The following is a 125029-nucleotide window of genomic DNA, read 5'->3' on the forward strand; positions in this document are numbered from 1 at the left end:
CAGAGGGAGAAGCAGACTCCCTGCCGAGCAGGGAGCCCGATGCGGGGCTCGATCCTGTGACTCCAGGATCGTGACCTGAGCCGAAGGCAGTTGCTTAACCAACTGAGCCACCCAGGCGCCCTAAAGCAGTAGACTTTTATTTTTTTTAATTTTTTTATTTTTTTAAAGATTTTATTTATTTATTTGAGAGAGAGAGAGAAAGCACATGAGAGGGGGGAGGGTCAGAGGGAGAAGCAGACTCCCTGACAAGCAGGGAGCCTGATGCGGGACTCGATCCAGGGACTCCAAGATCATGACCTGAGCTGAAGGCAGTCGCTTAACCAACTGAGCCACCCAGGCGCCCCAGCAGTAGACTTTTATTAAAGCAGATTACCTTCCATGATGTGGGTGGGCCTCAGCCGATCAATTGAAGGCCTTTTAGGAAAGCAAAGACTTTCTCCAAGAAGCAGGAATTCCGCCCCAAGACTACAACATAGAGGGGCACCCACGTGGCAGCTATCTCTGTTGGTAGAGCATGCAACTCTTGATCTTGGGTCGTGAGTTCGAGCCCCACGTCGGGGGTAGACTTTATTTAAAAAATATATATATATACTGCAACATAGAAATCTTGCCTAGTTTCCCGCCTGCCTGGCCTGCCCTGTGGATTTTGGACTTAAGACTGCCATGTCACCTCTGACCTGAATTTCCAGCTTTCCGTCTTGTCTTACAGATTTAGAATTTGTCAGCCCCCACAACTGCATGAGCCAATTCTTTAAAAGAAACCTCTTTCTCTCTATATAGCTATCCTGTTGGTTCTGTTTTCTCTGGGGAAGCCTCATACAGTTGCCATTTGTCTTCCTGGATCATCTTGTCTAGGAAATGGGGCGAAGGAGGTGACTTAGATCTGGACACAGTCAAGACACAATCCGACCCCAGAAGTTCCGCCAGTGTAGCCATCAGGGCCGGTGGGGACCAGGTATCTGGTTCTCTGAGGGCTCTGGCCAACAGTGTCACCCTCTAGACGGGACATCGCAAACTCAGAGATCTGCAGAGACCTGGCCGGGAACAGTCCTGGTATGAGGACCAAATATGACATCTGCCTAATTACACCAAGCGCGGGCTAACCCAGAGCCCTCCCTGGGACGTGGCCAGCCATGAGGTGGCCGTATTGCAACCTTGGATCTAGGAGCTCAGAGCTCAAAGCGTGGTCCCAGATGGGCAGCCTCAGCATCCTGGGGGCTGATTAGAAACGCAGACATTGAAGTCCCTCCCCAGACCTGCTGAATCAGAATCTGCATTTTAGCATGATGCCCCACTTAGCCACCCCACTGGCCCTTGAATATACGTTAGCCCACCACAGAATCACCAGGAGGGTTTGTTAAAACACAGGTTGCTAAGTGCCACTCTAGGGGTTCTGGCTGAGCAGGTCTAGTGGGGCCCAGGATGCTGCATTCCTGACAAGCTCCGGGAGATGGTGAGGTGGCCCACCTGGGAAACACCTGTGGAGCTGTGAGAGCCTGGGGCCACCACCGCTGGAGTCTCTGCTGTCAGTGACGAGACCCCATGGAGCGGGATCCTCTGCGTGGGTGAGGACCCAAAGGCCCTGAGGCGTGCACCTGGTGGGGCCTGAATCCGTTAGCCCCTCCCTGGCCCCCCAGCCACCACCTTGCCTGCCACTGGCATCCCAGCACCATGTCTTCCGGTTGAAAAGGGGAGCCTAGAGCCATATTTCTCAACCAGTTTCAACTCTCGGCCCCCTTTTGTAATCTGTACACTTCACGCATCTCCCAAGATTTCGATCGGCTCCGCCTGCCCCCAGCCATCAAGAATTGCTGATAAAAACACCAGCTACAAGCTGTCATTTCAAGTGCTTTCCTTCGCTTAATCCTCACCGTACCCTGTGAGAGCTCTCTCACTGTCATCGTTTTGTAGAGGGGGGAAACTGAGACCAGAGAGATTAAGTAACTCGCCCAAAGACGCACAGCGGGTAAATAGCAGAACTGGGGGTTCAAAGTCGGGCGTTCTGAGTCCAGAGCCCATGGTCTTCACTGTCACCGGCACCGATCAGAGGACTGAGCCCCCGTCCTTGTTACTGCCACCGACCAGACTTTGTGGAGTGTTATTTTCCATAGTGGGCACTGAAAACGGCATTCCTTTTTTGCATCTTCTAAATATCAAGTTGAACACGCTTTTTCAAGGGGCACATTGCTGACCTCCACCAGAAGTCCTGATAGGCTGTCCCGTTGTTACACTTGCCCCATACTCTCCAGCAGCTGAGACTCTCCGGAGTAGGGACTTGCTGCCTCCCTGGGCACCTCAGCCCCGCCCTTCACCTTCCATCCCCTCTTTTCCCCGGCTGGCTCCCCCACTCTCCAGCTCAGCCGTCTGCCTCCTTCGCCCCACTGCCCATCTCCCTGTGCCTGCCTTTCTTGGTGCCTCCCTGCCACTGCCCATCTCTGAGTTGGGAGCCCTCCAGGCCTCGGCATCTCCTCCCCGTAGTGAGTGGAGTGCACAGCCCAGCTCCTGGGTCCTGAGCCACTGGGGCTAATCGTGGGCGGAAGGATGGAGTTAAGCAACCAGGCCTTTGGCCTCAGCATCATCCTTCCCTGTTTTAGAGAAACCACTGCCCCTTCTGGGGCCTCAGTTTCCACCCTTGTGAAGGGGGATGTGAAACCCTCCCCTGCTGGTCTCTTGGAGCAATCATGAGGGTCCAGGGTTTGAGTAACGGCTTTGTGATCTTTGTGATGTGTGTCAGGAAGAGGTGGTTGTCATTTCTCTGAGATTAAAGAGCCTGCACAGTGGGTTCTCTCCCTCCCTCTACACCCGTGGTTCAGCACCCGAGTCTCCAGATCCTGTCCTGTCCGCCTGAAGGGCAAGATGCATTAGGAGCGAGGGCCAGTGGACCCTGTGGGGGGCTGAAGCCTCTGTGTCTTGGTCATTGCTCTTCATTGCAGGGCACTCGGGGAGTGTTTGTGGAAGGAATGAATGGGAATTCCCAAGCCCTGCCCTCTCTTTGCCTCATCTGTAAGAGAGACTACTAGTTTTGTATCTCCCCCTTCCAGCTCCTTCCCTGAGGATCTGGTCACCCTAGCAGACCTGTGCCCACCTGGGCCAAGAGTCAGGACCATCTGCGAGCAGGCCCTGGCTCCCCATGCCCCCTCTGCTGCCCATAACCTCAAATTACCTGTGGGGTGGGTGCTGCATTAAGGAGGTTTCCATTTGGCCCAGATGCGCATGGCAGGCCCAACCCTCCCTTAATGACACCTTGTCCGCCTGCCCTCCTGCTGGAGTAGGAGGGGAGGGGGCCCGGCCCGGCATAAGCTGTGATTTCTTTTTCCGTTGCGTCAGGCCTCAGGGTCCGGCCCGCCTGCCCGCTGCCGGGCTGGCACAGAGGGGCCCACTCTGACCCTTGCCTGCCCCAACTCCGGACATCATGTGCTCCCCATTTCGGGGATCCAGAAGCTTCCTGCCAGAGGGTGAGTTGGGGATGGGGAACCTGCCCACCCCGAGCTGGGGGAGAAGTGCCCCTCCCCTGCCCACCTCTTGCTCACTCTAGCTGGAGCCTGCCGGCTAAGCAGGTGGAGTTGCCGTGGGCTCCAAGGAGCTTGGCCCGGCCTGACCCTCCCCTGGGACCTGGCCCTTCCTGCCATGCCCTCAGCCAGGCCCGAGCCAGTGTGGGGTGGGAGGACAGCAGAGCGATGGCGGTGGCTTGGACGTGGGGGGCCGGGGGCAGGGGCAGGGGAGAAGCCGCCCTAGGTGTTCATATGCAGGCGTGCCTTTGCCGCTGGTCATCTGGAGCACGCATACACGTGTGTGTATGTGACCATACACTGTGTGTGCATGCACAGGGAAGTCCCTGACACCCCTCAGGGTGAAAGCAGATGCCTCTGACTTGACAGCAGGGGGAACGGTGTGGCATCTAGCGTGTCATGAAGGGGGCCCGTCAGGTGGAGAGGAGGCGGGTAGCCTGGATGGAACCCAACCCATCAGGGATGACCCCAGAGATGGGAACAGTGAGACTCCCGAGGAAATGGGGTTCCCTTTGGCCACGCTGACTCCCCTTCGTCCCTAGTTCCTCACCATCCTCAGCAGTGCCCCAGCCCTGGCCAGAAGGCCGCAGATGGGCCTGGGGGGCCTGGAGACCCGGCTCATACCCTGCCTCTGTGGCTTCCTGGCCCTGAGACCTTGGGCAGGTGACTTGTACTCTCTGGACCTGTTTCCTCATCTGTAAAATGGGGGTCACTGTTGGGGGCCACCCCACTTCGGGTGGTTGTGAGCATAAACAGGCGATCCCTCAGCCACATGGCTAGGTGTCCCTTTTGGACATCCCTATCCACCCCCCCCCCGCCCCGCCTGCCCTCCAGACTGGGTTGAGGACTTGCTCACCCCTCCCTGACGTGGAGGGCCACCCAGCTGTACACAGGGAGAGTGAATGCAGTCTCCCCAGCCCTTTCAGTGGAAACTAATTTTTACACAACAGGAATGAATCCTGCAGGCAAATTGCAGTGCTGTCCTGATGCTCTGGATTCGCGTGATGATGATGAGGTTGTAGAGACAGACGGTGGGAGGGAGGGGGCTGAGGACTGGCTTTGTCACTGTCCCGGATCCTCCCCTGTCAGGCATGCCCTGGGGTGCGCTGTGTCTGGAGAGGGAGAGGGCCCTCTGGCGCCAGCCCCACCCTCGCCCAGGCTTTGTGCAGACCGGGGCCTCCGTCTGCCCAGCCAGAGGCGGGCTGGCGCTCAGGATGCGGGCCATGACCCGGGTCCGAGGGAGAAGGCTGGGCCCAGCATGGCCACTGCGGCTTGCTCCCTCCTGCCTGGCTGATAGCCGCCTCCTCGCCAGCCTCCCTGCTGCCTCTCCATACTAACATCCCCTTCTCCCAATGGGGGCTAGAGTCAGCTGCTCAAAACACAAATCAGATCTTGTCACCTCTCTGCTTAAAACCCCCCGAGACTTCAATCACTTTCAGCATAAAGCCCCAGTGCCCCCCAGGGCGGCTCTCCCCATGCTGTCAGCTATCCTGTGAGAGTTGAGACTGGGCTGGGTGACCTTCTTGCCATAGGATCCCAGGCCCCGGCTCCCAATCCCAGCCGGGGGCCTGGGACCTAGTAGATGCTCAGTAAACACTCTAGAGTGAATGAATGAGGATTAGCAGATCACGTGCTCAGCTCATAGTCAGTGCTCAGAAGCACAGTAAGTTGGATTCACATCCCGCCTCTGGGGCAGCGCAGGGCCGGTCACCCACTCAGCAGTGAGGGGGTGACATATTAGTCAAGGCCTATGTGGTTAAGTGGGAGCTGGACTCATGTACACGGTGACGGGGCCTATGTGAACTACACATGAGCTGCTGGAAATAAGACCTGACCACCGGAGTCTGGGAGGGCTGTGTCATGAAGTCTCGTGGGCAGATGAGGAAACTGAGGCACAGAGAGCCAGAGGGCTTGTCCATGGGGCCTTGTTATGGGTGGAGCCCAGAGCTCCCCTCCATGCCCTGAGATGGGTCTCTCCACACTTGCTCCAGATGAACTTGGAGGAAAACAGAACTGCCTTAGAGGAAGCAAATGCCAGTAATTAGCCATGACAGTGGAAGGGGTACATAAGGCCCTGTACATAGAATTTGGGGGAAGTCATATGCGAATGAAAGAGTAAATTCTATGTTGAGGCTAAGGACCAACTCAGGCAGAATCTGAGCAATGTGGAGGGTCTGTCCATTCACTGATTTCCACGCTCATCTTTTTGATTCAGCAAGCATACACCTTGTGCATCAGTCACTGTGCTTAGGCCCAGGATACACAAGATGAATGAGATTGCAATGAACAAAGTCAAATTTCAGATAAGTTATCAAGAGTGAGCTTCCTAGTGGCCAAAGCAAAGAGGGAAACCTGCGCTATCATAAGCTCCACTCTAGCCACAAGATGCCAAAATACTAATCGCCCAGGAGAAGCCCAGGTTTTCCTGGCAAAATGAATGTCTTAGATGCGCATGGCCACTGTGATCTGTCACTAATCTGACAGGGGCGACTTGGCCTTGTGCATGTCTCATAGGTAAAGATTGACCGACACAGATAATAACTTCGAACTAAATACGCCCACCGGAGACTCATTTTTCTTCATTCTCCTTTTGTCAAGCTTGTGCCTTTGTCGTCCCGCCATCAACACACCTGTCCTTCCATCTCTCTACCCCCATCTCAATGGTCAGGGGGTGACACCTCCTCAGGGTGGGGTGGTACAGCCCATGTCTGTACCCTCTCTGACCCCCACTTCTATCCCCCTAGACTGCCAGGAACTGCTGCCACCACTGCCAAGCCCCATGGCCTACATCCCTAGTGGGGGCGCCCCGGCCGCGGGGGCGGCGCCCATGGGCTCCCAGTATTGCGTGTGCAAGGTGGAGCTGTCAGTGAGTGGCCAGAACCTGCTGGACCGGGATGTGACCTCCAAGTCTGACCCCTTCTGTGTCCTCTTTACAGAGAACGATGGCAGGTGGATTGAGGTGAGATCCCTCCTTGTGCGTCTGGGGTAGGCAGGGGGTGGCTAGGTTGCTGGGGAGGGACTCCCACTGGATCCTGGGACCTCCAGGTTATGCCCTTGGAGGGAGTTGGAGGGTGGAACAGGGATTACTTAGAAGATTGTTGCTTTTAAAATTAAATTTTAGAGGCCATCTGGCTGGCTCAGTCGGTGGAGCACGTGACTCTTGATCTCAGGGTCGTGAGTTCAAGCACCACACTGGACATGGAGCCTGCTTAAAAAAGAAAATTAAATTTTATTTAAATGTATTTAGGGGCACCTGGGTGGCTTAGTCAGAGGAGCATGTGGCTCTTCATCTTGGAAAGGTCATGAATTCGAGCCTCCCATGGGGTGTAGAAATTATTTAAATAAATAAAATTTTATTTTATTATTATTTTTTAAAGATTTTACTTATTTATTTGTCAGAGAGAGAGAGCAACCACAAGCAGAGGGAGCGGCAGGCAGAAGGAGAAGCAGGCTCCCCGCCAAGCAGGGAGCCCAATGCGGGGCTCGATCCCAGGACCCCAGGATCATGACCTGAGCCAAAGGCAGACACCCAACCCACTGAGCCACCCAGGCATCCCTAAATAAATAAATTTTTTTTTAAGATTTTTTTTTATTTATTCATTTGAGACACAGATACAGAGAGAGGGAGAGAGAGAGCATGAGCAGGGGGAGAAGCAGAGGGAGGGGAAGAAGCAGACTCCCGGCAGAGCAGGGAGCCCGACGCAGGGCTCGATCCCAGGACCCTGGGATCATGACCCAAGCCGAAGGCAGACATCCAACCGTCTGAGCCACCCAGGTGCCCCAATAAGTAAAATTTTAAAAAATAAATAAAATGTATGTATATTACTACTTAAAATAATATTTGTGTTTAAGCTATTATAATTTAGAGATTTATATTTATAATTATATTGTTTTATATTGCAATATATTTTCTTTTGTTTTTATTTATTTGACAGGGAGAGACACAGTGAGAGAAGGAACACAAGCAGGGGGGTGGGAGAGGGAGAAGCAGGCTTCCCGCAGAGCAGGGAGCCCGATGCGGGGCTCGATCCCAGGACCCTGGGACCATGACCTGAGCCGAAGGCAGACGCTTAACCACTGAGCCACCCAGGCGCCCCATATATTGCAATATTTTTAATTACTATAATATATAGTTAAAACCTTAGAGTTTTACAAAATGCCTGCTTCCATTTTTAAAATAACTTTCCACATTTATTCCTAAATGAACGCACAGTCAGTGAGGAGCAGACAGAGAAATGGGGAACTCAGGCTTTGGTCCCAGAGCTGGAGCGAGACCCAGGTCTGTCACTCCCTGCTGTGTGGCCTTGGGCAAGTGGCTGTCCTTTTCTGAACCTGTCTCCTTATCTGTGAAATGAGGATTTTTTTCCCCCTGTCTCCCTTGCAGAGTCCCAGAACTAGGGATGTGGATGGTGTCAAGGACTTCTGAGCCTGAGGGCTAGGGAGAGATGCAGCTTGAGGAAGGATTTTGAGAAATCCAAACCATTAACACTTTCAAGTTCTAAAAGTTGCTTTGTTTTTACTTTAAAAGGGGTCTATGTTCATTGTAGATTTAGAAAAGACAAACCTAAAGAAGACAGTATGGTGGGAAACCTGTGTGTCAGGGAGAACCACTGTTAACGGTTTGGTATCCGGCCTTTGAGGTGGTTTTATATGCAAGCAAAATTTCCAAAATATGTATCTATTTTTAATAGTTCTTCAACTGAGCCACAGTGGACAGCCCACTGAACATACTGTGGTTTACAAAGAGTTTCCACAGGTGTTGGCTCCTTCTTACGATGCCAAGGAAATGGTGCTGAGGTTGTTGACCCATTTTACGGAGGGAAAGCTAGGGCCCGGAATGGGTAGAGACTCCTCTGTGTCACTCGGTGCGATGGTAGCGCAGCCAGAAGTGGGAGGTGGGACGTGGGGTCACCCGAGGACTGAAGCCAGTGTGCCTGGAGCATCCTGGTCCCCTCTGCCAGGTCTCTGGAGCCCCCACCTACCACTCAGGGAACGGTGTCCTCCCCACTACACCCCACCCCCACTCACGGCACACACACACCCCACCCCCACCCCCCGGACAATCTCTCTCTCACCCAGGCTGGCCACCCTTGCTAAAAATAGCCCAGGGCCAGGACCTCTTCCATCCCTGCTCCTCCAGCCCTTGGAAAGGGACTGGGTGGGAGGAAAAATCAACATAGCCCGGGCCCCAAAATAGACCATCACCCGGACTCTGCGGTTTGGGGCCTCCATGCAGAGAGGCCAGGAGGCGGGGTTCCTCTCCCTGCCCAGCCCTGACCCACAATACAAGGCCCAGCCTTTACCCCCGGCCTTGGTTTCCATAGTAGGTGGGGGGTGTTGGGCTGCACAAGGCCCAGGTACAAACATCTGCCCCCACCTGCCCCTATGGACCCCTCCTTTTTTCTGTTCTGTCTCTCAGCTTCCATGTGAAATGTGGTTTGGAAAAAGGGTTCTTCCAAGGGAAGAAGGATGGAAACCACTGATAGTCAAATCCCGTCATTTTACAGAACTGGAAACTGAGGCCCTGAGGGGAAAAGGGACTTGCTGTCAGTCACTTACCTAGGCAGGGACACACCTCGAGCTCTTGCCCTGGCTCCTAGTATGGCGCCGGGGCCAAAGACTTCAGAGTTTCAGTGCTAGAGTCAGACCTAGGTTCAGGTCTTGACACTGCCCCTCGAGCTATTCAACCTTGGGTAAGTCCCTTAACCTCTCTGTGCATCAGTGTCCTCATCTGTGAGCTGGGAGTGGTAACTGGCCATGAGTAGGTGTTCAGCCAGTTCGCAGAATGATTCCAGGAAGCCCGAGAAGGCGTGAGCCAGCTGCCTGACCCCGGGTCCTGTCTCCCTGACCCTCTGCTAGTATGACAGGACGGAAACCGCGGTCAACAACCTCAACCCCGCGTTCTCCAAGAAGTTTGTCCTTGACTACCACTTCGAGGAAGTGCAGAAGCTCAAGTTCGCCCTATTCGACCAGGACAAGTCCAGCACACAGCTGGAAGAGCATGATTTCCTGGGCCAGTTCTCCTGCAGCCTGGGCACGGTGAGCTGGGCCCCTCCAGGGGGCCAAGGGCAAGGCAGTCCCCACGCCTGTCATCACGCTGCTCCCAAGGACGGGGCAGTGCCTTGGACCAAGTCTCTTCCGCCACTTGCTTTCCCTAGTCCCGTCTTCCTGGCTGGCTTCCAAGGTAGCTCTGAAAATGCAGATAGCCTTGGGGGCCAGCAGGTACAAAAGGGGGTGAGTAGCCTGGTGGTTTGGGGCCAGGCTGAAGAGTTCCCACAGCACAGTGTCAGCAAGCTGTTGCCACACAGGAATGGGGACCCTGCGTGGCCAGAACTTCTGACTGTTAGAAGTAAATCAGATGTGGTCTTGACTTCTGGCGCAGGAGCATCTGACCAGCTGGCTTACTGTGTAAACTTGGGCAACTTCCTTTCCCTCTGCGGGCCACACTCCCCCCATCCAGCTCCGTCCTTGGTGAGCGTAGGGAGGGCTGGGAGCCCCTTGCACCAGTTCCAACCATCCTTATGGCTGTGTGCCCTTGGGCGAGCCCCGCCCCCTCCCGGGCCTCCGCCTCCCCTCCCCCCATTTCACTCGGGGCTAATGATGACCGCCCGACCACAGTGATGGTGGAGGAAGTGCGCCCGCTGAAATGGCCTGGACCTTCCAGGAGAAGGGATGGACCAAGCCTGGGCCGCCGCTGTGAGAGAAGTAGGGCATGTCCTGGGATTCCGGCCTGGGGTCCACGCCCCCCAGGGGTAACGGGAGGGAGCTGCAGGGTGAGCGGCCGCCCCTGGCCCAGAGAGAGGGCCTGGGGAGAGCTGCGGCCACGGGGTGGGGGTGGGGCTGCGGGGTGGGGAGGCCTCTGGACCAGAGCGAAGGCCCCCCGAGGAGCGTCACATGTGCCAAACAGCCTTTCCCTGCTCCTGGTCTTCCGGCGCCCTTGGACGCCCCCAGTGGCTGCACCCGCAGGACAGGGGTGCCGGCGGTGAAGGCCACCAGGGCACAGAGCAGGTGGTGAAGGGCGAAAGTGGGCTGGGGAGGAAATCCAGCACGGGAGGATAGGAACGTGCACAGATGAGCCCAAACACTGGCATTTCCCCCAAGAAGCTGAGAACCAAGGTGGCCCCCAAAGAGCGTGGGGATGGGGTGTACAGAGATGGTGGAGGGCAGCTTTACAGTGTGTTCTGCTTTCCCTGTCTATATGGTCTTGATGGCTGAGCGCTGTGTGAATGTCTTCCCTATTCGGAGCATGAAAATAGGAGTCAGGATTTGATCTTCTCCATCAGGGATCACACCCTGTGGGTGAGGGGCGGTATCTGTAGATGGCTTTAGGGGAGGCCGTGAGGGGGCTCGACTCCCTGCAGGTGCCGACTCCCTGCAGGTGCCTCGGAAGGTGACCCTTGCAAGAGCCTTTGCCTGGGGGCAACCAGGTCAGTGGGGGTGGGACTGGGGGATTCCACACCAGCTGTGGGCCCTCGGGCAAGTGTCAACACCTCTGGGCCTCTGTCTCCTTCGCTGCCCAGTGGAGTTAGCAACGGTTGCTGGCTGCCTCCTGGGAGGACAGTCATGCAGGGGTGGGCTGTAGCCAGCGTGGAGCCGCGTGCTGTGAGTGGTGGCTGTTGAGCGTTTTTCCTCCCCACCAACCCTCAGGAGCGCCACTCTCCTCTCTCCCGCCCCCCCCCCATCGTCTCCAGCAAGAAGATCACTCGGCCTCTGCTGCTGATGAATGACAAGCCTGCAGGGAAGGGCTTGATTACGGTACCAGCCCCCTTCCTGCTCTCTGCACCCCTCCGCCTCTGCCCGAGGCCCTCCCCCATCAATGGGCTGCTTCCCTGGCAGATAATCACCAGTTTTGTTTGGAGTAAAAAGGCCCAACTTACAACTTAGCAACAGGTCTCTTAGCAACGGGCTCCTGGCACCGCATATGATGTGTTGGGGGCCGCCAAGCTGGGAGTAGGGGGCTTGCCAGAGGCCCCAGTGGCCTCCTCCTTCCAGGGCTGGGGCGCTCCTACTCTTGGTCCCTGAAGGTCACCGTAGCCCTTCCAGCATGCCCTCCCCGCCTGGCCCCTGCCTGCCCTCGCTAGGGGGTCTTTGAGAAGCGCCTTGCCCGTAGAGCTCTGTTTATGGTTACAGGGTTACAGTGCGCAGTGATCCCGGGCTGCCGCAGGCCCTTTGTGCGCACCAGTCCTGGATCCTCGCAGACTCCTCCAAGGCAGGGAAACCCGTTTTACAGACGAGGGACCTGGAGCCCAGAGAGGCAATGCCCTGGGGCAGTTACAGGCTAGTGAGGCTCCCTCTCAGATTGTCCCCCTTCAGAGCCCGTGCGCTGCCGGAGGAACTGGCCGGCTGGACGGAGGAGGCCGAAGCTGTATGTGCTCATATGTAGTCACCCCCCTGCTCTGGAGCCTCCCTGGCTCCCCACTGCCCCTGGAGCTTTGTTTTCAAGGCTGTGAGGAACCCCACCTCGCTTTCCTTTGTGTACATACTCTGGGTTCCAGGCAAACTGAATTCTTAGCATACCACACATATCCCAGATCTGCATCTACTGTTCCTGCCACCTGGAATGTTCCTTCCCCGCCTTCCCCCCCCACCTCTTGGGGTTCAGAACCTCCCCATCTATGTACCATCTATATAGCTTCACTAGCCAGCTCCCCTCCACCTGGAAGTCAACCCAGCGGCTCCCGCTTCCCCCCCGAACTGGGAGACCGCCCCCCCCCTGCCAGCATTGCCACGGTGCCACTCCAAACCTCAGGTCCTTCCTCTGTGGAATGGGGGCAGTTAATAGGATCTACCTTGCAAGGTTGTTGAGCAAGTCTCTGCTGGAGGAAAGGCAAGGCAAGGAAGCCTAGCATCCCGTCTAGCTCTGTGTGGGGTTCTGGAGGGTCCAGTAGCTTGTAGGTGAGGCTGTCCTACAGGTGTGAGGGAAGAGGTAGCCCTAGCAGAGAGAGGCCCCCGCCCACTTGTGTTGCTGTTGGCCCGAGGGCTTTCCCTGCCACTCTGTGGGGAGGGGGAGACAGAGGTCCAGAGAGGGCAAAGGTGGCCCCAAGGTCACTCAGCTGGTCCATTGCTGGCTGGGTTGGAGCCAGAGGGCCATGGCTGAGGGCGAAGGCATGGCAGACAGATGACAGTATGAGCTGACAACAGCAGAGGGAGCTCAGGTCACTCCTTTCCCTGCCCTGGGCCTCAGTTTCCCTAGCTGCACAGTGAGGTTCCTGGAATACCCCATGCCTTGGCATTTTGAGGTGGCTATGCTCCCGGGGTCTGCAGTGGGGGCCCGAGGGGGCCTATCAAGCTGCTCCCTCGCCAGAAGCTCTCCCCAGGGCTCGAGACCACCCCTCATATCTGGTAACTGCTTCACAGGGCCTCCCCTCTTGAGCCACGTGGGGTCACTTCTGATCCCTCAGATTCACATGGGTTACCCCATTTTCCAGAAGCTAGACATGGAGGTTTTGAGAAGACGAGAGGCACGTCCAGGGTCGCCCGGTATTGTCCCTCCTCTCCTTTCCCCCTCCCAGCCTGGAGAGCTGACCCCTGGGTACCTGTGCTCACTGCCTGGCAGGACGCCAGGGGGAGTCACAGGGGCAGGTCCCAACGCTCACATTCCCCCGACCTCACAGATCGCCGCCCAGGAGCTGTCGGACAACCAGGTCATCACACTGAGTCTGGCGGGCAGGAAGCTGGACAAGAAGGTGAGGCAGGCGAGAAGGGGGGTTCTCCATCAGGGAGCGGTATCCCCCCGCCAGCCCAGGGTTGTGGGGCCTAGTCCTGCTGCTTCTGGCCATCACCTTCATTGCCCCCCACCCAGGAACAAGCCCATAGCTCAGCCCACCCCAAATTTGGACCTCTTTACCACTGAGGTAATGAGTTTGCCATTATTTAGAGGTGTTCAAGACATAACTGAAAACCCACTCCTGGGGATTCCCTGTGTCACTTAGTGTAAATGCTGGGATCATTACAGTAACCTACAGGGCCCCACTGGGTGTGTCCACAGCACCCCCTGATCTCACCCCCTCTGTTTTTCCCACCTTCATTCTGCCTCAGCCAAATTAGCCTCCTCATTGTCTCAGGATTGCACCAGGCACCCTCCTGCCTCAGGACCTTTGCACTTGCTATTCCCTCTGCCTGGGATGCTCTTTTCCCTGAATATTCCCTGACACTATTTTGTTTTTAAGATTTTATTTTTATTTATTTGAGAACAAGCACAAGCAGGGGGAGGGGCACAGGGAGAAGGAGAAGCAGGCTCCCCACTGAGCAAGGAGCTTGATGCAGGACTCGATCCCAGGACCCTGGGATCATGACCTGAGCCGAAGGCAGATGCCTAACTGACTGAGCCACCCGGGAGCCCCTCCTGACACTTTTTTTTTTTAACTTAAATAAATGGATTTTTAAAGGACATGCGGGGGGCGCCTGGGTGGCTCAGTTGGTTAAGCGACTGCCTTCGGCTCAGGTCATGATCCCAGGGTCCTGGGATCGAGCCCCGTATCGGGCTCCCTGCTCAGCAGGGAGCCTGCTTCTCCCTCTCTCTGCCTGCCGCTCCCCCTGCTTGTGCATGCTCTCTGTCAGAGGAATAAATAAAATCTTTAAAAATAATAATAAAATAAAGGACATCCTATCCCTTCTGTGACATGCTGGGATCATTTCGGTTTTTCAGATCCCCACTAAAATAAAATCATATCCTGCTGCAGGCATCGATCACCCTTTTGAAGCCCTGCCCCATCTTAAGTTGGAGCGCCTGCAGGCTCCAGGTCTCAGGGTCTCTGAGCACAGGCTTTGGTAACCCTGGGATGGGGCGGTTTCCCCTGCGGGAGCTGGTTGGCCCCAGGGGGCCCACAGCTCCCACCCCTGACGCGGGGTTGGGGAAGGCAGCTCCCCCCACAACCACCGCCTCATCTGAATCTGGTAGAGCCATGCCTCCCTCACCTGCATCCTCCTGCTTCCTCCAGGACCTCTTCGGAAAGTCAGACCCATTTCTTGAGTTTTATAAACCAGGAGATGATGGCAAGTGGATGCTGGTTCACAGGACTGAGGTGGGTGCACGGGGCTCTGGGGTCTCTAAGCCAGTGGTCCAGCTGCCCATCTCCCCCCCCCCCCCCTCCCCAGTGTCTCAGGACAGGGCTGTGAGGTCACCGCTGTGCAGGGAACGGGAAAAGCCACGGTGGCGCCTCAAGGACTTGCTCCCTTCCTGCCACAGGGATGCACAGCCATCCCCAGGAGCATGGCTGTGGGCCTCTCTGCCTTGCCACCCCCATCGGACTGGCCCAAGCCCAGAGCACTGCTGCCCTGGGCCTGCACTCAGCCTTGGCCCTCCCTGTGCTGCAGGTGATCAAGTACACGCTGGACCCTGTGTGGAAACCATTTACTGTACCGTTGGTATCCCTGTGTGATGGGGACATGGAGAAGGCCATCCAGGTGAGGGGGCTCAGGGAGCCCTGCGCCCCACCCTGCCAGGTCCAGCCTCCCAGGCTCTCCCAGGCTTGCTGGGGATGCCCTGGCCAAGCTCTTTCTTATTAAGATGGAAAAGCAAACCTAGGTAGGGGGAGAGGCAGGGGACCTGGGCTATGGTCTCACATCTGTCTGACCCTCTGAGCCATCTGGGCAAGGCCCCCGTCTCCGTGAGCCCTTCCTGAAACAGGAACAGAACGACTGCCCGGTTCTTGCCAGAGGCCTGCGGCGCTGCCACCTGGGACAGCGGGTGTGCAAGTGACCAAGGGTTGTCACTGTGATGAGGACAGTGATTACTGGTCGCTACAGAACCTCAGTCCCCATGCACAGTGACTGAGAGCAGATGGGGGAGATGGAATCAGCGAGGCCAGGGCAGGGATCCCTGAACAGGGTACTAGGAAACCTGATTCTAGTTCTGGGTCTTCTGCTGTGGCTGTGAGACTTTGGACAAGTGCTTCCCTCTCGAAGCCTCAGTTTATCCATCAGTGGAATGGGTATGATAATTCCTGCCTTCTTCCTAGGACTGGCAGCTAGATTAGTGAGCATGGAAAGCTAGGATTTTTTGTGCCTATCTCAAGGAAAGGAATAGTCTAGGGAGACAAGAGGCATGTCCAGTGTCACCCTAGGGAGGGCCCCAGGCCATGGCCCGCCAAGGCAGGTGGGCCACGGCCCCAGACAGATGAGGAGCTGAGTGACGGGTATGTGGGGAGTCAAGCTTCCTGCTCCAGAGGGTACAGCCTCCATTGCTGGGGTGCTCCTTTTCCCAGTAATCATGGAAGGCTTCCTGCGGGAGGCAGTTCAGGAGCTCACGGCATCATCCCAGGCCAGCAAGGCAGATGCTAGAGAACAGGGGGAGGCACCAGCAAAAGGAAGACATGGGGTTTGCTCAGGTGGCTGAGAGGGGCCAGAGAGCACCTCCCTGGGGTCTGCTCTGGGGTGACCTCCGTGGACCCACCCCAGGTCATGTGCTACGACTATGACAACGACGGGGGCCATGACTTCATCGGCGAGTTCCAGACCTCGGTGTCGCGGATGTGTGAGGCTCGTGATGGCGTCCCGGTGAGATGGGCCTGTGTGTGTGACCCTGAAACCTCAGCAGGGGACGGGTGAGGGACACAGGCTTAGAACGGGGCAGACTGGGGCTCAGATCCCACCTCTCTGGCTGTATGACCTTAAGTAAGACATCCAGTTTCTCTGAGCCTCAGCTTCCCCATCTGCCAAATAGGGCAGAGGGGGAGACTGGGAAATAAATGAGATGATCCTGGTAAAGTGCCTAGCATGTGGTGAGCACTCAAGAGCTGTTAAATGAACTCACCGCAAGAGGCTGGGCCCTGGGTGATGGTTCTGGGTATATGAGTGGACATGATGTAGATGAGTTAGCCTCTGGGGTGGGAAACAGATGCAGGTCCTCCTGCCTTGGGCAAGCACCGCTTGGTGTGAGCCTGAGGTAGCCAGAAACTGTCTGGGTGTGGACATCTGGGAAGGCTTCCTGGAGGAGGCATGCCACCCCCTGATCAGGACTGTGGAAGGGATCCTGGGGCTCAGGAGAGGGTCAGTCCCCCAGGGAAGCCCCAGGCTGAGCTTCTCTTTCCCTTACGTTGTCCAGGTGGAGTTTGAGTGCATCAACCCCAAGAAGCAAAGGAAGAAGAAGAACTATAAAAACTCGGGCATCATTATCCTGCGTTCCTGCAAGGTGAGCCAGCGGGGGTGGGCCCAGAGCAGGGGCCCAGTTGGGGGGATCATATCCCATCACTGCAGAAGGGATAGACAGAGCACTGAGTATGGAGCCAGCAAGGCCTGGATTCAAATCCTGGTTCTGCCACGTCCTGACTGTGGGATCTGCTGAGCTTAACCTCTCTGGGCCTCAATCTCCTCATCTGTAGAATGGGGATGTTAACAAGGTAAAAAACAAAGGTGAAGGGTTAGTCTCATATCACATTCCTGGGATATAAGGAGGTCCAGGAGGGCATGAGATGACCTTCCAGGGCCTCTCCTGGTTAGAAGGTAACTGCTTCCCGTGCTGGCGGCTTGCCCGTTGCATGTCTGGCACCCCAGGGGCAGAGGGACATCCGGCGGGGGCCCAGCAACATCATCGAGGGCTCAGGTCACTGTGACTCCCGTGGTGCAGCTGGGGCCGCTGGGGCCTCTGAGGCTCGGAAAGAGAATGAAGTTCACAGCAGCGGTGGTCAGGGCCGCCCCCGGATGCCCAAGAGCCGGCATCTGCTGGAATCAGGCAGGGTGCTCAGGAAGGCAGCCTAGGCCCGGCATCCTCCCTGTGCGGCCTGGCAGCCCCCGGCCCCCGAGCCTCTGCAGCCTGGTCTGGAGACTGCGCAGTCTGGCGGGGGCTTCCACGACTGCTCGCTCCATGAGGTCACGATGCCAAAGTGCCCTGGGAAAGCTAAGCTGGCAGCTGGTGGCATGGGGTCCTTGTTCCTGAAACTTCTGTCACTCGTACTCCCCTTCGTGATTTTTGCCACCTGCCTTACTTACTACTTTTTGTAATCAGCCCTTTCCCCCCACCATTCTTGGTTTTTTTCTTTTTTTTTTTTCTTCAATACATTTATTTTGAAAGGAACCCCCTTATAACTCCACCCAAATAGGAAGGCCAGTATCTACCTTCGCCAAAGGAGCAAAAGGCCATCAAAACAAACACGAGGTGTTAGCAGCTTGATTATAGCAGAAGGCCTCGGGCTGGAGGCCTGGTCGTTCTCTGCTCAGGGTGGAGGTCCGTCAGGGCTAAAGAGGGCTTAAGGACCGGACAGCAACAAACTGAGACTTTCTCTGCTGTGTAATTGGTAGGTACAACTGACAGTAGGGCCAGGGACCCTGCCTGGAAGGAGCGTGCGTGCTCGCGCGCGCGTGTGTGCGTGTGTGTGTGTGACCCACTGGAACTGTTGCTCTGAGAGCTTTGTTATAGAGAGATCTAGGGTTCGTTGTAATCAGCCCGGGTCTTGCCTTGGCCTCCTTGACTCTACTCAGGCTTCGGGGCACAGAGCAGTCAGCCCCCCAGCTCCCCCTGGGAACTATGGCCAGGTGGAGGGCTGGCCCTCAGGTGCAGGCCAGAGACCCACTGACTCCCCTGATTCCTTCCAGATAAACCGGGACTACTCCTTCCTGGACTACATCCTGGGAGGCTGCCAGCTCATGTTCACTGTAAGGCTCCCCCCCCGCAACCCCCCACCTCCCGACCCCAGTGAGGACCCTCCCTGAGGGCTTGGGCGACTACTGCAGCAAGACAGACTGGGGATAAACTTCAGGAAGGACTTCCCCAGGGCAAGGGGAGTATCTGGCCCAGAGGAGAGGGCATAGGTGGCTGAGCCTGAGTCCGGGCTTAGCTGTAGGTCAGGGCCTGGCTGCCCAGCCCTCAGAGTGTTGCTGGCTACACCCCTGCAGAGGGAAAAGAAGCTGAATTCCTCCCTGCCCGTCAGAAGGCCTTCCTGTGTCCTCTGCTACCCCTCCTGTTTGCTCACTCAGTTCCATCCACACGGGTCCTCACTGTTCCCCCAAGATGCCAAGCGCCTTTCTGTCCGAGCGCTTTGCATCTGCTGTTTCCTTTATCTGGAACGCTCCTTCCGGAACCTTCTCACGGCTGGTGCCCTGACGTCCCTTCGGGCCGTGGCGTAGAGGTCACCTCCTCAGGGAGACCTCCCCTGACGCCCTCCTGTCACTCCTTGTCAGTTCCCCTATTTTGTGATCTTCAGAACACTTAGCCACTCTGAAGTTAAGTATCTTTCTCTTGTCCCTGTTTGTCCCACCCCAAAGACTGTGAGTGCCCCAAGTGTGGGGACTTTGTTTTGTTTGTGTGCCAACCTCAGCAAACCACTCAGTGCCTGGCACATAGTAAGTGTTGGGTAAATGAGTTGTCCCTCTGTCCGTGGCCTGGGGTGTATGTCCCCCAGACTCGTCCCACTCATCTGGTCTTACGCTCCTCACTTGAAGGGGACCTCTGGCCCAGGGGGAGGAGGTACTGGGTCCCATGCTCTGCCCACCTCCCCGCCTTGCCACCACTTCTAGATCCCACGGGACTGGAGGTCACCTGCACGACTCTGTGGAATCAGGGGATTGGCTTTGTTGACCTCTAACCCCACTGGTCACCACACCCCCCTCATTCCGAGAGGCTGGGCTCTCCTGTTCCTTCTGCATGTGTGTGTGTGTGTTCATTTAACAAATGGATACCGAGCACCTCCTCTGTGCCAGACCCAACCCACATGACCAAGTTCCAAGGTAGCCATCTGTCTCCCTAGATCCCTCTCCTAACCCTCCCCTGCTGGGCAGGCTTGCCCCCCTACCCGTCTGTGCTACCCCTCCAGGGGCTGAGCTGGAGTTCCCTGGGGTCTGAGAGAGCAGATCTTAGCTTCAGCCCCTGCGGAGCACCTTCTCTGGTGCTCTCTGCCTCGCCCTGGACCTGGCCCTGGGAGCGTGTGTCTTGCCTACAGTGAGCACCCACTCTGGGCAGATGGGCACTGGCCTACCAGGCAGCCCCAGGTCCCAGAGCCCCCTGGGGGCCTGAGGGACAATGTGGAGGTGGCTTGGGGTGAGGATAAGGTGTCTGGGAAGGCTTCAGTGGGGCAGGGACATCTGAATTGGGCCTGAATGATAGAGGAGAATGAGAGAGGGAGAAGAGATGGCCTGGCTCTTGAGGTAGAGGGAACCTCATGAATAAAGGCCTGGAAATGGAAACAGAGGAGTGTGTGGGTCATGACAGTGAGGGGGACAAAGGAATTTGGGAGTGTGAGTTGACTTTGTGTCACATCTGGCCAGTAGAGTTTATGCTTGGGCAGTAGGGACCCACTGATGGCATTAGAGCCAAAGGAGTGACTCAGTCCGTTTCTAGGTTTCAGACCATCTTATGGAAGGGTGGGTTGGCACTGGGAGATGAGTGACTTCCCATGTCCCATTAGCCCCTTTGTTTCCTGGGATGAGCTAGGGAGCTGGAGTCTCTCTGGCCACCCTGGGTGGCCTTTTTCTCCCCACTCTACAGGTTGGGATAGACTTCACAGCCTCCAACGGGAATCCCCTTGACCCTTCCTCTTTGCACTATATCAACCCCATGGGCACCAACGAGTATCTGTCGGCCATCTGGGCTGTCGGGCAGATCATTCAGGACTACGACAGGTAAGCTTGAGGAGGGACTCTGGAATCAGCTCCGGCTCCATCCAACCCGGAAGCTCAGCTTGTCAAACCTGGGAATGGCCAACACATGGTATATGTGCCTTATTGCCCCTTCCTACACCTGTGGCAGACATTGCTAGTCGATTGCTGACCTCTTCCCTACCGAGCCGGATCCACGCTGCAATCCTCCTCCACATGATACACCAAGTAGCCAGTAAGAAAACGAATCAAGAGGGAAAATGAAACTTGTTTGCTTTCATTGCAACTTTCCCTTTTAGAGCTGGGGAAGTGTAGGCCTGGGATGCAGGTAGAGAATTGATCCAAAGTCAAACAGATCAGGGGGACTAGTCCGCAGGCATTCTGATTCCTGGGCCCGACACCCAGTGTCCTAATATTCTCACTTCCGCTGGGAACTTGGAAAGAGCAGCCAGCTGGTGTGGGCCTGCTTCCCATGACCCTGCTTCCTGGAGATCTTTGGATTGGGGGTGGGGGGGCAGCGGAAAGTCAGTGAAGGAAAGCTGTGTAGGGGGTGTGGCCTTGGAGGATCAAAAGTCACCTGAAGGTTATGGGATCATTGCCACAGGTGGTGCTCATTGGGACTCCCAGGCCAGAGGGTGGAAGGAGTAGGACACCGGGGAGGGAGGTACAGGTGCCAGAAATTTGGCAGGAGCAACAGCAGGCTCAGGAATCCTGTGTGCACTTGGCCTCCTTAAGAGAGGCAGCCTGAGGAGCAGGGTCTGACTCCCAGGGCCTAACGGGTGTGGCTGGGATCCCTGGCCACATTAAGAGAGGTATAGCACACAGGGGAAGGGAGGTGAAAGTCCCCATCTGCATGGTTGGGTGGAGGAGCCTCCTGCGGCCGCTCAGGAGTCCCTTGTATGCAGCTGCCCACTCGGTCCCTTCACTGAGCCTTCTCACGGGCATTCAGACTTACAAGAAGGTGCCTCAGTGAGAGGCACCACCACTCACCCAAAACCCTTCCCTTTTTCCTTCCCTCATCTCCCCCGTTGTTCTTTCCGCAAATCCTTTCAAAACACTGGAGTCGAACCCCTTCTCCCACCGCCACTGCTACCAGCCTGTTCAAACCACCATCCCCTCCTCTCCAGATCACTTCCGTAGCTCCTCACTGGTCTCCATGCGTGTGTCCTAGCCCCTGGCACTTTGTCCTCCACACAACAGCCAGGGGGTTCCTCAGTATACACGTTGAGTGAATGAACCGGTGAGACATGAGCCCTCAGGAGTTCCCAGTCGAGGAGGAAGATGGGAGAATCACTGGAGTTCTGAGAGACCAGCTTACCTTGCAGCAGGAGCTACAGGAGCACCAGAGGGAGAGGGATTCTCAGATCTCAGGGAAACCTACAAAGAGAAGGGGCCGTTTGAATTGGGCCGTAGAGGACGAGTAGGAGTTTACCACAGGGAACAGACTGGGGACAAGTAGTTTGAGAGAGGGCACAACATGATTGAAATTGGAACGTGAGGGTGCCCTGTGTGTTTGGGCCACAGCTAGTGGTCTGTGGCCAGGGCTGGGGCAGTGGGGTGTGAGGGAGGGCAGGTGGAAGCAGACGAGAGTAGGCTCTAGGGCTGGATGATGAAGCATCTTGAAGCTAAGCCGGGGTTCTCAGAATTTTTCCCAGCCACAAAAGGGAGGTTGAGAGACAGGCAGTACATTTCCATAACGACTGTGGTTTAGTGGATGCCCGAGGTCCCAGCGTGAGAAGGATCTAGATGCTGCTGCCCACTGGTTAGAAGTGCTGTGATTGATTAGCCATGTCTGCCACAGGTGTAGATGGGCTGAAGCCTCACATTCACCAGGTACTCAGAGGTGGGTGTGAGCTCAGTAGATCATTCAAAGAGAGCTCTTTCTAGAGGTGGTGGGCTTTTTCCTTCTGTCCTTGGAGGTGTGCGAGGCCAAGTGGGCCCAGCCCTGGTTGGGGGCTGGGAGGGGTGAGTGTGGGCGGGTGAGGCCTCTGTCCTGCTGTCTCATAGTGGGTTTCTTCTCCTCTCTCTGTATTAGTGATAAGATGTTTCCGGCTCTGGGCTTTGGGGCCCAGTTACCCCCAGACTGGAAGGTGAGTGGAGCTGGACTCTTTCCTTTTGGTTGAGATGGGATTTGTGTGTATGGCCTCTCTTGATTCTGCTTTGGAAGAGGCTGGGGGCCCAGCCTCCCTGCCTTCTCTGCATTTACCCCAAACCCACACTCATGGCTCAGCCTGAACCTCACGCCGGCCCTGGGGCTATAAGAACGAGCGGGACAGTTATGGCTGTGTCCCCTGGTATTCAAGTCAGGTGGGGAAGACAAGTAGGGTGCCAGATTTGGCCAACAAAAGTCCAGGACACCCAGTGAAGTTTGAATTTCAGATAAACAAATTTCTTAAGTATAAGTATGTCCTAAATACTGCCTGGGATATACTTACATTAAAAAGTTACCCATTGTTTATCTGGAATTCACATGGAACGGGGCATCCTATATTCTGTCCGGCAACCCCAAAGACGGGCAGGGTCATCAGTGCAGAGATGGGGCAGCGTGGGCCTGGGAGGAGCCCAGAGGAGGGCCCCAACCCGGCCTGGGGGTAGCAGAGAAGGCTTCCTGGAGGAGGCAAGGTCTAAGTCAAGAAGGGAAGGGAAAGGAGGAGTTTGCAGAGTGACTAGAGGTGGTGATGGGGCAGGGAGGGTGTTCAAAGCAGAGAGAACCCGGGCAAAGCCTGCGAGGAAGAGGGACAGGGCCAGGTGGAGGAACTGAGAGTGGGCGTGCTGGCTCTCTAGGGAAGATGGAGAGAGCCACGACTAGTGGGCTGGGAGGCCAGCCATGCAGGGCCTCAAATGCATGTTAAACAGCAAAGGGCGGCCACTGCGGGGTCCGTGTGGGGTGTTCTCAGCCAGCTGCCATTTTGAAGGCCCGCTCTTGACTGCTGAGTGGGGGACTGGCTGGGGTGAGGATGGGCAGGACGGAGAGATGAAGAGAAGGAGTGATGTCCATTCTACAGGCAGAAAAACAGAGGCTCAGAGGACTTGCCCAAGGCCATGTTTAATTCCAGCTGGGCAAGCGGAATTAAGTTTGTTCTCAGAATCTGCTCCCCCTCCAGTGAGAAGCCTGGGGATGGGCACAGAGGGCTCCTAAGCCTGCATGCGTGTCTCAGCTCGTGCCCCCTCTCGTCTGCCCTGCTGTGCCCCATGCTGTTTTCCAGAGTGAGCTGGGGAGGGACGATCTTCACCTCGAATTTCAGGGAGTGGCTCTGTGGCCTGCTGGCTATCGGATGGTGGGCCGGGGGGGGGGGGGCAGGATCCTGCAGGACCAAAGCTGGGCCTCTGGGCAGACCGCGATGCCACTGGGGGCGGGGCAGGCTGGGGCGGCCAGGCCAGGCAGGAGCCCGTTGCTAGGACACCGCCAGCTTTGAAAGAACTCTGGCTAAATGAGATGTTTTCTCGCTCAAAAGCCTCCTTGGAAATGTCACAGGGCAACACAGGGCTTGGCCAGGCTGGAGTGCCCGGTGGTGCCAGGAGGGCTGCCAGAGCCAGGCCGGGCGAGGGCGGATGGTGCATCCCACCTCCCCTGCCAGGCCCGGCCTCTCGCGGCCCCTTACCTCCCTCCCCTTCTAACTTGCCTGGCTCCTGCCACTTGAACCTTCTCTCATTCATTCCCGCCTCAGGGCCTTTGCACGTGGCCTTCCCCTGGCCTGTTACTCCTTTTCACTTTTTTCCCCCCACTCTAGAGGCCACGAGGGCATTCCCTGTGGGAGGCCTTCCCTGAGGGAGCTCATGGGGGGCCCCTCCTCCCGTCCCGGGCTCTGTCCTCACAGAACTTTATGGTCACCTCAGTATGTGTGGGTTTGCTCATTTGTCGCCTCCCTCCAGAGCTCAGCAGTCCGGGAGGGCCCCTGGTTTCCTCCTGTCTGTGTTCTGGCTCCTGGCACACACTGGGTGTCTACTTGTTTGTTGACAGAGTGAATTTGGGGCCCAGCAGCCTGAGGAGACAGGTGTTGGTTCTCTGAGGGTGGGAAGCTAGAAGGAACATGCGACTCAGCTGCTTGCCCTTAGGACCGTCGTTCCTCCCTGGGGCTGGGCCAGGTGCACCCAAAAACGACCCCTGCCCTGGCCAGTGGCTGAGGGACTCAGAAAGCAGTTCCTTGAGGAGATGGCATGAAGCCTTGGACGTTCAGAATGAGCCAGAGTTGGTCCGATGAAAAGAGGGGTCAGGCGGGAAGAAAGGTCTAGGCCCACAGCACAGGCTGTGACTCTCCCCACTGTAAGGCTGGGGTAACTGAGACTCGGAGAGGACAGTCCCTCTGGGGTCCCTTCAGCTCCCTCTCTTGTGCCCTCCCCCGCCAGGGCCACAGGGAGCAGCATCTTAAGTAACCCAGAGGCCGGGCGCCTGGCTCAGTCGTTAAGCGTCTGCCTTCGGCTCAGGTCATGATCCCGGGGTCCCGGGATTGAGTCCCACATCGGGCTCCCTGCTCTGCGGGAAGCCTGCTTCTCCCTCTCCCACTCCCCCTGCTTGTGTTCCTGCTCTCGCTGTTTCTCTCTGTCAAATAAATTTTAAAAAAATCAAAAAAAAAAAAAAGTAACCCAGAGGCCAGGGGCCAGGCTAGGTGACCAGAAGCACTGACTGTCAGAAGGCAGCAGGGAGTCCCAGAACAAAGACCTGTGGCCAGCAGGTCCCCAGGGGCCCCTAATCTGGCTTATGGCCTCCAGGAAACTTGTCCTGTTTACTGGCATTTCTCAGGCAAACCAGGGCAGCAGGCGTGGGAGCGGCTGGGCTGCTGTAAGCCGCATGCCCGTGTCTCCCAGATCTGGGCCTGGCTCTGCTGTGGCTCAGTGTGTCACCTGGGCATTCCCTGACCCCTTCTGAGTCTCAGTCTTTCCACCTGTGAAGTGGAGCTGCTGGAGCAGGTGACCCGAGGGGCCTCCAGGCTGGATGCGTGACCTTCACAGCCCCATCCGCTTGGACCATCAGGCCTTCCCGCAAAGAAAGCGGGGCGGGGGGGGAGGAGTGAGGAATGAAGAGGTTGGGTGGCCCAGAAAGCAGAATATTGCTCCATCCTTACCAGGAGGGGGCTTTCCCCCTTGGTCTCTAAAATCTCCGAAAATCTGATTTTGCGGGAAGTCATTGGCCCAGGGAGGCCGGTTTCCTTGGCAACCATTTTCCTCTCTCAACCCCTCAGTACAAGCCCCCCTCTTAGTCTCTATAGAGGCTCATCAAGTTGCCATGGCAATGAGGACCTCCAGCCCCCACAGCTGGAGCCCTAGACTAGGGACAGGATGAAGAGGGCCCCAGGGCAGGGAGAGCACCCAAGAGGGACATCAGGGGACCAGCTCCATGCCAGCCCTTAGGGCTGAGGGAGCAAAGAACAGAAAAGCTATTTCCTCCACCCCTCCGCCCCCCCCAACAGGGAAGAGTCTTCTCCTCAGGCCATCCCCCCCACCCCAGGGCCCTGCTGGGGTGAACTCCCCGTGCTGGAGGGTTCACCTCTCTTGGCCCAGGAGGGTTCAGCAAGGCCAGGACCCCAACACCCTCTCAAGGCGTGGGGGGCTCAGGTCTTAGGCCTGTTCTGCTGTGTGGCCTTGGCACCTGGCTTTCCCTCTCTGGGCCTCAGTTTACTTGTGAAATGGGCACGTTGGATTTGGTGGGGCCTTCCAGCACACACATTGTAATGTCTGGGAGCTAAAGAGTCTGGGAGTGTTTGCGCCCAGAATAAAGCTCTCACCTGGCAGATATTCCCCTAGACCTCTTCATCTTCCTAATTTAAAACCCATGGGAGAGTGTGAGAAGATGGAGGAGGGTCAGTAAATATCCTCCAGACTAAGAAGGCACTTTCAGGCCAAAAAATGAAGCCAGCCACTCCATTGACACAATTTAATTCAGGATAACTTACTGCGGGCCGGACCTCCAGGCAGCATGCAGCCCTCCCCCACCCAGGCGGGAGCAAGGGGTATGGTGGTGAGGCCACGGGTTAGGGCTCTAAGTGGCGCCCCCTGTGTGCCCGCCATCTCTGCTGGTTAGATTAAGTAGGGCCCTGTGTGCGCCACTTTAGAGAAGATCAGAACACGTGGGCACAGTTAACCTCCCCGGGGCCTAGAACACGTAGCCCCCGAGGGAGGTCATTGTGCAGACACAAACAAGATGGCGTCAGCCCTCCTACGGAGAGGAACACCTTCTGAGGTTAGTGGGTTCGGGGAACATGGGCTCAGGAGGCAGCCTGACCTCGGTTCTGGTCCCAACGTTGTCTTTCAGTAAATGTGAGACCCTGGGAACATTCTAGATCATTGTGTGTCTCCGTCTCATCATCTGGAAACGGGGTAGTAAGAGGCCTTTCCCCACTGAATCATGGCCGGGAGCGAGGGGATGCCTGCAAAGCTCTGAACATGGGGTTTGGCGTGCAGTAGGGAGGGGGGCTGAGTGGGGATTTTGGCTGTGAGACCGCAGCAGGAGGGAGAGTGGGGAGGCCCCCATCTGAGCTCCGGCCCCCCGAGGCCCTGGGTTCTGTAGCCACCGCAGCCCTACTACAGCCCCGAATGGTGTCTAGTTAGTGTTCCTCTGTGTTCCCCAATCTGGGAGTGCGCAGGATGATCCACAGGGCTGGGGCTGGAAGCAGCCCCCTCTGGCCCCATGATGCTTCCTGATCCCCAGTCCAGCTGAGCAGGCTGTCCGCTGATCCCCGGTTTGGCTCGCTGGCATACCGTGGGCTCCTTTGCTAGCAGTCGTGCCAACCGTGAAGGTGGGGAAAGCCCTTGGGGCCCAAAGAAGTGGAACCTCAGAGTGTGTGACAAAGGAGCAGTCCAGGTGCTCCTGGAACCCACCTGGATGTCCCCAGAGGCCCCTCTGTCCCACTCCGGGACTCTCTTAGGGGGTTGAGGAGGCACAGGAAGCGCTGACCCCCCAGAAGAGATTAGGGTGATGTGCACCCATTATGAAGTGAGAGTAGTCAGACCTCTCTGTGTGGCTCAGTCCTAGCTGTGGAGGTGAAAGCAGATGGGGAGGGGGATCAATAGCCTTGACCTGGGGGTGGGGATGGGGCATGAAAAGCCAGGTGCCCCAGAGGGAGCTTTGGCCGGGCAGTGGGTGGGGCCTGGGCCCAGAAGGCTGCCGGCCCAGCATTTTCTCTACATTTCAGGTCTCCCATGAGTTTGCCATCAACTTCAACCCCACCAACCCCTTCTGCTCAGGTGAGTGCCAAGCCCGCCTGCACCTGCCCTGGGCGGAGGGAGGGGCAGCATATAGGTTTTGTCTTGTGCTCCCATACCCTCCCCCTCATGCTTGCTCCTAATGACAGATGGGGCAGAGCTGGAGGTTGGAGTCAGGTGGTCCTGGATGCAAGGCCAGCCGCTACCCTTTCCTGGCTGTGTGACCTTGGGAGAGATCACTGCTTCTCTCAGGGCCTTTGCCTCCTCACCTGCCCCAGGGAGTGTGATACCTGCTTAGCTCACCTCAGGCGGTGCGTCAGGTGAGAATTAAGGGAAGCGTTGACAGGAAGCCCTGTGTAGGACAGGAGGAGGTAAGGGCAGCAGATTATATACCTGTCTCTCACCTCCCACCCACCCTTGCTGAAGGGCCCATCTCTGCCCCACCCTGCTCCCTCTTGCCTTCCACAAAGAGCCTTGGCAACCAAGGACTGAGGGTTGCCGGTGTGGGAGTCGGGGGAGAAAGGGGCAGGCAGTGAGTGGTGCCTGTGCTCACCTCTGCCCCCTCGGCCTCAGAGGATTTCTGAGCCTCCAGAATCAGTTAAGAGACTACTGGAAGAGGAAGGGGGCTCCAGGTGGATATGGAAGAGGGTGGGCCCCACCCTCATGAGACCTTCCAGCCTAGGATTTGGCTTGGATAGAGCATCTGCCTTCCCTGGGGATTCCCACAGCTGGGCCCAGTTTGTACTTGGAAGGGAAATGCATCAAGTCACCAACTTGGGAACGATGCCGTGACTCAGAAGCCATGGGCATCTGTTGGCCAGAAATGTAGCTGGTACTACTCCTGGGCTCTGTCTAGTTTGGAGCAGGTCTCCAGAGACTTTGTCCAAAATCAGGTCGATCAACCTCCTCCCCAGCTAGAGGCCGCCTGGATAGGACCACAGGGCTGTGGGATAGTCGTCGTCTTATAATGGTGGCCGTTTACAGAGCACCTACTGTGTGCTGGGGCTACATAAGCATCTCCGTGTCCTCCCCACCCCTCCCACCCCCGCCCCCGAGCAACCCTCGGCAAAAACTGTAGCATAGCCAGAATGGACGTCAAGATGGCCGGCTGCCAAGTCCCTTCCCTGGGAAGAGCCTGCTGAGCCCTCCTCTGGCCAGCTGCCCGAGTGAAGATTATCAGTCCCATTGCCAGACAAGGAAACAGGCTCCGAAAGATTAAACAACTTGCCTCAGGTCCCACAGCTAGGAAGTGGCAAAGGCAGGATTTGAACTCGGGTCTGCCTGACTCCATATTCAGGGCTCTTTGCTTTATACCATCTTGGCCCTGCCCTTTGGGAGCTTCTGGTCTCACGGGACCCATGCTGGCCACCGTAGGGGCATTTGGGGCGAGCATGAAGTAGAGGCAGGATCTGCAAATGGGATGAGGATGGGTGAAGGGTCAGGGGGGACCGAGGCTGATGCAGTCTTCCCCCCCCCCCCCGCCCCCCGCGAGGCAGGTGTGGATGGCATCGCCCAGGCATACTCGGCTTGCCTGCCCCATATCCGTTTCTATGGTCCCACCAACTTCTCTCCCATCGTCAACCACGTGGCGCGGTTTGCGGCCCAGGCCACAGAGCAGCAGACGGCCACGGTGAGTAGGCAGCCGCCGCCGTGGGTGTGCGGGAGAGGGCTGGCCCTGGCTGGGCCCTCCTTGCCTGACAGGAGGGCCAGACTGAGGTCCGCCCCTACTCCGCCCACCCCCATGGGGCTGGTGAGCTGGATATTTGGCTTTCTCTGCCTCGGTTACCTGCAAGTATGGTAAGGGGGTTGGACCAAGCTCAACTCGATTGATCCTGGCTTTCCGGAGCACAGACTTGAAAAAGACACAGTGATTCCGTTCATGCTTAGTAGGACATCAGACTGTAATCAGTGGGAGGTGCCTCCCCAGGGCAGGCGGTGTTCGTTATTCCTGGGACACATGGAAACCAAGAGACGGTGGTCCCTGCAGCCTTAAAGCTGACCTTCTGGGCCACTGTCTGGCCCTGGCCCAGTGCTCAGTGATGAGGCTAGAGGCAGCCTGGTGGGAGGTTGCCAGGGCGACTGTGTGGCATCTGGAATACATGGCAGACAGCCATCGATGGCATCTGCATCCCTGGTCCTGTCTCTGCCCTCTAGTTTCAGGCCTAATGCCAGTGTTGGGGTCACCAAGGGTCACCTTGTCCACTTCGCCCTGCACCTACCAGGATTTGCCCTGACTTGACTATGCGGCATGAAGCCGTCTCCCCCAGCCCCAGGGGCGGTGCCACACATAGCCTTCCCCAGGCCAGCTTGTCAGGTTCCAGCCAAGGCTGGAAACCCAGCTCCTAGCTCTGGGTGGTGGAGCCTGGGCTGTCACCAAGGAGACTTAGGTCTGCCTCCTGCCTGGCCGCTCCCCACTGGGAGACCTTCCCAAGCCTGTGGCCTGCTCTGGGCTTCCCCCTTGGAAAGGAAGAGTCTCTGCGCCCAGGCTGACGTCCCTTCTAGACTGTCCTTTTCATTCACCTCCAAGATGGTATCTCAGATTGTCTTCCCAGCGCCAAGGCCACCAGCTTCTGTCTCTGGCCCCTACAATCCATTCTCCTGCAGGGGTCCTGTCGGAGCCTGCCACTCCCTAGCCACTCCCTTCCAGAGACCTCCTCTCCTACCCCCCATGCCTGCCTTCCCTTCTGATCTTACCCTCTTCCTGTCCCTCAAACACACAAGCTTGTACCCCTCGCAGACCCTCTGCCCTGCTGACTCTCTGCCTGGCTGGTTCTACCCATTCCTTGGTGTCCCCTCAGATGCCACCCCCCCCCCCATGGCCTTCTTTGACCATCCCTCTGAGGCTGATCTCCCGCCTTCTCTGTTGATTCTCATCTGGACTCTGAGGATGGCAGCGGCATCTAGTTTACCTTCTCCATGTCTCCTCACCCGTGGTGTGTCCCCCGCCCCCCCGACTGCCAGCCCCACTGGCCAGGCTGTTGCGTGTTTGCCACCATCCGGCCCATGGCAGGCACTCACCCCGCCTGGGGGTGGATGAATCTGTGGGCCCCGCCATGGGAGTGCTGTGCGAGGCTCGGGAGGCAGGGGGCGGGGACGCCCGCCAGCGCCCCTCCAGAGGGAAAAGGACCTGGTCCCATTGGGCCCACCAGAGGAGCGAGACCCCTCCCTGATTCCTAGGGAGGCAGAGGTTGGCTTCTGGGCGTGGCAGCAAAGATGGAGGCTGTAGAGGTTAAGCGAGAGAAGAGGACACCAGGGTCGCCCTGGGGAGGGCAGGACAGCAGGACCCAGTCTGGTTGTTTGGGAGGTGGAAGGGGGCTCTCCGGTCAGGCTGCCAGAGTCTGAATCCGGGCTCCACCCCTTCCTCCCTGTGGCTTGGGCAAAGCACGGAACCTCCCTGAGCCTCCGAGTCGCTGTCTGTACGATGGGAAACTAATAAGACCTACTAGGTGGTGTTCAGATTAAGCAAGATCACACAGCACCTGCCCCCAGAGAGACCTGGGGGATGAGGAAGGACAGGCAGAGCAGACTGCAGAGGCCAGGGCCGGCAGGAAGGAGGTCATGGCGCAAGGGCTGGGGGAGAAGGAAGGCGGTCCGGGTGTCTTCTGCCTCCGGGAGCAGGATCTGCTGTAGTGCCAGCTGCGCCTGCCGCTGAGGGCCTGAGACAGGCCCCCTCCTGCTCTGAGCCCATTTCCTGTATGAAAGGGGCGAAGGAAGGCCCCCCCCCCCCCCCGGGGTGCTGGGAGAATCTGGGGCCACCTGAATGGGACAGCGACCAAGGCAAGGCCTGGGAGGGGCTGGTTTTTAATTCCTGGGGGCACAGGGCTGGAATTGGTTGGCGAGGCAGCCCCTGGGCTTGCACCACTTGGATGCCTGTGGTCAGCCAGGCCGTTGTCCCGCCCCGTCTGTTAGCGGCCTGAGCCAGTTATGAAACGGATGGCAGAAAACAGCACGCATCCTTGTTGAACAGGAAGAACGGGTGTGGTAGCAGGAACAAGGCCCGTGTTCTTGCCAGGCGGAGCCAGGGTGGGACAGCGCAGGAGGTGTGCTCCGGGCAGAAAGGGGCCTGGGGCCCTGGGGCAGGCCAGGAAGGGGATCTTGGTGTTCTGGGGAACAAATGCTGAGGGCTCCCTGGAGCGGGAAACTTGGCCCTTTCTCTGCCCAGTCCTGATCCTCTCAACACCCCAGCCACTTTTAGGCAGCACCCTGGTGGTCTCAAGGCAAGGATCCGGCACTCTCGGTGCCCCAGCCACTTTGGGCATAACCCGGTCCTTCCAACCTGGGGAGGCAGCCTTCTCTGGGCATCCTCACCTTCCAGGATGCAGTGCCCCCATCCCTGTGACTTGGGCCATCCCCCAGCAGGAGTGGGACCGGAGAGTCTCTATCAGCCCCTCTCCCCCTGATGTCCAAACAGATCCACTTCTCCACCTCCGGCCTGGCTCTAGCCTGCAGCTCACCGTGCACCAGAGGTGGTGCTGCCTGATGGCTCAGCCTCGAGCTCCCGAGGCCCATCGACCCCATTCAGACCCCAGCTTCTCCATTGCCTGGCTGTGTGACCCAGGGCAGCTTGCTTGAAGCTCTCTGAACCTGTTTCCTCTCCTGTACCGTGGAGGTGCTGAACAGTGGCTGCCTGCTAGAAACACTGAGGATTCAACCAGATTGGCACGTGAATTGCTCAGCACGGTGCCTGGCACACAGTAAGCACTTCTGGGGATGCCTCTGAGCACAGTTAGACCCAAGGCAAAGGGAAATAAATTGTGGATTAAGCGCTACTTTTATACAGCCGCTTTGCAGGGGGAGGCAATACTCAGTGTGGTTTCACCTTCCCTGGCCCTAGACATATGCACACGCGTGCACACCCACGTACAGGAACTCGAGAGCAGATGGTAGGAGGCATTGCTCTAGGCAGGCCTGCGCTCTCCCGTTCACACACACAACCCATCTTTCCGGAGCATATTTCTGTGCGGCACTAGGGAGACCATGATGCGCGGCCTCTGCCCTCCCGGAGCCTGCAGTCTAGTGGGGAACCTGGCTGGGGAAACAGCAGCTGTGATGCACTGATTAAACCTGTGCTGACAAAGGCCCAGCCTCCTAAAGGTGGCACCTAACCCAGAGGGCTCAGGGAAGCCTTCTTGGAAAAGTGATGTCCAGGCTGAGACGTGGAGGATGCTTAAGAGTTAGCCACGTAAAAGTCATGTGTGTGCATGGGTGTGGAGTGCCCCAGGCAGAGGGAACAGCATATGCAAAGCCCAGGAGGCAGGGTGTTTGGACCTAACTGAAGGAAGAAGTCTTGATGTGAGAGGAGTGAGTTGGGAGTAGGAGAGAGCCAGCTACCACAGGGCCTTGGAAGGCAATGAGGACCCTGGATTTTCTCGAGGGCCATGGGGGAGCCACTGAGGGTATTAAGAGGTTCAGAAAGGGCTAGACGATCCCCATTATGGGGCCCCCATCCTTCTCTCTGCCCATAAGCCCTGGGTCTTGCTGTCCATGGCCCATTCCTGCTTGGCTACCTAGGTATCTGGTGTCCTAGTGGAGGGGGAGCTGGGACACAGGGCCCTGGAATTTCCCCCCACCCCAAGGGTCTTTGGCAGCCAACTTCCAGAAATAAGCCAGGGAGCAGCTCCCCCAGACTCTGACTGGAATTGTTGTGGTCGGTTTCTTATAAATCTGATACGTTAAACGCTTTAGGGGAAGTGGCTATTTACAGTCCCAGAAGCCTGAAGAACCTCTGGGTAAAGGCAAAAGCTACTCCATCCTTGAATGGTGTTGGGTGCTTTGATTTTTGGTTGGACCTGACGGTGATTGACTGTGGTTCTGGGGCAGGGACGGGGTGCCAGAGCTGGGAGATGCTGAAGAGGGTTGCAAAGGGCTGCCTGGAGGAGCACTCGGGGTGTCGAGTGGGGGAGAGGAATCTCCAGAGGAGACACCCCCCGCCCCCCACAAGGGGTAATGCCGGCAGGGGAAGTGGAGCTCCGGGCTGCGGAGGGCCTTCCACCAGCTTGGGATGGAGGCGCAGACGCTCCAATGGGTCTTGGAACTGTGGCTGGAAGGGTATGCCAGGCAGGAGGAAGGGTACCAGGAAGGGTGTGCAGGTGGGAAAGTTTGGGGGTAGGGGAGACCAGGGTTGTCTGTGGGGACAGCAGCACCCTTTCCCACCACCTCCTGCCCGGTTCTGCCCTTCATTCTCCTCGTCTACAGCCCCTCCCATTTCTGTCTTGGGGGTGGGGCTGTAGAGCCTTGGGGTTGTAGTGGAATGTAGAGGCTCCGCCTGGGGTGGGTGAGAAGCACAGGACATGTTAGCTGCAGGTCCCTTGCCAAGGCTGGCCCGGCTGGGCAGAAGCTGAGATCAGGCCCATGGCTGTGGATATTATGGCTGGCTGGCTGGCACGCACAGGAGTGAGGGTTCATGTCCAGTGCCATGGCTCTGGCTCTTCCCTGGGCTGCTGGCCTAGACACTGAGACCGTCTGACAGTCTAGACAGTGGGGTGAGAGGGTGGGAAAGCTCCTCCTGCCGGGGCGCATTACTGGAGAGGCCGGGCCACCAAAACGGGAGGGACAGGGGTGGCAGAGGGGGACGCTGTGGAAAGAGCCCCAGCTCTGGAGTCAGCCAGGCTTGTGTATGGATCTAGACTGTGCCAGTTCCCAGCAGTCGCTGAACCCCCTTCTAAGCCCTTTCCTCATCTCTAAAACAGAATCCCAGCGTGAGGATGGCAGGGTCTGTGCACTGTGGTGCATCAGCAGGGACTTTCTCACCCTGTCAGGTGGTGCCCATGGTCTTGCAGGAACCCAGCCCCAGGCTGCGCCCGCCTCCCTGGGAAGGAGGATCCAAGGCCTGGGGGAGGCCCAGGCCTGAGGATAGACATGCGGCTGAGTGAGAGGAGAAAGCTGAGGACCGCATGGGGGGAGGGTGGGAGGCCAGTCCCGCCTTGAGTGGTGAACCTGTCGATTGAGGTCAGGCATTCTCCCTCCTCCTCACCAGGACCTTCCGTGCCTTCTGCCAGCTTAGGTGCCCCGGAAATCTTGCCCTGGACTATTTCTGGCGGGAGGGGAGTGGGGTTAGAGGGCCATTTACAGAAGGGGTGCTGGAATGACGGTGGGCTGTGGGGGGACAAGGGTGTAGATGGGCTTATAAGGCCCTCCAACCACAGGCATGGGGGGCTGGCAGCTGCTGCCCTCCACTGCAGGGATCCAGGCTGCCATCTCCATAGCAACAGGTATCCCCAGCACCAAGGGCTCAGTCTCTTAAAGGCACAGTGCAGGAGGTGGGTTAGGATGGTGGGTCTACACCTCCGAGCGGCTCACCCGCTCCTTCCAGGGCTGTGCGTGGGCGACAAGCAGGAGAGTAGGGGGCTGAACTTGTAGCCTCTGTATGGTTCCCAGTGAGCAAATGGTTTTGCTGGGTGAGAAGGTGGCCAGGTGCTGACCTGGGGTCTGGCTCGGTTCTGCCCTCTATGACCTGGACTAGTCTGGCCCCCCTTTTCCTCTCCTGAGAACCAGAAGGATCAGACTAGAAGGCAAAAGCCTCAAAGAATATTAGGGCCATATAGGGCTTTTCTGTTTATTTTACAGATGGGGCAAACCAGGTTCCTTAAAAAGGGGCCAGAGGGTGCTAAGGACAGAGCTGACACTAAGGTGTCAGCTGGCTTGGTATTCTGGGGCCTCTGCCCAGGCCATCTAGGGAGCCTTCCTGAACCTCATGTGCCCACCATGTCCCGTTCACAGTCCATGCTATGGCCATACATGCCCATGCTAATCAGTATTTTTAAGTAATTTTATAAGGAAACTGTATAGCCCACCGTAAGTGAAAAGTTACCGCTTGCCATATATAGCGAGTAACAGGAAAAATAAATTGTACCTGGTATTGAAGTCTAGCTAGAAACTGTCGTCCCCTGAAGCTCTGCGCTTCCCGCCTCTGTTAATAAGGAAGGTGAGCACATGAGAGGCATTAAAGGCCCACTAGAACCGACCCGAGACTCCCTCCTGGGTACCGTCCGCGGAAGTGAAAGACCGCTGCAGACGTAACCCTGTGCCTTGAGGCTGTGTGTGTCCAGAAGCACTGGCCTGTGTGCCAGGCAGCCTGTCTCAGAGGCCAGCCCTGCAGCCGGGGAAGGAGCAGCTTGCAGAGATCTGTGCGGGGCGGAGAAGGTGAGGCTGGGCCGGGTCGGCCAGGATACGCCTCCCTCCCCGGCCGGCCTGTCTGCCAGGGATGCAGTTCTCGGGCACAGAGCTCCGCTGTGGTACAGCAACTGCCACCGTGCAGATGACGAAGCGGAGGCACGGCAACGTCAGCCAGCTGCCCCGAGCCCCACAGCAGAGCAGCCAGAGGGCCAGGCCTGGAGTTCGGGACCCTAGCACTGAGCTGCGGTGTCTAAGGTCACAGCCAGGGCAGGGGGAAGAGGGCAGTTTGTGCCTCGGGTTGGGACCAGGTCAGGGTTTGGATGGCCAGAGGCCTGCAGGGGTGGGGTGCTGCGGGCTGGGATTTGGCGGCAGCTGGGCATGAAGAGCTGTCCTCCCAGGGGTCAGAGGGTTTTGGGAGGCCAGGGAAGGGGGGCCAAAGACTTCAGAGCACCTGGCTGCCTCTTCCCTGCAGCAGTACTTCATCCTCCTCATCATCACGGACGGCGTCATCAGTGACATGGAGGAGACGCGCCACGCCGTGGTGCAGGCTTCCAAGCTGCCCATGTCCATCATCATCGTGGGCGTGGGCAACGCTGACTTTGCCGCCATGGAGTTCCTGGACGGGGACAGCCGCACGCTGCGCTCGCACACCGGGGAGGAGGCGGCCCGTGACATCGTGCAGTTCGTGCCCTTCCGAGAGTTCCGCAACGTGAGTGTGGGCCCAGGCTGGGGAGGGGGTGCTTAGGGGACCCCAGCAACCAGAGTTAATAAGGATGACTGTCTTGGGCTCCTCTGCCCTCCGCTCTATTGTGTGCTGCCCGAGGGCCCACCCCCACACGAGCCCCTACGACCATGTGAGCGCCGGCTTTAGCAAGCTCATGGAACCTAGGGAGCGGTGCCCAACCCACACTGGGGCTCCAGCGCAGGGTTTCAGGGAGGCCCTGACCAAGGTCCTGAACCAGAAGTTGGAGTTATCCAGGTGGGGCAAAGCATTCCAGGCAGATAGGGGGCTGAGAGCAAAGGCCCAGGGGTGAGAGAGGCTTTTGGGGGTAGTCACACCTCAACCAGCCTACTTCACAGATAGAAAACGAGGCACATCTTAGGATGGCCTGCTCTGCACGGGGACTGGTGGCCCCACCTTGTTCCTGGAGGTGGCTCTGGGCCTATCTGCAGGTGACCCCAGGTCTGCCCACAAGGTCCCTGCACTAGCAGCTGGACCCACCAGGATCCCAGGGGGAGCAGTCTCAGATGCCACCCCTGTCCCATCACCTGGGAGCCCAACTCTTATTTAACTAGATGCTTACTGTGTGGCCTTGGGCAAGTCCCTGACCTCTCCAGACCTTGGTGCCCTCAGCCATAGGGACTCTTGGGGTTCTGTGGTGCAGATCCTACAAGCCAGTCCTAGCAAGAACTTACCACTTTTATACCCAGTGGTGCTCACACCTCTACCCAATGCCCTCTGGGTTTGCCTGAGGTGGTCCAACTCCTTCCTCTGGAGCCTTAGTTTCCTGAGGACATATGCTGGGCCTCGGCCCCCCATTCATGCACAGGACACTGACTGAGCACCTCCCCATGGCTGGCCTGTGGCTGAGCATTCAGCAGTGAGCCAGACAGTCCTGGCCCATTTATATGGGCCAAGAAGGTGCTCAGGAAATGTCTGTCAGGTGAGTAGGCTGTGCAGCTCGCCTCCACTGTCTCTTTCCCTGAAAAGCCTCCCACAGACACATTCATCTTAAAATGCGATCGTCGGGCATCTCAAGTGCTCAAGGAAAGAGTCAGACTTCAGGTAAAGGAAAAGCAGTGCTAGCAGTGGGGTTTCAGACCCTGGCTGGGACAAGGGACTCGAGTTCTAGACAGTCCTGGCCCTGATTCTGTCCTCCAGGGACACCGTCTCTTAAAGCAGTCTGGGCATGGAGCCCCCTCACCATGGTCTTCCACTGACCCTTCCTATCTCTCCTCTCCACCTCCCCCTTGGCCCCACAGGCAGCGAAAGAGACCTTGGCCAAAGCTGTGTTGGCAGAACTGCCCCAACAAGTCGTGCAGTATTTCAAGCATAAAAACCTGCCCCCCACCCACTCGGAGCCTGCCTGAGCACCAGCCCAGGCCCAGCAGCAGCATGCCGGCTGGGCCTCCCACCCTCCCAGGAACGTGCACGCTCACCCTGCTTCCTGGTGGGGCGGGGGGGCACCTTGTTTTTAACCCATCCACGTTTTTATTTTCTACAACCAGACCTCCACCCCCCCACCTTCCCCCAGCTCAGCTGGGCTTCCTTTGTTGGAGTCAACAGATGATACTTCCGGGCCAAGCTGGCTTCCTCCCTCCCCTTAAGTATTGAATGTACTTTGTATAATTTTAGTGAAATTGTTATTAAAGAGAAAATTTTTACAATCCTAACTGGCTTCTTCCAAATAACTAGCTGCAGACCCTGAAAGGAGCGTGTCCCCAGTGCATACTTTGTGTCATTGCCTGCACTTACTTCCTGCTGTTTTTTTATACTGTGACTGTGTTCTAGTTGTTATACTCAGGGTAATAAAGGAGTTTCCAATGTCCCTGTGTCATGCGCCTCCCTCAGCTGGGACCTGATGGGCTCAGTGATCTGGGGAAGGAAACATAAAAAGCTCTTTCCCCCAGCAAGGTGGGGCACGCGTTCCATGCACACAGTACTCACTCTGTTAAACTGGCACAGGACTTGGCACAGAGCACAGGCTCAATACGTATCTGCGGACAGATAAAATGCCCCGGGCCCCACCAGCAACCGTAGCCCCTGCGGAGCCTACACCAGTCCCGGGGTCCCCAGGCCCAGCCACTACCACGTGGTACCCACCCTCCTCCTCTTAATCTACACACTGCCCTGCACGCGCGCACGCGCACCCAGACATACACACAAGGTGGCCGTCGCAGCCACCTACCTGCTCCTCTTTCGGGCCTCCCGGGCCTCGGGGTACGCCCTGTGGTCTACAGTGCGGGAGAGCCTCTTTGCCCGCATGATGCTAAGCTGACAGCTGCTGGTTGTTTCTAGGCCGCACTTCATGAAGCCAGCCAGGGGCCCACTCTCGGGGTCCTCCCAGTTCTCCCCTTTCTTCCACCTAACACATCCTTTTGTCTTATCTACCTCCCCGTTGGAGTTTCTGTCACCCCTGTGCCCCAGGCTTCTGTGCAACCAATAACAGTTCTACTAAGCGCTGGTTCTGGCTCCGCATTAAGAGCTTTGCAGGCATAATCTTGATGAACCTTCCAATAGCCTAGAGCCTATGCCTATGACCATTTCAGAGATGAGAAGCAGAGAAGCTAATCAAATGTCGCAGAGGCAGAGCCAGAACTTACATCCGGATCTGCCCGATTCCAGAGCCCGTGCTTACTACACAGCATCTTCCTCTGACTCTGCAAAGGAGTCTGCTCAAGTTGCTAATGAATTTATCCTTTCTCTGCACTCAATCTGGGAGGTCTATTATCCTGAACCACTCTCCCAGGTCAGTCATTGTCACTGGGGCCCTCTAGAGCTGGGCACTACCAGGGAGGTTCCCAACTCCAGGTGCCTGGTAGCCTCAAGGACCCCCGTCTACCTGCTGACAGTGTGAGGATCTGAGATCTTTATCCTCAGCTTCCAATGCCCTGATGGTTCTGCAGCCACCAAAAGTGAGCTGAAATATCCTTTCGGGACTCCTTCACTTCTGAGAGGGCTGCAGGACTGCATGGTGCCCCATTTCCCCAAGGACCTCTGGGCAATCACAGCACAGTGGCCCATGGGGCCAGCTGGCAACATGGATGGACCCAGGGCCAGTGTGTCTTGGCTCCTTCGGTTCGTGCCTAACCCTTGCTTGGGCCAGCTGTAAGACTGGGAGTTAGAACAACAGCACAAGTCTGCTTGTTTGCCCACCTGTTCAGCAGCTGAAGTGAATCCAGCTGGATGTCACATCCAGGGAAGTTTGTACCCATCCAAGCCTGGAATAATCTGTCAAGTTCTGCAGTCAAATGCTTTAGTCCTGAGCCATACCCCCTAATCTGTCAAGCTATGATTGACCAGAAGTCTCTAAAGGGGAGCAGCCTTCTCCTCCCAGCCCCACATCCCCTTCTTAGCCCTCAGGGGACAGGTGTATCGGGGGGACCACTTCTCATGCAGACTTCTCCCTTATACCCTGCCCCCAGGAGGAATTTACCAGACTGGTAAAACCAGGAAGATAGACATCTATTGGGCCATGTTACGGTCGAGCCCCTGCCTTATGCTGATGTCCATCCCAAATGCTCAAACTCTTACGGACCACCTACCTCAGGTGTGGTGGCCACGGCCCTCACCTCCAAGGTTCATGGGAGCAGACCCCGACATCTCTGCTTTCTTCCCCCTTCTCTGCCCAGGTTGAGTGGATCAGTCAAGCAAGCCCTCTCCCAGCTGGCTCAAGTTCACAGGGGAAAGGAATGCACCCAAACTCCTGAACAGGCCAAATCACCACTTAAAAAAAAAAAACAAAGCCAAAATAAGTCCTGGGGATGTAATATACAGCCTGGTGACTATAGTTAATACTGTATTATTGTGTATCAGAAACCTGCCAAGAGCGTAGATCTTAAAAGCTCTCATCACAAGAAAAATGGATGGACCATTCTGCAATACTTACAATATTGAATTGTTACCTGAAACTAGTATCAATAATATATCAATAAAAACAAACTGAGCCTTGGTGATGCTGATACTTGGTTCTTGGTACATGGAAAGCAAGCTAAAAGTGAACTTGGAAATCGGAAAGATCCCTTCACCCTTCCATCACTGCTGCAGACGCCTGGGCACTAGCATTTGTTTAAAAATTTCACTGAAAGCACAGAAAACCAGACTTAAAGAGTTAAAGGCTCAAATTAAAATCCTGGTTCTGTCAACTAACTGTGCAACCTCACGCAAGTCACTGAACCACTATGAATTTCAATTTTCTCTATCAAATGTAGAGAAGGGCTGCTTCACAGGACTTTTTTTTAGGATGAAAGACACTACGGGCCACAAAAATGGTCCACAAATGTCCCAAACCGGGGCACGTGGGTGGCTCAGTTAATCGGCTGCCTTCGGCTCAGGTCATGATCTCAGGGTTCTGGGATCAAGCCCCGAGTCAGGCTCCCTACTCAGCGGGGAATCTGCTTGTCCCTCTGCCCCTCTACCCCTCCCCTGCTTGTGTGCTCTCTCAAATAAATAAAATCTTAAAAAACAAACAAATGTCCCAAACAGTGCCTGGCACACACATAGCAGGCCTCAGTATCGAATGAGTGAAACAAATCCACATAAGGCATAATGATGTACCTGTTACTGAAATAGCAAGGGTGAAGCCCCGCCAACAGCTCAGAGTGGTGGCTGTCTCTGGGGTTTGCTGCCCTTCTCCTCTACAGAGCTGTGAGGCTGGACCACATTCTGCCTGTCACTGCTGTGACACTCCCATTCTCCTTAAACCATAGCACCAGCAGGTAAGGGAGCAAAATGTCAGCCCTTGCCAGCGTCACTAAGGCACGAATGTGCAACTGGCTTGTGTTCACCCTGTGACTACAAGGATGTTGCCCAGATTCTAGCCTCCCACCAAGCAGAACCTACATTCCATACTGTTATGCGTAAGTAGGCTGGGAAAATCAAGACAACACTCAAGTCCAAGTGATGGTGCACTGCCATTAGGCTCTCCTTTTTGTTTTTCTGGAAGGGGCTTAAGACAACAGCTGAGCCATATACCCACGAGTAGGACACCCGCGCCAAGGAACCGGGTGTGCCTAAGCAATTAACATTTAGCTGAGAGGGAAGCATACAGCAGAAGCTGGTGGTTGGAGCTCTGACGACCAGATCAGACCCTTCATCATGTCGATGTTCTAGCTGCAACTGAGGAATGCCAGTAGGATGGGAAGACCTGCCATACATCACCACTAACAGAAGCTCTGGACACCCTACCCAGAAACAGGGGAGGCCAGCAGTATCAGGGCTATTGAGGATGGCTACCATTCACTGAACACTCTGTGCCAGATCCCACACCAAGTACCTAATCCAGACTAGCTTTCACCCTCACTAGAAAGTTGGTATCATTATTTCTATTTACCAAGGATGAAACTGAAGCCCCGAGAGGTTAAGGACCTTGCCCCACTGACCCAGCTAGTAAATGTCTGGCTCTAAGCTCATAATCACTGCAGCATATCCAGGGAAGGGGGAACTAGTTCCCAGGGAGAAGCAGAAGCAATGGGCGGAAGTCTGAGGCAAAAGCGGCTTGTCCTGGGTAGAAAGGAGGTAGCCAGAAGGGAAGAACTCCAGGTGGAGAGTGGAAGGAACAAGGATGCAAAGAGCTGGCCCAGGTCACCCCTAGTTAGGGGCCCAACTTCCAGTCTAAGATGCACCTAAAGCCAGCTCTTCTCTCCTTCTGGGTCCTGAGACCAGGGAAGGCATATGTAGGATCGCCAGATCGTCTCTGGGTCCAGTCACATCAGCTCCCCTGCTTTTTATAGATGGAAAAATGGATGCTTTGAATTTCACACTTTCTCCCCACCCAAGCGGGTAACAGGGTCCAAAGTTAGAAGTGGTTGAGAGGGCGTGGTATGACACAGGCTAGATAATCCAGAGAGAACTGGCAAACAGGCTTTCTGCCTTGTCTGGTTCAAGAGTTGTAAGAATACTACCACTCAAGACAATATAAGCAGGTTTAAAGAAACCCCACCACACACTTTGTCTTTAGCCCTTATTACCTAGTTATAAGCCCCAATTATTTATTCAGGCCTGATGGCTGCACTTTATGGATTAAAGCAGTCCCTGTTTTTTCTATCCTTCTTTGGGTTGGAACCACACTGTCTACACTGGATGATTTTCAAGCCTGCTTCCTCTACCGGGGAGACCAGGTCCTGCTCTGCTAGTCATGGTTCTACGGGACATGTGTCTCCATTCCAGGACTCTACACCAACAGGTACAATGAACACGATGAGATGATCACCACTGACTCTCAGCCTCCCCTGTGATACCACAGACCAGAAATCTCCATGTGAGGAGCCTCAACTTTCTCAACGCAATCTAGCTTATAGTAGATGGAGAGGGAGTTGGGAGTGCAAGATCCGGTACAGAAAAAGCAAGATCTTGTTCTCGGTCAGGTGCATTAGCTTTCAAGTTAATGTACAGTTTTAATCCCTACAACCTTTTGTCCCCTTCTCCCAACAACAGAGGCCATGAGGTATAGTAATGGCTTCTTAAAAGTCAAACCATAGGGGCGCCTGGGTGGCTCAGATGGTTAAGCGTCTGCCTTCGGCTCAGGTCATGATCCCAGAGTCCTGGGATTGAGCCCCTTGTTGGGCTCCTGGCTCAGTGGGGAACCTGCTTCTCCCTCTCCCTCTGCCCCTCCCCCCCGCTCGTGCGCTTTTTCACAAATAAGTAAAATCTTTAAAAAAAAAAAAAAGTCAAACCACAAAGAGATGGTGCCCCTGACTCCTTGGTCTGCCTCCCGAAACGGTGTGCGCGCTGCAAGGACGACAGCTCAATCGCAGGAACAATGGAGCAGAGAAGCAGAAGGTGCCTACACAGTTTTACCTAAATGTCTTGTCTGTCAGGATGGAGCCGAGCGCCTGTGCTGACAGTCAGGAACAATTAGCACGGAGCGGTCCTGAAAAGGAGGAAGGATTCACAAGGCATCACTTATGGGTGAAGGGAAGTCACCATCTGCTAACAGGCACGAGTGTCACTGTATTGGAAGGGGAAAAGCAGTGGGTTGGAGGAGAGCCAGGGGCCTCTCTGCCCACATTAAAAATGAGTAGCTGCTCTGCCTGCCAGCATCACAGTGTCAACACATTCTGTGTGTGTCTCTACGTCTCACACCCAAAGAAGTAGAAACAATTGACGTAGGAACCTAGGGGAAGAGAGAACTGTACAGACTCATTCTCCTGGAGCAGGGGAGCCTACAGATTTTTTTGTTTTTGTTTTTCAAGCCCATGCCTCCCTCTAACCTCATCTCTCTCCGTCCTAGAGGGAGAGCCTCCCTTTAGGAGACAGAGGTCTTGGCTGCTCACAGTCTTGAAGCTGCCCTGTGCAGGAAGGGAGAGGAGCAGAGGGGAGGCAAGGACAGGGCAGCACCTTTAGGCCAGAAAGAGCTTCCACATTTAGAAGCCTCAACTATAAGCATACCAAACAGAGAGGGGCCTCAACAGAGCACAGAGTCGAGTCAGAATATGCAGGTGTGTCCCACTGGTTGGCACTCAGAATTCCAGAAGCTGCTAGAAATAAGTCATCTCGTCTACATACCTACCTGCACTTCTGCTTTCTGGCCATGATGAAATAAGGCCCATGTTCGTTTCTCTAAGATTTAGGGTCTTAAATGGCGTTGGACGGAGTGAGAAGGAGAAGAAGGAAGGAGGAATACGGAAAAACTCCACAATGAGTGATGAGCGCTAAGTGACACCCCCAGCAGATGTAGTTTATAATCTTTACTTAGTCACACATCAAGAATCGGTTAGTTCCAAGGGAGTGCAGCAGTCCATCACCTGGGGCCCTCCTCCCCCCAGCCCCCCAATATGAGCCACCACGCAGTACAACCACATGGTGTGTTCTGCTGGAAGAGAGGTTTAAATGATACCTGTCCCATAACTGCCCTTGCTTCCTGTGCTGTCAGGAAAGGAAACAAAGAAGAAAACAAGAAAGCAACGGCATCCAAACACTGCACCCCAGCGGGTGCCTATCTTCCCAGAGCATTTTCAGGGGAATCTCCGTGGAGCCGCAGCCCCCTCCCCACCACGGCAGCGAGGAAAGAGGCAGCAGGACAGGGTTGGACATCTGCACTGGAGTGGAAAGAGAAACCAAACACAAGTTGGGCCACAAGTGAATTCTGGCACATTTTTAGATGAGGTTAAGAATGTCACGGTGTGCACAGGAAGCGGGCAAAGGAGTTCTGGGGGAGGTGGTGCCCGGAGTTGGAACAAACTGTCCGGCCTACTCTTGGGCAGGAGCTCTGGCGGGGTCGGGGCGGAGAGGAGGGGGGGACACAGGAGCTACGGAGCCTCAAGGAAGGTGTTGGTTCGGAAGATGGAGGAGACGATCTTGCCGGTGGCGTTGATCGTGCCTTCGCTGTCGGAGCTGGACTCGGAGTCGCTGCTCCCGGAGTAGGCGCCCAAGCCCGGGAGGATGCCGATGCAGACTGCAGCGGAGGGGCAGTGGATGGAAGGGGCGCTCAGGGACGTGCTGCCGAGAGACATGCAGGACGGGGCTTCTGCAAGACAGGAGGAAGGGCCGTGACTTCACCTCCTTTCCCAGAGCTGACGGGTCCTCGCCACGCACTGGGCACTGGGCCCCAGGCTATCCCACGAAGCCCCAACCACCCTATGCAGTCAGCACCACCGGCACCCACATCCAACAGCTGTGTTCCTTTTTTTTACCGTTGACAAAACTGACGCCATGCTCAGAGAACATTTTAAGATGGTGCAGAATGTGACCAAGTAGGCAGGGCTCTTTTCGCCCTGGGAAACCCAGAGCCACGGCAGCACCTCAGGGATGGAAAGCCTCAATCTAGGAAATGCGGGGACTTGAGGGTGAGAGGAAAAGTTAAGGACTCGACTCTACCCCTCTCATTGCCTCTAAATATTTCCAGCCTCAATGAATCTCTACAACAACCTGATATGTAGGTATCCCCCATTTTACTGATGAGGGGGGTCAAACGACTAGGCCAAGGTTAAAGGCCACTGAGAGTAAAAAATGTTAAACCAAATCTGAATCAAAAAACTAGGACGATTGGGTGGCTCAGTCGGTTAAGCATCCAACTCTTTGTTTTGGCTCAGGTCATGAGATCAAGCCCCGCGGAGCCTGCTTAGGATCCTCCCTCTCCCTCTACTCCTCAACCCCCCTCCCACTCATGCATGTGTGCTCTCTCTCTCTCTCAATAATAATAATAATGTACTAAAACAATACCAGAGCTCACTGTAGAGTAAGGGTTGGAGTTCAAACCTTTCTCAGGCTGACAAGCATGTATCTTTCTAGGCTTTTGCCTTAACAAGCCCCATGTATCTTTCTAGGCTTTTGCCTTAACAAGCCCCTAACGAACACTTCACATAAATGTGAAAAGGATACATGGTTCCAAGTATATGAAGTCAGGAGTAAGTAAAAAATACCACTGAGAAACAAAAAGAGATCTCCAGCGGCCAATACAAAGAGTTCAGGAGCTCAGTGAATTCACTTGTCTTACAGGAAGTTCTAATAAGGGAAGAGAAGCTGCTGAAGAAAGGCAGCAGTGAAACACAGAGACAGAAAAGTGAAACAAGAGGTGACACTGCTCGTAGAGATGGTGGTGACAAGACTACAGGAAAGCAGAGGCAGATAGTTGCAACAAATATCACAAAAGCAGATTTCTTTGGGATATAAAGAGTTTTTCCAAAACCAACCAACCAACCACTGAATAGAAAAGGGGACAGAAGGGCACCTGGGTGGCTCAGTCGGTTAAGCGACTGCCTTCAGCTCAGGTCATGATCCCATGGTCCTGGGATCAAGTCCCACATCAGGCTCCTTGCTCCACGGGGAGCGTGCTTCTCCCTCTCCCACTCCCCCTGCTTGTGTTCCCTCTCTCGCTGTGTCTCTCTCTGTCAAATAAATAAAATCTTAAAAAAAAAAAAAAAGAAAGAAAAGGGGACAGAAGTGCCTGGGTGGCTCAGTCGGTTGAGTGTCCAACTCGTGATGGTGGCTCAGGTCATGATCTTGGGGTCATGAGATTGAGTCCTACGTTGGGGTCCGTGCTCAGCAAGGAGTCTGCTTGAGGACTCTCCCTCTCCCTCTCCCTCTGGGCCTCCCCCCCATGCTCACTTGTGCTCTCTCTAAAATAAATAACTTTAAAAAGAAGCGGACAGAAGGCATGAACAGTTCACAGAAAAAGAACAAATGGCATTTAAACTTGGGAGAACAGGGGCGCCTGGGTGGCTCAGCTGGTTAGGCATATGCCTTCGGCTCAGGTCATGATCCCTAGATCAAGCCCCACGTCCGGCTCCCAGCTCAGCAGGGAGCCTGCTTCTCCCTCTCCTCTCCGCTTGTGCACTCTCTCTCTCTCTCTCTCAAATAAATAAATAAATAAACAAAATCTTAAAAAAAAAAAAAGAAAGTACTATTTGGTTTAAACAAAACAAAACAAAACCTGCCATCTTATAAGGGTATAAACTATTTACTTAGAAAAATAATTTATGTGAAGCTGTTCAGTGAGATGTCATTTTATTAAGTATTTCAAGGGTGAACTGAATTTTAGGCTCTGTCTTAGATACAAAAGGAAGATTAAGTTCAGGGTACCTGTGCAAACTAGAGCTGGCCTAAGGGAAAGATGGAAGCCAGCCACAGAAATAAAACCAAGGAGGAGTGCCTGGGTGACTCAGTCAGTTAAGCATCTGACTCTTGATTTCAACTCAGATCATGATCTCATGAGATTGAGTCCTGCGCTCAGTGGTGAGTCGGCTTGAGAGTCTCTCTCCACCCCCCCCAAATGAATAAATATAAAGAAAGAAAGAGGAAGGAGGGGAGGGGAGGAAAGGAAAGAAAGGAAGAAAGAAATGAAACCAAGGCATGTGCACCAAGGTGGCATCAGCAGAGTTTAAGCCAAAAGACCAAATCTCTCGATTATCTGGGTTTCAAGAAAGAAAAGAGACTGCAATTCTGACAAATTTCATTCCAAAAATAGTTACACTGTCCAAAGAGAACAAAATGGTGCCCTCTGATCTCACCCATTTAGTGAAGTTCCTGCCAACTTCTGCATTTGCAGGACCACGCTGTCATACCAAATTAACACCGAAAATTACTAACAGAGAATGTTCTTGGGATTCAAACAGATGCGTGACTTGAGAGTCAATGGGGCCAACTGTGCATTCATTCACTGGCTCTGCTTGGAGCTTAAGTTCAGAGCCTCCAGTGGGAGAAGCCTAAATCTCCATTAGGGTTACAGAGCTATCTTCTGGGAGGACTAAAGGGGCAAAGCCTTCTACTGCCAAGGACAAGACTCCCAAGCAAGCTTGCAGGGGATATTCTTCCTGTGGGGCCTTAGCTTCTAGCAAAAGAGGGTATTTCATGCCCAGCTGTAAGAATGCTACTGGGAGAATGGAGTGGGGGAGGACAAAGGGATTAAGAAAGGTGGCTCTGAAACATGGTGTCTGCCTGAGATAGTTTAAAAAAGCCACACAAGTTTTCCTTTCTACTGAATGATACAAATAGTTCCTACAAGGGAATAAGCACCAGATACAGGGCTACTAGTTAACTAGTTGAGGTACGTTTAAGATTTCTGTAAAGTTTTATATACCTATGTGTATACACACACAATATACACTTAATCCTCTTTAAGCAGCCAATTTAGCAAGTTTCCTATATATTAAAAAGATATCGGGCGCCTGGGTGGCTCAGTCGTTGAGCGTCTGCCTTCGGCTCAGGTCATGATCCCAGGGTCCTGGGATCGAGCCCCGCATCGGGCTCCCTGCTCCGCGGGAAGCCTGCTTCTCCCTCTCCCACTCTCCCTGCTTGTGTTCCTGCTCTCGCTGTGTCTCTCTCTGTCAGATAAATAAATAAAATCTTTAAAAAAAAAAAAAAGATATCAGTGAAATGGAGCTCCTACATTGCTGATGAGAATGTAAACTGGGATAACTTCTTTGCAGGCAATTTTGCAACATTTATCTGAATTACAAATTTATATCCTCTCTGGCCCAATAATTCCTTTAAGCATCTACCCTAATACAGCATGAATGTGACAAATGATACATATACAAAGTTATTTAATGAAACCTCATACCAGAGAAAAAATGGAAACAATCTAAATGTTCATCGTAAAAAACAAGATAGGGGTACCTGGGTGGCTCAGTCGGTTAAGTATCTGACTCTTGACTTCGGCTCAGGTCATGATCTCAGGGTTGTGAGATAGATCCCTGCATCGGGCTCCATGCTCAGTGGGGAATCTGCTTGAGATTCTCTCTCTCCCTCTCCCTCTGTCCCTACCCCAACTTGCATTTGTGAGCTCTCTCTCTCTTTCTCTAAAATAAATAAATCTTTATTTAAAAAATTGGATAAATATACTATGGTGCAACCATATAATGGAATACTATACAGTCTTAAAAAAGAATGAAGCTCTTTGTGTACAGATATGTAATGATCCTCAAGGTACATGTGAATTAAGCAATGAACAGAAGAGTATGTAAATTAAAATAACGATGATGATGATAGGAAGCACAAACCAACATATGAAGTATTCTTGCCAAAAAAATCAACTTGAATTGACTGAGCTCAAGATCTAATTACCATTTTACAGGAAACAGAGGAATAAAGGAATACCATGGAGACACAATCAGCAAAATCTAGAGTATGGGAAACCCCACAAGACAAAGACCCAGTTTCTTCACAAAAACAAAGGAAACAAAAAAATAAATATAAAAAGGAAGAACTTATAGGTCAAATGAGACTTAAAAGACATAATAGCCTATTGTAAAGATGCCGTATGATGGCAATATTCTCAGACTGATCTACAGATTCAAGCAATCCCTATCAAAATCCCAACTGCCTTTCTTATTGAAATTGATAAGTTGATCCCAAAATTCATATGGATTTGCAAAAGACCTCGAATAACCAAAATGATCTTGAAAGAGAACAAAATCTGGAGAACTCACACTTCCCAATTTCAGAACTTGCTACAAGGCTACAGTGATCAAGACTGTGTGGTAATGGCGTAAGGATAGACATACAGATCAATGGAAGAGGAGAGTCCAGAAATAAACCCATACATGTTGGATAACTGATTTTCAGCAAAAATGCCATGACAATTCAGTCTGGTAAAAACAGTCTTTTCAACAAATGGTGCAGACCAACCGAATATACACACAGAATGAAAATGCATCCCTACTTGAAACCATAAACAAAAAATAACTCAAAATGGATCAAAGACCAAAATGTAAGAGCTAAAACCATAAAACTTTTAGAAGAAAACACAGGTCTCAGTTTTCACGACCATGGATTAGGCAATGGTTTCTTAGATATGACACCTAAAGCATAAGCAAGCCAAAAAAAAAAATAAAATAAATTAGATGTTCTCAAAATTTAAAAATTTTGTGCTCCAAATGACTCTATCAAGAAAATGAAACCCACAGTAAGGAAGATAATATTTGTAAATCATATATCTGACAAATGTCTAGTATCCAGAATATATAAAGAATTCTTACAACTCAACATTAAAAAGATAAGTAACCCAATTTAAAAATAGGCTCAGGATTTGAGTAAATATTTCTCCAAAGAAGATATACAAATGACCAATAAGTACATAATGCCATCATCATTAGTCATTAGGGAAATGAAATATCATTTCACACCCACAAAAATGAACATAATAAAAAAGACAATAGCAAGTGTTGATAAGTATGTAAAGGGACACCTGGGTGGCTCAGTGGGCTGGGGGTCTGCCTTTGGCTCGGGTCCTGATCTCAGGGTCCTGGGATCGAGCCCTGCATCGGGCTCCCTGCTGAGCAGAAAGTCTGCTTCTCCCTCTCCCTCTGCCCCTCCCCCCTGCTCTCCCTCTCTCTCTTTCTCTCTTGTGCTCTCTCTCAAATATTTTTTAAAAAAGGATATAAAGAAACTGGAACCTTTATATATTGCTGATAGAACGTAAAAATGGTACAGCTGCTTGAGAAAACAATTTGGCAATTCCTCAAAAAGTCAACCATATAAACACAGAGTTACCATATGACCTAGAAATGCCATTCCTAGGTATATACCCAAGAGAACTGAAAATAGTTGTTCACACAAAAATCTGTATATGAATGTTCATAGCAGCATCATTCAGAAGAGCCAAAAAGTGTGAACAACCCAAATGCCAATCAACTGATGACTGGACAAAATGCCGCATACCATTCAATGGAAGATTATTCAGCTGTAAAAAGTATCGATACATGTTACAACATGGATGACCTTTGTAAAGTGAAAGGTTAAATAAAAAGCTAGACACAAAAAAACCACATACTGCATGATTTCATTTATATGAAATATCCAGAAAAGGCAAATCCATAGAGAAAAGTAGAAGAGTGGTTGCCAGTGGCTGGGGAGAGGGAAGAATGGGGTGTAACTGTTAAGGGGCATGGGGCCCCTTTTTGGGGTGATGAAAATGTTTTGGAATTAAATAGTGGGGATGAATACACATTCTGGTAAACATACTAAAAACCACTCAATTGTGTCCTTTAAAAGAATGAATTTTATGGTATATCTCAATATTTTTTTTATTTTTATTTATTTAATAAATTTATTTATTTGAGAGAGCGAGAATGAGAGAGAGAGAGAGAGTACATGAGAGGGGGGAGGGTCAGAGGGAGAAGCAGGCTCCCCGCTGAGCAGGGAGCCCGATGCGGGACTCGATCCCGGGACTCCAGGATCATGACCTGAGCCGAAGGCAGTCGCCTAACCAACTGAGCCACCCAGGTGCCCTCTCAATATTTTTTTTTTAAGCCATACAGGGCAAATACAATGTATGTCTGATCCTTGCTTGAATCCTGATTTTTAAAAAATCAATTGTCAAGAAAAAAATATTATGAGAAAACTGGGGAAAATGAATACTAATTTGCTATCTGATAATATTTAGAAATTACTATAATTATTTTAGGGGTGATAATGGTATTGTAATCTTGTTAAAAAAAACAAAGAACCCTTATTTTTTAGGGATAAAGAAGAACTATTGACAAAACAATATAATGTCTGGTATTTGCCTCAAAACACTACAGTTGAGAAGGTATAAATAAGATTGGACAAGTGTTAAAAAATTGTTGAAGCTACATGATTGGGTTCATTATTCTATTATCTCAATGTTTGAATATGTTTTAAGTTGCCTATAATAAAATATTTTTTAATTTTAAAAGTATATTTATAATTGCTTGTATATATATACAATGCTCTGGATATATACAAAAGAAATGTATGATACTGTTTCCCTCTCGGAAGAACTAGATGGAAGAGGATATATAATGTTGAAGGGGGACTTTTTTTTTTTTTTTTAAAGATTTTATTTATTTATTTGACAGAGAGAGAGATAGTGAGAGCAGGAACACAAGCAGGGGGAGTGGGAGAGGGAGAAGCAGGCTTCCCGCTGAGCGAGGAGCCCGATGCGGGGCTCGATCCCAGGACCCTGGGGATCATGACCTGAGCCGAAGGCAGACGCTTAACGACTGAGCCACCCAGGCGCCCGAAGGGGGACTCTTTACTCAATGTCCTTTCTGAAAGTAAATTCTAGGGCGCCTGGGTGGCTCAGTTGGTTAAGCGACTGCCTTCGGCTCAGGTCATGACCCTGGAGTCCCGGGATCGAGTCCCACATCAGGCTCCCTGCTCAGCTGAGGGGTCTGCTTCTCCCTCTGACCCTCTTCCCTCTCGTGCTGTCTCTCATTCTCTCAAATAAATAAAATCTTAAAAAATAAAAGTAAATTCTAGGGGCGCCTGGGTGGCTCAGTCAGTTAAGCCTCTGACTCTTGATTTCAGCTCAGGTCATGATCTCAGGGTTTGAGATTGAGCCCCAAGTTGGGCTCCACACCCAGACTGTCTCTCTCCTTCTCCCTCTGCCCCTCCTACTCCCCCACTTAAAAAAAAGTAAATTCTAAGAGCAAAAAGTTATCACATCAGCCCACCATTACTGATGCTCAGCATATTTTTTTTTAAGATTTTATTTATTTGACAGAGAAAGAGAGAGAGAGATCACAAGGGGGGGGGGGGGACAGAGGGAGAGGGAGAAGCAGGCTCCTACCCAAGCAGGGAGCCCGACGCGGGGCTCGATCCCAGGACCCTAGGATCATGACCTGAGCCGAAGGCAGACGCTTAACCAACTGAGCCACCCAGGTGCCCCTCAGCAGATATACTTTTTCATTTTTTTTTTTAAGATTTTATTTATTTATTTGACAGAGAGAGAGAGCACAAACACAGGGAGCAGCAGGCAGAGGGAGAGGGAGAAGCAGGCTCCCCGCTGAGCAGGGAGCCCGATGCGGGACTTGATCCCAGTACCCCAGGATCATGACCTGAGCTGAAGACAGCTGCTTAACCAACTGAGCCACCCGGGGTGCCCCTATTTTTTTCACTTTTTAAAGTTTTTATTTAAATTCCAGTTACTTAGCAGATATATTATTTTTAAATATCCATTAGTTTTTGAGAGAGAAATAAATGTGAGCCCTGTTTTATAGATGACCCATTGAGTTTAGCACAGCATCTCAATCCCACAGGGAGTCACAGGTAGAACTAAAAACACTCCTGAATTTCTCATCCCTGATCCAGCCGTCAGGACACTCACCTTCACTTACAACTCTGTGCCACTTAATACGTTGCCAGATTTGATTGCATACAAGTAACCACCATAGAAAGTATACTTCTGGAGACTGTAATTAGGCTTCTAGCCTCAAGCCAATCAAACATCAGCAAGAGCCAGGCATTCTACCTCTCACTGGTAGCCAGCCAGGTGAAATCAAGAAACTTGACATTTGGGGGAGACTGAGAAAAACCCTTTGTGAGCAGAAGTGATATGACCAGGGCTTTGTCTGTGTAAGCACTTCTAGGGGATCTTAATTGTCATTTATCAATTCCACTGGTTTCTAACATATTGGTTGGCAGGGCAGCTGATATACTCGGGTATAAATCCTGCTTGGTAGAAAAAGGCTTGCTTAGAGATCCATGCATTCCTTCATAGATAGAATGCAGTCCACCCCTGTACTATGGCTCATGTGTATTATGAATAGTGAAATGGAAGCTGCCACCTACCTTGACTCTTGTCATCTGGGTCATGGTCCGATTTCAGTCTTTTCACACTGTTGCCACTCTCTGAGCTGTAACAAAAAATATGGTAATTTGAGCTATGTCCAATCTTGGGGATTAAAACTTTGGGAATCAGGAGCTCCAATAACCATTTATATTTTAGGTAGCCTCAAAGACCTGGGGTGGTCTGGAATGAAAAGTCTTCATTTCAGGTTCTTAATCTCCTTCCAGTTACATTATTGTTATAAAGACAACTTAAACCCCTGGCCAGTTCAAGGAGTAGAGCACTTTATCTTCAAGCATCACCTAAACTTCAGATTCTTTGTTGTCCTTATCATTCATCTTGGTTAGAACCACAGATGGACTGAAGGACTATCTGGACACATTCATACATGACAAAAATTTAGTTAAGTTCTTAAAGATTAAAGGAAATCTCTTCTTTAGTGACATGCTAGAGATTCTGAAAGTCACCCAAAATACCTTCACTGAAAGAATGTCAAAAGAATGTACTTTTCCTGCTATGTAGCTTAGAGAAGACATAATCATACCTCCAGCTCTACCATTACTGCTAATATTTAGGGCAGTCAAAAAAAGAAAAAAAGAATGCACTTCAACAAGGAAAGAAATGATCTCAGAAAGAAGGCTGTAACCACAGAAAGGAAGGGTTAGTGAACAAAGAAACCGGCAAATACAATCTAATTTGTGTGTTAAACATGACCATACTAAAGTCCTGGGCAGTAGCAGCATGTAAGGAAGACATGATTATAGCTCAAAGTTCTAAGGTCCACGTATAATTTTGTAGGAAAGTAAGACAGCTATTTAACTTTAGGTTTTGCTAAGTATTTCTGGTAAGTTGCAAGTTTAGCCACCAAAAACAGAATACACAAATCCAAACTAGAAGAAAAATGAACAAAAGATTTTAAAATCATAATTTTTAAAGAACAGGAGGAAAAAATATTTTTAAAGTAAAATTAAGATAGCAAAACTATATCAAAAATCCTAAAAAATCTAAGCCTACCTATAAAACGAGATTAACAGCCTAAATTTAAAATCAGCCATTTATGAGAATCACCAAAAAATTTAACAAAAACAAACAAGACCCAGAAAGACTGAAAGCAAAAGAACAGCAAAAGAGTTACTAAGGCAAATACTAACCCAAAGAAGGCTGAGCTACCTATTATAATATTAGGGAAACAGAATTTAAGACCAAAAACATTACAAGAGATAAAGTAGGTTAGTTTATACTGAAACAAAGTTTAATTCACTATGAAGAAATAACAATTCTTAACATGCATGTTTCTAATTAGAGAGCTTAAAATAAATATTCAACAGAATTTTGAAGAAAAATCAAGAAAACATCACTATAATGGGAGATTTCAAAATACTCAAGTACTGACAGAGCAAGCAGACAAAGATATAAAAACACAGAAGATTTAAACAATAAAATTAACAAACTTCTTTGGTTGTACCTATATAGAACCCATAACAATTACAAACATGATTCTCCTCAAGCTCACTTTGAACATCCACAAAAATTAACCTCAGGAATAGGTCACAAAGCGAGTTTAAAGCAATTTCAAAATCAGTACATATAAACCACAATGCAATTAAGGTAGAAATCAACAACAAAAGACAAATATATCAGACTCTAAGACACCACCGATTATAAGGTGTTAAAATGTGTGTTGGGGGGGGGAAGGTTCATCTTAGAACCTATGAAATATAGTTAAGCTACCTCAGTATGTTTGGAAACTTTAAAAAATGTTTCTAATTTAGGAGTCAAAGAAGAAATCATAACGGATATTTAAAAATATTTAGTTGGGGGGCGCCTGGGTGGCTCAGTTGGTTAAGCGACTGCCTTCGGCTCAGGTCATGATCCTGGAGTCTCGGGATCGAGTCCCACACCAGGTTCCCTGCTCAGCGGGGGGTCTGCTTCTCCCTCTGACCCTCTTCCCTCTTGTGCTGTCTCTCATTCTCTCTCTCTCAAATAAATAAATAAAATCTTAAAAAAAAATAAAATAAAATAAAAAATAAAAAATAAAAATATTTAATTGGAAATACAAAATTGTGTACAGTAAAACCTGAGGAAGAATTACAGTTTTAGGTGTCTCTAATTGAAAAGAGGAAAATTAATTAGCTAGGTATATGACACTCATTTGTAACAGAAATTATAAAAGAATAAACTTGAGGGAAGTAAAGAATATCCCAAAGAAAGAAGGTAGGAGAAATGAAGAAACTAGCCAAAATAAGAATAAAATAATCATCCATCAATATTTGGGATGAAAAGGGGACAATTATAGATACAGCAGCAGTCAGAAAAATAAAAAATACTAACAACTTTAGCGAATGCATTTGAAACAAGACAAAATGGACAAATTCCCAGAAAATATAACTAAATAAAACAGACTAAAAAAAAAACATGAAGAAACTTAAATAGCCCTATAATCACAAATTTTAAAAAAGCAGGACCAAAATGATTATATAGAGGAGTTCTACTAAATTTTCACGAAACAGAACATTACCATCTTACACAAACTCCTCCAGAGAACAGAAGAAGACAGAACACTCCCTAAATCCTTCTATGAAGCTACTTTGAAACTTCACATCAAAATCAGAAAAAGTGGGGGCGGGGAGAAACAGACCAAGTCTTATTTATGAACACAGATCCAACAACCTATACAAAATATTAGCAAACCAAATCCAGTGGAGTTAAAAATAATTATAATACAGCACAGCATAGGGGATATAGTTAATAAGATTGTAATAATGTTTGGTAACTACACTTATAGTGAGCACTGAATAATGTACAGAATTGTTGAATCATGTTGTACATCTGAAACTAATAACACTGTATGTTAATTATACTTCAATTAAAAAAAATTTTAAATACATCACAGCCAAGCTAGTTTTATCACAGGAATACATTAGAAAAATCCTTAAACTTAATTTTTCACCATAACAGAGTAAAAAAAAAAAATTTCATCAATTCAAAAACAGAAAAAAATGGACAAAATTTAAAAATTTATGGCTACAAAAAAACCTTATCAAACTAAGAACGTAACTTCCTTAAACTGCTAAAAGTTATCTGAAAAAAACAAATACAATAGATACTATTCTTAATGATGAAAAGTTATAAATGTTCTGTTTAAAACAAGGATGTGCATAGTAATTGTTTCTAACATTTTATTGGTGGTCACTGCTTGGTGCAGTAAGAACGAAAAAAAAAAATCAGGGGCACCTGGGTGGCTCAGTCAGTTAAGCATCTGCCTTCAGCTCATGATCCCAGGATCCTGGGATCAAGCCCCGCATCGGGCTCCCTGCTCAGTGGGGAGTCTGATTCTCTCTCTTCCGTTCCCTCTGTGCTCTCTATCAAATAAATAAAAAAATCTTAAAAAAAAGAAATTAAAAGGTATAAGAGAATAAAGCTGTCATTATTCACAGATAGTGACTCTCTACACAGAAATTTCAAAGGAATCCACTAATAAAAGTTAGGAAGAGTTATTAAAGAGTATTGTTAAGGTTAGTAAGAGCTGAGTGGCTAGATGTAAATACTCCAAAATCAATTGCACTTTTACAAACCAGCAACAACAACAAAAAAGTCTAAAACACCTAGGAATAAATCTAACAAAAGATATGCACAACCTTTTGGAAAAAATCTGTAAGACTTTACTGAATGACATTAAAGAAACAAATAAATGTAGATATATGCCATGTGTAGAAAGACTCACATCCACAAAGATCTGTTCTCTCCATAAATTTATCAAGCCATTTAGTAAGATTCCAATAAACTTAAAGAACTTAATCTAAAATCTACATCTAAAATTTAAATGTATCTAAATCTAAAATGTATATGGAAGAACAAAGTGGCCAACAGTAGACAAGACACCCCTAAGAAAAATTTAAGTGGACTTGTCCTACCAGATACCAAGATTTTTTATACAGCTACAATAATTACACAGAGTGGTACTGGTCCAACAGATCCAAGGAACAGAAAACAAAGAACCCCCAAACAAACCCATGGATCTTGGGAACTTGTTTTAAGACAGAGGTGACACTGAAGGTCACTGGGGAAAGGTAGAAATATTTAGTAAATGTTGCTAGAAAATTAGCTTTTGGGGCCCTGGATGGCTCAGCTGGTTAAACATCCGACTCCTGATCTCAGCTCAGGTCTTGATCTCAGGGTTGTGAGTTTGAGACCCACGTTGGGCTCCATGCTGGGAGTGGAGCCTACTTAAAAAACAAAACAAAAACAAAAAACTGACCACCTTAAAATCAAATATATTTGACCACCTTAAAATTAATTAATGAAGGTAAAAAGAAAAGCTATAAACTGTGGGAAAAAAGTCAGAACCATATTTAAAAAAACAAACAAACCTACGAATCATTAAGAAAAATACAAATAAAAAAAAAAGGAAGAAAAATACAAATAACCCAGTAGAAAAATGGCAAAATATATGAACAGACCTTCCACATAATAGGACGCATGAATGGCAAATCAACATATAAAATATGTCAGTTAACAGGAAATGCAAATTAAGACCACAAGGAGACAGTATTTTACAAAATCACTCTATATCGCTGTATCTGTGCTATCCAGTAGGGCAGCAATTAGCCACATTAACACTTGAAATGTGACTAGTGTGGCTAAGGACCTGGATTTTAAATTTAAGTTCTAATTAATTTAAATTTAGATAGCCACAGGTGGCCAAGGGCTACATACTGGACAGCAGAGCTCTGGAGAAACATTGGCACATACATAACAAAGCATGCCCTAAACCTCTTGACACCATTTGTCATAGTTCAAACATGCATCCACAAGAGAACAGACACATTTTGGTATCTCATATAAAGCACCATTACACGACAAGGAAAATGAATGAATTACAGCTATATATACATGAATACACACACAAAATTGTTTCAATCACAGAAACAATTTGAGTGAAAAACCAAATTCATAGATCATATACAGAATGAAATCATTTTTATAAAATTCAAAACCAAGCAAGCTATTCTACTGTTTAGGGATACCTATATAGGTAGCCAAAACCAAACCAAACACAAACAACCCCCCCCACACACACACCCCCCGAAACTGCTAAAAGTAAAGACATGCAGAAGAATGATCAAGCAGATTTGGAAGCATGGGGTGAGGATGGCAGGGCAGGGAGATGGCAGGGAGAGAGAGCACAGAGGTAGGCTCAGTCATGTTGATCGTGTCCTAAACACAAACCAGGCATCAGACTTTCTTTCACAAGCACCAGAATCATCCATGCAACTTGAAAGATTAGACTCCAAGACCTCACTTCAAGCTTAATGAACCAGAATTAGTGAGAGGCCTAGAATCCACATTAACAAAGTCCCGGGTGATTCTAATAAACCCAGGCCTGGCTAGATGAGGAACGCCTGCCCCAGGAGACTCATTTAGCATCTTGCCACACAAAACAACAATAAATGATGATCTAATAAAAGGTGAGCTAAGGACTAAGTAAGGGAGGCAGTTATAACGTCCATTCTGCTAGAAGCAAGACACTACCAAGAAGTATCTAAGTGCCCACCTAAAGAGCCCTTTCTTGGTGAAGTCCAATAGAACTGACCCAGGACCAAATCCTAAAAGACACTGGGCCAGGCATGAAAGCTTCTGTGAACTTAAAAGGAATAGGGGCACCTGGGTGGCTCAGTCAGTTAAGCATCTGACTTGATTTCAGCTCAGGTCATGGTCTCAGGGTTGAGAGATGGAGCCCCGCATCGGGCTCCCCGCTGGGTGTGGAGCCTGCTTAACATTCTCTCTCCCCCTGCCTCTCCCTCTGCCCACTGCCCCCCCCCCCAAAAAACTTGAAAAGAATAATCCATGGCTCACGTTAACTGGCCCTTTTCAGGTTACTGCTACTCCTCCCCTCCACTGCTAAACCATGACAACATTTTTATATGTAAGCAGTGTTCCTAGGAACATCTACAGCAGATGGATGGTGCACAAACCAGAGGAGTGCATCAATGCTCTCCCTTGAAAACACGTGGCTGGTTGCCAATATGCCATATTGATTTTCCTAATAGACTGCACTCACACTTAACATTATTTCGTCCATGGTATGGTCAAGTTGAAATGACCAGATTTCATCACTTTGGCACCATTTCAGGATTTAGCAGGGGAGGAACCTAAGACAGAACTTATCAAAACCTCTAGGCAGTGCTGCCACCCCACATCAATCAGCAAGGAACCCAGTCAGGTCTGTGCCACGGTCACAGCTTCCATGGTCTCAAAGGCCACAGTGCCTTTGCAGCAACTGCTCCCGTTGCCCGGGATGTTGTCCCCCTTGTCTGCCTATCAAAGCCCTAGTCATCTACCTGATCAACATCTCCCTCTACTGCCTTCCCTACCTTCCCCAACCTGAGCTCACAGGCCCTCTCCAGGGAGCTATGGGTTTCCTCCTCCCTGCTCCCGTAAGACCCTACCCAAATCCCTTCACACAACTCGCTACCCTCCTCTGCCTAGAAACAGATGCTCAAATATTGAAATCCACCTTTCCTTATTTGTGACCTTGGACAAAGGTTCTCAACCAATCAAACTTGTACTATGTAGACTTGTGGAAAGAGTAAGATCATTAACACAATGGAAAGCACTTAACACAATGCCTGCCGCATGACAGGTGCCCAATGAAGAGTAGCTATTATTCTGTTGAACGAATAATCAGACAAGGCTCAAAGACTACGGAAGACACCTAATCTGGAGGGGGAGAGAGAGGTAGGGCTACCAAAGAAACGTCACCAAGACTGCCGCTTAGGTAACCGTTTGCTCAGGCCACCATTACAAGTGGCATTTCAGAGTACACAGTCAGAGGGAGACTGGAGTCGTGTGAGTGCTGGCTGACCTCTTATGTTTCACAGCTCCTGCCAACAGCTTTGCCTGGGAGAACTTGTTCTTGGTTTCTATGGGTTTCACAGCCACTTTCTTCTCCACCTCCTTCTTGTTTTCTGGAGAAATTCCAACTTTGTTGAGATTACTGTGTTAGAGGTTAAGGGTCAAACTAAGCAAAAAGCTACAGCAGGACAATGGTAAATCAAGAGAAGACATATAATCCGCTAGTTCTTCAGCTCTGCCATGTAATGTTTAGCCTATTTATATTAAAAACAATGCCCTCTATTCTTTATTCTGCCAGTCATATCCAGCTGATTTGAAGAGAAATGAAGGTAACCACGGAGGAAAAAGGCAAATCAAGCCAAATATATTACAGAAAAGCAAACTTTTTCCCTCTGAATCTCAGTGAAAATCTGAGTTATGGTCAGAAAACCTCCACAAAGACAGGGCCACATCTTGCTGGGGTAGGCAAAGAGCTTAAGAAATATAAATGCCACAGAAAAAAATGTGGCTTCCCTGAAAATTTTTAAGTATTTGCTTTTTTTGCCCAAGGGTAAAATCAAATCTTGCAGAATGTCCTATGACCAACAGTGGCATTCAATCTTGGACATCACAAAGACTAACTCCTCTGCTGGTACAAGACAACATCAGAAGCACCTTAAGGCTCATTAAAAAACAGAGTCCCTCCCCTGTCCCAAACCCAAACTGAATGACGACTTCCAGAGGCCCAGGAAATGGTTTTAAACCCCTCTTCAATGTGATTTTAATGAGAAACCCCAGTGCATATGCAACACATGAACCAAAACGTTATTTTTTTTTATTTTTTAAAAAGATTTCATTTATGGGCGCCTGGGTGGCTCAGTTGGTTAAGCGACTGCCTTCGGCTCAGGTCATGATCCCAGGGTCCTGGGATCAAGTCCCACATCAGGCTCCCGGCTCAGCAGGGAGCTCAGAGCCTCCTCTGACCCTCTCCTCTCTCATGTTGTTTCTCTCTCGCTCTCTCTCTAATAAATAAATAAAATCTTTAAAAAAAAAAAAAAGATTTCATTTATTTGAGAGAGAGAGAAAGAGTGAGAGAGCATGGGACGGGGGAGGATCAGAGGTAGAAGCAGACTCCCTGCTGAGCAGAGAGCCCGAAGTGGGACTCGATCCCGGGGCTCCAGGATCATGACCTGAGCCGAAGGCAGTCGCTTAACCAACTGAGCCACCCGGGTGCCCCCCAATACGTTTTTAAAAGCACAACCAGGGGCTCCCGGGTGGCTCAGTCGGTTAAGCATCTGCCTTCGGTTTCGGTCATGATCCCAGGGTCCTTGGATTGAGCCCTGCATCAAGTTCCCTGCTCTGCGGGGAGCCTGCTTCTCCCTCTGCCCCTCCCCCTGCTCGTGCTTTCTTGCTCTCTAAAATAAAATCTTAAAAAAAAAAGTTTTGGGGCACCTGGGTGGCTCAGTCATTAAGCGTCTGCCTTCGGCTCAGGTCACGATCCCAGGGTCCTGGGATCGAGCCCCATGTCGGGCTCCCTGCTCTGCAGGAAGCCTGCTTCTCCCTCTCCTGCTCCCCATGCTTGTGTTCCCTCTCTGGCTGTCTCTCTTTCTGTCAAATAAATAAAATCTTTAAAAAAAAAAAAAAAGTTTAAAAAAAAATAAAAGCACAACCAGGGGCGCCTTGTGGCATAGTCAGTTAAGCGTCCAACTCCTGGTTTCAGTTCAGGTTGTCATCTCGGGGTTGTGAGGTCAAGCCCCGCACTGGGCTCCACACCCACTCAGCACGGAGTCTGCTTGAGATCCTCTCTCGCTCTCCCTCTGCCCCTCCTGCTCATGCTTGCACTCTCTCTCTCCTTCTCTAAAATAAATAAATCTTTAAAAAAAATAAATAAAAGCACAAGTTCACTTGTAACATCACTTCTTACAGGCCTGATGTCAATCTCTGGCTGTCAAGGTTTGTCACTTTCTTTTGTTCTCTCCACCAGCCCCTCCTCTCCTTCCGTTTCATACTCTCACAACCCATTAGGCATGAGCTTTAAGTGTTGGATGTGGTGCAATTCTTTATTTAAGAGGCAGCAGTGCCTTACTGGAACAACAGTGACATCTAGTGACCAAGAAATCTAAGAAGCAGATATCATCAGCCCAAAGGGGTGGGCAGAGGGGTATATGGTCTTTGAACACTGAAGAAAATCGGGTACCAGAAATAAGGACATTCTAATTCTGATCACTCTTCAGGCACTAACTCTGTTCTTGCAAGCACCAGTTACCTTAAATATTTGCAGTATTCAATGGGGATTATGCAAAATGCTCAGTACTATTCTGAGTTTCATCAATTTAATGGTTTCAAAGTCAACATGAAAGCTGATAATATGTTAACATTACATGTTTGGTTTTCTAGAATAAAAATGAAAGAATCAGATTTCATCCTTCTAATACCAAATGCCAAAAACCACCAGCATGCTGATTTTTACCTGCAACTCCATTGTTAAGGGATAAACTCTTACAGAATTCTTAATATTGAAAAATAACACAAAAATGGAAAAAATTAACAAAAAAACAGGCACGTTTTTATAATAGTAGGATACAAACAAAAACCAACACTTCACTTTTTATTCTTTAAAAAAAAAAGCCTCCAACCTTTTCTTTTTTTGGGGGGGGTAAAATTATTACTTTTGATCCACAGCCAAAGTATAAGCCATTTTTCCCCTTAAGTTCCTCTCCCCCTAAAATGCTTTAAAAACACAAACACACCTCAAAAATCTCAAAGAATTAATTAGATGAGGAATTTTTTTAAAATACATAGTTCGGGGTGCCTGGGTGGCTCAGTCGTTAAGCGTCTGACTTTGGCTCAGGTCATGATCCCGGGGTCCTGGGATTGAGCCCCACACCAGGCTCCCTGCTCAGCGGGAAGCCTGCTTCTCCCTCTCCCTCACTTGTGTTCGCTCTCTTGCTGTGTCTCTCTCTGTCAAATAAATAAAATCTTAAAAAATAAAAAAATAGAATAAAATAAAATTACATAGTTCTTGGAGCGCCTGGGTGGCTCAGTCATTAAGCATCTGCCTTAGGCTCAGGTCATCGGGCTCCCTGCTCTGCGGGAAGCCTGCTTCTCCCTCTCCCACTCCCCCTGCTTGTGTTCCCTTTCTCGCTGTGTCCTCTCTCTGTCAAACAAATAAATAAAATCTTTAAAAATAAATAAAATAAAATTACATAGTTCTTAACACATAATATTGCTTTCATATACTCACATACTCTGAAGAAAACAAGAGTTCTATTGTTTATATGGCACAAACCACAGCTTATCTGCCTTCACAAGTATCACATTATAAAAGGTATAACAATCAAGCAAAGCCAAGAACCAGCTCCTGATTTAGAGCTTCAATAAACAAATGGCTAATCCTTCAGTTCCTATCTCAACATGTCTCTGGCTACCTGCATGCTAGGATTAGTGCATTATGTATCAGTGGGTTGGAAGGCTTTTCTTCAGTTTTTCTAGACAGTCAGAACTTACCAAGTTTCCAACAAAAGCCAATACCCCTGGGGCCTCTCCAATGTTGTACTGTAATGTTAGCAGGGCAGAAAAGTTTCTTCCACCTTACTGCTGCCCTATTTATACTTCCCTTTGAACTGAAAACTGAAGGGCCCTGCACACTCATACCAAACCAACTCTACTCTCCAGAATGCTGATTTGGGAGATGCATCTTATTTGCTAGCCTGCCAAATTAAGCACATAAAACAAGACATTATTCTAGTGATTGGTATAATTAACATATTTCCTGAGGGAAAAAAGTCTGGTGCCTGACACAATTCAATACATCTATCTGCCCATCTCTGCAAACATCAATGCACACTATTATTCTGGAGTCACCAGAGAAGGCAGTGGGGGAGGAGAGCTCCAGAAGAGTCAGCCTCAATCCTACAGTTGGGATTGAGGTGTGACTTTCCAATCTTAAATGTTATACCAGAATTCCACTAGGAAAACTGGAACTGGAAGCCAAGTCTTTTGCTACCAGTTCAGAGAAGGCTTTCTGGCATCATGCTGCCCCCTTATCTCAACCATTGTCAGTCATCTTGATTTAAACCAAATCCCTGAGAATCAGTCCACATCTTCTCCTACATAGCTCTTTAATGGAACCTCCTGCATGCTCCCAAAAAAATACCAACTAGCGCATACACACAGTCGTATCGTCAATTTTAGAGGTAAAGCCTGTTCAATCACACTAGTGAGGTTATTCAACATATAAGCTTGAGATATTCCAATAAGCCTTCTCATAGGAAAAAAGCTATGGTGGCTTCATTAACCTCTCCTAAGAGTCATTCATTACTCTGTTCACATATACACTGAGAACCTACATGCCAGGCACTAGGGAAATCAGTTGTGACCAGGTCCCTATTTTTATGCATCTTACCTTACATTCCCCAGTAAAGAGGCAAACAAACCAGTAAAGAGGTAAGCAAATTAAGATTTTTCAGGAGTGAAAATTACTATTAAAAAGTGACATCAGGGCACCCGGGTGGCTCAGTCGGTTAAGTGTCTGCCTTCAGCTCAGGTCATGATCCCGGGGTCCTGGGATCGAGTCCCATATCAGGCTCCCTGTTCCGCAGGGAGCCTGCTTCTCCCTCTGCCTCTGTCTGTCTCTGTATCAGTGGGTCTCGGTCTCTCATGAATAAATAAAATCTTAAAAAAAAAAAAAAGGTGACATCATACACAGTGACATGGTTCAGTGAAATGTTAGAAGGGGTGCCTAGGGGAGGTCTCTATGAGGGAGGGAGATGGGAGCTGACACCCAAGTGCTATAAAATGCCAGCCTTGTCAAATCTGAAGGCAGAGCATTCCAGGCCAAAAAAAAAAAAACAAAAACAACAACAAATATAAAGGCCTTGAAATGAAATCACAAAGCTCTGAGAGGAACATAAAGAAGGCCAACAGGCTGGAGTACAGTGAACACGAAGGAGTGAGTTCAAGACGTAAAAGGAAGATGGGTTGGCCTAAATCACGCAGGGCCTGGTAAAAATGTAGACTTAAGTGTAAATGCCACAGGAAGCCACGAGTGTCTCAAATAGGAAAGTAACATGATTCCACATATGTCTTCAAACGTTCCTTTTGACTGCTGTCTGGAGAATGGATTGTTGAGGACGAGAGCAGAAGCAGAGACTAATTTGGTGGTCACAGTGGTCCCAAGAAGCAGAGAGAGAGCTGAACTGCACAGATCTGGAGTATATTTTGGAGGTAGTTTTTGGCCCAGGCACCTTGGGGCATAGGAGTGCCATTACTGAGATTGGAAAGAGCAGAAAAAGAAGAGACTTGGGGTGCAAGGGCAGTGTGATGAGTCGAGGGTAGGGGTGTGGCACACAGAATTGAGAATTCAGACTCAGCCAAGCTCTAGGTGGGATGCCTATTCAGACATGCAAGTGGAGGAGGAAAAGGCAACACTGAGCCAAAGTGAAGTCATCTTTGTTGTTTTCTCTACCCTTCTGTGGGGACAGACCAAGCTACACCTCTAAGGGAGGTCTTAATAAGGACACAGGAGAGTTGCTGAACATTTCCTTTTAAAACTCAGAAGCCGGGGCGCCTGGGTGGCTCAGTCATTGAGCGTCTGCCTTCGGCCCAGATCATGATCCCAGGATCCTGGGATCGAGCCTCTCATCGGGCTCCCTGCTTGGCGGGAAGCCTGCTTCTCTCTCCCCCACTCCCCCTGCTTGTGTTCCCTCTCTCGCTGTGTCTCTCTCTGTCAAATAAATAAATACTTAAAAAAAACAAAACTCAGAAGCCAATTTCTCCCCTGGATGAGTTTACTGCATTGCCCATTTGTTTCAGAGTCTAATCCCATAAGGCAAAAACACCCTGGTACTATTAGGATTTAGGCCTTTAGTTAATCCTAAAGGATCTGGACTTTTGATTGCAACAGACTCTCGCATGCAACCTAACTGCATAAATCGCTACCGGTGATTCAGTCATAGGGACACCAGTGTTGAAAGGGAACTCAGGGATCACTAGGTAGAAAAACCTTATTTTCGGGCGCCTGGGTGGCTCAGTCGGTTAAGCATCTGCCTTCGGCTCAGGTCATGATCCTGGAGTCCCGGGATCGAGTCCCGCGTCGGGCTCCCTGCTCGGCGGGGAGTCTGCTTCTCCCTCTGACCCTCCCCCTTCTCATGTGCTCGCTCTCATTCTCTCAAATAAATAAATAAAATCTTAAAAAAAAAAAAAAAAAAGAAAAACCTTATTTTCATTCGATTTGTGAAGAAACTCAAATCCACAGATGTTGATGAGAAAACGGACACCGTACAGATTTCTCTCAAAGTACAAAGGATATTCTGTATTCTTTCAGTTCTTTCAGTTCTTCTTCTCTTCGTTGCTTTTCCAGGAGTTCCTGCTGTCGAGAAACCTCATCAAGGAAGTTAGTCTCATCTTCGTCTAAGCCTCTTACCATGTTTTCTGAGGAAATAATTGAACAAGGAACACTTAGCAAGCTAAAGGGAAAACAGTTAAATAAGATTTTTCCTTCTCCTTTTTTTTTTCCCCCCAATAAGCAGCAGATCCTTTAGAGGATTAGAAGAATGTGTAAAGAACTCGGCTTTCAGAGAGGTAACACGGCATAAAACCAAGGCATTTCTCCCATTACCAGACCTCAGCACAGAGAATTAAAATGGGTATCTTGAGCTCTAAAGAAAAATGTTCAATGTGGTCTAGAAGGCAAAAGGTTGACTCTTTTCCACCAAATGAACGTCTAGAGACTAGATAATCAGTTCCATGGCTAGTTGGAAAAAGTGTCGCATGACACAAAAGTGCATCGAAAAGGCCCTGCAGAGTGTGCCGGACTGTTTTCAGAAGCTTACTGAATTTGAACTGCTCCTCATACTCCTGCTGCTTCCTGTCCTTCTGTTCCTGTAGCCTTTCATATAGAGACCGAGGGTCATAAACCTCCTCTGGACATTCTGAAAGGAAGAGGGAGGGGGAAGAAGAGAGGGGAAAGAAAAGGTACATACTTTAGAATTTTTCACATTATTTTGGAATCACAAAGGATTTTAAAGATAAAGTCAAGTCTCTGCATGATCTGAGGGCAAGGATAACACAAAAATAGTACAAAGTCCACGGCTTCCCTTTGGATCTCAAAGAGGGGCCAGCAGTTCTCAAAGGCAACTACCAATGTCAATAGGGCCCACAGCCTGAGACAGTTTAACTGGATGGGGGGCCAGCCCAACCCTATACGCAGTCACATGCTCAGTCTCTCAGATCCTGCATCCACCTGTACAGATGGAACAGAATCTTCTGGAAGGCAGAAGGTGGAGTGGCCAGTGAGCACCCTGGTTCTGCTCCCAGCCACAGAGGCCTTACATAGGTTCCTGAACCCCTCTGAGCCTCAGTCCCCCTACGTGAGGACAATAGCACCTACTCCGCAGGGCTATTGGGAAGATTAGAGATCATTATGTTGAATGCCAGACTACAAGCCCATATACCTTCTGGATCTTCAGGTTTTCGAACTTTCTCCCATTCTTCTTGCCTCCTTTTGCGCCGTTCATCTAGTTCTGCCTCGGACACAAACCTCTTTTTGATAACAAGATTACCATCATCCCCTCCATCCATAATGGAACAATTGGTCTACAAAAAACAAATGAAACACTTCAAGTGAGAACTGCAATTAAAATTCTAAAGAGAAACAAGGAGCTTTAGCTGTCTCACCTAGCAACAGACTACCTCAAAATTCCCTTCAACCTTGAATTCAAGAAATCTTTGAGTCATTTATGGATCACTGGTGAAAGCACATGATTGCATTTTTCTTACTGTATCAGGCAGTTTTATTAACATTTATGTTATTTGCAAAGTCAGCGAGAGGACCTGGAATGATTCTCCTTACATGCTGTTCCATTGTAAGTCTGACACTGCAAATACTTCTTGGTCCCTCTCTAGACAAATTGGCCTCCTGGGCATCCTATCTTTTTCTCAGATCTCATCTTCCTTTATTTCTGTGACATCTGACATTGTTCCTTCTTGAAATTCCTGTCTCAGGAACATTCCACTACCTCCATTTTCATGTTATTGTTTCCAAGTGGATGCCGAATGGAGAAACTCAAGTATTCAAGGAGCCTTGACTGGAGATGAAGTCTAGTCTGTACAGCATGGAAGGGATATGCCTAGAGGCACACAAACCCCAAATGGAGAAAGTGAGACTAGAGCCCAGACCTCCCAACTTCAGGTTCAATGTCCTATGCACTAGCCTACACTGAGTCCTCCATCTCTTTCCTGACCTTCCTTCCTGTGAGCTACAGATCTATGCCATTACAGAGTCTATCTTAAATCCTCCTCTTTTCTCACTCCCACAATGACCTCAACCACTTTATGCATATCTTGATGCACAAGATTCCCAAATCTAGATACTTCTACCTGAACCTCTCTTCAGAAGGAAGGGAGAAGGAAATAATGAGTGTGCATTACTCCTTTTAAGCCTTTCTGCTTTTCCTTGCTAATTTCTTTCCTTTTGAAGAAATGTGGAATTAACCCTCTACTCAGACATGTTATATTATTCATAGAATTACACTCTAACAAGGAAGCAGATATTCTGCACTACTAGTACATCAACTCAATGTCCATTCCAAGATGATCTCTAGTAACAAAAATAAGTCTCTATTGGGGCACCTTGGTGTCTCAGTCAGTTAAGTGTCTGACTCTTGATTTTGGCTCAGGTCATGATCTCAGGGTTGTGAGATCAAGCCCTGTGTCGGGCTCTGCACTCAGCATGGAGTCTGCTTAAGATTCTCTCCCTTTCCCTCTGCCCCTGCCCTTCCCCCCACCACCACTCATGCTCTTGCTGTCTCACAAAAAAAAAAAGTCTACTGACAGCACAAAAATAAAGTAGCTGCCATCTACTGAGTCTCTTACCATGCACTAAATACATTTTTATATAAGTATCTCATTTATGCTCCCATTGATCTATGAGAAATATTAGCTCTTTACAGATGAAGAAATGGGAGCCCAGAGAAGTTAAATCACTCTTCTAAGGTAATAAAAGGTGGTGAATGGTAGAGCTGAGAATAAAATCCAGGTCTGACAATAAAAAATTCATACTCTTACCCACTTCACCATCCCCCTCCCCAGAAACCTGGGATCCTGGTTCCAGAAGAAGGACATGTCAGTTTCAGCTTTCTTCCTATACCAAATTCCAGGCTGAAAATGTTCGTGTAAACATCTTAATAGAGATGAAAATGGAAGCTGAGAAAACAGATCCAAACGTTCTGAACAACAGAATAGTTTCAGCCTAAATCCCCCTGCAGCTACAACTTAGTTCAATGTAACAACCCTGAGAGAGAATTTTGAAATTTTCTAGAAAGAAAACCAAATCCACTGGCAGAAGCTATTGTTCCCACCTGAAGCCCGCAACCTGGACACTTATGATTTAGCCTCATTCAATGTCTCCAGCCAGAGGCCTGGTACAGAAACAGAATTATTCTGTCTCTGCTAACCATGCCAAAAATTCCTCAACTTCTGCAGAATAATGCCTTACGAAATAAGAGCCAACATATTCTTAAACTGGGACTCTTATGAGTGGGAGAGACACACCGGACCCTCGATGTCCTCCTTTCTTATCCTCCTGTTAGCCTGCTGCAGCTCTCCTCCCTCACCCTAAATTGGCTATCTGGTTTCTTCCCCTCACCCTTACTTCCTGGTAAATAATTCAGCGTGGGGCAGGTCCTTATACCCCACCTAATATGATTCTCCATCCAACATACGAATCTACCACACATACCTAGATTTTCATCCAACCCATATTCTAAAACTTCAACAGGGACCAATGCACTCACTCCCAGGCAGCTGACTCCCTAAGTAGATCTGACCCGTAGGACAGTTCTTCCTTAAACCAAACTGAAATCTGTCTCCCTCTAAATTCCACACATAGGTTCAATCCACTGGGACTACAGAAAAGGAGCCAAATCCTTTTTTCAATGCAACAGTGCTTCAACTGAAGACAACTCCCACATTCCTCCTAATCTGTCACTTTTCTGGGCCAAACATCCTTAGCTCTTTTAATCTTATGAAATGGAGAAAAATAATAGTGTCTCAAAGCAGTGAACTTATCAGTGCATATAGGATTTAAACCTGGGAAACAAATATTAGGATATGACAATGCCCTGGCATTCCTACTAAATGCATCTCTTCATTCTCATTGTACATTTTAAAAAATGAAAGAAAAAAAATACGTTAGTTAATATTGAAAGCAGTATTCCAATAGGCCAAAATGAAAAAACCTAGAATCTCACATGCTTCCATCTACATAAGAATGCAGACTGTATGATTTATTCTTATAACTCAAAATTAAGAAAGTAAAATCATTAATTTTCACGGCCTGCTGAATTTTTGGAAAAGGAAGAACCTATCTTCACTTAACTTTAACAAAAATCCCTGAAACGCAAGGGACAAAGCCTTCAAGACACATGTGCAAAAGGGGTTGAATTTGAAATATAAACTCTAGAGAAATAACAATCTTCCCAACACTTATCAATCAATTTTGGGAAAAGGTAAACTTATAGGATTCCAAGAAATTCTTATTTTCTTTCTCATCAATCCTTTCCTCTTAAGTGTTAGAATTCAACTTCTACCCAAAGGGTTGAGTCTGTGCTATTAACCATCTTTCACGCCACAGGGAGAAAACCAGGAATCAGAGATGGTTAACGAAAATGAAAATAAAGCAGCACACTGAAAAAAGGAAATTGAAAGACAATGAATGGCTTTAGAATTTGACAGAAACTACTGTTCTCAAAGGGATGGTTTCCTGAAAACAGAGTCAAAACTAACGAACACTTAGGAAAGACTGCTCTTTAAAGCTAATAATCCTGATATTCCCTGGATCTCAAAATAAATAAAACAAGCTAGATGGCCAACCTAATTACAATGAATTTCTGTGAGTTTAAAAGGTACAAGACTAGAATACAGACTGTTCTATCCTCTCTTCCTACACTTTGCACATCTTCCATAGGCCTCATTCCCCAGCGCTTCAACCGTCATTCCCTCCTTGCCTTCCATGCCCCCAGCGGCACTCCTGGATATCTGGTCATCTTTCTATATTAGGAGAGGTCAGAGACAGGGACAGAAATGTTCATGAACAAGTGGCCATACTCCTGAGTATTCTGGATAATGTTCAGGATATTCCTTCTCCAGAAATATCCAGGTTTTTTCAGGATTCAAAATGTCACTGTCAAATACACACTGCCAAGAAGGAAGCTTCACCTCACACACCTTTCACTACGACCTAATCCAATCCCCCCAGTATATAACAAGTACCTTCTGTGCTGGTCTCCTTACACAAGGCAGCACAGGTAATGATAAATACTACACTCTGTCTGAAATCCAGAGACCTTGGTTCTGCCAGTTACAAGCTGTAGGCCCTGGGCAAGTCACTTAAGTCCTCGGAGTCGTGGTTCCCTCGTCCACAGGATGCACTCACCAGTGGGGATTAAAACAGTCCGGCACAACAGAGAGCTTTTGTGAGGATAAACAAGGTAATTCATGCAAAGCACTTAGCACAGTGTTTGACACGCACTTAAAAAATGCTTTGAAAAGTTAGCCATTACTACAAAGCACTCAAGCGAAGCCCTGGACCAGTTACAGGAGTGAGAGAAATTCCGTCTGCACTCAAGGAGTGGGGGGGGAAATAGATCAGTGATAGAAACATAGGGATTAGCTAGATAATACGTAAACAAAGGGATCACATCAAACAGAGGGAAATTAGGAAAAACTTACATGTATATATAATTAGGTAATTTTGTATTTTCCCTTTAGCGTGGTTCTCTATTTTACTGTTTTATTAATAGTTCATTTTAAATAAACTGGACATTGTGCTGAATGCTGAACTCTATGTCCACCACTGTGCCAGATTCTATGGGGTGCAGAGAGGAAATCAACTTTAAAAGAGTTAGTACTCTGGGACGCCTGGGTGGCTCAGTTGGTTAAGCATCTGCCTTAAGGGTCCTGGGATGGAGTCCCATATGGTATGTGGCTCCTTGCTCAGCAGGGAGCCTGCTTCTCCCTCTGCCTGCTGCTCCCCCTGCCTCTCTCTGACAAATAAATAAAATCTTTAAAAAATAAATAAATAGAAGAGTTAGTACTCTTACACTAGTTAATACCAGATAATAGTGTATATAATGAATTGCCAAAGTGAATAGTACAGGTAAGAGATAACAATGAAGGGCATAAATACGGATCAATCCCGTTTCCCAGGCTGAAAACCCAGCCATGAACCTAAGACTCCTTCTCCCTCAATTCATTGCATCTCACCAGTCACCAAGTTCTGCTGTTTCTACCTCATAATGACCTCTTTTTAATCCATGCTCTCTTTTAAGAGAAGAATCCTTTCTAATCTCTTCTTTTCAGGGCCTCATCCAGCAAGGGCTACTGCAATAGGCTTCCATTAGCCTCCCTGTTTCTACTCTCGCCCCTACTCAAGCCATTTGTAACTCGCTGCAGCACGTAGCCATTGTGTTTTGTCTTTTGTGACTATTCCAGCAGCGCTTTGTATCCACAGTATCCAGCACAGTGTCTGGCATACATTAGGCAGATAATAAATACTTATTGAATAAACCAACCATGAAGAGGATTCAAAGAATTTAAGCAGGAAAGAATGATCTCACATGAATACTCTGAGGTATTGTCCAATGTAAGTTAAAGAAAATGGAAGACATTACGTATTTGCTCAAGCTTCTATGTCCCATAGGGAGTGCTATTCAAACATGACAAAACTGGGCAGGGACGCCTGGGTGGCTCAGTCGTTAAGCGTCTGCCTTCGGCTCAGGTCATGATCCCAGGGTCCTGGGATCGAGTCCCACATCGGGCTCCTTGTTCAGTGAGGAGCCTGCTTCTCCCTCTCCCTCTGCTGCTCCCCCTGCTTGTGCTCTCTCTCTCTGACAAATAAATAAAAATCTTTAAAAACAAACATGACAAAACTGGGCAGTTGGAAACACACAACCAAAAATTAAATCACTTTCCTATATTATGTAATTGATGTCTTCTTCCTCCCTACTTTCCTTTAATTTCAACTGACTAAAAAATGCTTTGTTATACTGATGAATAAGTATTTCCCACACAAAGCATCTTCTCTGAAGAGTTCAATTTTCATTGGTTGTTTATTTTGCAAGAGGGAGGTGATGAGTACTTGCAGCTCATTTACCTTCTCTGGAAGGAGGCAAAAACTGGAAATTAAACTGTTTATTTCTAATTCCTACTGCCTAGCTAAATTTTCACAAGTCTCTTTATTTTTCCCCTTCGTTCGCTAGAATAATTAAAAACAAAACACAAAACCAGGAGTCTGGGATCGAACTATAAAGATTCATGTAGGAATGAAGAGGATTTACACTGGGAATATTCATTTTGTTCAGTGTGCTTAATTGTAAAAAAAAAAAAAAATACATGCTGTCAATTTTCCTTTACTCACATAGCTTTTTTATTTGAGGTGATTCAAGTCTAATTATCAAACTAAACATTACATTATTTTAAAAAGGATTATTTAAGTTCTTCAAATAGGGAATTCATGGAAAACCAAAACCATACCAAAATCACTTTGTCCAAACTTAAAAGTTTCAAACCGACACAAATAAAGAACATAGTTTTCAAATTTGCTTGACAGCCAAAAAAAACCAGTTATTATTTCAAGCCAAAGTAACTGTTAAACACTGCACTCCGGTGTCTGTACTGGAGACTGTGGTATTTAATTTCCAGGTTGGTGGGACAAAATGGGCTCAGTGTCTTACACCACATGCTATACAAGACAGAAAACTTACGTTGCTACCCCCAAAGTAATTGCTATTGCTGACTTGAAAAATTATTCCATTTACCTAGTGCCATGATACAAGTTAATGAGATCTGGTTTCCTACAGAATTGAATTCTGTGATGGCAGACTACTTAAGTGTTTACATCACTGGCCACTACCCCCTCCTAATTCTAACATTAGATAGACTGTAGTATAAAAACACCAGGGGGAATCGGATTTCTGTGTTATGGTGCTATAAGGCTTCTCTTTGGTTAGCAAAAACAATAGGCCAATCTACTTTCCTTTCGTCAGTAAATATACTTAAGTACTGCCCTTCCAACATTTTGATCCTGATGTTTAAGTCACATGGGACTTCAAAATGCAGGACAGAAATTAAGAGGAATTTGCCATCGGGCAAACTCAACTATATCCCAAATAGATAGCTTTCAGGCCAGAAGTCACTTCTACCAAGCCACGGTAATTCAGATCAAGAGGGCTTTCCCTCTATATTTTAAAACTTCAGAGCATGACAACTACTAACAGAGAACACTACTAGCATTTATTACTAGACAAAGTAATTCTCAGTCTAACACTAAGGCTTATTTAACATACTCCAGTAGCAAAGGAGACTAAAATAATCTAAACATCAGCATATAGCATAAGCAATTTCATTCATATATAAAATGTTTATTATAAAGCGCAATTTGTAGTAATCTTCTAAAAAAAACATCTAAATGCATCTAAAAAAACACAGGCAGGGCACCTGGGTGGCTCAGTCGTTAAGCGTCTGCCTTTGGCTCAGGTCATGTTCCCAGACTCCTGGGATCGAGCCCCGTATCGGGCTCCCTGCTCGGCGGGAGGCCTGCTTCTCCCTCTCCCAACTCCCCCTGCTTATGTTCCTGCTCTCGCTCTCTCTGTCAAATAAATTAATAAAATTAAAAAAAAAAAAAACACATGCAATAAAAAAAAATTTTTTTAAACAAACCTATATATATACATTTAGCTTTCCATAGCACAAGAACAGTCTCATCATATGTGCTTTTACCCTGAATTCATCTATATGCACTGGAAGAAAAAGAGAACTTAAAATACAGATCCCCTTGGCGGATCCTCAGTTCCCCAGTCTGTGTATGCCTCTCAGAGTATAAGCACTTTCTATATATGATTCTAATTTCAGTTGTTTTTTTTTTCACACATTGTGACTCCTAAATGCAGACCAGCCACTTCACCTGAGGCTCAAAGGAAGAAAAACAACATCCGTTTCAAAGCTGGAGGAAAACCTGGCCATGCTGGAATTTTGTTGTGCCTGTATACCTACATCCAATATGGTGCCTCCCTAAAAGATTTTCGAAAGTAGCTTTGATTATACACTATTTTACCATCTGGGCTGGCTTTGGAACCTCCCCCCACACCTCCACCCCACTAGGCTTTGTGTAACTCCTCCCTAAGCCCGAATTTAAGGGGAAAAAAGGCTTTGCAATACACAACCTATACGAGGCCAACTAACTCATTCAGTTGTATTGCTGAAGTAAACCTTGACAGGGGATCTATTATGTGCAAGGCACAGAGTGCTAGGTGCTCAACCGGCACTCTACTTTTTAGCAAATGAGGAACTTGCAGTCAGAAAAAGAGATAAGGTTGGCACATATGCAATTTTAGGAAATGAAAAATGAGGTTAAATGCTATAAGAGAATAAATAGAAGCACTGAGGAGTTCACAAAGAAAGACTAGAAAAAAGCATCAGGGAAGCTGAATGTTGACAGCAGCTGGGACACTGCATAGGGAACAGTGGTGGAAATTTCAGGTATACAGAGAAAAATGATCTTTAACTCAAGATTCCCTGAAGTCACAAATTTCACATTCCAAAATCAAAATGAAAGGGGGCACCTGAGTAGCTCAGTCGCTTAAGTGTAGGACTCTTGATTTAGGCTCAGGTGGTGATTGAGCCCTGCAGGCTCTGCGCTGGGCATAGAGCCTGCTTAAGATTCTCTCTCTCTGTCTCTCTCTCTCTCCACCCCCACTGCCCCTCCCCACCTCCCTCTGTACAAAAAAAAAAAAAAAAAAAATTTAAAAGGGGGGGACTTTCATTTCCAGAAATAGTAGGCTAAGTAGTTGAAACCAATCCTCTACCTCCATGATAACAAACAAACGAAACCTGGAAGAAATTTTTTAAATAATTCTTAAACAGAGAAGCTAACAAGATAGTAAAAAATTTGGCCAAAACCCAAGAAAAGGTGATACCAGAAATTAAGCCCAATATTCAAACTGGTTTTCACACTGAGGATTCCTCTGACCTTGACCTTGAAAACTGCTGTTTTGATGCCCTTAGGAAGCAACAGAAACAAAAGTCAAAGCCAGGAGTCCACAAAGGGTATAGAGTCTGATAGCCACCTCCTTCTCCATCTCAACCTAGTACCCCAAAGAACTAAACCTCAAGGTAAAGGTGAAGTGGGAAGAAAAACAGCAGGAATACTGAGCAAAAGAAATAAACCCAAAGGGAATTCACACAGTGGAATTAACACACACAGCTATAAAACAATGCTTACTGTGTTTAAAGAAATAAAAACCGAGCCTCAAAATTAACAGCAGAGAATAAGAAACTGTAAAACAATAGCACGGCACATTTGAAAAAGGACCAAATAGAGCCTCAGGAACCAAAAAACGCAGTAACTGAATTTAAGATTTCAGTGTAATAACAGATTAGAAATAACTTGATAATGAAGAAGAAATTATCCAGGATGTAGTATGGAAAAATAAAAAGGGAGTAAGAGCCAGAGACATTAGAGTGAAGGGCTCTGCATTAAATCAGCAAAGGCGATAAACAAAGGGGTATAAGCAATATATGAATATAAACTCGCCGAGAATTTCACAGAAGTAATGAGACACTAATCCACAAATTCAAGGTCTGATAAAACACCAAATCCAACAAAAACACATCCGCAGTTGTATATATCATGAAAATGCAGAAAACCAAAAACAAAGCACAATCTTTAATACATATCCTACAATAAAGAGTGAAACTGACCATATTTAAGAATTGAAGACAAAGCATTTTCAAAAGGTGATCAATAGTGAGCACACTGAAGTTATTTAATTCAGCTGCCCCAAGGACATAATTACAGTATGATGGAGCCATGGCAGAACTACACACTACAATTACCTCACTTACCAGCTATGTGGTTTTCAGTATCTGAGGCAGCGGCTTAACTCTAACCAAACATCAAGATTCTTAGAAGGAGAAAGGGAAGACTGCTAACCAGGTAAATGGTCATGACATAGTTCCTCCTGGTTGTAAGGGATTAAGGCACCAACGCTTCAGCTGAGAAAAATAATTGGCCAGCCTCTGCTTTCAGACCCCTATAAACTGTTAACAGCTCTTCTCATGCTCTATTTGAAAGACTGTAAAAGTTGCCTTTATCTCAGCTCAATCCCTTGTATCAAAAAGGAGTATAAACACTGATTACTTTCAAGAATTTCAGAAGCAGTGCCCTCCAAACCATTTTATGGGGTCCCTGTAACGTATCAATAAGCCAAACAGCTGACGAATGAACAAATCTTACCTCACAGCTGGTACACAAGAGGTCATTAGGAATTCTGACCACCAGGCCCGCACTTGGCTTCCCTGGGTCCCAACTCCAGACCTACTTAGTCAGACAATCTGGGGGTAGGGTCGGAGAATCCGCATTTAAACGGGCCGCAGACGATCTTGTTTTTTACTAGATTAAGAACCACTGCTCTGAACGAGTAGGTCTCCACATTTACACCTGTGTGCACAGACATTCACGTGGGCAAACAACTCTCAAACAAGATCCTTCAACCCTCGGTCTTAGTTTCCAAAGTTTTCTTTTGCAAAACGAGCACGCTGGCTTGTTATCTATTAGAAGAAAATGCACTGAGCACAGCAAACGGTCCACGGTCCACAGTAAGTGTGTTTCCCATCCTACACTTGTGTTCTGTGATTCAACGATTTCCAGCCAGGCACTCCCACATCTCCTGAGTAGAGCCGTTCCAAGACCCCTGCGAGAAAGCCCGCTCCTCCCTTGGAGCCTGGGTGGTCCCACTTAGCAGAAACGACAAGAGGCCCGAAGTCCCAAGACCGCTAGAAAGGGTCGGGATGCTTCCCCACACGACTTGGGAGGCCCTCCCGCGGGCTCCCTCGGCTCCCCTCAGGTTGGGCCCCAGCAAGCCCCTGGCCCCAGTGACTCAGAACACTGCGCGAATGCGCAGACTGAGAACGGGCCTGGCCTTAAACTTCACACTAAACGTAGGCCCCCATCTCCTCAGCGAAGAAGCTGGAGCCCAGGTCTCTCTGCCAGGCCAGGGCCCAGGCCGCACTCACCTACCAGCGTGCGGGAGGCGAGACCCCCTCACCTCGGCGGCGCCCACCCCAACCCCCCACCGCTAGCACCCCCCGTTTTTAAAAAAAAAAAAAAAAAAAAAAAAGGAAAGAAAAAAAGAAAAGAAAGAAAATAGCCTTTGCTTTTGTATTCCTTTTGACCCTTCAGGGCTTCCTCTTCCTCACCGCCACAACAAAGTTCCGCCCCGCTTCCGGCGGCGTAACCCAATCCGCACCCCTCTTCCTCCCCAGGAGACAGATGGAAATCCGGTGTCCGGAAAGCTAGCCGGAGAAACTTGATTGGACCATTCGCACCTCAGCAAGGGGATTGGCCAGCTCGCTCCTGAGGGGCGGGGCGGGCCGTGTGATCACGTGGTACCTTCCCTGAAAGATGACTGGCTGTCAGGGAGAGGGCTTGCCACCGAGGAAGGGGCGTTTCCTAGGGGACTGAGGGAGGGCAGGGGCGGTGCGAAGCGGGGGTGGGCCCAGCGCGTAATGGCAGCGCCGTGGCCTCGCGTCCATCTTTACCGCTCTCTCGGACCTGTCACAAAGGAGTCGCGCCGCCGCCGCCGCCCCCTCCCTCGGGTGGGCCCGGGAGCTGGAGAAGTCAGTGCCGCAGCCCGGCCGCGCTGCTCTGGGAAACCACTGGGGACGCGGAGCGGGGGGGAATCCGAGGGCTGGGGACGTCCGTGAGGGAGGGGAACAGCCGCCCGGGTCTGCGGCGGGGAGACCGGACTGGGGCCGGGGGAGACTCCGGGAAGGGGCCCGGGAGGCGTTGGGCAGAGCCCAGGAAACAGCCCGGAGGTTCTCCACTGAGGCCCGCGCTGAAGGCGCCTGAAGAGGTACCTGGAAGAGGGTGTTCCCCCTTTAGGGGGTTCGTGACCGGCGAAGGTTGTTGGGGGTCGCTCTTCCGAGGAGGCCGCGGCTAAAGGGGCCCAGGTGAGAGGCAGGTGGCTCTTGGGAGGTTCCTGATATTTAGGGGTGCTCCTCAGGAGTGTCCTGGACGGAAGGGGTAACTGGAGGAGGCGTTGGAAGGGTTTTCTTTTGTGGAGTTTAAGGTTTAGGTGGCACGGGTGCGAGTCGGACCTTCCCCTGGGAGACATAGAAATGCCTTGGGGTCGAGAGACCCCTCAGAGACAGGGACTAGGAGTTGGGAGCCAGAGCTAGCGGATTCTTTTACTCCGGAGGCCCGATGTGAAAAATGGGTAAGGGCCCTAGGGAGAGGTTGTTGCTGATCTGTTCTGGAAAGCAGAGACCACCATCTGTAGGAAAGCCCGGGTGGGGAATAGTGAGAGGGAAGCGGTAACGGCAAGGGTTTTCCTCTCTGGAGACCGACCTGTGTCTTAAACACAGGATTCAGCTGTTTCTGGGTGTAGTGCAGGTTGGTTGGGGGGGGGGGGAAGTCTGTCCCAACAGCGCTCCTTGCGTGACTCTAGATGAGGCTTTTGTTCCTACCTGGTGCCTCAGTTTCCCTGTCTTTGGGGAGGGAGAGCGAGGCAGAGATGGTTCACTGAGACTGTCCAGTTCTATTCTGTAGAGCCGTCTGAATGAGGCTGCTCTCCCTGGAGTGTTGTACTTTGAACTTTAAAAGGTTGGAAGTGTCTTATTAGTGACTACAGTCCCGCAGTTGTCCAGGCACCTCACCTACCATGTACGGGTTCTTAGATGCGTAACGTAATAATCTTGGGTCTCTTCTGTAAAATAGCGCAGTGTGTGAAGATACTTTCCAAACTACAGGCTGTGGAAAGTAAAGTACTGTGATTCTACCACCAAAAAGGTTGAGGAATGAAAGTGAAGGCACAGTCTAAACTGTAAAGCAGTATGTAGATGTAAAAGGGATTAGCATTAATACAATTGTTGATCACCTATGGTGCTGGGAGCCATATTGTACTGAAAACCTCAAGGTTCCGGGCTTTCTAGGTCATAGTATGATCCAAACCCGTGGCCCCTACTTAGATGGGAGTGGAGGGATTTCCGGTTTTTGCTCCCAGAGTTTTAATTTACTTTGAACTTCTGATGGTGCTGGCAGGAGGTAGCATTATAATACAGTCTTTTCCTCCAGAAAGTTTTTCTCTGACAGCTGAAATTTGATCTCAATATTATAAACCACCTCCCCCTTTTCCATGTATATGTGTGTGTGTGTCTGTGTGTATGGCCTTTGAGTGTCTACATGTAGTGAATATCATGACTTTTGGGTGTCTACATGTAGTGAATATCATGCTTCCTCTCTCAGTTGTGATTTTGGAGATGAGACCTTTTTTCCCCCATGAATACTATGCCTTTCTGTGTTCTGTGGTGGCTTCAGACTATGGGTTATGAGGCACATTAGCAATTGCTTTTAAAATTCTCTTCCACGGTGGTTCTCTATTTCTCACCATATATAGAATTTGCATTTCCTGCAATGACATCTTGCTTTGTAGCTCCCCCTATGAGGTTATAAGATAATTGTGTCCATGTATGATATTTTCCTAATGTTTGGTTACTGGTATTTGTTAGAGCTGGTTTTCCAAATGTTGGGTAATTGGTGATTTTTGAAGTTTGGTCTTTTTTTTTTTTTTTTTAACAAAAAGCTGGCTTGCATTTCCTGTTTTCCTAATTTTATATTTCATGGGTCTTAAAAAAAAAAAGTGTACTGTGGTGATTTTATGAGCTTTCTGATTTCCCAGGATACATGCTGTCCTGACCTACTGCTTAATGCCTGTGTCCTGCTTTTGCTGTTTTTACAAACCCTTCATTATTTTTGTACTCCATGATTATTTTTAAGTTATTGATTAGGAAGTGTTCCAGCATACTCTGTGTGGACTTTTTTTTCTGATTTGTCAAAAAAAATGACTTTTCCCTAAGTAAATTAGCCAAAAATCAAGGGGAAATAAAAACTTAGCATTATGTGTAAAACTTTGTTATTCTGTAGTGAATAGGGAAAAACAACAGCTCTGAAGTATGTTTTGGCAAGAGAATAGCAAATTGTTGTGTGTTCCTGAAGTGCATTTACAGCAGTCTATTTCTACTCATGAGCTTAAGTCAGTCTATCAAGAATTACAAAAATAATGGGAAGTAATTTTTTTTAATGAAGTGAGAAGTCACTTTGCATCCTTTAAAATACAACTCACCTGGATACTCTAATATCTATATAGTTGGAGAAATTATTAGGAATTCCTAAGGATGGTAATGACCATTACAACTTTAAATTGGAAGTTTTCTGCTTTGTGGTCAGATCCTTGTAAAGTAGATGTGATAGTCACAGGGCTGAAAAAGTAAATGGAAAATCATTAGGCACCACAGATGGGAACCACAATGGAACCAGCAATCTATTTCAAAGAGTTCTTTGAGGGTAGTAAACTATCAGTTGAGCTTCTCTTCAAATATTTGGCATTTTTGCATTTACCATTGAGTTTGGATAGTTTTTTCCTTGTGTACAATTTAGAAAATTGAAAAATAGAAAAGTCAGGAAGTAGTGAAAGCTAAAACTTGGGCCACAATCGTTAGAAGGAGACTTGTACAATTTTAGGAGTGCGAAAGAATGTTTTCCCTTTGGTTTCTCCATTCAATAAGTCTGCTTTTGAAATATGATTAGGAAAAAAGGTACATATTGCTAAATTTTACTCTCTGTGTCCATTTCAAAAGGTAATGCTTGCTGGTTAAATATGTAAAAGCATATTTAACTATAGATAACTATATGTATGATATATACAAGGCTAAATGAGGCAAACATTTTATAAACAGTGGTTGGCTGTTAGAGAATATTCTCCCTTTCTGAGCTTTTGAAAATGAAGAATGCATTTGAAAAAGCAAAGACTTGATGCACTTCTTAAGTTTGTTAATGAATGAACCCTTCATGTAACTTTCTTGTTGCTTGATATTATAGTTTCCAGGCATAATTTCATGGGTCTTATACACATCAAATAGAAGGTTTGAAACACCTTACTTGGCAAGTTTATTAGTACCTCAGTTTAATGTTTCAGTGTTAGTTTTTTCTTACTCCTTCTACCTCCTGAAGAGTTAAGTTTCCTCTCCTGGGCCCCCTAATGCCGTGACTCTCCAAGTATGGCTTCCACTCTACCCTTCTTTGTGAGAAGTACAGCTCCTTTTTTCAGTTCTTATTGCTTCATAGTTATTCATAGTTACATATGCCTAAGGGCTACTTATTAATAACCTACCAAGTGACTTGTTAAGAATTACTGAAACAGGGAATTCATAAACCAAAACTACTATAACCTTAGAGTTTACTGTTGTCTCCCAGAGTCTGTCCTGGGAACCTTGGCACTACTGCAGAGCTTCTTCCATGTGCTATACAGAATGGGGGTTCCTGCCATATTCAGGAAGGGTGCTTATTTGGGATCATCCTCAGTATTGTCTCAGATGAATCTTGGCTTTCCATTGTGCTTCCTTCCTCCCCCCCGCCAATTGAAATTAATATTAGCTTCATCAATTTAATTTATGGGCTTTTGGTTAACCTTTTACTGTGTGGTTGGGAATATTCCCACCAACAATGTTTTGGCTTATAATTTAATGTGTACATGAACGTGTAGCAGCGCAAATATGTCTTCCATTCCCCTTTTGCTAATGCTGGTATGTATAGTCACCTAAAAACATGCTTGTAAGAGATACTTGAAAGTCACTAAGTTCCTTTTCCACTGGAAAAATGGTAGAGGGGGAAGCCTCCACCTCATGGACCTGACACTTTATCCATAGGCTTCTATGGCATGTACTATATTATAGGTCAGGCGCTCAGTGTTGCTGTATTGCTGTCCTTCATCCCTTTGCCAAGAGCATGAGGGACCTCTTTTCATCTTTGCTTAGTGCCTGGCATATAAGCATTGGATTTATATTTATTAAATGACGTCTGAGTTTTTCAAAGTGATAACTCCTTTGGAAACACTCAATTTTTACAGATTTTAGAATAAATTCACCTAAAATACTTCCTGACTACCTGTTAGCTTCTAATAGGTATCCAGTTGAGTGTGCAATTGAGTGTTTTCAGATACTGCTTTGAGCAGGTCTCTTTAAGGAAAGTGTTGCTATTCATGCTGTCAACACATTTTGTTTCAATAGCAAAGAGTTCTCTGTAATAGTAAAGTTCGTTTCCCTCCGAGTTGTGTATCATGAATGTGTTTGAATAACCGATTTCTTGTTATCTGGCCTCCTAGGGGGGTAAAATCTCAAATAGTATGGAGTACTACATTTGTTTTTCTCCTCTGTACCGCAGCCATCATTGGTGCTCACCTCAGTTCTTCCACAGTATTTCCTTTCTGGGCTCAAGGCAAATTTCTCAATCTTTGAGACCAGGCAAGTATTATTTACTTTTCCTTTTTTGCTATTATTTGCTTCTGGAAATTCCTTACTTTATCCCAGCCCTATATTTTATTTCTTACTGCATTTTTTGAATGCTAAAAGGACTTGTCTTTTTTCTTTTGTACTGTTTCAGGCCAGGGCTGTATTCTATAATTTGTTCTGCTAAAAAATCTCACCTGACCACTGACACTACTGCTACTGAGTTAAAAACCTCTTAACATTTTAGGAGAAGCTTTTTCAAGATACTCCTTCTGTACCAGATCAACCATAAAAATTAACTACTTCCCCCCAAAACATGTTTTTGTCTTTCTTTTTCTTTTTCTTTCTTTCTTTTTCTTTCCTTTTTTCTTTTTCTTTCTTTCTTTCTTTTCTTCCTTCCTTCATTTCTTTATTTTTTATTTATTTATTTTTTAAGATTTACTTAGCAAGAGCCAGCACGAGTTGTCGGGGGGGAGGTAGGCAGAGGGAGAATCAGACTCCCCGCTGAGCAGGGAGCCCGATCCCAGGTCCTGGGATCATGACTTGAGCTGAAGGCAGACGTTTAACTGACTGAGACACCCAGGTGCCCCAAAGACATACTTTCTTAAACTAACCTCTGTACATAGCAGAAGGATCAGAATCACCCAGTACTCTTCTCAGACAACATGAAGGTTAGTTACAATCCCAGGGATAATAGTGCCCTGTCCGGCTTAATCCTCAGGTGGCAGTGCTTCTGCAGACAGTTTTGCACACCTGGGTGACATGTAAAAATACCTTATTACCAGAACTGCTTTTCCTTTTGGAGGAAAAGTGAAGTTACAACCAAATATTTCACAATCTTCCCCTCGCAACCCCCCCCCCAACCAGAGAATATCAGATGCCTTAGCGTCTAGAGACAAAAACACCCTTGTTAAAATGTCTTCAGGTGGTTTCTGTTTCAACTCGCGAGTATACTCTTGACATATAATACACTTTTCTTATCCACTTATTGTACTACCAATAATCCCTTGTTGACCTCCCAAGTTTTCCCAATTTAAACACAATCTTGAGCCAAAAAAACATTATGGTCTTTGGGGTGTCCTGTAGAATATTTTAAAAGCAAATATATTTATGGGTAGATTTACCTTGATAGGGTTTGAATTACATAGGGGTATGCATTGGACAAAACTTGGCACGGGGCGCCTGGGTGGCTCAGTCGTTAAGCGTCTGCCTTCGGCCCAGGTCATGATCCCAGGGTCCTGGGATCGAGCCCCGCATCGGGCTCCCTGCTCCGCGGGAAGCCTGCTTCTCCCTCTCCCGCTCCCCCCCGCCTGTGTTCCCTCTCTCGCTGTGTCTCTGTCAAATAAATGAAAAAATCTTAAAAAAAAAAACAAAAACTTGGCACATAGATGCTTAAGACTTGTATATTTCATTATATGTAAATTTAACCTCTAAAAACATATTGAAGTCCAGTTAGTGATATGCATGCTGAATGATTTAGGGGGTAGTATACTGATGCCTGTAATTTACTTTGAAATGCATCAAAACCAGTTAGATGAACTGATGATGGATAGAAATGGGTAGATGTGTGATAAAGCAACTATAGTAAGATATTATTGTTAGAATGTAGATGGTGGGTATATAGGTGTTCACTGTAAAATTCAACTTTTCTCTGTGTTTGAACTTGTTCATAATAAAATATTGAGGGGGGCACTAAATATGACACTGGAAGTTATCACTTGTAATACATTCACTGCCTTAGGATAAAGTCCAAAACATTTTCTAATGAAAAAACCATTAAAATTTCCAGTGTATTACATGTTGTTACTGTTCATGCTGTAGGATTTAGTCTTCAGGAATTGGTGAGTAGATTGGAAAAAATCACGGCATCCTGTAACACTGTTTTGGAATGATGAGGCAAAGAGGACAGCAATAGTAATGTCATTCCCAAAGTTTGGTTTTTCTTCCTATGGCCATTCATTTAACCAGCTTCTCCTTTCTTGGCAGCATAATCCTGAAGTCTTATTTTCAGAGAAAAGAAAGTATTCTTAATGCCACTGAGCTGTATTATGATTGAATGCAAGCAAATATTTGAAGAGTTGAATCACTGGTTCCTGGACCATTGTCAGACAGGGTTAGACCAGTTGGCCAGATGTCTCTGTGGTGAGCTGTTTATGATGGTAGAGGTCTATGTGTTGAGTACCAGACCTCACCACTTTAACACTAAACTTACTGAGAGGCCCAGTTTGATTTTTTTTTTTCCTTTCAAAGCAGCTTTAAAGTAGATAAAATGTAAAAATCGAATAAATCACAAGTGACATAGAAGTGGAAAAAATAGTCTTCACTTTCTTTTGTAAAAGGAAATGATTATAATTATGCTCTTGCAGCAAAATGGCTATGAACAGTATAATGATTTACAAAGCATTACCATTTAGATGGTAAAAAGTGTCTCTACTAAGCAGTGGCATCCAGTGGTATCATTATAATCAGTTGATGATTGCTACAGCCACAGATCTAATCGTTGTGTCTATTTAAATTATGTGACTAGCTTTTTTTTTTTTTTTGGTTCTCAAAATTGAGACTCGACCAATCTAATGCTAAGTAGTCTTCAAAGTTGGGGGAAGTATATAGGTATTTGAGATGTTTTGCCTTTACATAATCTCTGTTCTTACTCATTTTCCATTCCACTCAGCCTGTCAACGGTTGAATGACATTACCCATTAGCAGGGTACCCATAAGCAGGTTATGATGCTTCGTAGAGTGGATCTGGTGGGAAACACACGGAGCTATTTTATTCACTGTGTTGATATGTACTATATGTAATCATTAATGAATGTAACTGTATTCTTATGGTTTTTTTGGCTGCCCTCTCCAAAAGGCTATGTTCAAAGATAGTCTTAGTTCATTTTTCTGGAAAGGGAGATTAACTTTTTTTGACCCCAGATGAATCACTCTGTAGTGTTTCAGTTTGTCCCTTCATTCCGTCCGTAGGTCCTGCCTATTGTGACAGGTTCTGTGTTAGATACTATAACACAATGATTTCCAGAGCTGGCCATCATCAGAATCAACTGGAGAATTTTAAGAAAACACTTGCTTGGGCCACATCCTAGAAATTTTGATTCTGGCGATTTGGAGTGGAACCAGGAATTTGCATTTTTAGAAGCACCTAAGCAATTCTAATACCCATCGCCTTCAGGATGATTAAGCACAATCCCTTCGAAGGTTCTTTGTCTAAAAGTATAGATAAGTAAAAATTATTTTAGTACAGAGTAGATGAGAACTATAAAAGATAACTTATTTAATTATCTTAGTGTTCTTAAATCAGGTCTTATTCCAGAGTCCCCACATCCCAGATTATTTACTTATTTTATAATAACATCTTGCATTTTTGGATCCAGTGCATTAGGCTCCATGCCACACGTTTGACATGCTCTTTTACATTTAATCCTCACTCTAGTACTGTGTAATAACTATTATTCTCTCCATGTTTTGTTTTTTTTTTAAAGATTTTATTCATTTATTTGACAGGAGGAGAGATGGCGAGAGCAGGAACACAAGCAGGGGGAGTGGGAGAGGGAGAAGCAGGCTTCCCACCGAGCAGGGAGCCGATGCGGGGCTCGATCCCAGGACCCTGGGATCATGACCTCAGCCGAAGGCAGACGCTTAACCGACTGAGCCACCCAGGCGCCCCTGTCTCCATGTTTTTAAGTGTGTCAATAGCCAGGGTAATTAGACTACGTAGCTGTAAATATTGCAGGGCTGGGACCTGAGCCCAGTCTGTCGGACTGCAAACCCATGCTCTGCTGGAGGAGGCCTCTGGCGTCCTGCAGAAGATCTGTAGGCTGAGTATTACTGTCTTAAAACAATGGTCCTTGGGAAGAGGACCACATAACGCTTTTTGGAATGAGATAAAACAAAGCTGTATAAAGTATAATTGTTTAGTTTCATTACCCAGTCTTTTGCCTAAAGTATTCACAGTTTGTACTCTGAGAAATGTACCAAGAGTGACGAAGATTTCCAGATGAAAAGCTATACATTCTTTAGCACTGAATGAATCTAAAAGATCATACACTTGTTCATTAATATGCCCTGCCTTTAGCTGTAACCCTTAAGATTCTCTGTATGTCCATTTCAAGAGGTTTTTAAAGATACCAGCTCTTACTTTTTTCTTGTATGTTTCATAGACTTTCCTTCCAATGCCTCACAGCTCCTCCCACCTAGTTAAGTCTTCCTTACACCTGGTCTTTACAGTTAGTCCTTAAAAGAGAAAGTCTTTGGTTTTAAAATATTTGAAAAAAAAATTTTTTTTTACTTTGTTTCCTCCTATGACAAACTGTGTGGTTGGCATCTTCTTCTGGGTCATTTAGGGAAGATGACTCTTAGAAGAAACTGACCTGAACTACACTTGAATTCAACATGGAAATAGAAAAAAAAAAGGCCACTACATTCTTGTCATCTTCCTCCAAGTTCAGTCAGATTTTAAAAAAATACCTGTATGTATTAGATATCCCATTTACTTTGGAACTGTACTAAAAGGAAATCTGCATTGATTAATTCTTTATCCAGTTTAGCAAAAAAAAAAAAAAAAATTGGATAAAATGAAGTTTAAGACTCTGAGATTCAACAAACTTTTTTTAAACCCACTGCTTTTCTCACAAGCATTCCCAGCATTTCTTGTTAATCTAAATAGCTTTACAAGTGTTGGTATTAAACTGTAAGGATCCTCTGTTCTCTCCCCTCTAACACTTTGTTTTCTGGGACTTAATCTCACCTTGACATTCTCAAATCATTACCAATTTTTCCTTTTTTTTTTTTTTTTAAGATTTTATTTATTTGAGAGAGAAAATGAGAGAAAGAGAGAGCACGAGCGGTGGGAGGGTCAGAGGGGGATGCAGACTCCTTTATGAGCAGGGAGCCCAAGGTGGGACTCGATCCTGGGACTCCAGGATCATGACCTGAGCCGAAGGCAGTCACTTAACCGACTGAGCCACGCATGTGCCCTGTTACCAATTTTTTCTAATACCGGATTGGTCTCCCTTCCTTAGGTATACATACCTTCCCCAATTTAATGTGTCTGGTTGGACTGATTCTACTATTTGCATGTCATGCCTGTCCCAACTTCCATACTGATGGCGTGGAAAGGCTCAGAAGCTTTAGAGAAACCAGTAGAATTCCCTCTGCTCTAGTAACCTTGACACCACGGAGCAGTTTAGGGTGAGAAAGCACTTGGCCAGGAGATGAAGCATTCCCAAATAGAGTTCCCTTGTATTGAATCCTAGACCACTCCTCTACCATCCCCAAAGTATTAGTTGGTTTAGACATAGATTTTTATGGCATAGTAAGAAACTATGACAATCCAGAGTATAGATTTCAAATCAGTCTTAACTGGGATGAGGAGTAGTTTAGATATTCTGGTATAGAAAGATGTGTTGTTAAGGGGAAAAAAGTGAACCACAGAACAATGGTTATGGCACTGTCCTAGTTAAGTTTAAAAAAGTTTTGTGGTATATAATAATGGGTATGGAAACAGACACATGAAGCTTTTAGCAGGGGTTACCTCTGGGAAAGGGAATGGGCTATGAAGAAAGCCTTTCTTCTCAGAAGAGAGGCTTACACTTTTCTGTAGACTGTATACAGCATTTGGGTCTGGAAATGAACGTGCATCCATTTCTCATTTTAAAAAGTTAACAGATAGGGGCCCCTGGGTGGCTCAGCCATTAAGCGTCTGCCATGGGCTCAGGTCATGATCCCAGGGTCCTGGGATTTGAGTCCCACCCGCATCAGGCTCCCTGCTCAGCGGGAAGCCTGCTTCTCCCTCTCCCTCTCCCACTCCCCCTGCTTGTGTTCCCTCTCTCGCTGTCTCTCTTTCTCTCCCTGTCAAATAAATAAATAAAAAATATTTAAAAAAATAAGTTAACAGATAAAGTTTTAATATAGTACTTTGGGATTTCAAGGGAGTGCACTAGTGGCCTATCAGCTGGGCAAACCTGCCAGAAAACCTTGGATTCTTTACCCCCTCATTGTTCCAGCCGTGCCCTCTCTGAACATTCTGTGAGAAGGACAGGAGCATGGCTTAACTGTTACATTTTGGTCTTTCTCAGAAAGCAGCATAATTTGTAAGATCAATTGAAATTTACACCAGGGACCCTCTTAAAAGCATTGTTTCTGATTTCTGTCTTCTGTCCTTTTAAGCATTGAAATCTCTTGGTTACCTGCCCTCTCAGGGGGAATCGTCTCCCACGGTCCCTGCAGTAATGGGAATGGTATTACTTCAACTCTTTGCCAGTTTAGATTGTGTCCTCTTTTAAAAAGCTGTTTCCAGCTGAGTCCTTGCCTCATGCTCCTACCTATACTCCAGTCACATCCTTTTAAGTCTAACCTCCAAATTTTAAAAGACCACCTGACTGTTTTGGGGGAACCAACAACACCTATGGTATTACTTGGTTCAGACATTGCTGTCTTGGTAGTCTAGAGGGAGATCATGTCTGTTGCCTCTCTTCTCTCTTCCCATCCCCCTCCTGCCCTTCCTTTTCTTGTCTCTCCTCTCTATACAGATTAGATTAGATTATTATATGTATGTGTAAAGACTTTCCATCTCCACCAGTCTCCTTTTCTTCAGTTTTCCTCCATGAGCAGTAATTAAACTGGGCAAATATTTAGAACTTGCTGCAAATCTGTCCCAATAATGGAAGTAACTTCTCTTGCTTCTAATTCCATTGAATTACACATTTTATTTATCTCTATTCCTGGGTGGGTACTCAGTATATGCACATTTAATTATAAATAACCAAATGTTGAGTGGAGAGTGCATACTAGTCTCTATTCCTTGTGTCCATTTGTGCCCCTATGGGCCCTATCTCCAGGTCTTGGCGTGATTTTGCTTTCTGTTACCAACCCCACCCTGTCCATTTTCTTCTTCCAGATCCTCCTTTCTAAACCTAACCAGATTTACTCGTTAATGAAGACCAGGTCCTGTCATTAGGTTTTTTGTTGATGAACATACTGTATGGGATGAGAATGGCCATCCATGAATTCCATCCAAAGCACAGGCTTTGTCCATCTTTGTTCTCCCAGTACCGCCATGATGGGGGCACAAGGTGCTTAGTCAGTATTTTTGGACAAAGATAATTGGTGCATCCTTCGTAACTTTGTAGCAGACATGTCCTAAAACAAACTGATCATTGTGAAAATGTAATCTTGTGATACATATTTGCCTCTCCCCAAACAGGGTTGCTTACATAGCAGAAAATCTTTGTAACTGCTTCTGTGATTTCTGTAAATTCTCAAGAGTCCCTCCAAATGGGAAATCTGTGCAGTTTGGTGATTGCATTCAAGTGAAACACTCTACCTTTTATTCTTCTAGATATCGAGTGGGTGCTATCACATTCATATCATAACTTCTTAAGCAACAAACATCTGTAATTAGATAGTCTATTTGAAACATATTAACTTTGCGCATACATTTAAATTTAAAACAGAGACAGTTCGGTTTTTTTTGAATCCACAAAAGGAGCGCTTGAAACAACTGCACACATTCTTCTAATGTATTTCTGTATGGGCAGAACCACACATATGGTTTAAAAAAAATCAGTGGTAACTCCTGTTTACATGGGTATGGTTTAGCAATCAACTTTATAATATAATAATAAAAAGGAATTCTTAATTGTCAGTTTTCTTATGCAAAGGTACATCTTTGTGTTGGAAACCTATAAAAATAACCAAAGATGATTTGCCCTTGTAATCCTAATGCTTACAAAACAAACTAAGAAAGTTTTGAGTAATTAAGTGACCAAGAACCTTGGATTCATTTTTCCTTTCTTCTGTTTTAGAACTGCCACCGGATGATCCTGATTCCCTGTAATTGATAATGTTGGAGATCAGTTCTGCAACATTCTGCCACATTCAGTTGTTAAAAACAAATAGAATGCAAGTTCCTCGACTCCAGATTATGAAAACAGTACTTGGAAAACTGAAAACTATCTAAATGATTGTCTTTGGTTGGGCCGTGTTCTTAGTAAGCAGAAGCCTTGGCCAGGGTCTGCTGTTGACTCTTGAGGAGCACATAGCCCACTTCCTGGGGACTAGAGGTGCCACAGCTACCATGGGTAATTCCTGTATCTGCCGAGATGACAGCGGAGCGGAAGACAGTGTTGACAACCAGCAGCAACAGGCCGAGAACAGTGCAGTACCCACTGCTGACACGAGGAACCAACCCCGGGATCCTGTTCGGCCACCAAGGAGGGGCCGAGGACCCCATGAGCCAAGGAGAAAGAAACAAAATGTAGACGGGCTAGTGCTGGACACACTAGCAGTCATACGGACTCTTGTAGATAAGTAAGTATCTGACTCCCTAGTCACCCCCTATGTGATGAAAAATGTTCTAGAGGAACCATAACTATAGTGTCCTTCACTTCATTAGAATATATTCAAGCCATGAGCTTATAAGGCAAGGGAGAATATTTTATTTCTCCTCCGATGGCAGAGTAAATTATAAGGTTTGATGTTTTTACTTGCTACATCTACTCCTATCTGGAAATGTCTAAACATTTCGATAGCAGAAAACACTAATTAAAGCTACAATCTTTATTAGGGCATGTAGTAAACATGGAGTGAGTTTGTGTTGCAAGCTGCAATAGGAAATAGTTTCACGAGGACCAACTCTTATCTTGCTTGCCTATCTACGCCACTGACCAGAGATTCAAGATGAGTTATTTTTCCAAGAGCATGGCTGCATGCACTTTCTGTTGGCAACGGAAGGACCTGGGTCAAGGAGAGTATATTCATCCTCCTCCCTTTTTGTATCCCTTATTTGGCCATCTCCGATCCATTTGGGAAGCTTGTAAATTGAAACGGCAGGGCTCCCCTGTACCTTTTTTGTTTCTCCCCTGCTTTGTCTAACTCTAAGTGTGAAATCCCAGATTGAATAACAGTGAAATGGGAGAACATGGTTCAAGTTGAAAAAATATGTTTTTTTTAAAGATTTTTTATTTATTTATTTGAGAGAGAGAGAATGAGAGACAGAGAGCACGAGAGGGAAGAGGGCAGAGGGAGAAGCAGACCCCCTGCTGAGCAGGGAGCCCGATGTGGGACTCGATCCCGGGACTCCAGGATCACGACCTGAGCCGAAGGCAGTCGCTTAACCAACTGAGCCACCCAGGCGCCCTTGAAAAAATATTTTAACCATGCAGTTCAGTAGTTAGGAGTAAAAGTTTTAGAACCATGATGGACCAAGTTTCAGATTTTGGCCCAGCTCCTTAACTAGATACATGACACTGGGTGAGTTGCTTCCCTAAGCCTCAGATTCCTCATCTATAAGAGGGGAATAATACCTTTCTTACAGGGATTATCATGAGATAATATATATAAAGCATCTAGCATAGGGCCTTGCACATTCTAGTTGTTCAACAGATGATTGTGGGTTTTTTTTTTAAGTTATATGTGGATTCTTTTTGCTTCAGCCTCTGCTAGTAAATTTTAAGTATCTAACTATTTGATCATCACATTTCTAAAAATCCAGTTTTGTTTAATTCCTCAAAATTATAGCATTAAGCAAGGTATACCTGTGCATATTATTCTGAGGTGACTTTTTTTCCCCTCATAGAAATAAATTTATTCTGGGGCGCCTGGGTGGCTCAGATGGTTAAGCGTCTGCCTTCGGCTTAGGTCATGATCCCAGGGTCCTGGGATCGAGCCCCGCATTGGGCTCCCTGCTCCTCAGGAAGCCTGCTTCTCCCTCCTCTACTCCCCCTGCTTGTGTTCCCTCTCTCGCTGTGTCTCTCTCTGTCATATTAAAAAAAAAAAAAAAGAAAGAAATTTATTCTGCACATTTTTCTGTGCCATAAAACATGCTGGGGAAAGGTGGCTCTTAGAAATATTCTCCATAACCAGTTCAGAAAGGCCTTCCTAAGTTTATTAAACCAGGCTTTGAAGTAGTTCTGGTATCTGAACTAATTTAATGTTCATATTTTTGTAGAAAATATTTATTGAATATAAATCTATGCCATTTTCATCCCTCAAACCCAGGCAAGGGGCTAGAAGCTGTTATTTAAAGTTTCTTCATGGTGACATTTAAAACATACTATAAAATTATAATGAGAAGTTGCCCTTCCTAAATAAGGAAGTAAACCACAAGCAGTGTTTTTAAGCCCATTGGAAAAACAGGTACAGAATAGGCTTTGCCATATTTTTTAAAAAGAGTGATTAAGAGTGTTTGGGAGCAAGGTAGGAGCTTTATCTCCAAGCTTTTAGAAAATATTACAAATTATAAATGAACTTGTTGATGAAGTGTATAATTCACTTACATGAAGCGAGCAGCATACATTTGAGTAATAGGGTCACTTTTATTTTAAACCTGCTTACACCGAATTATAGCTATAACTCTTCTGAGAATGGACAAACAGGGCAGATGGAGAGCAAATGTGACGGGACCTGTCAGTAAATCTAATGGCAAAACAGGATTCAGACAGTTAACAAACCTAGTCACTGTAGCTTGTTTTTCAGAAGCTACTGAAGGAGAAGAATTTCATAACCTATAAAGTTGATAAGGCTGTTAAAACTAACCATGAACGATAGGACAGATGGACTTAGTACAAGTTTACGTGAAAGGGTGTTTGCAGATGTCACAGTTAGAGAGCGATCGGCCGTGATTGTTGTCCTCTTTCTGCTTATTACTTAGGAAAGGGTAACATTGCTCTGAGAGGAGAGCCGTTTCTATTTTTTTTTTTTTAAGATTTTATTTATTTATTTGACAGAGAGAGACACAGCGAGAGAGGGAACACAAGCAGAGGGAGGGGGAGAGGGAGAAGCAGGCTTCCCGCTGAGCAGGGAGCCCACTGTGGGCTCGATCCCAGGACCCTGGGACCATGACCTGAGCCGAAGGCAGACGCTTAACAACTGAGTCACCCAGGCGCCCCAGGAGAGCAGTTTCTAAAGCTAGAGTGAGAGAGTTGCTATAGGAAACACACTTTAGGGGCGCCTGGGTGGCTCAGTCGTTGGGCGTCTGCTTTCGGCTCAGGTCATGATCCCAGGGTCCTGGGATCGAGCCCACATCAGGCTCCCTGCTCAGCAGGGAGCCTCCTTCTCCCTCTCCCACGCCCCCTGCTTGTGTTCCCTCTCTCGCTGTGTCTCTGTCAAATAAACAAAATCTTTAAAAAAAAAAAAAAAAGGAAACACATTTTAATACACTTCTTTTAAAATCATTTTGAAGTTCTGTTATTTGCCCTTTTTTGGTAGAGACTTTATCTTCAGATTGTCAATGGTATTAATGTTATTCTCATATGGTTTGGAACTATAATTTACAGAGTCCTGATGGAAGTTTTTTCTTCACTCTGTGTGTTCTCTCTGTCTCCCTCTCTGTCACACTGTCTTTCTGCCTCTCTCTCTTCCTGTCACTTTCATTGTCATCCCCATCCACCTTCAGGCTATGACTGAACCTAAAATTGGTGGTTCCGAGTTCCCATATCACTGTGAGAAGCCCAAGTCCTGCTGCATGGCTTTCTTTGCCTTTTCTGTCACTGGAGACTTGCAGCTTGATACCAATTGTAGCTCAGATGATAATTCATAACTTATTCAACTTCTTAAATTGAGCAGGGAACCCTGTCCAAGCTGCACAGGTGGGGTTTTGGTCCCCATTACCTACCACACAGGCTTGTGGCTCCTGGTCACCTCTGTCTAGTTCCAGACAGTGAGCCCCGGTGTCCTACGGCTTTAGCTCCTGCCTTCCACCAGGAATTTCTGCTCCACTTCTGTTCCACAAAGAAGTTTATCTTGTTTTTTGAATGTAAGGATGTGGGTGTCCTTTAAGTGAATCTGTGTAGAATTGAGGTCCTCATAGTCCTTATTGGTCACTGACTTTGCCATATTTTTATTATTTTCCCCTTTTTCCCTAACCCCATTGTCCCCTTTGCCACCCACTATCCAAATATCAGTGGGTAACCATTCTTGTGATGTTCTTCCAATCTGCCTGCCGTATATATATTTATGTCTCTATAGGAAGTTTATGTTAGTGTTTTGTGTATGATTTTAAAAACTTATATAAGTGGGGCGCCTGGGTGACTCAGTTGGTTAAGCGTCTGCCTTTGACTCAGGTAATGATCCCAGGGTCCTGGGATCGAGTCCTCCATCGTGCTCCCCGCTCAGCGGAGAGCCTGCTTCTCCCTCTCCCTCTGCCACTCCCCTTGCTTGTGCTCTCTCTCTCTCTCTCTGTCAAATAAATAAATTGTAAAAAAATTTACATAAGTGATACAGTTGTATAAATCTTGTTTTTAATTTCTCTCAACATTATGTTTGAGACCTATGTTACTGTATGTAAAGCTACAACTGCTTCTGACTCCTGCAGAGTATATCTTTGTATGCCTGAAAGTACTATATTTTGTTATCCTGTAATCTGGTGATGGTCACTTAGATTAATTCCAAATTTTTGTTCCTACAAATGGCACTGCAGCAAATAACTTCATATGCATCTGTTACCTGTGTAATAGGGTTTTTTTTAAGATTTTATTTATTTATTTGATAGAGACACAGCGAGAGAGGGAACACAAGCAGGGGGAGTGGGAGAGGGAGAAGCAGGCTTCCCGCAGAGCAGGGAGCCCGATGCGGGGCTCGATCCCAGGACCCTGGGATCATGACCGGAGCCGAAGGCAGGCGCTTAACGACTGAGCCACCCAGGCGCCCCTACCTGTGTAATAGTTTATCTAGCATTGTTGGGCACATTTAATTTCATTATTGCTAGATTGCTCTCCAGAAATATTTGTAATCAGTCAGTTATATCATTTAAGACAAATCTTTTAAATGAGAATTTTCCCTTGTTATGGAAAGGTACAGGATATGTCAAATAAATAATACTTAATAAGTACCTGAAATGACCTTAATAATTCCCATATCACAAGATTCTTCTGAGGATTAAATGATTGAAGACAATAGTTTTTGCAGTTTCTTCATAGTAAAAGAGAGAGCCGCAATATGTAAGTAAATGTGAATATGTTCCCTAAGCAATTAGATTTACCATTATTTGATGGAGAGTATTTCATTCATTATTGAAGTTCCCCTAAAGCTCCTCCTTAAGATTCCTGGGATTACAGATTGAAAACCCACTGAATTAAGGTATATAAATATAATGCCATTTTAGAGCATTGTCTAGAATTTTTTTTAAAGACTTAATTATGGGATGCCTAGGTGGCTAGTCAGTTAAGCACGTCTGCCTTCGGCTCAGGTCATGATCCCAGGGTCCTTGGATGGAGTCCCACATCGGGCTCCCTGCTCAGCGGGAAGCCTACTTCTCCCTCTGCCTGCTGTTCCCCCTGCTTGTGCACTTGGCACGCACCCTCTCTGTCTGACAAATAAATAAAATCTTTTTTTAAAAACAGATAAATAATTTTTTACTTGAGAGAGAGAGAGCACAAGCTCGAGCAGGGGAAGGTGCAGAGGGAGAGGGAGAAGCAGGCTCCCCGCTCAGCCAGGAGTCCCAATGTGGGACTCGATCCCAGGACCCTGAGATCATGACCTGAGCCGAAGGCAGATGCTTAACCATCCGAGCCCCCCAGGTGCTCCCAGTGTCTAAAATATTAAGTAGCTCCTCGCTTAAGTTTGGTTTCTTTTTCTTCTAACACCCATTTTATGAAGTTCAAGCAAATAGTGGTATTTCCCAGAAGAACCCTTAAAAATGAAGATGTTTATGTAGGCCCTTGCTTCCATAAATCCTCTGTTGAGATTGTAATCTCCCTTCCTGGTGTTTCTTTGAGGTAAGTTGGAGGAAGATGATGTTGACTTCCCTGGCTCATCTCATTAGCATTGGGCCTCTAGAGGAAAGCTGAAAGTACCCTGGCCTCCAGTTTTAGCCCTGTGCTTTTACTTCAGGCCAGTGGTGGTCCTTTCCTATGCCCTCCCACCCATTTTATTTGTGAGCCATCACATACGGCGGCCTTGGGAATGAGCACATGTGGTGTGTGTTGGTCCTTACAGAGTGGAGCTGCAACTGTCTCTTCCATCTCTCTCTGTATCCATTCATGTTCATTTCTTCTTTCTCTCTCTCCTGCCACACTTTCAGTTTGAGTTTTTATTTGGGATTGTCATTTCTTAGTTCTTCAAGTTTGATGTCTTGACTATTTGTTTTTCAGTGATCAGGAACCTCCCTATTCAATGATTACATTGCACGAAATGGCAGAAACAGGTATTCTTTTCTTAAAGTTTTCTTAAAATACTTTCTAATGAATTAATGATTATGAAGAAATGTGGCCACATTTTTAAAAAATAAGATTCCAAAAGTACTTAACACACGTGACCATGAAAAAAGCCATTAGTGTATGGAAATTTTCCTGTATAGGGGTAATAATAACCACTGTATACTGCATCCTGAATATATAGCTGCACCTCTCAGTGTTGGTTTTATTTCACCAAAATTATTAAAAGAAAAATTTTGTTGGGATTTGATAGATCTTTGACCATAGCCCTTCCAGAATGGGGAGGAATTTTTTGTCCCTCAGTTTCCTAAGTGTCATTCTAAAAGTAGAGCCAACCGCTTCAGATACTTAATCTTCTCAGTAAATTCCTATGTCATAAATAAGACACTGAAACTATTTTCATTATGATTTGAGAACCCAGGACCATAGCTTCAATTTTCTCCAAATGAAGATGACTCCAAATCACCAGGCTCCTATAAATTAAGAATCTTTGGTTCTACCATGATGACTACAATTAATGACTACATCCATGCCAATGTTAGCTGCTTAAAAGCTATAGGATAAAAGCCAAAAGTGTTTCTATTTTATTGTGAAGTCACCTTGTGTTATAAGTTCTGTATTTTTACATTTTTAAAATAGTGGCTCCACCATATAATCTTCTTGGTTTGCTCTTAGATGAAGGATGGTTGGACGTTGTCCAGTCTTTAATTAGAGTTATTCCATTGGAAGATCCACTGGGACCAGCTGTTATAACATTGTTACTAGATGAATGTCCATTGCCCACTAAAGTAAGTTAATACTTGTCTTTTATGAAACTGTCACGTATGCTTAAACAGAGGACGAACGACCACAAAGAACTTTTGATGTAATGCATTTCCTCTTTATACATTTGGGGTCTGTTTCATTCAATATTGACTTCATTACGTAAACTTGTCTTTTAATACTAATGAAGTGCTACATCCTCTATCAGTAACTTACTATAAAGCTTGAGTTTAAAATGTTAAAAATGAAAGCATTTAGATCTGAAATGGCAATCTGTATTTGAAATTGAAATAGAATGTTCAGTTGCTGAGCTGATTTTCTTACCTTCTGCTAAAGAGTTTTCTCCTTACAAAAGGTTTTCTTTAATGTTTTCTATTAAGAGAAAAAACTTATACTGAAAGCACCTGCAAATCTTAAACATATTAAAGATTGGCATAATCTTGATTTTCCCTTATATAGAACAAAAGCATCAAACTTTCATTGCTTTAGTCCGTATGTTCTATGGACTACTTTTTTTTCAAATTTTGGATGCTGGCATCTTTCATTTGTTTAAGCCTCAGATATTTGGGCACAACATGGAAAAACATTATGGATAGAAGAGAAAAAACCTTTGGCCTAGTCACTGATGAACTGACCTTTGCCTGAGCTTATAAGAGGTTTCTGTTACAATTTGCCTCAAAAACCCTGGTGAGATTTGCTCTTGCTTGATTTAAAAAAAAAGAAAAAAATTGTAAGTCACTTTTTACTTCAACATCACTAAGGCCCTGTTGTTATCAGTCATTTTGGCATTTGGGTGGATTTAGTCTCTTTAATGATTCAAGAGTATATTGCATATTTTTGATACAACTGGTACATTTTGAATGAAGGGGAATCTAACAATTCATGTAAGAAAACTTCCAGGTTGATCAGTTAACATTTCCCATCAATAATGACATCATTGGGTGCATTATATCATGTCTTTATGTTCGTTCTGAGTTAATTTAATGGCTGGCGATAGCTTTCGTCTCAAATAATTCCCTTGGGGGAAAAAAGCCTAAGTAATATACTTATCAAATCCACTTGTACATTTTTGTTTTTAGGATGCACTCCAGAAATTGACTGAAATTCTCAATTTAAATGGAGAAGTAGCTTGCCAGGACTCAGGTCATCCTGCCAAACACAGGAACACATCTGCAGTCCTAGGCTGCTTGGCCGAGAAACTAGCAGGTAACTTTGGGAATCTCTACCAAGAAAGATCTTCAGTTGTTTGACATAAAGGTTGCACTGCAGGTCTTTATTCAAACCTGCTGTCCCAGAAAGGAGTATCTGCCCTGCAACTACCACCACCAGGGGGAAAAAAAAAAAAATTGAGGGACAAGGACCAACTGCAAAAAAATTACTCAAAGGCCAAAGAGATGAATGCAATCTAATTTAGCTTTGAGGATTTTCAGAGAGACATTTAAAAGAAAAGGTTTTACTTATTTGCTTTAAAATTAAGAATAAAAGGCTAAATTCAGTATAATAAAGATTATATAGGTATATATGCATATACTAGATAATATACATGTATACAGTTTATAAAGTTTAGCCAGATAATGGAGACATACTAAGTCAGGGAAGAGGAAAAGGAACTTTAAATTGGAGCAGTTCCTGAGAAGAGAAGCAGATATTTAACTTGTTTATGAACATTACCCACTTTAGGCAAGTTAACATCCAAATCCAGGAGAATAGCTCAGCCAGTTATTAGATCATGTATGGTGGAAGAAACAACGTATTCAAAATCAGGACACCTGGGTGCTGGGTCCAGTTCTGCCATGTGCGCCCCAAGTACACCGGAATGAGTCACTTCACTGTGGGCTCAGTTGCTTGGCTGTGAAATGGGAACAGTGCTATTCCCTGCCTCAGAGCAGGAGGCTTAAATAAGACAGTGTGCATGAGAGTACCTTGTCAAAGAGTTCAGAAAGCAATTTTACGGTTAATAGCTACTGATGAAAAAGAATACGGCCCATTTCATGATATCTCATGTTTGTTGTGTTTGTCCAGGTCCCGCAAGTATAGGCTTACTTAGCCCAGGAATACTGGAATATTTGCTACAGTGTCTGGTAAGTAAGGCATCAAAGCCAGTTATTCTTAGTCATCTACAACTGTGCATTTTTCTAAAATTACCAGTGTAACCACTGGCACAGAGAATGGAATCAGTTATAAATTTTATTTGCAGGTGTTTCCTGAGTGTTTATTCCCTCCTATATTAAAAAAAAAAAAATGAGGGTCGGATAGGAATTCATTATAAGCAAAAGCAGCCAAGTTGGTCTGGTTTTAAATTTAGTCATAAGATAGCTGCTATGATTGGCTTTTGTGTGTGTGTCCTTAGAGTCTGCCAAATGGTAGTAGGGACCTCCACAGTGGAAACAAAATTACATGGCATTCCAAGCCAGAAAACTGTCAGGTCAGATTGCCAGTGTATATAAATCTCTACTCCTTCCCTCCCTCCCTGGCCACTGCTCTTATAACTGTTGCCATAGAGTATTAGATCTATTGTCTGTGAAGCTGTGGTTTGCCGAGGTGGTGCTGTCAGATCGCTCACAGGGCTGGACTGCAGACTTGACTGGTCTGTATTTGTAAAAGTTATTTTTGCAGGCTTAGTGAGCACTAGCCTTCTTCAAAATCTGAAAGACCTTATTTTTCAGTACCTATATCATATGTACTTAAAACACACACCACGATGCTAAGCAAGCACTGTGGGGATACAAAAGTGGTATAACAGTCCTTTGCCCTCAAGAAGCTTCCTGATTAACTGAGGGATCAAAACTACCCAGGCAAGACATTTAGCCTCCATTTTAAGACAGGATGTGATTAAGGGCAAAATCACTAAGTGCCATAAGAGTTCTGAGAGAGGGTGATGGGGAGGGGTGGAAGATAGGGGTGGTGAGAACTAAGAGAGCTGTGGGAGACAGGCTTCCTCATGAACCTGGGCCCTCAGCTGGGTCACATCATAAGTTAGTATTTATCCATGCACCCTGGAGGGAAAAATGGGTTTCTTGGCTAAAGCCATCACCAGCAGAAGCCCAGAAATAGGAATGGCCATGCTCCTGGCATATTACAGAGAACTGTCTGAACAGGAGACAGTGTTCAAAGACAGGAGGACGGGCCTGGACAGCCTGGTGGGGAGGGCTCAGGGCCTGCAAAACCAGACAGAGGGATTGAAAGCAGGTATGACAAAAAGCAGAGTGCTGAACAGGCTTTGCTACAGGGCAGGCTGGTGGTTATGAGCTTTGCAGAACCTTTGAGCCCCAGGGAAGTGAGCAGGAATCATCTGATGTTCTAGAGTTCCTTTGCAGACTCCTAATGGAGCTGTGGGGAAGGATGGCTATGAGAAGGTGTGATGTTAAGCAGGAAGACCTTTCTTTAAATGGGAACACCTGTGATGGGAAGCTAACTGTAACTATATAAACTGTATATATATATATACTTATGTGTATATATATATAACTTTTATATATATATATATATATATACACATACAGGAAGAGCGCTCTCCCACCCACCGTTAGCATTTGTGCAATTCCTTTCAGAGAACAGATTGAAAACTAAGCCATTAGTTGTTCATTTCAACATTTAGCATTTTGGAACTTGGTAATGATGAATCGTTCCTTTAAGGACTCTGAATAAAAGTCACTCTTAGCTCCTATTCTAGGTTTCTGTTTGGCTTGCTTCAATGAATGTAAGAATCAGCATGGTTTTATTTCACAAAGCCCTAATACAAATGTTACTAAGTAGAATAACATAGTGCTTTTAACAAAGTACTTTTGAACTGCATACCTATCATGAGACTCTATCTTGGTTCCTCATTACTAACAATATTGGCAAACAGAGAATTGAGGACTTAAATGAGTAAAACTTTTCTGACTGCTCCCAACCAATCTAGCACATATTGGATACGAAGAGGAAATTGCTAACTTAACCGCCTCTGCAGGGGAATGATGTTTCTGCCTTTTTGTTTTTTTATCTTTTGTTGTCTTTCAGAAGTTACAGTCCCACCCCACAGTCATGCTTTTTGCACTTATCGCACTGGAAAAGTTTGCACAGACAAGTAGGTATAGTGACTTCTTGCACTAATGATCTTCCGTATCGGTTGTTAAAAATCTTATTTTTCTTACTTACTGGATGAGCTTATGCTTTGAGCCCCATCAAACATGCACATGTTCTGTTTTTCTCTGGGTAGATGCCTCAAGGCCAATAAGATGTAACAGGGACAGAAGCCAAGAGTCTTCCCACCTAAGAATCAAAACTTGTGACCACAGTTACTCACTTTTTATAGCTAAAAAGTTAGCGATGAGATTGCTACTTCCCAGAAAATAGTTGAGGCTCTTGGCTAGGTCATTATTCTAGTTTCTACGTTTTCTGATTGCCTCTCCTCACTCCTTCCTACCCCTTACCTGCCCCGCAAATCATCCTACTTTTTCATGGTTGATTCAGTGTGTCCGTCTTCCCAAACAGGTGAAAATAAATTGACTATCTCTGAATCCAGTATTAGTGACCGACTCATCACATTGGAGTCCTGGGCTGATGATCCTGATTATCTGAAGCGTCAAGTCGGTTTCTGCGCCCAGTGGAGCTTAGACAATCTCTGTAAGTAGGCGTTGTGCTTTATTAAAATGCCTGCTTCCATATCCAAACCCGTTTCTTATATAGGATCACTGTTCTTCATTTTGTAATAGTGAGTGTGACATTCTCCTTGAAAGGGCCTATACTGTAGGTTGGCCGTATTGTAGCAGAAAAGTATTCTAGGAACCCTCCAAACAAGAAGTATATGGCATACTTCTTTTTTTTTTTTTAAGATTTTATTTATTTATTTTTTAAGATTTTATTTATTTGACAGAGAGAGACACAGCGAGAGAGGGAACATAAGCAGGGGAAGTGGGAGAGGGAGAAGCAGGCTTCCCACTGAGCCACCCAGGCGCCCCTATATGGTATACTTCTAATTTCAGCACTCTCCTGTTCAAAAACTTTCACTGGTCCCCTACTTCCTGCTGCATCTGGGCCGTTAATCAGATGGCAGTGTCCAATTAAGTCTTCCCTACACAAACTGTCTCCTCACTGTCCTACAAGCAGGCCCTAGTCATCCCGATCTCTCTAGGCTTTTTCCTCACTTGGAGTTCCCTCTCTTTACTCTTCTAATCCTAACATGGCTCTTCAAAACTCAAGACACGTCTGACCTACGCCAAGAGGGCTGCTCCTGGCTTTTCTTTTTCTCCTCCAAGGGCTGCTAGAACGAAAACCATCCTATTACTAAATCCTCACTCCCCCTCCATAGTTAGCATTGTGCTAAGGCATGGCTGGGTGTGTGTGCCCCCCTCCCACCGCAGCACTGTGGTGAGTTGCTTTGTGCACAGCCTGTGCGGTGCCAATGAAAGAATCATTCCGAGGGGCGCCTGGGGGGCTCAGCTGTTAAACATCTGCCTTCGGCTCAGGTCATGATCCCGGGGTCCTGGGATCGAGCCCCGCATCGGGCTCCCTGCTCGGCGGGAGGCCTGCTTCTCCCTCTTCCACTCCCCCTGCTTGTGTTCCCTCTCTCGCTGTGTCTCTGTCAAATAAATAAATAAATCTTTAAAAAAAAAAAGAAAGAAAAAGAATCATTCCAAAAAGGTATAATTTGGCTTTTATTGCATGCATGATAACAAATATAGGGAACAGGGCGCCTGGGTGGCTCAGATGGTTAAGCGTCTGCCTTCGGCTCGGGTCATGATCTCAGGGTCCTGGGATCGAGTCCCGCATTGGGCTCCCTGCTCCTTGGGAGCCTGCTTCTCCCTCTGCCTCTCTCTCTCTGTCTCTAATGAATAAATAAATAAAATCTTAAAAAAAAAAAAAACAAATATAGGGAACAGAAGCCTAAACCCAGCAGTGCCATCCCAGCTTGTCCCAGCTTTGGCTTGATTGATCTTCATATGGTCATGCAGCGGAAAGGCAAGGTTTTAAGTGTCCCTACCTATCCTGCCATTTCTGAGCACCCCCACATCTTAACCAGAATGGCAGCCAGCGAAGACACTAGCTTTTTTTCCACTACAGCCTGCCTTAGAGACATGACCACTTTTTCTTTTGCAGTTTTAAAAGACAGTAGGCAGCTGACCTATGAGAAAGTGGACCTGAATAGCATTAGGGCCATGCTGAATAGCAACGATGTCAGCGAGTACCTGAAGATCTCGCCTCATGGCTTGGAGGTAAAGCTTTCATGGACGGAACATGCGGGGGAAAAAATCTTGTTCTCATTTTCACACCCTGGTTCTGAACAAAGAGCCATTTCTTGCAGAATAGATGGAAGTGTCAGGTGTAGAATTTAGTGATTCATCACTTACATACGACACCAGTGCTCATCACAACCAGTGCCCTTCTTTAATCCCCATCACCCATTTAATCCATCCCCCCGCCCACCTCCCCTCTGGCCACCCTCGGTCTGTTCTCTATAGACAATTTGATTTAAATATGTCTGTTTTCAATCTCTGCCGCTTTATTCAGCTAAAGGCGCAAAGACTAGTGTTTTCTGAGAGAGGCCCTTCCTTTTTGAATCCCTGCATCACAGTTGTATTCTGGCTAGTGCTCCCCTCCTCCCTGGACGGTGGAAGTGTTGCTGATTTCGTGGTGCAGGTTGATGGAAGCTGCTGATGCACAGGAAGGCACCATCAGGCACCAGACACGTCAGGATGAAAGAGCTGTTTGAAGAATGGCTGCAGACAGCTCTTTGATCTTACGTTATTGCCAAATGCCTGCCATGGTTTTCTGCTTTCAATTATTTTTAGGTACCCCATCTCATACTGTTCAGTGTCCTCCTCTCTCTGCATCCTAACACATGCAGAATAAGGCCATGTTGATGCATTCGTAAAAGATTCTACCGGGAGGGTAAAGCTCTGTAAGTACTTCAAAAAAGAAGCCAGTAGCCCCCGTTAATGCTTACTGCAGCCATCTTTGAGGCCTTCCAACCCTGTTAGAACTCCCTAGGAATAAAACTATAAGAGAGAGCGTGCTTCTTTCTGTTTTGTACTTCGTATCACTGAGGATGCACAAAGAAGGAAATGACCGTCCACCAGAAGCTTTAATAAGGAAAAGGACATTCCACCTCTAGGCAGTCACTTAACTTCCATGGTCTTCAGGCATTGACGGTGGGCTGTCGCACGCTTTGGTTTTGCCAGGCTCGCTGTGATGCCTCCTCATTTGAAAGCGTGCGTTGCACCTTTTGCGTGGATGCCGGGGTGTGGTACTACGAAGTCACCGTGATCACTTCTGGTGTCATGCAGATCGGCTGGGCCACACGAGACAGCAAATTTCTCAATCACGTGAGTACTCTAGAGAACGGTGTAAATGGGGACAACAGCAGTTTTTTGGCGAGTGGGTGGAGGACGCAAATTTTCCAGATGGGTTTGCACAATGATCATTTCTCGGGATGAACCACATGCTGCCAGATCCGACACAAGGGTTTGCCAACCCGGTTCAGAAATAGGAAAACACAAGGGAAATCGCCCCTCGGTTTTTTTTTTCCCCTCGAGTTTTAAGTTTGCACCTAGAGGTTGGCTGTGTCCTTTGTCTTTGTAGGCCCTCCTCCGGTGCCAGCCACATCTCTGGCTCAGTTTTTATATTGTAACCCGTGATGACTTTTACCTTGCATTTAAGCTGTAAGAACTTTGTAGGAATTCTCTTCCTTTCATAAAATACTAAATGTTGGCTTGACTTCTTTTACTTGACTTTTACTTTGTAACTAGTAGGCACATTTGTTTTCAATATTTAGCATTTATCTTTTGTTATAGAAAGCAGTCATGTAAAGAGGGAAGACGATACCCACTAGAGGAAGCAGGATTCATCTACCACGACTTGAGTATCAGAGGCTGGGGTTCCTCCCTTTCCTATAGATGTTGATTTCTTGCCAATATATACCCTTCAGATGCCGGCCTGAACAGCTTTCTTGTGTTATTGCAGTTTTAAGCTGTTTGGAATTAATCCAGTTTTGATCTGGACTCTTATGGACATAGGAGTTTTACCCTTTGAACTGGGAAAACCCCTTGGATTATTTTGTTAATCTAAACAATAGTCTCCCATATGTAAGGTCCTAGGATAGGTTTTAGAAGTGAACCAAACTGAGCCTACCTGCCAGAAGCATAGTTTTGGAAGGGGCCCTTCCAGCGAGGCTGTATAGCATCTTGGAATTGTGCATAGCGTTTTGCCAAACTCCTTGCTGGAGAGACAACTGGAGGAAGGGGGCCAGTAGAGAGGTCAGATTCTTGTCCAGGATAGAAAACTAGACCTCAGACTGCTCTTGCTTTCATTGGGAACTTACCCTGATGAAGGGCCTCCTCTTTGACTGGGCCTTAATTAAAACCTGGAAGCGTGGGGCTTGATTGTGGCACCATGAAGTCAGAAGTACATGGGTCTGGAGAACAATGCCAATTAATAATTAATAAAATCTTTAAAAAAAAAAAGTACTTAAAATAATTTAAGATCCCATCCACTCTTTTAACAATAAAATAACTGTGAAATAATTAAAAGGCAGTAAATAATAAAAGCTGCCAAGGACCTATATGATGCTCCAGTTAAGCCCACCTCAGAATAACTATTAGCTGATCATCCACTCTAACCTTTCTCTTGCCTCCAGTTTTGAAATTTCTGAGCATGTGGTTGTTGTGAAGTCTACTACATGCAAGAAAGATGTTTGCCCAGCTACAATGAAGTGGAAAGCACACCAGTCTTGGAATCAGAAGATTCCAGCATCCAGACTTGACTTTCTGAGTAATGATTTGTCCTTGGCAACATGGTTGACCTCTCGGAGCCTTTATTTCCTCTTAAAGTGGGGTATAATGCCACCAGCCTCAGAGGGGTTAGTGAAGATTCAGTGAACTAACACATGTGCAACTTGGGAGGTATTTGGTGGTGAAGTCATGATCTAGTCACAGAGAACCAGGCCTTGAGGTCAGAATTTTGGTATCTTCCAAGAACCATAGGCTCCCTTCATCCAAAAAGCTTCGAATTCCAGCCACCAGGTTGATGGTTACGAAAGACACTTTTCCCAGAACATAGCAGGCAGAGCTTGCTAATCTTCTGGGCCCTGTCTCCCTCCAGGAAGGCTACGGCATTGGGGACGACGAATACTCCTGTGCGTACGATGGCTGCCGGCAGCTGATTTGGTACAATGCCAGAAGCAAGCCTCACCTACACCCGTGCTGGAGAGAAGGTATTCATTCCTCTCTATGAATTTATCAACTAAGTTAAGACATCTGGGTATGATGAGGCATCTATTATGTTAGGCCTTAAAATATTTTAATGGAAGAAGATTTAATGTGAAAAGGGATATGAACCTTTGTATTCCCTGTCATGGATGTGAACAGTATTCTCCTGATAAGTTCGCCGCTGGTGGGGCCCTTCCTTTAGCAAAATCATTTCGGACTATAAAATTCTTAATTTAGTGGGGGAAATGATAAGATTAATATGAATTCAGGGTGCCTGGGTGGCTCAGGTCATAATCCCAGGGTCCTGGGATCGAGCCCCACATTGAGCTCCCTGCTGAGCAGGGAGTCTGCTTTGCCCCCTGCCCCTCCCCCCTGCTTTGCTCTTTCTCTCTGTCTCGCTCACTCTCAAATAAATAAATAAAATCTTAAAAAAAGGGGGGTGCCTGGGTGGCTCAGATGGTTAAGCGTCTGCCTTCAGCTCAGTTCATGATCCCAGGGTCCTAGGATCAGGCCCTGCATTGGGCTCCCCGCTCGGTGCAGAGCCTGCTTCTCCCTCTCTCTCTGCCATTCCCTCCACTTGTGCTCTCTGGCTCTGTCTCTCTGGCAAATAAATAAATAAAATCTTAAAAGAAAAAAAAAGATAAATATGAATTCTAGTTTCCTTGAACTCACAACCCCGACAGCAAGAGTAGCAAGTTCCATTGACTGAGCCAGCCAGGCGCCCCTCTGGGTACATGTTTGAATCAGAGCATCCAGGGAGATACGCTGGGAGAACGCTGACATTGTAATGCCAGTAAAATGAGGATTTTTCAGAGACCACATGGGAATAGGCACTCTTCAGTGGTCACATTCTGGTCCCCTCTAGAGCAGCTTTTAAGGACCATTGGAGCACTTTCAGCCTCAAACACACCTGCCCAGCTTCCATTCTCCAGACATCAGGCTTGGAGTGATGCAGCAGGGGCACATGCTGCCAGGACTCTTAATCATGGCTCTAGGATTTTAGCAGGAATGTATCTTATCAACTTACCTTATGATCTCTTTTGCCCCATTCAGGTGTTCATTCTGTCCAAGGCCTTAGACCCAGGAAAATATTTATTAAGGAAAGATTCAAGCAGCAAAGTTACAGCCATGCAATCTAAAGGGTTAGATTATTGAGTGTTTTACCCCGAACTAAATACAGAGAAAACAGGTGTTTTCCCCCTCCTCCCCGCTATGGCCCCACTGCACTGGAGGATGGTATTCTTGGAGGGCCTTCTGGTGGCCCCACTTCATTCTGAAGATGTAGAGCCATATGGTAGGGGATGGAGCCTCTGGAAAGATTTTACTCCCGGCTTTGAACAGTATAGGGGAGAGAACCCAGCTCCTTCTCCAAGCATCTGTCTTTTGGTTTCCTGCCCTGATCAGCATTATAGATGTCAACTGAATTTTCAGGCATGCTAAGAGAACAGGAATCTGACCACTCCTGTGAGGGGATGGCTCCACTTAATTAGCTCCATTGATAGTGTGGGAAAAGAGGAAACCTGAGAAGCCTATATAAGCCCTCCTCTTAACAGCTGGCGGGTTCTTAAGGGAACACAAAGCCTCTCCGTTTAGCAGACTGTAAGATGGAGGCACTGTCCGAAAGACTGCCTCATTTGGGGTTTTAATAATTTTTATATTTATTTATTTATGTATGTATGTATGTATGTATGTATGAATGAATGACAGAATGAGAGACAGAGAGCATGAGAGGGAGGAGGGTCAGAGGGAGAAGCAGACTCCCTGCCAAGCAGGGAGCCCGATGCGGGACTCGATCCCGGGACTCCAGGATCATGACCTGAGCCGAAGGCAGTCGCTTAACACTGAGCCACCCAGGCGCCCCTGGGGTTTTAATAATTTTTAAAAGGATTACTGAAGTAATATGTTTAGCATAAAAATTTGGAAAATAGGGGGGGAAAGCAAAATGAAAATCCCTCGTAATTTTTTTTAAACACTTAAAATTTGGTGTATGTATTTTTTGCTCTTGTTCTATTCATATGCTTTGAACAGCTTTGCAGGTTATTAAATAACATTATTTTTAAAGATTTTATTTATTTGAGAGAGAGAGAGAGTGAAGAGAGCACAAGCAAGGGAAGCGGCAGAGGGAGAGGGAGAAGCAGGCTCCCCGCTGAGCAGGGAGCCCAATGCGGGGCTTGATCCCAGGACCCTGGGATCGTGACCTGAGCCAAAGGCAAATGCTTAACTGACTGAGCCACCCAGGTGCCCCAAAATAATGTTATTTTTAATGGCTTTTTCAATAGCCCATTTTATCATTAAACTCTATCAACCAATGCCCCAAGAGATTGGAGAGTGATGCTGTGATTTTTAAAATTATGATTTAAAAAAATATTATAAACCATTCTGGTTTTCTCAGGATAAACCCCTCGAAGGGAAACTTCTCTAGCCTGGGGGATACAGGACTTCACAGCTTTTGCCATCTATTGGCAGATTCTCCTCCACCAGCTTTGAGTATCCATATTCCTTGTCGCCACTGTATAATTTCATGTGCTTATCTTTGACAGTTTAAAAGGCAAAAACTTTGAGTGAAGATGAATGTTTGTTTTTTTAACATGTTTTTGGGCAGTTGTTATCTCCGAGAGTTGAAACTCACCAGAGAGGCAAGGTAGCACAGGATTTTGACCTTGCCATATTTCACTGATCCCAAAATGCCATTTTTCCACATTTTAACATCTTCAAAATTGGGATGCAGTTTATAACTGATGGCTTGTCATAGATTAATTGGCAGCATTTTCTTCTTATTGGTACATCAAAATATTAGGTCAGCTGCAAAAGAAGCAAGGAAGATGAATGTGTTAATACATAGCTACAGACGCAGATTTAATACAGTGATGTATTTAACCCTTGAGACACTGAGCAAAACCCTGGCAGTAGTACATACCCTTACCCTAACAATGTTCCACTTTATCCTCTAGGAGACACAGTAGGATTTCTGTTAGACTTGAATGAAAAGCAAATGATCTTCTTTTTAAATGGCAACCAGCTGCCTCCTGAGAAGCAAGTCTTTTCATCTACTGTGTAAGTAGCTTTCCTCAGTCAAAAATTTGAGTAGATTCATGTAGTTCACTTTTCTCCAGAAAAAGACTTTGTCCATTTATGTGGTCAGTTGTGATGAGAAGTCATTTTATTTCGAGTCACTGGGGGCCCATCTGATCATACCTACAACTGTCCTGAAGTTTGATATAGGAAGATGAGGGCAGGATATTGTCAGGGTCACAGTCCTGTCTAGGTTAGTGAACAGAATCTGTCACCCTTTCTGCTAGGGTACAACATCTCAAAGCCACTTTGTGTATATGAGCTTTATTTTGTTTTCATGAATTCTCTTGACCTCTGTCCTCATTTTTATTTGTAGATCTGGATTTTTTGCTGCAGCTAGTTTCATGTCGTATCAACAATGTGAGTTCAATTTTGGAGCAAAACCATTCAAATATCCACCATCTATGAAATTTAGCACTTTTAATGACTATGCCTTCCTCACAGCTGAAGAGAAAATCATTTTGCCAAGGTAAGGAATCTGCTTAGGCTGTCTGCAGACTTTCACATGCATCTCATGAGAAGCTGAAATAGCAGTTCCTTGAGAGATTTTTTCAGCTTTTTATAAATAATTTTGAAAACCTGAGTAAAATGGATGACCTCCTAGGAAATAAAAATTACTCAAAGAGATCTCAGAAGAGATAAAACAAACCAGTTATTATAACAAAATTAATTGAAACAAAGTAAGAGGTAAGTCCCCCAAAAACACCAGATCCAGGTGGTTTCACAGGAGATTTCCACCAAATTTTTAAGTAACAGACAACTTCATTACTATTTAAGATGTTACAGAACCCTCAGGGTGCCTGGGTGGCTCAGTTGGTGAAGCGTCTGTCTTAGCTCAGGTCATGATCCAGGGTCCTGGGATCAAGCCCCGCATCTCGGGCTCCCTGCTCAGTGGGGAGTCTGTTTCTCCCTCTCACGCTCTGTGCTCGTTCTCTCTCAATAAATTTTTTAAAAAATGTTACATAATCAGTTGCTCCTCACAATCCCGGAACAGCAGCTCTTTAATAAATGTCCCCATGCTTTAATAAAACCACCTTTTCGCACCAAAAAAAAAAGTTACAGAACCCAGAAAGAAATCATTCCAAATAATTTTTATGAGCTAAATAACATCGGTATAAAAACCAGACAATATAACACATGCACATACATGAAGAAGCCCCTCAAACTAACTCTACCTGAATGTCAATGAAAAGTCCTAAATATTAGGAAATCAAGTACATCTTGTAACAGATGTGCTTTGAACTTCGGGATTTAATGAAACATATTTCTTGTTGGGTTTAGCTACTTGGCAAAGATGCCAACACTGTTCTGCAGCCCTTAGGACAATGAATGCCATCTTGGATAAAATTTCACAGCCCTTCTTGCCAAAAATTGTGATCGGCCTTAATTATCTCCTTGGATGAATTACCTGCTTTCCTCCCTTACGAGATGAACGTGATCTGTTCCTTAAGCTGGGAAAGACTCCAGCTGCTTCCTGGTAATGACCTCAACTTGAAGCTTTTTTCACGATATGAGCCAAAAGTTATCATTTTTTAACAGACAGCTTGCTGGGCCTGTGTGAGGAAGGGCATTCCTGCTATTCATGCCACACGGGTTATATCAATGACAGAGATTCTCCCAGCACTCAAGGAGACCACACTGGCCATGCTGTAGCCAGGGTTGGGCCGTCATGCCCCTGAAGGTATCTGTAACACAATGTTGTAATCCTCGCTCTTGTCTGAAAAAGCAGGTCTGTGAACAGCCCTTCTGGGCTGTGCTTCACCTTGGACTCGGTGTCTCAAGGCTGAAAAGCAGCTCAGCAGTTTCCAGATGAACCAGAAAATGTCACTTGGTGACCCAGCAGCTTTGCCTGCTACAGCAGAAGCTCCGTAATATAGCAGGAACAGAAGGGCCACTTACATACCGGCTCAGGGACCTGAGGGTCATTCCTAGAACTTCCCTTCAACTTGTCTTGGTGCCTGACAGAGATTCTGAACTTTAAATTCCTCTTGGTGATCGTCTGAAGTAATACCTCGCTTGTTTGGCGTACCTCGTTCCTTTATTGCTTGGCCTGTCATCTTGGATGTCGCCCAGCAAGCGGCCTGCCTTGTGACGTACACCTTGAAAGGGGAGGGCAGGCCCCAGGAGTTCCGCTGGAGGCCGGCCTCCGCTCGCACTGCTCCAGCATTTAGGGAACCGCCCCTGCAGAATTAAACTTGGCAAAAGTCAGATGGCAATAGGTGTCACCTGTTAAAGTCTCCGAATTTTATGGGCAGCTTCTGCGTAGTCCCTTAGTTCCCTGTCAGCCTGGCCCCCGCCGCAGCCTGCCCCGATGAGAGCAGAGTTACAGGCCAGGGCAGGCTTACACTGCACCAGCTCTGACCGCAACCCCGGCTCGGGAGTCGGAGGCTGATCCAGGCCGCAGAAACCTCCTGCTGCTACCTTGCACCCTTTAACCTTCCAGTTGCACCTCGATGCAGGTTGTGACATTAGGTGTGTATGTGCCTGAGACCGTTTTCTATGCCATTAATATTTTCAGCCTGTGTTCCAAAAGCTTCTATGCAGCTTGTATTTGTTTACTCATATATTCCTTTCTGGCCTCATGGTAGGTCATGGCCCTGTGACTATCTGGGATCTCGTAAATTGTTCTATATTGTATAGACTCTCTAATTCTTCTCATTCATTCATTCTTTTTTCCCTTTCTTAACCTTTTTATTATGAGAAACTTCAAATACACACAAAAGAAAACAAGAACAGTACAGTGAAGCACCATATCTCCACCTCTCAGCAACAGTGGCCAGGATTATAGAACTGCAGGCTTCCTTCATCTGTTAATAACTCCATTATCATTCCAGGTTCCCTGGCCAGAATCCCAGAGTATCTTTGACACCTTACTTTCTGCTCTTCCTACATCCTATCCCTCAGCACGCCCTGGGAGCTGTGCCTTCAGAATACATCTCAAATCCAACTACCACTTATCACCCTCACTGCTGCCACCATCATCCCAAGCTGCCATCATTTCCCACCTGGATTATTTTCACCCTGCTCCTTAGTTGGTTTCCTGTTCCTACCTGGACCCCCTTCAGTCTATTCAACACAGCTTCCAGAATGATTTTGTTACGGCTTTAATCAGATCATGCCCTTCCCTGCTCGAAAGACTCTAGTGGCTTCTCATTTCACTTAAGGTGAAAGCTTAAATCCTTACAGTGACCTAGTAGGCTGTACACGATTTGTCCTCTCCTCTCCTTTATTACTTCTCTGATTTTATCTCCTACCCTCTCCCATTTCTTCATGCTCCTTATTCAGCCACCTTGGCCTCCTTGCTGCTCCTGAAACATACCAGATTATAGCCTCAGGGCCGTTGCACTTGCTATTCTTGCTACTAGAATGGGCCAGTGTGTGTTTTCCAAGGCCACCCAGCAATTAGCTCCATTCTGATGCTGTCTTCCCATGATCCCCTCATCATCTTTGATTAATTTGCTAAGAGTGGCTCAAAGAACTTAGGAAAATAGTTTACTTACTAGTTTACAATAAAAGGATATAATACAGGAACAGATGGAAGCGGTGCAGAGGGCAAGGCATGTGGGAAGGGGCAAGGAGCCTCCATGCTCTGTGAATGCGCCACTCTCCCGAAACCTCCACATGTTCACCAACCCTGAAGATTTTCAAGCCCTCTCCTTTTGGGTTTTTATGGTGGCTTCATTATGAAGGCGTGATTGATGAGAACATTGGTCATTAGTGATTGAACTCAATCTCCAGCCCCTCTGCCCTCCTGGGAGGTGGGGGGAGGAGTGAAAGTTCCAACCCACTAATTACAAGGTTGGTCCCCCTGACAACCAGCCCAAAACTTAGGTTAACTAGGGGCTTTTTAAAAGTTGTCTAATTAACATAACAAAAGACCTGTATTACTCTCATCTCTTAGGAAATTTCCAGGGTTTTAGGACCTCTGTGCCAGGAACCCAGATGAAGACCAAATATATATTTATTATAAATCACAATATCACAGATGGTATCTCCAGATATCCACAAGTCTCATTCCCTCACACCCTTCAGGTCAAATGTCACCTTCCGTGGCTGCCATATTTTAAATGGTATCTCCCTGCTTCTCACGTACATACTACCTTATCCTCCTCCCTGCTTTCGTTTTCTTCATACTGCTCTTAAAATTCTATATATTTTACTTTTTCACCTAGTTTCTTTCTAGTCTCCCTTCACTAGAGTGTAAGCTCTCTGAAGGAGGGGGATATGTTTTTACTCCTCTCTTCACTGCTGAATCTCCAGGCTTTGGCCCAAGGTGAACAGAGTGAATGTTTCATTTCTCTTGCCCAGCGTCAGGGTTGCACCTTCAACAAAGCAGTTCTGCCTGTCTGCTTTTCTATTTCAAACGGAGTCAGAGTGTGATGCAAGGGTTCTAACCTGAGGTGTGTGGGCATCCAGAAGAGTCTGTGCTGGACAATCATAAATACCTTGAAATTGTTTTGTTTTGGGTTTTTTTGGTTTTTTTTTTTAAGATTTTATTTATCTGACAGAGAGATAGAAGAGCACAAGCAGAGGGAGTGGCAGAGGGAGAGGGAGAAGCAGGCTCTGCACTGAGCAGGGAACCCGATGCGGGACTCGATCCCAGGACCCTGAGATCATGACCTGAGCCGAAGGCAGACGCTTAACCATCTGAGCCACCCAGGCGCCCTTGTTTTGGTTTTATATTTAAGATTTATTTATTTGTCAGAGAGAGAGCACAAGCAGGGGGAGCGGCAGGCAGAGGGAGAAGCAGGCTCCCTGCTGAGCAAGGAGCCTGATGTGTGGCTGGGATCATGACCTGAGCCAAAGGCAGATGCTTAACCGACTGAGCCACCCAGGCATCCCAACACATTGAAATTGTATAAGAACTTGTGTGTGTGCATTTTTCTTGGGTAAGTCTCCTGCTGCTTTTCATCAAACTCTCAGAGCTGTAGGACTTAAAAGTGAAAATTTGCTGGTAAAATAAAGCTAGTAGTAGCCTGAGAACCAAAAGATTTGAATTTGGTTCCTGAATCTGTTTACCATGTGTGTGACCTTATGCAGTTCATTTCCATGAATTATGCCTTTGTCTGTAAAATGGGAATGACCATGCCTCCGTCATTCTCTACCATAGAAAATCACTCACTATAAGGTTGAAATGAGATGCATGTGAGAACCTTACTGAACAGAACTTAAGGAATACATCGTATACTTCACATGGACAGAGTATTTTCAAAGCATTTAATATGCATCACTGCTAATAGGCCCATTTATTTATTGACCAAATAAGTTTCAAACTACACTTTCTACTCAGGCACAGGCGCCTTGCTCTGTTGAAGCAAGTCAGTATCCGGGAAAACTGCTGCTCCCTGTGTTGTGACGAAGTAGCAGACACACAACTGAAGCCATGTGGACACAGGTAAGAGGGTTTGGTCATTTCTTTTGTGTATTACATTAGGCAAAATTTCATCCTGTTCTATAATTGCTTTTATAGTTGTCGGGGAGGAAGGAATTCTGCTCTGTTCAGGATTCCTCTAGCTGGAGTCAGAATTAAATTTGTATGATACAGATTAACAGGAGAAAATCACATTTAGTTTCGTACATATGGGGAATCCACACAGACACGAAATTCCGAAGACAGTCAGGCAAAAGGAGCTATGTATGTCTGCATAAGCTAAGGAAAGGGTAGGGGTGGGGGTAAAAAGGGGAGGAAAGCCACTAGCAGGAAGGTGAGGGGATGTTTGAAAAACAAAGGTTGCCCAGTTATGCAGATGAAGTTTCTTAGTGGTAAGAGGTCCTCTATTTAAATTCTTTTTAGGCAGTTGCAGGGAGGTCAGAGTCTCTTCTTGAGTCTTTTGGACCTTGATAGTTTTCAGCTCAAAGTAATCTGCATGTCATCATGGCCCATCCTGGGGCTGCCTGCCCTTGGACCCTACACAGTGTTTCTAGTTCCACAGCTGTTCACTAAAGTTTATTATATACAAAGTGGGCTGAATGAGAAATTAGTTTGCCAGGGAGTGCATGACTGTCTTCCAGAAAGTACCTGAAGTAGAAGAAGCTGCTTAATGGAAGGCCTCTTTTTGTTTTTTTTTAAGATTTATTTATTTGACAGAGAGAGAGACAGCAAGAGAGGGAACACAAGCAGGGGGAGTGGGAGAGGGAGAAGCAGGCTTTCCGCCGAGCAGGGAGCCCGATGCGGGGCTCGATCCCAGGACCCTGGGATTATGACCTGAGCCGAAGGCAGACGCTTAATGACTGAGCCACCCAGGCGCCCCTGTTTTTATTTTGTTTACTCAGTACTGTATTTTAGTATAGTTTTCACCTCACAAAGTGTAAACGTTTTAATACTATTTACGAGCCTCTTGGGAAATCCCTTTTAGTTTTTAGGGCCTCCTCGTTTACTTACTGTTTACCCTCCTAACCGTTGAGAAGGTAGTGCCTCCCTCCCGTCTAACCAAGTTTCAGTTGTATGAGATGAATCAGAGGGCAGCCTGGATCCTATAGAAGAGTGTCTAAACATCAGCGAGAGCAACAAGTACAAATGCCCCCCAGAAGGCCTCCCAGCCAAGGTTGGAAACGGAAAAAGGAGCCAGGCGGTGTGCTGGCCCTGACCTGGCCCAGGCATGTGTGCTGACTGTGGAGGAGCAGTACCCAGGCTGATGTTCCAGGCCAGCTCCCTGTAACTCACCATATCCCATACTCTGCCCTTCTCGTCCCCCTCTCCCTGCCCCCCCCGCCCTGCTTTTACTTTTGATAGAGCTTTAGCCACCAGGTCTCCTGGGGGTCCAGAGCCTGGAGTGATGGACCCGAGTTTGTCACCTCCAGGTGTGGCTCAGCCTGGGCCCTTCACTCTACCTTGCTGACTTTTGCAATGGGTTGTTAGCTAATTGGCTGTTAAGGGAAGTACAAGCAGTGGATCTCCTTTCACCCTTCGCAGTACCAGTTTCTCTTCTGAAAGAAAGGCACAGCGACTCCAGCTGTGGCTGTTCCTTGGTATCAGTTCTGCAGCCCGAATTCTCAGTTTGAGCACCTTTGAAGGTTTTAGTTATTAGAGCCTCACAGGCAGATGCAAAGTTTAAAGGATGGATATGTCAACACCCTTTTTGATCTTTGTCTCTGGGAGGTTGTTAAGATCCCAAAGAATAGTATCTGGTCTTATTCATCTTTGAGCTCTCTGGCCATTCTCAGTGGTTTTGCACACAATAAGCGCTCAGGAATGGGGGCTGAAATCTAAAAACTTAGAACCAGGTATCTTAAGTATGAGCAGTCCCCATAATAGATATATACAAGACAGGATTGGAAGAGGAAATTAAAGAGTTGTAAGAAAATTTAAGGGGCACCTGAGTGGCTCAGATGGTTAAGCGTCTGCTCAGCTCAGGCATGATCTCAGGGTCCTGGCATCGAGCCCCGTATCAGGCTCCTGGCTCAGCAAGGAGTCTGTTTATCCCTCTCCCTCTGCCTCTCTCCCCAGCTCATATTCCCCACCCCCCCCCCCCCCCCCCCGGTCACATGAATAATTTTTTTTTTTAATTTAAAAAATGGCAAAAAAAAAATTTAGCTCAACTTTCAGGAGCAACAATTTTAAAGTGGGGGAGAAAGGAAATTAAAGTGAATGACTTGATCTGACCCTGGGAAGATATGGACAATCTAAGCATTCCTATTACCATAGAAGAAACTGAGATGATTATCCAAGCTACATTTGTACCCACACTGCTCTCCACCCCACCCTCAGGCAAAAATACTAAGCCCAGATGGTTTCACAAATGAATTCTTTCAAACTTTCAGGGAATAGATTCTATATAAACTCCAGACCAGGGGAGCCTGGCTGGCTCAGTCGGTGGAGCATGCAAATCTTGATCTTGGGGTTATGAGTTTGAGTCCCCTGTTGGGTGTAGAGATTACTTAAATGAGTAAATAAAAACTACCAAAAAAAAAAAGGCTATTTAAGAATACGTACCAAGAAATATGTGGTGCCTGTAAGAAGAAAACTTGTAAACTACTAAAGAATGCAATACGAGACTTGAATAAATGGGTCTGTTCTTAGAAGACTTCTCAGCATTGTAAAGGTGACAATTTTCCCTAAACCCTAATTTTAATTTGGGTCAACCTTTTTTTTCCCCCCTAGAAATAGAAATGCTAATTTAAAAGTTTATGTGATGTAAGGCAAGAAAATTCTGAAAGAGTTATGGAGGGCACCCACCTACCACATCTTAAGATATATTAAAATAAATGCTTATGGGGCACCTGGGTGGCTCAGTTGGTTGAGCGTCTGCCTTCGGCTCAGGTCATGATCCCAGGGTCCTGGGATTGAGTCCCACATCGGGCTCCCTGCTCTGCGGGAGGCCTGCTTCTCCCTCTCCCTCTGCCTAACACTCCCCCTGCTTGTGCTCTCTCTCTCTTTCTCTCTCAAATAAATAAGTAAAATCATTAAAAAAATAATAATAAAGTAAAATAAAGGCTTATAGTTTGCTCCCAGTATATGAAAAGAATGACAGAACAGTGGAACAGAATAGAAACCCAGAAATGGAACTAATTACATACAATGAAAATTTAACATATAAAGGCCTTGTGTCAATTCTGCAGTGCAAGATGGACTGTTTGATATTGGGATAAATGGCTAGCTGTCTGGGAAAATATCATGTGTCTCTACCCACATATCCACATCTATAAGTTTTTGCTGTGTACATACAGACTTTCCAGAAGAATGTACTTGAACTTATTCCTCAAAAGAGGAAGATGGGAGGGGGGGATCAGAAATGGGAGGAGACTCATTGTTGGTTTATATATTTAGTTCATTTTTTTTTTTTTAAGATTTTATTTATTTGACAGAGAGAGACACAGCAAGAGAGGGAACACAAGCAGGCGGAGTGGGAGAGGGAGAAGCAGGCTTCCCGCTGAGCAGGGAGCCCAATGTGGGGCTCCATCCCAGGACCCTAGGATCATGACCCAAGCCAAAGGCAGACGCTTAACGCCCCTATTTAGTTTTTTAACCATGTGTAATGATTACCCTTTCACTGAACGAACTTGTTAATATTTCAGATTGAGTCGGCACATTGTCGGTTTGCCCTTTGGAAGCACTAACCTAACCAGCGCTTGTATCTTTCTCCTCAGTGACCTGTGCATGGATTGTGCCTTGCAACTGGAGACCTGCCCGTTGTGTCGTAAAGAAATAGTGTCTAGAGTCAGACAGATTTCTCATATTTCATGACACACGTGAAGAGGCATCATGGACTTATTTCTACTCAATTCCAGCCAATGTTGAAGAGAAAAACAAAGAAAAAAAAAATCAGTTGTGCGCACATTGATACTTATAGCCATGGCCAGATTTTATGCTAAAAATGGTAGTTTGTCAAAGACAAAATTCTCTTAGAATCTAACCCAACTTGCCAGCCCTGAGAAATTCCTTTTAAGGCCAAGGAAAGCTGAATGCTAACAGCTAGGCCTGTGGTCCTTCCATGAAAAACCATAGGAGACCATGCCCTCCCGAGTGCTGAAACCACACCGGAATTCTCCATGTTGGGTGTATTTGATTGTTTAACAGGATGTTTTGTCTCATTCTAAAGTTTTTATTTGGGGCAGAAGTCGTTATGGAGAAGTAAATAACAGCATTTCTGGGTTAAGCATAACTCCCCGTTGGTCAGAGAGACAGTGGTGTGATAAGCGTGGATATTGCACTGCAAGACTTGAATCTATAAACTAGAACCACACAGGTCAATGCTACAAGGAACATGGAGGGCCTGAAAGAAGGTGCACAGACTGTGGAAAAAAAACCCAATTTTTTATATTTCCGTGATTCCAAAGAACATTGTAGTTTTTTTTTAACTGCAGAAAACTGGTGGTATTTTCACATTCATGGTGTTTCTATCCAGTTTCAGTACCCGCATTTTCTGAGGAAAAAATGTTTTAACAATGCAGGAGGAATTCTTAAATTAATTGCAATGTTAGACTGGAGAAAATTTGGTATTTAGGGTATTTTTAAGGTACCATCAAATCAGGTTTTTTGTTTTTTGTTAAAAATTTTTTTTAATCAGTATTGTTTTTGGAAGTAATATACTTTGAAACTCTTGAACTAACAGTCTCAAAAACTCTTAGAAGACAGTCTGAGAGCGCGTATTCCTATTGTTTTAAATAAATACATGTTTTTGAATAGTAAATTCAATCATGGATTGTTGCCTATGTCTTCATCAAAAGTGTTAATCCCTCTCAGGGTCTCTGGTGAAGACCTTCAAGAGTTTGGTTTTTTCTCCCAGAAAATTGGAAGGTAGAATTGTAAATTCATAGAACTTATTTTATAATGGTGTACCTCAGCAGCTGCCTTTCAATTTATGCCAAGTCCTTACTGAGTTTATACTTGAATAGTAAATATGTCTTCTGAGTTTTACAGTGTCTTAAACTCAATGCACATTTTTTTTTCTTCCTTTCCCACCCTTTCTTGTTTGTAATTCATTAAACTGTCCTATTACAGAGCTGATTTCCTTCCTGGCTGTACTTGTTGGGGTGCTGGATTTTTTTCCATGTCTTTAGCCTTCCGTAAATTCAAATATATATATAAATATATATATGTTCTCTTCTTTAGCTTGTGGTGAATACAGTAATTTGCATTGAAGAAATAAAACATTTGTTGCCTTTTTGACTAAGATTTCACAACTTTCATTGGTGCCTACTGCTAAGGTTCTAAGACCTCATCCTCTCAGTTTTAAGGGCTACTTTCCAGGGTAGGAGAGAGTCACATAAAAAGAATTAAGAAGCAAGGGTAATCATTTGCTCATCCCGCAGATCTTTATTGAGCACCTAATATGTTCTGGGCACTGTGCCTACATGGTATACAAAACAGATCTGTGCATGGAGCTTACATCTGATAGTGGGTAGAAGACAATAAGTTTCTGTTTATTTTAATAAATTGTTAGTGCCTTAAAAGAAAAGATTAAGGTACTATGAGAGAGAACGAGGGGCACTTAATTTAGATGAGTGGAAGTGATGAAGGAGCAGAAGGCTAGCTGAGGACAAAGCAGAAGCTGACACCCTACACCCCCATCCCCCATGTGGTATATGTGACATTCCTCAGGCACTCCTGGCTGCCCTAAAGGAAAAACAAATGGTTAACTGATAGAGATCACAGTCTTGCAGAACAGGAGTCTCCCTCAGTTTACGAATGTCCTAGTGATTTACAAGGAAGAAGCTTTCTTACCAATAGCTTAACTTCCAGAGACCCATAACTCGGTTCCTGAAGCCCTAACATCACCTTCCCCTCCATAAAATTAAGGGAGGCTGAGACAGAAGGAAATGTAAATAAAATTGAATTTCTTCTAAACCTAAAGCCCATTGACAAGTACGCGTGATAGGAGGAATGTAACATTCCTCCAGGAAACTCCCAACTGTCTTCACGTTGGTACCTTATTAGAGGGAAAAACAGCCTTGGCTTGACAATAGCCAGGTCTCCATTATCCTGAGACTCTTCTTTAGCATATGACAGCCCTTCTGAACACCCGCTTTGTCCTCAACTCCCCAGCTTCCAAGTATATAATCAGCCACACCTCACAAACCCAGAGCAGCTCTTTCTGCCCACAGGTCCTGTCCCTGTGCTTTAATAAAATCAACTTTTTGCACCAGAGACGTCTTAATTCTTGGTCGTCGGTTCCGGACCTCACTTATATTCTAAAACTTCATCAGAAGGGGGCAGAAGAAACCTCACTGAGGAAGTAATATTAGTAAAAACTCCAAGGAAAACGTAGGACGTGGCCAGGCAGAGAGACTGAGGACAAGCTTCTAGGACTACACAGCTATGGGAACACAACATTCTAGGTGAAGGCCTAACTAAGGAGGAAAGCTCACTAAGCTTCAGGATCTGATGGGAGGCCCCCATAGCTCATAAGTTAGGAACAGAGAGTAGAACAGTGTGCTCCCGTGTTGGAGAGGTCAGGGGACTGCTCATGAAGTCAGGCTGAGGATTTTGTATTTTATCAAAAGTGCAACAGAAAACAAAAGAGTTTAAGCATGGAAGTGCTTTGATAATTTTAAAAGATAGCCCTGGCATCTAGATGGAGAATGGAAAAGATTGGGGGGGGGGGGTGCAGGACAGAGGACAAGCAAAACATGGAAATAGTCCAGTAGGGAGACTTTGGAGTCCAGCAGAGTGGTGAAGGTGGCCTATAAATTCAGTGGAGAAAAATAGCATTGATAGGTAATCTGTCACAAATCAAAGGAATGCAGGAGCCTATTAGCTTTCTAGAAATCTACCCTTGAATTTTGTTCGTAAGTTGTAATCTTGAAACTGCTTCAAAGGGAAAGACCATATAGAAAACTAGGGAATAACAAGCAGTGTGGAAGAGAATAAACAGTAGATCAATATTCTGCATTGCATGTAAGCATTTTAAGAGAAATTGAAAGCTAGGCTTTTACTGATGATATATTGTACCACAGAGAAAAAAAATTAAGTTAACGGCATTTCTCCAATGATTTATTGGGTAAATGCTCCCAGGGTTCTAGCAAAAAAAAGTTTTTAATGAATTGCTATCTTTTTGGAATGATTAATAAAGCAAGGTAAAGTTATGGTGCCATTTGCACACCAGGAAACAAGGATTCAATCACAGAAATCAAAACAATTTGCAGAAAATGACTCTTGCATGAATTTCCAACACCTTGAATATGTATCCAGGAAACAAACCGTCCAACTAAGATCAGCTCTTTCCAAGACTGGCCATTTTTTATTTATTCACTTAAAACAATTGTTTTAAAGGTTTTATTTATTTGAGAGAGCGAGTCAGATCATGAGCTGGGTAGGGGGGAGAAAGGGACAAGCAGACTCCGCACTGAGTGCGGAGCCCAACAGGGGGCTCCATCTCACAACCCTGAGATCATGATCTGGGCAGAATCAGGAGTGGGACGCTTAACCGACTGTGCCATCCAGGTGCCCCCAATTTAATGTGGGAACACCTGGGTGGCTCTGTAGTTTGATTGTCTGGCTCTTGGTTTCGGCTCAGGTCATTATCTCACTGGCTGTGGGATCAAGCCCGCTACCCAGCTCCTCACTCAGTGGGGATTCCGCTTGAAGATTCTCTCCCTCTGCCCCTTCCCCCTCCCAAATAAATAAATCTTTTTTTTTTTTAAGATTTTATTTATTTATTTGACAGAGACACAGAGAGAGAGGGAACACAAGCAGCGGGAATGGGAGAGGGAGAAGCAGGCTTCCTGCAGAGCAGGGAGCCCGATGCGGGGCTCAATCCCAGGACCCCGGGATCATGACCTGAGCCGGAGGCAGACACCCAACGACTGAGCCACCCAGGCGCCCCCCAAATAAATAAATCTTAAAAAAAAATTTTTTTTAATGCTCTACCCACAATCAAAGGATTTAGGAAATGATTATTAATGGAAAACATTTAATATCTCCAAGTAAGTTTTAAATTTTTCCTTTAAAGGCCACCATTCTGTCTTGAGCAGAAAAATACCATGTTCTGATTTCTAGGAGTATTGTTTGAGAACTCAGGGATTGGAGCCATATATAAGCATGACGGTTAAACATGCCCTTGGGAATAAGCCTGGACCCAGTTCCAGCTCCCTGATGCCACTTATCACCTGTATGCAAGTACTTCTAAGCCTTTGTTTCTTAATCTGTAAGATCAAGATAACAAAACCTTTAGAAGTTTCTTTTTTTCTCAGAGTTTCAAGTATTTCAAAAAGAGACAATGTATTTATATAAATGTTTAGCACAGTAACTGGCACATGCCTGAGTAAATGGGTACCTATTATTTATGCCCATTTGTTCTTTTTTTTTAATGACTTTTTATTTATTTATTTGACAGAGAGAGACAGCGAGAGAGGGAACACAAGCAGGGGGAGTGGGAAAGGGAGAAGCAGGCTTCCTGCTGAGCAGAGAGCCCGATGAGGGGCTCGATCCCAGGACCCTGGGATCATGACCTGAGCCGAAGGCAGAAGCTTAATGACTGAGCCACCCAGGCGCCCCGCCCATTTGTTCCTAAAGCTGGACATGGTGGGGGCGCCTGGGTGGCTCAGTTGGTTAAGTGTGACTTCAGCTTAGGTCATGATCTCAGGGTCCTGGGATCCAGCCCCATGTTGGGCTCCCCACTCAGCGTGGAGTCCGCTTCTCCCTCTACCCCTCCCCCTACTTGTGCTCTGTCTCTCTCAAAAAAATAAATAAAATCTCTTAAAAAAAAAAAAAAAGCCAGACATGGTGAAGTGAATTAAAAATAGCCACAAATTGTTTGACATCCCTCCCATCTATATAAATGAGGTTTATGTACCCTCCCCTAAAATCTGGATGGGCTCTGTGTCTGTTTGACAATAGAATTCAGCGGAAGTGAGACTGTGCCAGTTTCCAGTCCCTAAATGACTGGCAACTTCCACTTCCTGTCTCTTGAAATATTTGCTCTTGGACCCGGCCACCATGGTGTGAGAAAACCCAAGTATCCCAGGGAAGACGTACGGGGAAAGAAACTGAGGAGCCCCCTCCCTGCCAACCACCAGTCCTCTAACAAACATCCACAGCTGGGCTCCCAGCCAAGAGCCAACAATAATTTGCCAGTCATGTGAGTGAGCATGTTGGAAGAAGCTCCTCTAGCCCCATTCCAGCTGCCCCAACTGATGCCAAGTGGAACAGAGACTAGCTGTCCCTACCAAGTCCTGCCTAAATTGCAGATTAGTAAGTACAATAATCGTTGTTTTAAGCCACTAAATTTTGGGGTGGTTTGTAACAGCAA

At 47.0% G+C, this 125029-nt stretch overlaps 3 protein-coding genes across 11 annotated transcripts; 2 read left to right on the forward strand and 1 right to left on the reverse strand.

Annotated features, from left to right (window-relative positions):
• Positions 1-6253: 6253 nt before the first annotated feature.
• CPNE2 (copine 2) lies at positions 6254-37843 on the forward strand. 3 transcript variants are annotated; one of them, XM_021705807.2, is made up of 15 exons: positions 6254-6468; positions 9369-9546; positions 11188-11264; positions 13124-13195; positions 14450-14533; positions 14826-14915; positions 15909-16007; positions 16555-16641; positions 18042-18101; positions 19930-20063; positions 22075-22129; positions 27170-27221; positions 28676-28809; positions 35767-36003; positions 37278-37843. In XM_021705807.2, the coding sequence occupies exons 1-15, from the start codon at positions 6289-6291 to the stop codon at positions 37383-37385; spliced, it is 1647 nt and encodes a 548-aa protein (XP_021561482.1). In that variant the 5' UTR covers positions 6254-6288; the 3' UTR covers positions 37386-37843. The 3 variants fall into 3 exon arrangements, with proteins under 3 accessions (XP_021561482.1, XP_044778049.1, XP_044778048.1); XM_044922114.1 differs by lacking the exon at positions 15909-16007 and having other exon boundaries at positions 9369-9548; positions 11190-11264; XM_044922113.1 differs by lacking the exon at positions 14826-14915 and having other exon boundaries at positions 9369-9548; positions 11190-11264.
• A 5845-nt stretch (positions 37844-43688) lies between these two features.
• On the reverse strand, positions 43689-77963 carry PSME3IP1 (proteasome activator subunit 3 interacting protein 1). Of its 4 annotated transcripts, none has more exons than XM_021705799.2 (7): positions 77894-77963; positions 67276-67417; positions 66655-66753; positions 66132-66253; positions 59853-59986; positions 52990-53054; positions 43689-44482 (listed from the first exon to the last, which is right to left on the reverse strand). In XM_021705799.2, exons 2-7 carry the CDS (start codon positions 67400-67402, stop codon positions 44265-44267), a joined length of 765 nt encoding a protein of 254 aa, XP_021561474.1. In that variant the 5' UTR covers positions 67403-67417; positions 77894-77963; the 3' UTR covers positions 43689-44264. The 4 variants fall into 4 exon arrangements, with proteins under 4 accessions (XP_021561474.1, XP_021561476.1, XP_021561475.1 ...); XM_021705801.1 differs by having other exon boundaries at positions 77898-77936; XM_021705800.1 differs by lacking the exon at positions 77894-77963 and adding an exon at positions 77115-77413.
• A 438-nt stretch (positions 77964-78401) lies between these two features.
• On the forward strand, positions 78402-120892 carry RSPRY1 (ring finger and SPRY domain containing 1). Of its 4 annotated transcripts, none has more exons than XM_044922162.1 (15): positions 78402-78732; positions 90970-91474; positions 97255-97307; positions 97993-98105; positions 99159-99285; positions 100102-100160; positions 102082-102148; positions 102556-102687; positions 104161-104276; positions 105243-105386; positions 107161-107272; positions 110219-110321; positions 110656-110808; positions 115630-115734; positions 119427-120892. In XM_044922162.1, the coding sequence occupies exons 2-15, from the start codon at positions 91125-91127 to the stop codon at positions 119521-119523; spliced, it is 1731 nt and encodes a 576-aa protein (XP_044778097.1). In that variant the 5' UTR covers positions 78402-78732; positions 90970-91124; the 3' UTR covers positions 119524-120892. The 4 variants fall into 4 exon arrangements, with proteins under 4 accessions (XP_044778097.1, XP_021561471.1, XP_044778098.1 ...); XM_021705796.1 differs by having other exon boundaries at positions 78402-78496; XM_021705797.1 differs by lacking the exon at positions 78402-78732 and adding an exon at positions 78791-78829.
• Positions 120893-125029: the final 4137 nt, after the last annotated feature.

The sequence above is a fragment of the Neomonachus schauinslandi genome, chromosome 16 (assembly GCF_002201575.2).
Source record: "Neomonachus schauinslandi chromosome 16, ASM220157v2, whole genome shotgun sequence".
NCBI lineage: Eukaryota > Metazoa > Chordata > Mammalia > Carnivora > Phocidae > Neomonachus > Neomonachus schauinslandi.

What these genes read in the sequence shown, in the direction of transcription:
- CPNE2 (XM_021705807.2), top strand. Translation starts at nt 6,289, where the DNA reads ATGGCCTACATCCCTAGTGGGGGCGCCCCGGCCGCGGGGGCGGCGCCC. An exon ending in ACATGGAGAAGGCCATCCAG is followed by an intron (nt 14,916 to 15,908) that starts GTGAGGGGGCTC and finishes GACCCACCCCAG; the next exon opens with GTCATGTGCTACGACTATGA. An exon ending in AGGCTCGTGATGGCGTCCCG is followed by an intron (nt 16,008 to 16,554) that starts GTGAGATGGGCC and finishes TACGTTGTCCAG; the next exon opens with GTGGAGTTTGAGTGCATCAA.
- PSME3IP1 (XM_021705798.1), bottom strand. Translation starts at nt 68,944, where the DNA reads ATGTCCTTCTTCTGGAACCAGGATCCCAGGTTTCTGGGGAGGGGGATG. An exon ending in AAGAACTGAAAGAATACAGA is followed by an intron (nt 59,987 to 66,131) that starts ATATCCTTTGTA and finishes AACCTCTAACAC; the next exon opens with AGTAATCTCAACAAAGTTGG. An exon ending in CCCAGATGACAAGAGTCAAG is followed by an intron (nt 44,483 to 52,989) that starts GTAGGTGGCAGC and finishes CCTGTCTTGCAG; the next exon opens with AAGCCCCGTCCTGCATGTCT.
- RSPRY1 (XM_044922162.1), top strand. Translation starts at nt 91,125, where the DNA reads ATGATTGTCTTTGGTTGGGCCGTGTTCTTAGTAAGCAGAAGCCTTGGC. An exon ending in CAAGTCTTTTCATCTACTGT is followed by an intron (nt 110,322 to 110,655) that starts GTAAGTAGCTTT and finishes TTTTATTTGTAG; the next exon opens with ATCTGGATTTTTTGCTGCAG. An exon ending in CTGAAGCCATGTGGACACAG is followed by an intron (nt 115,735 to 119,426) that starts GTAAGAGGGTTT and finishes CTTTCTCCTCAG; the next exon opens with TGACCTGTGCATGGATTGTG.